This window comes from Ciconia boyciana, chromosome 11 (genome assembly GCF_034638445.1).
Source record: "Ciconia boyciana chromosome 11, ASM3463844v1, whole genome shotgun sequence".
Classification (NCBI taxonomy): Eukaryota; Metazoa; Chordata; class Aves; order Ciconiiformes; family Ciconiidae; genus Ciconia; species Ciconia boyciana.
This window is the reverse complement of record NC_132944.1, coordinates 12,432,817-12,576,995: the sequence shown is the minus strand read 5'-3', so window position 1 is coordinate 12,576,995 and position 144,179 is coordinate 12,432,817. Positions and strand designations below refer to the sequence as shown.

Genomic DNA, 144,179 nt, shown 5'->3' with positions numbered 1-144,179 from the left:
TGTCTGTCCAACCCCCTTTTCCTCTCTCTGTCTCTGTGTACTCCCCATTGCGAATGTGAGCACTACAGATCAAGAGGACAATCAGCTGGAGAACAATATGACAGCAGGTGGGTATTATTCTCTCCCCTCAGCTGTGACTCAAATATGTGTCAGTCGCCAAACAAAAACCTGTTTCAGCTTAGAGGCGAAAATAGATTGGTACATGGGTAAATCTGCAACAATAGTTTTTTGGTTTTTTTTCCCCCTCCACAAATCTGCATTTTTTTCTAATGCTGCTTTTATGCATCTGAATTCTAGCAGCTGTAACTTCTGTTCCTGGTGAATGTACATAGATTTTCTTGAATTAGATCAAGCATTATTGTTGCAGTAATTACTGTGATGGAGCAGTTCAATACTGTACTGGGTTATGCATGCTGTTAACAGTGGGGCTTACTAGTAGGACTGTACTTGTGCGGAGAGTGGTCTTTATGGGGTAAAGAGTATAATCAGAAGATAGGAGAAGGGGATTCTGTCAGAGCAGGATTAGATAAAAGAAGGTTTAAAAAGTTTGCCAGGAAAGCAAGCTTGCCTTCAAACCATCAGTCTGTCCAACATGAGGACCTCTGTAAACTGGATCAATATGATCCCACATATAGGCCTGGCTCTCTTGCTGTCTTAACACTGTCATAAATGTAACAAACGCTGAACTCTCTCCTTGGAGCTGTTGCTGGTCAGAAGATGCACGCTGGTGTGACTGTGCATTTTGGGTTTGATGCCGGATGAGGGAGGAAGCAGTAGCATCCCACTGTCCCACTGCAGCGTCCGGCGCTGCTGTGTCCATGAACATTGCTCTCCTTTCTCTACCCGCGCTTTGTAACTTGGCTTCTTTCCGTTTCCATGCCTTGTTTGTTCATGCAAATGGTACCGTTTCTCCAAAATTCTGGTCTTTTCTTTCTGCCCGCATATGTACAACCTGCTCTTCCCCTTATGTTTGGATGACAGTGACCCCTTCTCAGAAACACCCACTGTGTCAACCTCCCTGTCCCACTCAATGGAGCTGCCAAGATGCTTTTCACTCCAGTTGACCTTTATCACCTCATCTCTACTTACTCGCATTTTCCACTCCAACACACTCAGGCTCCTTATTCTCCCTTTCATTTCTCTTCAAAATGCTTCTCTTTCCTGTTTGAATCATAGAATTTATCACATCTCCTGCCTCCCCTTTCTTCCTCTTCATCGATGGTGCTGCTTTTCTCCCATAGAAGACTTTATACAGTGCTCAGAAATGCTCCTCTTGCCCTTGGAATTAAGAGTTTGATTTCCTTCCTCCTCTCTAGTCCATGCCCTGGTGAATATTTGTTGATTTTACCTTATCTAATGAGCATTTGATGTACTTAAATAAGCACTGGAGCATGGATTGGGACCCCGTGCCTCCTTTTTCCTGGATGAATGCTCTGAAGAGGGGCCAGATGATGATGATTTAAAAAAAAAAATAAAAAAAAAAATCACTCTGAATGGCACAACAAATCTTCAGTTATCCTGTACAAAGTGGAATAGCTTCAGTACAGCCTGCAGGCTGGCAGCTAGGGCTGTCTTTTGGGAAACAGAAGGTATTTTGAGTCCAGCAGCAGAGAAGAGAGAACAGAGCACAGATTGCTGAGGTATTAGATGAAGGCAGTTCCACTGTTCTGTCTCACCTCCGCTGTAACACACCGCTGATCCCTCTCCCTCTTCTCATGTTTTAAAGAAAGGTCTTTGCTCCATGATACGAGGAGTTGGTTCAGACCTGCGTATCCTGAATGAAGCAGCTGGCTCTGTGCACTCCACATCCAACATCTAAACCCTTTTCCCTGCTCAGAATTTCCTCCTGGCTTAGCAGGCGGCTCCCACAGGTCATGTTTTTGGTTCCCAGCTGTCCCTGTACATGGCCTGTGTACTCTTTTGGGCGAGTAACTCGGGGCTGCAAACCCCCAGGGAGTACCCAGGTGGCTAAAATGTGTGTTGTGCAATGCCAAACCTGGGGCGGCCCAGCCCGTCCTGGATCCAGTCCATGTGAGGCATGTTGTGCTAAGTTCATGTTCTGGATTCGGGGGAGGCTTAATACTACCTGGAGCCTCATGCTGCGGATTATGATGTTTCTTGCATTACAGTAATGTTAGTTAACTTAATTGGCCGGGTGGGTCTTAGCTCCTGGCTGTTGACCCTAAGGAACCAGCGCAGGGCTGGGCACCCCGAGGCTTGTTTGTTGCCTCCAGCTGTGTCATCTGCTCAGTAACAGCAATACTACCTCTCCCCACAAACCCAGCCTCACGTCAGTAGCTGTGTGATCTTTGCCTAGTGTCCCTTTCCCCTCCCAGGAGCAAACCCTGTTACTAGTTCAAATCTGCAAGGGGTAAGGAAGATCTCAGCTGTGGGGTTTGGGCATTAAGGCAGAGAGGCTTGTGGCTGGAGCCACACACAGCGTTTTGAAAATCCACCTTCCACTATCCTCTGTCCTCTGCGCTTATCTCTGCTTGACGTTTTCCCTTTCTCCCATTGTGATCCTCAGCCTAAAATAATTGAAAAGCAATATAAACTGTCTTATTTGTCTTAGTCCAAGAGTACCAGCTTGTTCTACCCTTAAATTATCTGGGGACTTGAGGGCAAATTTTTTCACAATACTCCTTTTTTTTTTTTCAGTGAGCAGTATAAAGTTTTCTAATGTATATAAAACTTTTGATTGCTTTCTGCACTCTCCAAACAGGTGATCATGCAGCCCTCCAATCTTTCACTTCTTTATGGGGTATCATCTTGTGCCTCTTCTATTTTGAGGATCTCTTAAAGCAAGTGCTCCTTCTCTGCTGTACTTTCATCTTGCCAAAAGCTCACTGCATCTTCTGTATGCCTCAGGCTCAGGACTTGGCATACCTTGTTTTTCTGCAATACCTTTTTTTGGATCAAAGTAACTTTGTCTTTAAAAATGGAATAGGTACTGAATTTGTTTTATTTTTATCAAGAGAATTAAAAAAAAATAATCCCAGCAATAATCTAGATGGAATGTTGCAGTTGATTTATGCTGAATGTCAAGATTTTGAATTTTTGTTCCATTTCAGAAAGAAAGAGTCCAAAATGTCAGATTCTTATGGAATGAGAAAAGCTTTTGGATATTTGTTTCTGAAAAACACTTTACTAATTACTTGTATGTTTTACTTTCCTTGATCTTTTATTTATATCAGCAATGTTAACAAAAACCCATGACATTTTTTGTTTGTTTTGAACCTTGTCTTCTAGTTGCATTTAGTTTCAGCAGGATACTTTAAATCATATATATATATATATATATAGGGATATTTGGTGCTCTGTAATAACAACTTTATAATATTTACCAAAGTAAATTACCTTCTTACTAAAAATGAAACAAACAATTTGGGGTATCATACCTCCAGGTTTGTTCGGTTTGTGGTTTGTTTCTTCATTTGCCCCTGGCTTATACTGCACAAAAATGCAAAACTCCAAACTGATAGGGGATGAAGCCGGAGCAGTGGTTACTGTCCCCACGTCTTCTACGAAATCTGGAAACCCCAGGAAGACCCCTAAAAATTAGATAAAAAATAATTCCAAATAGTACTACTAAAAAAAAAAAAAAAAAAAAAGAAAAAGCCTTCTTGACTTCAGTCTTTTCTCTGTCCAAACCTGTGAAGAGCAAATAAATTTTACACAATTTCTGGATGCTAAGTTTGACGAAGGAAGAAGCCATCAGAACCTGCATCCTCACCAGTTCCTAAAAGTGTGTGTACACTTCTGATCTGTTATACATTGCTATTTTTTTTCTTTTTTTTCTTGTGGCTTTTCATTTAGAGATGGCTAAGCAGGATCTTTGCCCCATAAAGAACACATAAAAAAGAGAAACTGAAAATGAGCCAGGGAGCTATGAAGTGGAATAGCAAAATGGTGAGGTTTGTTAATCACAAATGAAAGTACTTAGGAGTGCAGGAAGAAGACAACTGTGTAAAATCAATCATTCAATCAACCAAACTACCATGTGCTTTAATGGTATTCATTCAGAGTCACTTAATAAAACCGTAAAATTAACAACTCAAATAATAAGTAAGTCAGCTCGAACGAGTGAGTTTTCAGCAGGAATGTGGATAGCTAAAATAAGCTCAGCACAACAATGTATCACAGCCACGAACAACCCAGCCTAAGAGAAGCAATGCCTCTAACCCTTGAGTCGCTGGGAACTGGCAATTATACTAGTCTGCACGGAGCCTTACAGACCATGGATATAAATGTTTTGTGGGCTCAGAAAGAGGAGCAGCTGTGGAAATGGCGTGAGCTGTAAGGAAGGGCCCAAGGGAAGGGCCGGAGGTCCCTGAGCACACCAAGAGCAGAGCTGAGAGGTGCAGAGCCGTGTGTTGCATGGTGCGGTGCAGGCGTGGCTCCAGTCCCGTGTGGAAGCAGGACGCAGGGCAAGGATGGGAGAGTGCTCAGTACGTTATGGGAAAAGCAATAGGCACGTAGGATCGGCCACATCATCACGCTTCTCTGTGCTGCGTGTCATGAAGACAGTTTAAAACTGGCTCAAATTCAAGAGGAGAACAAAAGGTATTTTGGCTACTCTGCTTGGCATATGCTCCTGCAAGGAGAGATGAAAAGCCTTGGAGGTTTGATAGAAAGAGGTTGCAGTGATCTAAAGCTGGAGTTTAAAAGAGGAAAGGGAAGAAGGGATGGGTTTTGGCAGAAAGTCAGTGGATTTGGTCAAAGTGCAGATTCTGGTAGAAGCGAACAGAGGAGAAGTGATGATAACCTTTGGTGACTTTCCTTCAGTGCAGGGGAGCCTGTGCAATTGGCCATACAATTGCACTGCCAACTTCCATAACGTAAGCTTGAGCCGTGCAATACCTTGCACTTCCTTAACGCCCATGTTCTCTGACTCATGTGATTGGGTGAGGAACTCAATATTATTTTTAAGTGTGTTTCTAACTCTCAATAATAGACAAAAACCTGAAAAAGGTCGTTCTAAAGCCAGGAGGCAAATTTAAAGAAATTGAAAAGCATTTAGCTAAAATCCTCATAATCTGGGGGCTTCATTCTTTTTTTTTTTAATACTTCTCTCAAGTATTTAATTTCACCCATCGGTCTTTCTGCAGCCATCCTGTTTTACTTGTGCAACATCCTTTTGACTGTAATTATAGTCGTGTCGTTCAGCTTTCGTACACCCCCTCAGATATTCTTTTGGCAAGGGGAATTTTAAATATAAAGCGAGAGTTAATCAGCAGCCAGATTGAAGTATTGCAGAAAGATATTGAAACTGCTTGATATTTGTAAGAACTCTGATGGTTTCTTTATGTGCATTTTAAACCATGCTGTGCTTGATGACCTTGTAATGATGAAGTTTGAAGGGAAACAGAGACTGAATCATCACTTCTGAGACTGATGGTTTCAGCGGAGGCTGATGCTCTGAGCACCGTCACGGAAAAATAGCTGTTGTTCAAAGGTCAGTATGTGGATTTGGCAGGGGGCCCAGGTACCTAAAAACATCTGCAAAGCTGCTGTGATCGCTGCTGATCAGCGGGATGCAGGAAGAGGTGGAGATCTGGAGCCAGATGGGCTCCTTAGCGGCCGCTTTGCCCCCCGAGTGGCTGCATTTCTGAGCCCTGCTATTGCCACCCATGGCTCTGAGGCTCACAATGGTGTCCTGAGAGTGACATTAACATGAAACTGGTGTCATTAGCTGAGCAGAGTTGAGATTAATGCGGAAATTGAAATCAGAGGCAGAGGGGGGAGTGTGCGTGTTGTGTTACAGTAGGAAGTTGAGGAACTGAGTCCCAAATCCTTGTCGAGGTTCAGGCACCCAACCCCAGCTGATTTACAGGTAGATCCCAGCTCCTCTGCAAGAGCGAAGCGTTACCCCTAGACACTCTGCCTGCAATTTTCTCATGAGCACATGGCATTTAGCATTATCGATGTGGCAGGGTAGTGAGACACCAAGGTACCAAACGGAGCTCAATCTCCTAAACCAGCCCTCGATTCTGGAATCTTTGTGAGCTTTATGTTGCTGAGTGCCACACTCCTCCACATCAAGAGAAATGGCTGCTTTATCCTGGACCACAGGCAGCAGCCTCAACCTTTCCTGGCATCTAACATGTTCCTGGCATTTTTCAAATCTCTCCCTTGAGCTGCCAAAATTGCCTGATGATATGATGCTGCCTCCAAGCTCTCTGCCATGCCGATGAGTCACCAGCCTCCCAGGTGCCTGCCTAAAGGCTGTACTGTCCCTCCTGGTGCCAACTCCTCCATCCCATACCCCGAAGTCCAAAACCCCTGTAGCTTCCTAAAGCCCTGTGCAGGGAGAGCTTTGTGCGTGCCAAGCCCTCTGTCTCCGAGCCCGGACCCAACACGAGCAGCAGGGCGGGCATTTGGGCAGGGGAATGAATTGGTAGTGCGGCAGGGCGGGCCTGGCAGCATCCCAGGGAGAAAGTGAAGGCAGGGAATTGGGAACAGAGTCCCCACAGCTGCCAGGGACGTGCCCGGAGGGAGATCAGCTGTGCCGATGGGCAGCCGCCTGCCAGCACCGCCGGGGAAGGAGTCCAAGTCCCAGACAGCCACCAGGAAAGGCAAAGATGCATCACCCTGAAGGCTTGTCTTTGGTCATGCTGGCTACTCTCTGGTCTTGGAATTAAACAGCCTGTTTTTCCTGTTTTTCAAAAGATAGCTGAAATATTTTGGATACTTGCTTATATAATTAGCTTTTTAGCTGCTCTGGATACTGTGGCTTAATTATTCTGGATTCCATTGTTAAATCATTAGAGCTGTCTTGTTTACCAGCAAATTTCCTGTTTGTTGCTCCAGGATGATTTGTTTTATATTAAATTAAGTACCCAGGGCAAGTAGCATCCAAGTGTCCCAAATGCCAGCAAAGAATTGGTTTTGTTTGTTTTGCCTCTGGGCAGTTTTGAGATATTTCCAGAATGGACACTAACTGTCTCTTGGTTTAAAATCCCTCTCTTTCCCAGAACAAAAGCTTTCTTCTGTTAGTTTTTGGTTGTTTGTTTTATTTTTTTTTTTTAATGCTTTCTCTTTAATTCTGTGTTGCCTGAACTGTACTTGGAGTTACTTCCAAGCTGAAGCTTGACTTAAAAACTTCGGCTTTGCCCCTGCGCTACTTGGATAACATGCAATGAGATTTGTTTCCCCCTTGGGACGTGTGTTGTCAGCTTTTCTATCAATTCATCAAGTTGACTGTTTCTTCGTGTTTTGGGATCACTATTGCAGCCACAGCTGCTCAGAAATGCTTTGATGAGATTTGTAGGGAAAAAAGGAAGGTAAAGGTAGGGCCAAGAGTCACATTATAAGAGTCAAAATAATTTTTTACAAAGGTTGTGGGCGGAGAGGAGAGTCCTGCTCCCACCTTGCTGCCCTTGCGGGCTGGTCTCCATCTGTGCCATTGGGGGGGTCTTGCTTTGTGTTAGTAATTGATTGTGGGGAATGGATGAGTTGGGGGCATAGGGAGGTAATTATGTGGCAGAGCAATTCAGAATCTGTGCCCTGGTAGGGGGAACGCTTTCACGGAGCTCTGCAACCTCCTCTTTGGGCTGGGGACACAAACCTCTGCCTTCACCTCCCTGCTGGACATTGGGCTCCTTTGGTCTCTTCCCATCCTCATGCAGAATTAGAGCAGTCATTAAAATATGAATATTTTTTGAAGAACCCAATTTTTTGTAGCTCAGCCAGCTCTAACTATAGCTCTTTGTTGACAAAAACTGTACAAATACATTTTGTCAAGAATGGCTTTTATTTCAGATTAAGAGAAAAAAAAACAAAACAAAACAAAAAAAACAAGAAAAGGAGTTGTCTCCAGAAAGGCTTGTGTCCCTCCTTTATAAAGGTCTGTGCAGAAAACAACATGAGAACAATGCAGCCATCCTTTTATGCTAAGGTCAGAAGCTGGACTTTTATACCAGGTGCAATAAATGAATCAAAGACATAATATTGACATAGTGGAATAGGAACAAAAACATTGCAGTACCATGCAAGACCTCCTTTCCCTCACAGCGGCCAGTACCAGCTGCTTCTGAGAAAAACACAGGGGAATCTATAGGGGATTTTTTCTTCTCCTCCCACGTGGGAATTTAAGTGTCACTTTTCTTTTTTTTTAAATCCTCTGCAATAGCTGTTTAGATGCCTGGGAAGGGGGAGGAATGCGTGTCCTACTCCGGTAAGACTTGGCAGGGAGTTCAGAGTTTTATAAGCAATGTGCTTACTCAATTATTTTTAGCACATTATTACCAGGCTGCTTTGGTTTATTTAATGTACGATATTGACTCCGTCCCCATCCAGCTGTGAAGCTGCTCTCGCTGCCTGCCATGCAGGCTGGGCTTGCGGGGCTTTACTGGAGAGGAACTGCCTGCTCGGGGCTGCTGCCAAACGGCCAGAGCATCACCGATCTCTCTGCCTTTCACCAAGCCTGATATTAGGCACGGTGATGACTATTTCTTGGTCTCTTGAAAGAATTTTCCTACTCTCAGGTATAGCTTTCTAGTTTCTGGATCCCACTGATGTAGCTGTTAGAGCTCCCAAGCAAAGTCCTGGAGAGTTACTATGGCTCCACTGAGCTGCAATAACTGATTGCCGGTGTCTTCTGCCTGTGACAAATACAGGCTCGTACCCCAGTGAAATACGTTTATGCTAACACATTTTTCTTAATTTGCATTGGGCTAAAAGTGTTGGTACAGGCAGCTTAGTGAAATGTAGTTGCTTCTTAATCCATGGCAACTTAATCATGTGTCTGGGCACTAGCTGTACTGGTTAGGTAATTTACCATGGCAGATATTTGTTGCGTTTATGGTTTTCAGACAACTGATACTGTTTAGCTGGAAGATAAACATTTCAAAACCACACAATGATTTAGGAGCTGTGGGCAAAATGTATGGGAGCTGAGTATCTGAACTCGTTTAAAGATCTTGCTGCATATTCCTATTTCTAAAATGTGGCAGTGGGCCAGTTTTTGTAGATATTTAAATACTGACAGATGCACTCAGAATAAAAATCCTACTAGGTGACTATCTGCATCCTTAGACTTCTAAATACTTGTATATATCTAGCATTTAAAAGCTTAATTTTCCAGTCCCATTTGTTTGAAATCATTTAATGAGTCCACATTGCTTTTAACAACTAAAGATCTTAGTTCATACAGGTATTTCTGAAAAAAATTTTAAGTTCCATAATCATCAGGAAAAGACCCTAAAATTGGATTTCTTTGAATGGGCTTTTTGAAAACAGTTCCCCTTTCTGTAGCAGAGAAATTTTTAAAAGTACAGCTGCATAGAGTGATACTGATAAATAAAGAACGTTTCTACCAACTGTGTGGCAAAATGAACAAGGTCTGTTTTTTCCCTAGAGGTAAAGAGCTTGGGCAGAGATGCACGAGCTTGGATGCTCTCTTAGGACTCTCCAGTGCCAATGGATCCGTCACTGGAAAGTTGCCATGGACAGAACTGGGATGAGGGTGATGCACCCCATGGGATGCTCGTGGTGGAGGAGCACTGCTGCACCCTGGCACTGCCCAGAGCTACCGAAATTGCCAAGGCTGGACCTGCTCTTGGAAAAAGTTTTCTTTGAGTTTGGTGTCAATAGGAGGATTTACCCCAGAGAGGGGAAAAAAGCTAAAGTTGAAGAAAACCAAGTGTTTTGGGCTGGATGTCTTTTCTGATCCGTGGGGTTGGGAAAGGGCTCTCTCTAACTGCATGCTATAAACTTCTGCACAGTCATGTCTGTGAATTGCAATAGATAGTTAGTAACACTAAGTAGAGAGAAATGTGACTTTTTTATTGTTGTTTATTTTTTAATCAACCCTGTGTTAAGCCTGTGCATACATCTGTCATCAGAGACCCTCTTCCTTTTGCACTTAATGGCATTTCTGCTGCCAACCTGAAGATTGACTGTACAGGGCTGGCATTTTTCCAGTGTCAGTTTTTCTTCTTGTCAGCTTTTCTCTTCTTTCTTTCTTTTTTTTTTCCTCTTTGGTGACAGTATTTCTCTGTTTAGCTTCTTTCCATGCTAGACTCTTCCACACTGAAAACCCTGTCCAGGGACTTTGCTGCGCATGCTGAGGAGAGATAGCAAAGCATGCTTGAAAGTGGCTTTAAATACTCAAACACATGGGAGACATTAGCTAGCAAAGGAAACGTTTTACTGTGAAGTAATCTACAGTTCAATGAATTTATGGAAATAAATTTGACTGCAAGTTAGGCCTGAAAGGTATAAAAGCGTGCTGGAAGGAGAGGTTTGCCAGAGGAAAACTGCATAAAATGGCTGCTCCGGAGAAGGAAGAGGGCAAGTTAGCAAGGCATGAGGGCACATGGCATGGATTTTGTGCTTTATTTCATTACGTGTTCATACAGTGGTGCCATTCATACATCAGGGTCCGGGCACCTTTTTTTTCCTTTATAACAACTATAGCAGCATTTGCTGTTGGCCTGGTAGCCCATGCAGCTCAGCCTTTCACTGCTACTGATGCCTGTACCAGTAGGCTGAAGTAAGCTTGCATGTCCTGTGGTCCTACGTCCTTGCTGCTGTGCTGTTTATATGGCAAGCCTGGGACTTGGACAAGGTCTGAACAGAGGATCTGTCTCCTGTGAAGGTCCAGGATGTGAGAGGCTTTTAGGCTTTGTAGAGTCCACAGGGCTGGAGCGTGTGTATCTGGCTTTTCTGCAGCCCGAGCCTGCGCTGGCATGTCCTGACACAGGGCATGGGCTTTGCAGCCTCCACATCATCAGCTGGAACAGAAGCCTGATGTCCCAGCCATGCGGAGACCACTGGTTGTGAGGACAGCAGCTCAAAATGACAACAAGGCATCTAGGGGAAATGGAAAATGGGAGCACTGTTCAGGTTTTAAAGATGAAATGTCCAAATACCACTTGTACCCAAGTATTTCTACCTGCTTCAGACAAGGTAGCGAGCAGGCTGACAGCGTGAGCTCAGAAGACACTGTGAGCTGTCAGCATGTTAATTCACTCAGACAAAAAAAAAGTCTGGCTTGGATATTTGCCTCAGACCTTTCTGGCTTTGCTTTATTCCGCAGGGCAGCCTGTCCAGAGCTGCACGGATCCAGCACCGCCTGTGCTGGTTCAGGCTCAGCGTGAGCAGCTGCAGCTCTACTGCCTTGACAGAGTTTGTGTTTTCCTGTGATCGGATTTGGCCCCATCTCCCCCAGCTCCGTGCTGTATGAAAGCTGCAGGCAGGAGACATGCTGTTTAGATGACACTGAGTTGTTTTCTAGGAAAGGTGCTGTAGTAAGTGCTAGCAGCTTTATTGGATGAAATTAAATGTACATCATCCTAAATGATGACGGTTTGTAGATCTTTACTTTGGCACATTATGGAATTTATGGGGTGTAAAACAATTTCAGAATTGACACTGCAGAGATCAGAAAACACTGTTGTACATTTGGAAATGCAAAGCAGCGTGCGAGTGTTGTGCTGGGAGAGGTACTATCTGCTCCTTCCCCAGCTGTAAGGGAAAGCAGAATTGTTGTGGCAAATAGCGATAGCCCCACTCCTCTGCCAGCTCACGAGTGGAGCAGCTTGGTCAGTGCCTGTGAATTGTCCGGTGAATGATTCAGCTTTTAATTGGGTGCAAGTGCTTAATAGCCCTATACAGTTATGTAAATATCATGTAAACAGAAACAAACTCCAATAATTGGACGTAGCAGCAGCAGCTATGATTAGATCACATTTACATCAAAACAACTAATTGCCTGAGCACTGGGTTAGTGAGTTCACACCCAGCCCGGAGGATTTGCACCTACGATGGGTTTCGGTATTTGCAAACGCAGCAGTCGATGGCAGCTGTGTCTGCTTCCAGGTCCTCCTTCCCAGTCAAGTTCCCCTTCTTACAAAGCCAGCATTGGGGTTAGTGTTCCTCCGTTAGACACACACGGACCTATTCTTGGACCCAAATGCAAGAAATGCCAAGCTTGCAGCCCTGGGGAGAGCCTGGTTGTCTCCTCCGTGCTGCTGCTCATTCGGAGGGCAGGGACGGGGCTGCCCTTACAGGAGCCGAGGGATCCCAGGGTAAGGCGTGCTGGTGGGGCTGAGGCTGGGACACCAACACACCACGTGTCAGGGTCAAATCCAGCTGGCTGCCAGGTCTAGTTTTAACTCCCATTCAGTCAGCTCTTGCCTTTCTGGATCCTTTCCTGGCCTTGTCCCTGTAATTTAGGGGAGTAAATCAATTATAAACTGATGGACATGGTTTGAGTTTGGCCTTTGGGAGATGAGGTCTCTGCCGCAGGTGCTCCTGACAATGGGAATTTCTCTCTCACACTTGTTTTGGTTCAGCTAATAAAGCAATGATTCCCTCTAGTACTGCATGGGTGATCTTTTTTTAAACAAGGGGAGCTTTCCATTTCCAAAACTGGCAATAAAATATTTGAAGTGTGGCAATTTATGGAAAAATGGGAGTGTTTAATCCAGAAAATGAGAACTGGCAGCAGTATATTGAAATATTGGGCTGGTATTTTCTTGCAGATAAGGCTATAGATAAGAACAAAGATAAATTGATTTTCCTTAGTGTCTGTGGCAGTAAAACCTCTTTTCTCTGGAAGACTTTCTTACACTGTCAGAAACTTGGAGATAAAAGAATGCTTGCAAAATAACTCAGCGGAATCCTTACTGCACCCCAGACCCCAGCAGATGGGAATGGGTCCTGGTGGGGTGAGGAAGGGCGAAACCAGCGGCATGTATGCGGCAGAATGGAAAGGATTTAAAAAACTACTGATTTGGGAATGTCTGTGGGGTTATGATGTGGACGTTTTGGAATTAATAGAGAATTCAAAGACAGTTACTGGCAGAAAGAAACTTAAAATAGCCCAAACCGGTAAAATTAGCAACAGTAGAGGAAGCAGCAGAGATTTTAAAAGCAGGCGCTTGGGAAGCAGGGACAATAAAACTCAGTAAACAAAATGCAAAGCTGTTTGGAAGGTGTTTAGCCTCTTGAGAGGTGTTTCCACTCTGGAAAGACTCATTCTGCATCTGTTTGTGCATTTAAAATGGCCCAGGGCAAGATTCAGAGGAGGATTTAAGCATTGCAGCTTAGTTAAGTGAAACAGAATGTAAACCTTTGTAGGAAGCACATCCTCACCTTGAGCCTCACTGCCTGCTGTATGTGGTGGCTGAGCTTTCTTTGAATTTGTTGCATTTAATTGTAATTAAATAAATGAACAGATGTCATGTTTTCCATGGCTGTGCTATAGGCTACCTCCAGTCTTCCATTCTCAGTAGAAGAGAGTCTGGAAACATGGAAATGCTACATTTATTGCTCAGCTTTACCTCACCTTCGACACAGCACCTGTAGGTGACAGCCGGCCCGGCAGAAGCTTCTCCTGAGTGAAATCTCAGCTCAGAGTTTTCTTTTCTCAGAATGCTCCATTACTGCAAGGATTTACCTTGGAGAAGAAGCTGAAGAAGAGCTTCTTTCAACTTTTGGCAGTAAATAGGTTCCCATGAGCAGATTTCTCAATAAGAATAATTATTCTAGTAAAAAATTCTACAAGAAATTAAGTTGGTGCTAAACATGGATGAATTATTCTTTTTTTTTTTAACCCCTAAGGAAGAGGCTACTGCCTGAATATGCAAATTAAAATGCTTTTCATGTATATTTTTCATGCTGGGCTTTAGTTGCTGTTCCCTTTCCTAGAATGAATGCTTTCACTGCTTCTCCAATGCCAATATCTGCATTTTTATTTGATTTCCCAGGGCTAGCTGCCCAAGCCATATCCCAGACCTTGCTACGCTTGGTCATGCAGAACAGAGTCTGAATTCCTGAACTGTCCCATCCATTCCACCAAGGCAGGTTATAGAGGAATCATTGCAAGGTAAGTCTCTATTTTCCCTGTCCATCCAATTACCTTTGTGAAGAAAATAGCTTTTTTCTAAAGTCTTTAAAATAAATTAGTGTGATACTTCGGTTGGTTTTTGTTTTTTTAAAGCTGTCAGCTTTAAGATTTATAAAGAAACCCAGAGCTTACTCTTTTCCAACAAATTGTCCTGGTGACAAACCAGCAGTTACAGCCCATAATGTATTATTTTCCAAGAAATCATGGACATAGTCTCATTGCTTGACTGTAGGTGGTAAATACAGAGTTTAATGGCTTAATTGTTTAAAATTATTTGCATGGATACACAACCGTATCTATATTGCAGTTGCATCAGGGGAGGCCTAGCAAGGATTGCCAGGCATTTCTATAGGCGCTTGCGGCGTGAACTGACTGATCCTGGGTGCTGGACAGCAAGGTTGATCCTCTCTTTGCTTTCATCCATCTTTACTTTAACATGTTTACTTCTGATTGATAATGTATTGCAGAACATTAGCTCTAAATCCAGCGCTTTCTCTGAGTTCCTGCTGCTGCCTGGAGCCCCTTTCAAGGCTCCTCAAGCCTCACCCTCCACATCTCCAAACACCAGCATGCTTAAAGAGGACTTTTATGAGCACGTTTCATAAGCCCCTGAGCACATGGTGAGGAGGTTAAATACCACGTGCTTGCCTTTGGTTCGAGGTGTGTTTCTGTAATTGTGGCCTCCAGCCAGCACATCATGCGTCTGAGTGTTTCCTTAAGAGCATTCTTCACCTACAGGTACAAAAGCCTAAATTTTTTACTTTCTAAAGCTTCACTTTCAAGAGTGAGGGATCCTACTTCACTCTGAGTGTCTGGCTGTAAGACCAGCTGAAGTCAAAGGGGTTTGATACCTACGCTGAAAGTGGCTTAACCAGTCCACGTTACAGGTGGGTCCAGTGAACTTCACAGTGATTCTGCTATTGTAAATGTTATATTACCTACACTGAAAAATCCATAGTTGCTCACATTTACAATTTAATTACTTATTATTATGTTAAGAATTAATTAAGTTGCTTGAGAATAATGTACTTAAATTGCATTACAAGCACGGTTTTGGCACTGATTCTGAGGTCTTTATTTATGTAGCTGAGTACTTTGCTTGAATTTAATCAACTGTTTGCCCGAGCACAAACCTGAGTTTTGCAGAATCAAACCCCGTATTTTTGTTGTAGGCTTAGAAACCGTGACATTGCTGTATGTGTTAGATGACAGCTGTCATTTTTATATGAATAGTATAATCTATTGAGAGCTTTGATATAAACACTGTAATTGATGTGTTTATGACAAAGAATTGTAGCATTCAGTGCTGGAGGGTTTAGCACCGTGTCTGAGCAGCAATTCTGTAACATTCCCGTTTATTTCTCCCACACTCCTGTTTACCTTGTTTACCCACATCCTGAAATGTCATGAGCAGTACACCTCAATGCAGGCCGCTGTCCTGAACAAGATGAGATTTAACTAAGATGACTAAAAACAAATTCCTGGGAGGAGGGGAGGTCTATGCTGATGCTACTATTTTCTTCTGAATCAAGTGGTTTCAACACTGATTTTGCTGATGCTGTGTCAAAAGGATATTTCAGCATGCCTTTGAATAAGGCATAGCTGGCTGGTGTCTTGGTATGGACCCTGGAGTAACTTAGTGTGGCAGAGCTATGGAGCTGCAGTGTCCCAGTGAATTGTTGGTGTTTTGGTGGAATGGCAGGAAGGTGAGATCTGGGTAGGACACAACACATCGATCCCCTTTTAAGTGCTGTTGAGAGTGGATGCGTGGGGAAGGCGGGGTCAGGAAGGAGAACGTTGCATTTGCTGCACTTACAGCTCACATCTGACCTGGATCTAGGCTCAGGCTTGCTCCTCAACTCCTCACTTGCCATGCCCTTTAAACACAGGCAGGTCTGTAGGCCATCTCTCCTGAGCATCCAGGTCCCAGGGATAGGAGGCAAGCCAGCCTGATGGGCCATGGGGGCAGAATGGCAACCCCGAGATGATTTAGGAAGCTGCTTCTGACCACCCCTTAGCAGAGAGTTGCCACTTTGCAGTTGAGACAACAGTCTTACTACTTGAGGGATGCAATAGCCAGCAGCAGGAGCCAGCAGCATTCCTGGCTGAGCCCAGGAACAGAGCCGAGAAGTGCTTCTACTGTTCATCTGAATCCTTCATACGAAGTGGCAGTTCAAAAGCAATTAGCATCCCTGTCAGAGCTTGGCTGCAGTGGTACAGAGGGCACCGCCGGGGAGGTGACAGGTCTGCTCTCCATCCGTGCCCCACCAAGCGCTCACCAGGCTTGGGGGGAGAAACTGTGGCCCGCTGCCACCATCTCCAGCAAACCAGAGCCCAGTTGCAGAGTGCTCCTGCTGTGCTCCATCCCAGCATGGTTGCACGGGCAGATGCCAGGGATGTCCCCCTCTCCCTCGCTGGGAGTGGGAAAGTGGCCAAGAGGAGCAGAGAAATGTGTAGAGATTTGACAGTACATGACTTCCCAAATGCACCAGCCAATGTAACTGCGCTCAGTTCTCCTAATCATGTGTGTAGTTTCTGGCAGTCCCTCCTAAGAAGTGTGTTTCCAAACAGGGGCTCACGGTCAGTGGTACCATCTGTTGGAAAGGGTATTAGCTCCGTTTGCATGCCCTCATGCCTAATTTGCACATGCAAAATAGTGTCCCAGTTGCACATATGCTACTGCAGGTGAGACTCTGCCTTTAACTTTCTGAAAATGAAGCCACAAATGGCCACAACTCTTGATGGTTCTCCAAAAGATGCACTCTGTGTTTGTACTGTCTCAGTGCTGGGACTGGGGAGCACTCATGGTTCAAAGGTAGCGTTGCTGCTACAGCCAGCCCGGCATTACACAGCATTGCTCCTGCACCTGACCCCAAATGTGTGATTCTTGTTGAAAGCAATGTCAATCAAAATTGCTAGTTTCTGCAATATTGTGACACCTGCAGATCTATTTGGAAATAATCTACTGACATGCAAGTATAGGTTCCTAACTCAGAAGAGAGTAAAAGAAGGAACAGAAAATTGCCTTTGTGCTGGATTTAATATTTACATCTCAGACTTTGCCAAATAGGTTTGTTATTTATAGCAATAGCAGCAGTAATATTCATCAGTTGCCATGGACATACTAAGCTCACCAAATACAAGTGAACCACAATCTGCACTGGAGTCATTTTAAAACGCTTTCATGCTGAGTGAAATAGTTTGTATTAAATTTAAGAGTAAAATGCTAGGTTTCTCTAGTGCCATTTCTGGGATTTCAGATATAAAAATGGAAATACGTTATTGGAAATGTAATGGGAAGAGCAGTGTTGTATACAAGAACCCTAAAGAACTCACTGTCACTAGGCAGCATTTCAGGATCACAATTTACTGTGCCTAAAAAGCAGAATATATAATGAGAGCACCTAGAATTCCATTAATAAGGATGTATTTTTGAAGAGCTGAAAAACTAGATGAAAAATAAAATTTTATTAAGTTAATTCTTAGTGGAAGCACATTTAGGGGGCCAGCTACTGCCTTCTGCTGGCATCTTTATTTGAAGCGGTTGGTCAGTGTATCTGACGTGGGAAAGGAATCATGCATGCAGACCACTGCTCTGATCAAATCCTCCTGTTCTGCATCTGGGGAAGCAATCCTCATTTCTGAAATGCCAGACCTCCAAAATATTGCTAGAGATGCAAATTTTTCTGGGATAATTTGGGGAAAGAAAAGACAGCAATTATCCAAGACTTTCTAGACAGATCCTGTGAAAAGGGTTAAATCTGGGCAGGGAGATCTCAGTAGATATTTACTGGTTATCCATTGAACCTGGTCTTCCCCTTCCCCAGCCCAAAGAACAAATCCAGCAGTAAAAGAACAGCTGAAAGCTGTCAGGCATTAATACCTATAGATAAGGTCATTCCTTAGGGGAGACTTGCTCAAATGCATAATAATATAACCAGAAACTGTAAAAGACACTGAGATATATTAGAAGATAAAATAAAGCAGACTGAAATTCAAACACAGAAAAATCTAAACTTTATATGGTGAAAGGTAAAATATTTCCACAGATAAGTAGAGGCTCTTGAGTGAGCAACTGTTTGAAAGACCTGGGAGGCTGGTTAAATCTTTGGGGATGAGAGTTTGAAGGCTTACATGATACAGATAATGGAAGAGGCAGGTTGTGAGAGGGGGCCCATCGGAGGTGAAAAATAACCTGCAGGAGCAGGTCTGAAGCCCAGCTCGCCTGCTGCAGCAGTCATGGGGTCTGAAAGGGCAGGAGGGACCGAAGCATCGCTTTGGCCAAGTGGAGGAGCTGCAGCTAACTAGGGAGCTCCCCCAGAGCAACCCTAAAAAAAGAAGCCTCCTATTAAAGTAGAGATTCAGTCGTGCTGTGGCACAAGCACTGACGGACAAGGCTGTCTCTGAGGCTCTGTGATTTTTTCCAATGTGGTTTGCAATATTTTGTGCTAAAACTGAGAAAGTTTGAACTGGATTGTGGATAAAAGTATCTATTTTGAAGGGATTCCTCTACTGAGCCTTTTTGGATTATTGTTGTTACTTTGTTGTTGTTGCTTTTTGTCTTTAACTTGAGTTTTTTTAATGCAGCATCATACTGCAAATCCTCTCAGCGGGACTATATTTTGGTGTGAGTCTGGTCTGAAAGCTGTGGCTGAGAACAGCACATGGTTTGATAATGTGGTGATACATCCATTTCCACTGGGAAATTAGTCTAGTGCTCACCGTGTTTAGCTGGCAGGCCTTGGTTAAACCTCTTTACCACTGTGTGTGTGTGCGAAGCAAGCCCTAGCACTGGATTTTCATAGTATCTTAGTGGGTTCATCCTCTCTCGTGGCTCGGATCAGATCACGTTAGTACTCACCTGATTTTTGCAAGGCGGTGTTCTTGAATGCATTTTGCATTTAATCTGGTGTTTGTGCAGGGGCCAAGAAACTGCAACCCATAGTGGTGGGAACTGGGCTTGGCATCACCAGCCAGGCTGGCAGCGTTTGCTGGTTGCTTGGGAGAGGTGGGCGAGAGTGCCAGCAGTCTGTAATCAGGACTTAAATACATTTTCTGGGAGGAATCTGCTGATTTCTGAGAGTGCTGAAGGCTGCCCGGACCTCTCAGCACTGGGATCGGAGCAGGTTGTGCTTTGGGAAAGTAGTAAAGGAAGAATTCAAGGATCAGTCTTGCTAATGAAATACCTATGCTTAGTCTAGTATTGCAAGATTTTAACAGTTCTATGGTTCAAGACACAAAAGTGATTATGAGCTGGCCTCAGTGAAAATGAGCTTTCTAAAAGTAATATTGCAAATGCAATTGTAGAGTGGGGAGTGTTACAGCCTGTCAGTAAAACTTTTGGTACTGGCTAAGTGGTGGACTGGCCTTTGCAGGTTGCACGTTGGTCATATTCCTATCTGAGCTCTTTCCTGCTGCGAAAACAGCCCAGGAGCCCATCCTTCTGTAATAGTTTTCTCTTTTCTTCTTCTTTAGCTGAATGGAGGCTTGTCAGTTCTCAAATAGACTTAGATATACTGCAGATATTTTATAGTTTTAGCATGTATTGTTGTGCACAACATGTAATTGTATTTACTTGCTGGCAATAAAGAAGTTGTAGGAATAAAAAAATCCCCCCAACACTGCTGTATTCTCTTCCTTTTCATACAGTGCGGTGTGGGAGAGATTACTTTCCTGAGATAAAATTGCAACATATGAAATCCCACACTGAGCACTTCAATGCATTTTTCTTACAGGGAAAACAAATATGAACAAGAATGGGAGCAAAACTTACTGTTTCTTTTGTTCAGTTTTGCTTTTTCTTAGTGTGTTTTTCATTTACAAAATTTGCCAGGCAAAAGAGATGTGCGAAGTGAAAATGGAGGGAGAACTGTTAAAAAAAAATTACTGACATGCCCTTAAAATCCAGTATGTGTTAGCTGTTCAAGTACTGTTCCCCCTCCCTGAAGTGTAGGGCAATGTGGCTAAACAAACTGTCAGGAGTATTTATAATCATCAGAGCTACAGCATTAGCGAAACAAGGAGGAAACACAGGGCAAATGATCCCTCCTTCACTGTGCTCACTGCATCTGGTGCAAACGTCCCCTGCTGCACTTCGGGGTGTCTTTGTGCAGCAGGGGACTCCAGCAGGACACTTTTCCCTCCCTTGATCCTGTCTGTAGCCATTCTTTCCAAATACGACTACATTTTATCTAGACAAAGCACATTTTTTACTCCAATTTTAGAGCTCACCTAATTTCAACTATCCTGCAAAATTTAGCCTAGCTTTCTGAAGGCAAGGAAACCCCAGCTATGTAGAATTTAGTAAGAATTGGTCCTGTATAAGCAGGGATCCTCTGACTCTAAAAAAAAAAAAGATTTATTGAAACCTCTCTGGAAGTAGAGGAGTCATCAGTGAGGTCTGTGTGCGTGCTGCTATTTTAGCCTAGCACAATACCAATGTTTCATATTCAGAAAGCTTAGCTCCAGCTATTGCAGAAAAGTTGGGGAATTATCATTTGCAGATAAATCTTGTATCTAAATTGTACTTCTTGGTTGCTAATTTTACTAATTAAAATATCTATCACCCATGCACAGCCTCAGACTGATTTAGAATAGGAAGATGACTGTCTTCAATTTAATGAGGACTGTACATGAACTGCAGATTCTTATCCAAGTGGTTGTGCTGTAATTTATCACTGTGTTAGGGCCAGAATGTTCCAGTGCTGGAGAGATGTTAAATGTGTACTGAGTGGATTCAGACAATAATACACATTCTTACAGAAGTGTTTGGTAATGCGGTCGCTGAGCCATAGGGTGCCGTTCTACACTGGAGGAACCTGTGTCGATAGGACAAGGGGTAATGGTTTTAAACTAAAGAAGGTAGATTCAGACTAGATATAAGGAAGAAATTCTTCACTGTGAGGGTGGTGAGGCACTGGAAGAGGTTGCCCAGAGAGGTGGTAGACGCCCCATCCCTGGAAGTGTTCAAGGCCAGGCTGAATGGGGCTTTAAGCAACCTGTTCTAGTGGAAGATGTCCCTGTCCATGGCAGGGGGGGTTGGACTAGATGACCTGTAAAGGTCCCTTCCAGCCCAAACCATTCTATGATTCTCATTCATACATTTGCTTTGGAGCTTCAGACAGTGAGACCATAACATGTACAAAGCTGTGTTTGCCTAGAGCACTGCAGTTTAAGTATCATGTTTTTCATGGAACTTATAATCAGATTTCTGTTTGTGTATCTCCTTGGGGAGGAGGGAGCGGAGAGGGGCTGTCAGGAGCTGAGCCGCAGAAGAGGTTGCAGACATCCGTGGGAGTCCTCTGTAGGAGACGTGGCTTTGTAGGAAGCACAGCGCTGCTCCCTGCGCAGGAGGGGGACAGAGGCGTCAGATGCCCTTCATCTTGGGAGCGAGGGGCTCCTGTGGGAGCAGGACATCGTGGACACTGTGGGGAAGAGGCCACCCCATCTCCCAGCGAGGATTTCCATGTGGGACACCCGCCTTCACGCCCTTGCTGGCTTTAGGCAGGGGGAGATCTCCTGTGTTTTCTGCTCTGCCTCTGCATTTGAATGGGAAACAGCATCCCCTGTTCACTAATGTGCATCATCAGTCTTTCAAAGATGCTTGATTTCTGTTTGATTCTTAATTATTATAATAGTTAAGGCACTTAACATGCTTTAGTGATTTACTTCATTTAATTGGATGTAGTGATTAGAATATCTTTTATATTACCCTCACTGTGGTTTTAATTTAAGATTATAATCTCATGGTTCTTTTCAGCTCCTCTAACTTTCATTTAGATACTGTTTTTTATTTTCTGATTTCATTTATTCGTTTTTCCTGCTGATTCAGTAAACATGCTGCTAGGATGATTTCTCAGGAAACCTGAGTGTGGTTATAAATTCTTTCATTTAGTGCAGACACTAATGAATTAAAAAAATATGAAAATGATGCATGGGACCGTACTCAGCCTCTGGACTTGTCTGTTGCTTTTTGCAGTCATTTATTAGAATTAGAAAAAATAAAAAAAAGACATTATTATCTTGATGGGGCCTAGAGGGAACATATGAAATAAGGAGATGGAAAATGATAGTGTAACTTCCTCTTTGTGTGTGTCATGTCCTGCCTTAGTAGATGGGTGATGTACAGATTAAGATTTTAGTATTATGAACCAGCGTGTGAGACTTTGGTATTATTACCCAGTGTAGGAATTGCTCTGGTGAAGGGAATTGAAGCCCAAGGCTGTAGGTTCAGCCTGGCTGCCCTGTGCTGAGGGCACCAGCACAGGCACTGGGGAGGAGGATGGAGAGGAGAGGGTGCGGGGAGCCGCGCTGAGAAACACAATTCTGTGTAATTGGAGAAACGAGCAAGCACTTCTCCGGAGGGACAGTGGTGGACTCTCCAAATTAGTTTGAAACGTAGAGTAGCATGTTCTCTTTTCTTCTTGGTGATGCACAAAATCACACAGATAATCCAGCTGGCTTGTCACTGTAGAAATATATAGTATCTGTATTTTGTCTCCTTTATAGTGCCAAATCCTAAGTGTCCTCTGTCATTATCAGTGCTCCTTTCAAAGGGAAAGGGCCAACACAGATATGGGCATGCACGTGACACTCAGAGGATTTACAGGTCCAGCAGGAGAGAAGCGGTTGCTTTGTAAGAAATTCCCATTTGCGATTAGGCTAAGAAAGCCCCGACATCCATTTTACAGGCTTTTCTGTGCTCGCAGGTTTGGCCACCTGAAATACATGGAAGCAGTAAAGCACTTTATCTGCTTTCTCTTCTCTTCACCAGCACAGATACTGTTATTGCAGCACAAGGAATATGATTTGCTTGAATTCTGACAAAGAACTACCATTACCAAAAAAAAAATCCTTATCATTAAAATGTAACAGTGATCCTGTTCAAACAGAATAAAGGATTAGGTCCCCAGTGCAGTGCTCCTGATCCTGCCCGAAAGTGGCCGCTCAGAGAAGGGAAACGGGGCTTGTCACCCCCGTGCCCCACCAGCTCCTGTGCCAGCGGTGCCCGGGCTGGAGACCAGCTTGAAACAAAGGGCCTCTTCCTTTTCCTGTCCAAGACAACTAATTAGGTGAAAGTCATTAGGCATTAGTTATTTAGCCTGTCTCATTGCACTTGTGTGCCACTACTGTATTGCCTTCCCAGACCGTGTGAATGCACCTTCCGAGCCAGGTCCTGGTGCCTTTAATCACTGTGGATTGAACTTTATCTGGGAAGTGTCCCAGTGAAATCAAATAGGTTTTGTGAAGAGCAAGGCACTGCTGAACATGACTACAGGTACCAGAGTCTGGCCCTGGGTGACCATGGCATCTGCTCTGACCGTACTGGAGCATCACAGCGCTCAGCGAGGAAAACAGACTGTCACTATATTAACGTGAAGTATTAAAATGGCTCCAATGTTTGGAGCTGCCAAGTATCGGGCCTATAATACATGTCCTAAAGCAGTCAAACCGTTGTTACAAGTGCAAAAATATTAACAAATCATTGGTTATTTAAACGGAATCATTGAGGGCTCATCTGGCTAATGAGGAAGAAAAAACTGAACTGAACACTTCTTTTCAATTTTACGGAGACGTATGAGATCAGCTGTTCATAGGAAGCTATCAGTGTACATACCTCGTTAGCTCCCTTGTGTAAAATTCCTTATCTACTTCTTATTAGTCTTTCATTAATTAAAACTACAGAATTCAGTATTTTTTGTTAGCTGTTCTCTCAGCATGAAATTTGGCTAATTCTTCTACTATTGGAAACAAAGCTCAAAGATTGAAGTTTATTCTTATTGTGTTCTTTCAGTTATTTATTTCATATTGCTGTCATGCATGGATGAATTTATATGATGCTCTGATGACCTTTAGAAAGTCTTCTGATTAAATGCTGTTCTACTTCATTATGACATTTCTGTACTTGTACTACCAGATTTGATGTGTACAGCTTAATAACACAACCAGACATGAATGCTAATAACTTTACAATTCATAGCAGTGCTATTTTTTAATGTAGATGAATTTTAAAACAAGTTTCTCTTGCTGCAGGCTTACATGAATCATATAAATTAGAAGGTAACAAAAGAACATATTAGCATTTGTTAGCCTGGATGCACAAATTTTGTAGTAACCATTTTAATATGTACTACAACTTTTCCAGCCTCAAGTTTAATATGTACTACAACTTTTCACCCTCGATTTTTCAACCAACATCATAATTGAATTGGTTTCCTTCTTGCCTAAGGATAATGATTTTACACTGATGGAATTGTTATTAGATTCTAAGGATTATACTGATGTTGCCTGTTTTACATAGAGCTAAAAAAAAAATCAAAGTTATTCAACTGTAAAATACTTTTACACAAAGGCTACTGTAAGTCTGAGATAGATGAACTAATTATTATGTTTAGAGTTGTTGTTAATACCCAGCATCCATAACTGGAGCAAACTTCTTGACACAGCTCTGTGCAGTGGATGTAGAGCGCTTTTGAAAACCCAGCCCCACTGGATGTTCTTGAAGTCTCGCAGGTGGTAACTTGCTGTTATGGAGCTGATGCTGTGAAAGCATGTGTTCATCGAGGTAGGAGATGGCTCCCTACAGATGTTCACAGAAATGACTCTGAAACCTCCTAACCTACAGACACATCCTCTGGTAGTGGGACAAGAAGCAGAGGAAAGGTGGAAGAGGGGAAAAAAGAAGGCATTACCTAGGGGACAAGTGTCTTTACTGGTAGGGATCTGGTTATCATTTCAGTTTGTGTTTGGAAGATCTGCCCGTGCTCCACCAGACCTTCCTAAGTGTTAAAACAATGTTTTAACTGCTCCAGAATAGGTGAGAGCCAGCTCACCTGCATCTGCCATTTTTTGTCTGCACATCCAAGCACTTCTTGGATGTATGGAGGGACAAGATAGTCCAGGTTAAGCATAAATGATAAGTTTCTGCTATCCTGAAAAAAATCAACATTTCAGAGGTAATTACACTTTAGGCTGCAGAAATAGCTGTTGAATTAATTGATTTTACACTTACTTCCTGATGTGCTAAGTGGGTGTTGGTTGGAGTGGACTTGTCAAAATAACATCTTCAAAAGTCTCAGTGATAAAAGACATTTACCTATATCCATTGAGTAATCAACAGTTAGAATACAACATAAATACCTGCAGCCTTTAATCAGGCAAAGGAGGAGAAAAAATTTATTATTGCCTTTAAATATATTAAACATTTTTGCAATTTTTACTTGTCAAATATAGAAGTGTCTGGAACTGAAATTAAGCAAGTAGTCACCCTCTGACTTCCTTAAAGCTGGAGGTTAACCTCAATTAAAAAAAAAAAAAAATTGAAATCATGTTTCTTTAAGCATCCATTTAAAATCATTTTAAATCATAGGTGAGAGACCAGTCATTATAACTCCAGCGGACTGCTCTTCTGCATGATTTTAAAAAGCCTTCATGCTTCATTACTGTGGGGGGATGTCAATTCTAAGGTCATGAAGCATGATTGCATTCGCACACTTATGCTTCAGTCAGTTTTATTCACTGCAGAAAACAAGAGTGAGGAGCAGCACCGATTGTAAACTTGCACTTACTCAACTAATTGTGTACAGAGTGATCGATATATGAAACCAAATGCTGTGTCCTTGGTGTATTAAGACATTATCAAACTACTGTGCTTCTTGGCTACTTTAATATGCCTCGAGGTATAGCACACCACTCCAGTTATATGTGGTTCAATAGTTTCTTTAAGCTGAGATGTAAACATGTCTTTAAAAAAAAAAAAAAAAAAAAAAGAAGCTGACCTAAAGCTAATAGAGCAGGATTGAATTAAGTACATGTTAAATTTTCTTGACACCATTACCCTTTTCCTTTGGAAACTTTGGAGTGGTCTTAGCTAATAATAAAAATAAGGAAAAAAAAACTGTAGAAACAAACCAAGAAAACTCAGCGGCCCATCTACTTTCAACCTTTTGCTCTTTGTCCTGGGTGTTCACAGCAAAGGAGACAAAATCCCATCAAGCTTTCTTTTCAGTATTGCGCAGTGCTTTATACTGTTTCCTATACTCGAGTTTTTGCCTGTAACAACAAAACAAAGTAATTAAGGTGGTTCTAGCAAAGTTAAATCAAGACAACAGCAGAAGACAAGATCTCTGGATTCCAACCCAGGCTCTGCAACTGATTTATTGAACAACCTGTGCTAAATTGTTTAACCTATTTGCTGCTGATTCCCTGTCTTTAAAGTGAAGGCATTAAGCTTTACCTACCTGTAGCGTCAGTCGCAGCGCTTGTTGACTTGTATTTGTGCAGTGCTTTTGAAACACAACGCTCCGTAACGCTGCCATGAAGTGTGGCTGTGCCGAGACACGAGAGTACACAGCGAGGAATTGGTCCTGGCTTGGCTTTGCAGATGTTGCTGGCAAGTCCCTCTTCTCACCCTGTCATGGGAACAGGGGACGTGGACTCCCCGTCGGTCTGTGCCCGTAGCCGTATGATGTGGTGTGAGCTCCCATGTTCCTCAGCAAGGAGACAGCCCCAGGTGAGCACCTCCTCTCATCTTGGCTGAACGTGACGTGCTCAGGCAACCCAAGGAAAACGTGTCCCTGTGCCATGGACAGAAATGTCCCTAGCAAATCCTGGGGCTCTTTCCAGCCACTTGATGGTGTTGATATGGACCTGGCTCATCGCCTGTGAGGACAGAGTGACACCGTGGTGCCAAGTCACTGATGAGGCACCAGTGAGCTTCATTCAGCAGGGTGTGAGTTCACCCGCTGCCTTTTAGTTCAAGGTCTAAATCTGTGTCTGCATGGATGCTGGGTGCAGAGCAGGTGAGAGGGCACGGCCCCCCAGCCCTGGTGTCTCTGCTGCTTGTATCACTTTCATGATTGGCATCAGCTTTGGGATTTTGCTCCCCAAAGCTTGAATCATTCTAAAAATTGACCAGATTTCTTTAAATCTCTAGAGGAAGAGTAAAATCTGTTGTTGTTGCAGTAAAACCTCATTATAGACTTGGTGTTACATTTCATAAGGGATCGGTTTGTGAAGCATCTGTTATTGCTCTGTCGGAGAAGGTGGAGAGCAGAACTGCAGAGAAGCTTTGAGTTTGGGGGATCAGGTATCCATAATTGGCAAGTTGCTGAAGACTTGCCATGTGCTGTAAAGGGCTACTGTCAAAGGCCAAGCAGGCATAAAAATGTACCTTCCTAAGCTGCTGTCCCCTCTGGTGAGTTCATCTTAATTTTCAATGTTTGATGGAGAATTGACTTTTGAAATGGAAAAGGGAATGTCTTATTTTAGCGACACCTCTGTATCTCTTAGTGCTCTTCTGCAGGTATCGATTCTGTGCAGGCATGCGAGGAAAGGAGCTGGGTCCTTGATGTATCACTCAATCTCCCAGATTATCATAAGGCCTCTCTAGGGGATGTGCTGACAGCAGGAGAGGGCAGGCTGGGTAAGTGACTGTACCCCTGGTTGCTCGACATCAACAACCAAATGTGCTGTACCACTGGGTTCACCTATTGCTACAACTGGAATTTCCACTGGGAGAGAAGCTCAGCTGGGTGGGGATAATCAAGGTAAATATAGAGGTTTCCAGGATGGATTTCCTTGGCAGATGTCAGAAGATTTCTAGGAAGGGAGCACTTGAATTTCCTCTGCTTTGGTAGCTGTAAAGCTTCAGAAATGTAAAGGAAACTTGGACCACAAGCTTGGAGATGACCTTGTCCTCAGCACAAGTTATCCCAATGGGGAAGAGGTATCAAGTATGTCTAATGGGCAGATGTGCTCCTAAGGACACACGTCAACATTTGGCAGACTCGAGCTCTAAAAGTGTTTCTGTGTTGCTGTGACTGGAGTGTAGACGTGCATTAGCCTTGAAGTAGCTGGCTGGGATCCTGCGAGCAGTTCCGCTGCAGCAGGACCGAGCTCAGTGCAGTTGCAAAGTCCGTCTGAGAAGCTGAGAGGAACAGTAGTGTTTTAGCAATTTCTCCATCCTACAGCTGTATGCTTGGGCAGAGAGAGTGCTATCGCTAGCCAAAACTAATTTAAAACTGTGTAGAGCTAACACAGATTGCTCTCACAGGAGTGACAAGATAGATACATTCTGTAGGTCTCTACCCACCAGGTCAGACCATGCCTTGAATAATTTGGATCCATTCTGGTGGACTTGGTGGTCTCTCTCTTTCCAAAGAATAGGAATAGGGATCAGCAGTTACAAAAAGACAGGTAGAAGAAAAGGTTTATTTTTTCTGTTGTTTTCTTTCTAAACAACATTTCATTTGGTGCAAGTGTTAATATTGACAGGTGTATTTTATAATTTGCAAAATGCACATTAGGCTGAGATGGTGCATTGGTTTTTAATGTTTAATGCACATAGTTTAGATGGCATGCATTAATCATATTCCTGTTGCCTTTGTTATGTTAATGGGGGAAATAAGCTCTTGGTTGTTTTTTTTTTTATTTAAAAAAAGAAAATGGTTTAGACTTTTTTTTAAGATGCATTATATATCAGCAGCTAATGAAGAGGAAATAACGATGACTCTGCACTGTAATATGTATTAGAACACTAATTAGACTATAGCAAAACTGCTTACGGATGTCTTTTAAACACCTGCTTGGTAATTTCCAGCCCCATGCGTTACTCCATTTAACAATGCATGCATGATGAGAAGACAGAGTTAAGACTGAAATATGAAACGCGGCACACATCAGCCTTCATTTTTGTCTTTTGTTCATCCAGCTTTACATATGTTTAAGAAAAGGGTAATGTGGATGGTCACTGAATAGCCCTTTTCATTGGCTGGGCTTTCTATAGCCCGTTGCAGGTAAAGGGAAAGGAGTCAGATATGTTGTTTTCTAACTTCTCTGTGACCATGCAAAGGCATTATGGTTTCAGGGAAGGAATTCCCAATTCAGACTGTTGTCTTGCATGTATACTAGGCCAGAATGTTATGTATTGCATCTCCAACATTTGCTTATCATTGATTTAGTTTTGAATGTGTGTTTTTGAGACCATTAAAAGCTGTACATCTAGAAATAATGTTGTCCTTAATTTTTAAAGCTATGTTTTGAAGTCTCCTTTTACTGTAATAAGAAACCACAAATATTTCTACTCGACATCATACTTGCTTTTACATTTTTGTCCATTATGTAAATAACTGAATTATAAACATGAATTACAAATGTGGACCCTCAGCCTAATAGCGTACAATGAGAATAATAAAAAAATCCTAGTTATAAAAGCAGTTCCCATATTTCTGTGACGGGCCAAGGCTTCATCTGTGGGCATTGAACTTGCACTAAAAGAAGTAGATATCGTCAATAACTTGTTCCTAAGAACATGAGTCCTAAGACAGCAAGTGCTTGCTTTGCATTTTCATACACAGAACATTTCTAATCTGCTCCCATATTACAGTGCTCTGCAGTGAAAACCATTGGTGTAAGAACATTCATAGTTATGCACATTTTGTATCATCTAACTTTAAACTTCATGTGCACAGCAGTACCCCATAGGGAAGCCAGCTTAGGGACATGGCCACAGTTTCCTTACCTGTTTTTAGAATGAAGCCCAGTCTCAGGAAATGTCTGCCTGGGACAACTTCATTTGTTTAGGCTGAGCACATTGGCTAAGGTTTGGATGATCCCTGCCCTTCAACCAGCAGGACAGCATATATGCAGTTACTTTCAACCTAAAGCTTAGTGAGTCCTTTGTTAAAGGCTATCCAATTTTGGTGTTTTCATTCCAAATGATAAATGGTGGTTTAAACAGATGATACAAAATTGCCATAGAAAATCAAGGATGTGTAAATATTGTAGTGGTCTCAGACTAATGTATAAGAACATTGGTTCAGTTTGTGATTTCTTTTTTTTTAAGCTTCTGTAATAGATTAATGACTCCTGGTGAAGTTTTGTTTGCTGGTTATGCTGTGTTGAGCCTTACTGACAGTGACTCCTCAGTATTCCCCAAATACTGAGTCTCTGCGGTGATTCACCTTCTTTTTTCTCGCTCCTCTTTCCAAAGGCAGTCTTCCCTGACCACGCCGTTAATGTGTTGTAAGATATGGAGCTGTTTGTGCCTGAAAGCCTGAGTGGACCCCAAATGAGCATGCTAAAGGTGAGCAACTCTGATTCAAAACTTTTTTTAATTATTTTTTTTTTATCTTGACCATGAAAATTTTCAACTGATGCGCTAAATCCTGAGACAGTTACACATTTAAATGCAGTATGACCACATTTCTCATAAAATAACGCATTTAAAAGTAATATGCAATATTTCCATTTTATAGGTGTGTCAAAAGAGAATTTTTTTCTCTATTTTGAAATTTTTGGTACTATCTGCAATTTTATATAACCCTATTTCAGGTGCCCGTTATAAGCTACAAATGTTTCCATCCTGCATGTAAGATCAGTTTTGCCTGACACACAGGGATGCTGCTGCTTCATGTAACTTCTGCTCTGTACCCTAAATGTAGCAGTAAAGCTTAGGGAACTTAATGCAACATGCACAGAGAGGATATAGTTGAAAAGGAGAAGAGTGCTGGGGAAGTTCAGTGGTACACATTGGTAGCATCTGAGTCCCAGAGTGCTAACAGATTTATGACCTGCCCAAGGACCAGGTGAGAGGTAAGGGGTGCAAAGTAGCATCAGATGCCATAAGCCAGCATGGTGACCAGGTGTGGATTTGTTGAAGGGAGAGAGGGAAAAGGAGAACTCTTTTCCTCTTCCTCCTTCCTCAGCGTGTGATCTGATCCAGACCGTGGCCCTGTGCTATATGTTGGATGTACAGCCGGACTCCTGGAGGCAGACACATAGAATCTTTCAAGGTGCTTTGGGGCTGGGAGGGCTCTCTGGTGCTGGGTGACAGAGCAAACCTCTGAGACTTTGCAGTGTCAAATATTATCACTGACAGATGCCCTGGGGACTGCAATACCGGAAGAAGATGCCTCTGGGTAGGAGGTTTACAGGCAGAAAGTAACAGAAAACTTACTCGAAGTGTAAGACAAGGGACTTACCTAGATACAGACAAACAAGCAGCTAAAAAACTCCCAAAACCCCAAGCAATTTTGTCATGTTCATCATCAGGATAAGTAGTGGTCTCAGCACACCAGATGCCTCAGTACCGTCAGCGCTTGTGGAGGCAACAGAGCAAAGCATAAGTGCATTCGTGCAAGGGAACCAGGAGGCCAGAACCTGAGTCTTCCAAAGCCCCAGGTGGATGTTTTGCCTTGCTAAGCAAGTCTGCTCGCTTGATGACACCAGCTGTATCTACCCACTGCCCCTGAGTAATGCTGGTGGTGCCCCTGAGAGTAGCTGCTGTCAGACCTGAACTCACCCTTCAATGAAGCACTGAACAAATACATCTAGGATTTCTGAGTAAGGCATGCTCATCTTTAAAATAATATTCTTCTGAGGTTAGGCACTTTCCTTCAGTTATGTGAGAAGCCGCCTCTCAGTACCATGAGAGGAAGAAGAGGGAGGAGAAAGAGGGCATCTTGAAACAGGGCTTTGTAGGTTCCACTGTGTGCAGCTGTGCTGGGAAGTCTGAAGGGTTTTTGCCTCTGCTGTCAGTGTTGGTGTGTGTGTCGCTGATGGGGGTGTGTGAGATGAGAGCTGTCCCCACCTCTGTCTGCTCCCTTCCTTGTGGCTTCAGAAGTTGTGCTCCACCTCTAGAGGAGATGGGACCATGTGCTGTCTCGCCAGCATGTGTGAGATAAATGACCAGTCCAGAAGAACTGAAATAATAACCCTCTGGAGGCTATCCACTCCTGGCGTTGAATCAGTCTCTCCAGGGATCCTTCCCTACCAGCTCCCCAGTGCATTTCAGCTGAATCCAAAGATCTTAGCTTCTATTGCTATTTATTGCTCATCTATATCAGCAGTATACTTAGGCATAAGCCATATCAATCTAATCACAAACCCAAACAAACCAACAATCATTCAAGTCCTTTATATATTGGCAGGCAAAAGCAAGCCCTCACCTCTTATCAATTCTGCATACATATAATTTTTCTGCAGCCTTCATTAGCACCAGGAATTCAACAGCTGATACCAATGTTTATGTCAGTAAATCCAGTGGGTAGGTCTGCCCCTTTCCTGAATATTCAAATACACTGCCACATCAGTGTTTCTCATTTGGAAGACAAAGACAAGGGTCATAATTTTATTCTTTATCTCCCGCTTCACCTGCTCCTGAATGCCAAAGAAAGGGAGGAAACGGCATACTGGGGAGCTCGGTGGTGTTGATGACAACCTTGCAATGCTCGACCATTTGTCAGGGAGTCATAGGAGGATGAGGAGGAGCAAGAAGCACAGCTGAGCATCCGTGCCTTGCAGCCCTGGCTGGGTGGTGCTGGTGCTGGTGGCGGTGAGGTGGTACTGCCAATGGTGATGGGGAGGGAGACGGTGGGCATTAGCCCTGCCTGCCCCTCCAGCTGCGCAGTGCAAAGCCGAAGGGTGGAATTGCAATGTCAGGTAGGAAACCTTCAGCCTGGTCAAAAATAGGTCTGATTTCTGAAGATGAGAAAGGTTAAAATTGAGTTTAAATATCTTGAGCTTCCCTCAGGAGTGTTTTGTGAAAAGGACAGTGGATTTCATTCAGTTACTTTCCACTTGTGCTGCATTTACATGCCTAAAAAGATTCAGCTGTCATAGCCCTGACAAGTGCTAAAAAGCTCTTGTTAAGGTCACCGATATCAGAGAAGTGTCTCTCATACAACATCCCAGTGTATCGGGGCCACCGTCACTGGGAACGGGGGCTGATGTCAGACACTGTTTGCTACAGACGGGATTGCGACCCCGACATCCCGGCATGGCTGAGCCGGCGCTTTTCTCACCTCTCTTCTTAAGGAGAGCTGTGTAACGCTGCTCCAGCTAAGCGCAAAAAAACCTCTAAACATGCATGACCTTTACATTCAGACTGAAGCTAAAAGATCTGCTGCTAACTAAAAATCTGGGGTTGCTTTCATGTGTCTCAGCATTCAGGGAATAGACTTAGCTTAACGTGCAAATGCAGGGCTTCCTGCAGAACGACCCTGCTTTTTCAAGATCTCTCGTATCATGTTACCTGTCCATGCCTTGCTGTTTCTATGAAAAGAGCCTCTCTGAGGAAAAGTTTCCCACAGACAGAAATCCAACTGATGTGGTAAAAAAAACCCAACCCAACAACTTATAGTTTAATTTCTAAATTGTGTGGTGTCCATCCGCAACCTGGCAATCAGCAGCATCTCTGCTGCTGGTGTGTAGGAAACAGCCAGCCACTCCCTCAGTTTTCTGTGTACATACTTTATCTGTTGGTCCTCATCTATTTAAGTGAGTAGATCCCGAAGTTGGGAGCCAGGCGTCCTGCCCTGCCGTAGGTGTGCAGAGGAAGATTCCCTCTGTGAACAGCGATGCTCCAGTGCCTTTTGGCATGTTCACTTGTGCATCTATTCTCTCTGTGTACGAGTTACCGTGCTCACGTAACTTAGGTGTTCTGAACATATAGAGAAATAGATGTCCAAATGCTTTTTTTCTTATCACTAATGAAAAACACCTAAAAAAGCCCATGTACAGCTGCTCTGTCCCTTCCCTGGAGGTTACAGGTGTGACATGCCACCAGTGCAGTCCACTTGCTGCAGTAATGTTTATTTGGCACTCCAAATATCTTCCTTGAGCCACCTGGACATCATAATCTTCTCTCTTTAAAGCAATGTATGATGCATTATTGATGGGTGAAATACAGAAAATGTTTCCCGTTTCTCTAACACCTTACATTTTTATTCTCTTCTGATTTCAAGTATGGCCCATTCTATGCCACTACCATATAATTCAACACTTTAAGCATATTGTTCCTCACAGTGTCTGCTTATATTTTTAAGCTTGTCTGGTTATTTTGACAAGAAGAGACATCATAAATTATGTAAGCAATTTCTCTCCTTACAAGCTGGTCCCAGCCCTGTGCTGCCCCGATAAGAGCAGCGAGACAGAAGCTGCTTTAGTAACGGCAGGACTCATGTGACTGCACTTCAGCTGCCCTGTGACCAGAGAATAGAGCACGCAGCGCGTTGGAAACGAACTGAAACTGCATAGAATGGGGGGGGGACGACACACGACACAAATCCAAGCCTGGCTGTGGTGTGAGACTCCTCTGAGATTTGGGAAGTGCGGTTTGCGGCAATTTAATTGTGAAGCTGTGGCTATGACCATGCCATGGGCTGTATGTAATAGAGCCTAGTTAGCACATTAGCTGGGTCTAGAAATCATGGTACCTTCATCTCTAAAAGCTGGGCTTTCATCCCAGACGTGCAGCTGGGAGTTCAGGTAGGTGTAAGGGAGGGGTCTAATCCACAAGGCTTCAAGAAAATCAGAGATATTGGGTTAAAACCCCTTGGGCAGGGGAGGGACCTGAACCTGTCCCACACTTTCTAGTGCATACTCCAGTTAAGTAGGAAAGTGGCCACAAGCAGCAGCATCATCTTGGTTCTTACTTGAACTCAAAGAAGAGCAAGAGTTCTGCTATTTCCTTGAAGGAAAATGGAGGTGCTGGGAAGCAATGCCCCGCTGCTCGTCTCGGTACCTGGGCTTTTATTAGACTCCACTATGATGTCCGTATTCAGCCTCCTGACCTTTCAGTCACCTTTTTCATATAAACAATCTTTACGGACTAATAGATAGGATTGGCAGCAGTTACCCGGGACAGATGGCCTCTGCTGGGAAACCTCGGCCTCTGATAGTTCCAAAACATGACATAAGTCTCATCTTTTCAAGAAAGCCTTTACCAGATGGGTCTAATTTAAAGCATGGCCTTTCTTGTTTCTTCCTAGAGGATAGCTAATTAACTGCAGAACGGATAGCTCTGCTCCTCTGAGGGCAGGCAGAAGTGGGTGTTTGATATCGAAACATTTATGGGTTTGGTTCCAGCGCATCAGTGAGGAGAGATGATGAACTTGTTAGAATAAATATCAATAAGTGTATTGAACTTCCCATTATTCTGAATTTATTAGAGCTGGCCAAAAAGAGGCCAGTTCTTGAGAACTGTGAAAAAATGTCTCTCTCGCCTCATTTTTATTACTGCTCTGCAATGACCAACCCTAAGTCAATTTGTGTTCTCTCTCATCAGTCCTATTAGTAGACTGCTGCCAAAATTTGTGGTCACAGCTGAGGAGCTCAGAGAGCAGCTCAGAAGAGGAGGTTGAAATAAAGCTCGTCTTGCTTTCCAGGGGCTGCCTGCACCAATCCAATTGTTTCTGGCAGTCATTTCCCAGTCAATAGCCAGGTTTGTCATTTGACATTTGAACTTATTTAGCCGGGCTCCTCGTGGTCCTTGGTTTGCTGCTCGGAGGAGGCGTCAGCTCCAGGCTGTGGTGGGATACTTTATTCTCTTTTCCTGTTGTGCATGAAAATGGCTCTGAGAGTGCCGTTCTTCTCCTTCAGACAGGAAACCCTGAAAACTCTGGATCTTTGCAATTAGATGCATTACAAGCTGTGCTGATTGCCAGCCTTGTCTCTCATCTCTTACATGAGCTATAAAATACCTCTTCTCCTCCCCTCCCCAGTTGAACTAAAAATGGCCTGTTTTTATATGCTTTTTACAAGCGTGTCTACATGGTAGAAATGAGGACTTCCAGCTTATCTTGTGTTATGTAAATATTTCTGTGCTTTTAGAATAAAGTTTTTCTCTCCCTTTGATCCAACTTTCTTGTAGTCAGTTTAACCTTCAGAAAGAGTCAAAAGAGATTCATGGAGATGATTGCCAGTGGCATTATTCCTGAGGAAAACTGGAGAGAGAAAAGAAAACTCAAAATTACTGATATAAACAGCTCATTTGGAAATGGATGGCTAAGTAAAGGAAAAGGTTGTCTTTCGGTGTCTTTTTAAGCACATTTTTGCTTAAAATAGCTGGGCCCAAATGTAAAAATAGCATTTGCCATGTTTGCATAGTGTTACAAGATGGAAGTGGTGCTTTTCCAGCAGCCTGGGAGGCGGCTGTGCCCCGTCCCTGAGCTGCGGGCAGGATCTCCAAACCCCACCGCCGGGGCTGTGGTGGAGGGACAGGGTACGACCCCATGTGGGGCTGCGGGGCTGGAGCTGCGGCTTTCCCCCAGCACACACACAATGAACGGTGGGGACCATCACCGGTGTCCCACACGATCCCTTTCAGCTGTAGTTGTTGAACAGTGTCAACGGAGAAAGGGAACAGTCTGAGTCTGGTTATAGATGATTTTCTCAACAAATGGATGTTCCTGGTGGATTACTTTTCTTGAAATGTTAATCATGCTTCTTTAGAAGTATGCTGAGAGGCAAGGCAGCTCAGGTGGGGAGGAGGCAGCGAGAGACCTGGGATAAGTCACAGTCTCCAGCGTATTTTGCGCATTAACCTCCTAAGTGGAGGAGGCAGTCTGAAATGCTGCTGACGCATTTTGCCTATAAGCACTGAAATGGGTCTTGAACTTCATATATGCTAATGCCAACAGTCATGGGGCAGAGTACCTTATAGGGACATGGTTTAGTGGTGGACTTGGCAGCGTTAGGTTAACAGTTGGACTCGATCGTAAAGGTCTTTTCCAACCTAAATGAGTTTATGATTCTACAGGAGTGTATACAGATGATGGAAAAGCTTGTAGGTATGGCTGGAATTAGATGAGTCAGGCTCCTGGGGTTAAGTGGTGAAGTCAGCTTTGGGTTTGTGGCTGAACTGTGCCCTTTTTAGTACCAGCTGCTGTGAAGGCGAGGCTGGAGCTCGGTCATGCCCGTGGAGACAAGAAGGGGTGGGTGTGCTTGGAGGGGACGACCGTGCCCATTGCACCACTGCAGGGAGCTGTGTGCCGATACGGCTTCGCTGTGCCCCCTGCTGCGCCCCAAGAAAGTGGCTGGGGACCGCTGCAAGGTCCCTTCGGTGCGGAAGTCCCCGTGTGCTCTGCGTTTGTCTGGGCTGTACCATGGGCTCATCCTCTGCCTGCTGCACGGGGTTACCCACGGCTGCAAATGCTGGAGTGTCGGACTCCGATGTTTCTCCAGTTCGTCAGTTGAACAGGCTGTGCGGCACAGGGGACTTCACCCCGTTCCAGTGCCTATTTAATGTAATACTTCCAGGGGTGTCAAGTACTGCTGTGTTAAAACCCGGCCCAAATCTGAAACCAGATAATCAAAGTTCTTTAGCAATGATGGTCAATCTTGTGAATATGAATGAATGGAAAATACTCGAGAATTGTGCTTGGGTTGGTAGACAAAGATTAATATTCATTGTAAATGAAAGAGAAGGGATGCTTTGCATAGTTCACAAATGAGAAGGATTCTCGGAGAAAATTAAGAAGATTTTACTGGAATTATTTTTATCCTTCCATACCTTTGTGGCTGGAGTTTTAGCTGATTGCTTTGGGCTGTGCTGGCAGGGGGGTGAACAGTCTTTCTGAAGGAAAATTTTAGGACAGCTTCAAACTCCCACAAAAAGAGGTTGATTCTAGTCTTCACCTTTTTCATAGGGACTTATAATTAGGACCAAAGCACCACTACTAATGGGAGGAAAAGAAGCAAGCAGTCTGTAGTTAAAAAACGTTTAATTAACAGTTAAAAATGATTATACAGAAGATATAATAGTAAAGTTTTTGTTATTTGGAACAGTTTTTTGGGCAGAAATAATGATAGCAGAAGGTCTGGCTGAACTCATGCTTCTGTGCCAATGACCAGGACTATTAGCATGATTTCCTATCTGGAGAAAATGTGTATGTGGGATTTATATAAGTCTTGTACACGTGTTTGCATGGATGTTTATCAGGTCAGCTGCTAGTATCTCTTTGAAAAAAGAGGGCATATATTTTAAAAATAAACAGATGGCAGTGTTAACAAGGTCATGGATGTGAAGGCAAGAAGGAACCACTGCAAACCACCACTTTGAGTGTCTGCCTGACGCCTTCTGGTAACTCTTCTGGAAACACAGTCAGAAGTAAAACTTGGCTGAGCTTTGTTCTGCCTTGGTCCTCTCCTTGTTTAGAAGGGCTGATCAATCAAAGTCTGCTGAAATTGGGGTAAGGGTTTCATTAGCCTTGGATCAGGCCCTCAGCACTGGATACTCTGGTTGCTTGAAAATAGGTAATTAATGGCACTTTATTTTTCGTGTTTCCAAGGCAACACAAAACCCCAAGACATTGTTTTCCAGTATGTGAGCAGAAGCTTTTGGCTGCTGCAGAAGAGTTCCTCTCTGTCTCATATGAAGCTGCTGCAAAGATACCAAAGCCATATTTTCTGTCGTTATAGTAGATTTACATCCTATATCCAAAAAGTAATGACAACCAGATGCAGCTGATGAAATGATCTGTTCTCACTGCAGAAGAACTCATTCAATCAGCTGAGAACTCTGCTGTTCAAATGGATAATTAGTGTTGTGACAAGTGTAACTTTAAATGCCTTAGTTTGGTGGCAATGTTAGGAAGTGTGACAAAAATTAAATTATTTGTCTGCTTTAACTATGGCCCTCCTTGGATTGCTAATGAGAGAAATTCTTGTTAAACACATGTCCTTTTTGATAGACTCCTTTACAGGTCCTCAGTGGGGAAAATGATTTATTATTTCTATCATAAAAGGCACGAGAGAGAGGGCTTTCCCTTATTTTCTCTGACTTGTTTCTTTTTATGTCTTTAGCTGAGGTAACAGGTCATTGCTTGTGTTCCAGCATAAAACAGAAAGATCCCCTAAAATGAAATCACCGGGGAGAGCAATCCCGATGAACACCTTTCCTGCCTGTCGATATTCCTTCTAAATTAATGGGCATGGGGAGCGCATTTAGGTGCTCAAATCTCAGGGGAGCGTTTGCAGCACCTTCCCTGGAGGTGACCAAAAAAAAAAAAAAAAAAAAAAATCAATCTGTGCTTCTCTTTAGGGCTGCAGAGCAATGAGTTCAGAGTGCCTAACATTAAGTCCCTACGCATGCTTTGAAGTACCTGCCTCGGTGTGCTGTAACTCTGCGGCAGGGCGGGGAGACCACCAAGGCCCTTCAAGTCCTGGCGCAGGAGGATGCTGCGTTAAGTGCTCACAGAGAGTGAGGAGTCGCTCCGGAGTACAGCTGCCAGTTGTTTTCATTCAAAAGCAGCATTTTTATGTTTGCATTTTTATTAATGGCCAGATGGTTTGGTAGCTGGTTTTACATCCCACCTTTGACCAAAGGCATGCAAACTCTCCCCTTGTGCTGGTGGAGGATTCCAATCCTGCACCCTCAGCTGGCAATGGAGGGGGGGAAGCGACTCGCTGTCCCTTCTCCTCTTGCAGCTGGATCATTCTGCATCCCCAGGAGCACGGGATTTGGGAGGCTGGAGGCTGAGCGGGCAGCAAGGAGCTGAACTCTCTCAAAAAGTTGCTCTTTCCTGATGGACAATTCTGGCATGTCCCCCTGTCCTAGGAGTTGCTTTGAGTTTAAATTATCATGGGCTGAATTAATGAACATCTTGAAGGTGCTTCCTTTCTATTGGCTCCTAACGGGATGCTTTTGGTTCTTCCTTTGTCAGCATTTGCCAACGCCTTGATGTTCTCCCGTCCAAAGGGAATTAATCGCTGAGATGGAATGAAGAGCACAGCACAGAGAGCAGGCATGGTCCAGACCGCACAGGACTAATTATGCTCTTGAAGGGTAAGAAAATAATCCTAGGTAGATCGGGAGGAAAGTGTCTTAGTAATGCTACATAGGGTTACTGGCATGTCTCCTATATTTGTACATTAAAAAAAAAAAAAAAAAAAAGACTTTCAAAGATACTTCTTGAACTCAAAAAGATCAGCAAGGAGCTCAAGAAAAGAAATTTAATACCAAATGAGTTTATCAAGTTTTCTTGACCCTTAGAGATGGGGAAAAAAAAAACAAAGGAAAGATGCATGTGAAGGTCTTGTGAAATTCTCATGCTAAAACACTCTCACGCACAAACTGAAATGTCTCAAAACAGAGAGTTCAAAACCAAAGCAAATGAAGAGCATGGCATGAATTACAATAAGTGCCATCGCAGACACTGCAACATGGCAGTTAAAGCTGATGAAGAGGACCCATTAAAGGAAAGTGTCTGTTTATCGAAATATCAGACTGCTGGGGAGGGGAACTCTTTGATGCACCTAACGAGAGGCAGGACAGAGTCAGAGGAATGGCAATACACAGCCACTGTCAGCAAGAGGAAAACATGAAAATAGACTCAAAATTGGTGACAGGTTAGGGTTATTGTAGACTGCCAGCTATCTGTACTTGTGGAAAGTGTACTTATGCACAGACATATACATGTATTCTGAGGCTATCTCCTAGAGATAACTGTTATTTCTCTGGCAAAACTGAGACGCTACCTGCTACTCAGGTTGCACCCACTGTGCTGACTCTGGACGTTAGAAGAAATGTGCGGTAGCAGAGCAGTTCCCCGCTGAGAGGCAGGACAGCGGCTGCGCGGCTCCGGGCAGAAGCGAAGGTCTGTGCTGGAGAGGATGCCCTCTGCCAAGGGCAGCGTGGGGGGACGAGCCGGTCTTTGGGAGGGCTGCCAAGGGAGCGTCCGTGCATCTCCTCGTCCTGCAGCCAGTGCTTTGATGGAGTGGTAGTGACCAGTCCCGCTGATGGTAATGAGATGCCACATCCTTAGCTGACCTTGGGAAAGACTTCCAAGCCGAAGGCGAGACATTAATAGCACCTCTGAGAAACAGCTCCCATACGCGCAGGGTGCAGGCAGGCTCCACTTGCTGAGGCTGTTGAAACAGATCTTAAGCTTGGAAAAAGACAAACGTCTATCCTTTTTTATAGGCTGTACATCCTGCTTCCCGGTGAGACCCAAGCTGTATGCACGCCAGGGAGGCAGCTATGAACTGTGAAAAGTCTTCGTAGAAATGCTGTTTCCTAAGAGGGCAAGACTGATAGCTAGAGATACAGTCAAGTGGTGTACCATCTCCCCCCCGTCATGTTGCAGCTTGCACTATGTATGCATCAGATTTAAAGAAAAGCAGTGCCTCTTTTTATCAGGCAGGCTTGATAAAACAACAATAACATACATTCAGTTATATCTCTGCTAAACATATCCTTTTTTTATTGCTTTTCAGGAGTTCAAAGCATTAGCATAAAACAATCGAGGAGGTTGTTTTTCCTAAGAGACCGAGTGCCTGTTTACAAACTCATTTTATTTTCACAATATTCCATTGTTATTTATTTCAGACAGAAAGCTGTCAGATTAATGCACTCCCTCACGCAGGACAGCTTGCTTTATTGCCTGTTATTAAGATACAACATACATAACCTGACAGGCACTGCCCACGTCTGCATTCCACCAGTGAAAGGCAAATTAAGTAGAAAATGGAGGTCTCCAGTATTTCTTAGGGCTAAAGTGATATTCGTTTCTAACTGATTTTGTATTCATAGAGGATCCTGCATGTTCACAACATATCCGACAGAGTAAACTGTCCAAAGAAAAAGTTGGGGTTTTTTTGTAATTCTTATACCAGCTACCTCTGACAAATTCAGACTTTAGAGTACAGGAGCCATCAAGTCCCCTCATATAAATGGGTGCCAGGAAAGAATGAAAAGAACCACATTACTCAGGTCGCACAAGAAACCCTTTAGAAAGCAAATCTTGGGGGAATAGCGGTGCAGGGTTATGCCTAAAATAACCCAACAAACAGCCCTCACCCTCCAGACCTCCAAATCCCAAACCACAGCACTCCTATCAATCACCTCCGGTACCGGCTTCCAGCGAAAGCCATTACAGCTTCTAGAGGCGGCACACACAGTTACAAACATTTTTTTTTAAGCTCTACCAAATCCCCTTTTCTTTGGTGTGCACGTCCAGCTGGTGGCAGGACTCTCGTGTCCTTTCTCCTTTTCACAATGACAGTTCAAGTCACTGTCCAAAAAACCCCAGCGAGTTGCCCAGTCCCGTGTTGCACTAACAGTTTCCAGCGAAACCCCTTGGAAGGCTCCACAGTGCTGCCGCCGCGGGTGCTCGCCCTCCTGGCAGCACCCACCTCTCACCCTGCACGCCGTAGGGAGCCAGAGAAAGGCCTGGCTCATGTCTCCGGGGGTTCACCTTCCCCGCTCCCCCCTGCTCCTCCTCCGCCTCCACCCAGCTTTTGGCTTTGCTCTTTGATAGCCTTCAGCATTACTGAACAGCTTGGAGGAATACAGCTACATTTTTGGATAGGGAATTGAAAAGAATACACTTTACAATAGTGTTTGTCTAACAACTATGACTCAAGCCTACTATTCTTTCTTACTGCATTTCATATAATAGCAATTGTAAGTGACAAAGTGCTGGCTATTTTTGGTGCAAGTAGAAGTAAAAGTGGAATGACAGAAATACCTTCCCCATCACCTGCAGTTCCAGTCATACAAGTGATGTTATTCACATTTTTCATCATCATTGATTTTTTCCTTCTTTTTTTTTCTCTCCAGGACTGAATTGCTAAGCTTGGGTTAGTCACAGAAGCTGCTCTGGAAAAGCCTGCGAGAGGTAGGCTGGCTCAGGGACCTCTCACCTTACTGGCTCTTCACCTTCTCCTCCTATACTTTCCCACTAACAACTTTTTTTTTTTCCACTCTCCCTGGAGAATTACCGCAAATAAACATTAACTGAATTAACACGAGACAAGGAACAAACAGAGGTCAGTTTAAAGGAAGACTAATCTGAACACTGGGGGAAATACAGAGCAAGGCAGGTGTCCACCTACAACCATCTGAAAGGGAAAACCTGACGGTCTTGCCTCTTGCATGTGCACCTGTAAACACCTGGGATTATTATTAACCCTCACTGCAGCATCTGGATCAGCTCCCTATTAATGTAGGTAGGAGGCATGCTTTAAAAGCTTAAAATATATAGTTGTGTTTTGTCTGTGTTCCTAGTGAGAAGGTTTTAGTGCTAGAAAGGCTCTGGCTTTATGGGAAGCTGCAGTATGTAAGGAATAGGCAATTTCCAGGCCATGCGATTTAATGCTAAATAGTGATACACTAAATTATTATAAAGAACTAACTCTTCTTCAATGTAATTACATTATTTTTTTTCATTTCAGAGTAGAGGAAACAGCCTAATTGGATAGAGGGGAAACCAAGCCAGGGAAAGGGAGGTGGCTTTTTGTCCATCGTGCTGCAAACCTGTGGGCAGAGGTAGAGCTCAGAAGCTCGAGCTGAGCCTTGGGCCCCTGCCCCTGCCCCATGCACGTCTGACTCCTCCAGAGCAAGACTGGGACGTACTTACGTCCTTACTCCTCTTTTTCCTCCTGCCCCGCTTTCTGTAGAAATAGGCCTGGGTCTATGTGTAAGGCATTTTAGTCTTAGGGCAGCAAAGCTACTGCAAGGGAAACCACTCCTATCCTGCCAAGAAGTGCCAGTTAGGAGAAATACTATGGAGAACACAGACAAGGATTTTTAGATGCAATAAATCCCCGTGTGTGTAAATATGTAATATGGACAAGCAATACTACTTTTAAATATTCTAATATCCCTCAATGTAATAAATATTTTATTAGAGTAATAGAAAAAAATGCATACAGATAACCATAGGATACACACACAACTGGAAGTTTAAGGATAAATTTCAAACTTTTCAATATGAAACAAGGTACTCAGTACATATCTCATGGAGATATATAACTAGAAATTAAATAATACAATGTAATCGCATGAAAATGGCAATACAGGAACATGGACTAGAATTTTGTGAAACAAGAATAGAAAGAGTCACCCTTTGTTGCATGAAACATAACTATATACTTACTAGTAACACCTGTTTTCTCCATCTCCCACCCGCCCCCCCATTTGCAAGTGTCTGAAAACATCACTGGTTAGCCACATTGAAAAGCAACTAGCCATTTATAACTATATATGTACAGTATATACAGATCTTCCTTACTTCAACAGTTAGCACATATTTTCATCTGGATGTGATACTAATAAGGTAATTTGCTATTTGAATGCATATCAAGGTATTTTTTCTACAGTGCTACCATAATTTCATTAATCCTGGTTCTCTCCCTTTATAGTTCTGTGTGTTGTAATAATACTGTGGGATTTTACAAAAAAAGTCTTTAAAAGGATATGCTTTATGTTACCTGAACACTTGCCCTACCATGTATGTAGGCAGCTCTCCAAAAGGTGTCTAAAAGGCTGATTTGACCAAATTCACAACTATAGAAGTCAAATGTACCAGGTTTAATGTATCTTTAATATATTGCTATGAAAGCAAGCATAGATTTCTCTATAATAGCAAGCCTGAAGTGTCTTTGTGTAATTTTTTTATTATAACCTATAGTATTGCCATAAACTTACCAGAATCATATGACAGTAATGGGGAACATTAGAGTGCCAGACCAGGTGAAATAGTTTTGAATTGGTTAAAGAGCAGCAGGAAGGAGAGTTATGAATATAACACTGAATTAAGGATGAGTTTACAGTGCAGTGTGGTAGACAAAAGAGCAAGATAATTTGGGGCTGCATATTTGGAAGCACCACATCACAAGGTAGGGAGGTGGTAGTAGTCCCTTGTCATAAGGCCATGGTGCAACTGCATTTCTGTAATGCTTACAACTGGGCACTTTTGTTAGTGAAACACACTGACAGGTGTTCAGAGAAGGGCAATAAAAATGATCCTGAAGGTGGGAGAATTTGCTTATGAATAAAGAACCTGGTTAAGAAATATAAGGTAGGGCTATAAAGAAATTAACTTCAAAATCTATTGCTGGAGAGGAAGGTTAGGTGTTTGAAAAGGTACATAAACGTATGCTGCGATAAAATAGAGAGCCTTCTTTGAAACACGGCTGTGAAATAATTTCTTAAGAGTAGTAGTGGAAGCCCTGCCTCTTGGACACCCCAACGTGGACTGTGCAAAACTAACATCCATACTGTGAGACTTTTTTCTCTACCTTCCAGCTTTGATTTCTTGCTAGATTTAGAGTAACTTATATAAAGGGCAGTAAGAAAACTGATCCAAACCTACTGGATTATGACACTGTCTTAAGAACGGCTGCTTGGTCAACATGTTATCATCCGATTGAAACGCCACGTGTCTGATTTCATCCTTCTTATGCAGAATGATGTTACCGTAACAATGCAGAACATACCCAAAACAATTCGGTGTCACTGCAAAAATGGAGTTTCTCACTGAGCTAAGCTCTTTCTCGTAACTCTGATTACAGTGCCATCGCTCTCCCTCTCTCTTACATTGTATCTGAAGTATGTAATATGTAAACTCCTTTGGTTCAAGTATTAAGGCATTTTAGATTCCTTTTTAAAGGATTTACTAAACTTTACATGATATTTTTACTTCAACCTACAGCGAAATATAAAGAATTTAAAAACACGTCAGGATAGAAGAAAAACATGCATTAACCACTGCAGTTTTTTTAAAAAAAGCACTTTTCTGTCATAACAGATTCATTTTTTTTCCCCAGCAAATGAAAATGTATCATCACAACACTGAATTAAGAGTCAAGGAAAATATTGTTGGTAAGAAGCTGGATACACTGAAGATATTCAAGACTGATGGACCAGAACCTCTTGCATCCATACCTGTGACAAATGAAAAAGGTCAGGATTAAATGAAAGCATGAGTGTCTGCTCTGTCAAATTATTACTCTTCCTCAATGCTAAGCAAAAATTATGGTCAGTTTTTATTTCTGACAAGCAATTAAAATTTACAAAAATACACTAAATATTTTTAAACTATAGAAATGTACTGCAAAAAGCTGACACTGTACAAATGGTCTTTACTTTCAGGGTAATAATAATTAAAAAAGGAGAAAAGTAAAAAAAGTAGCATTTTTAATACCAATTTACATGGTAATTTACCAGTTCAATAGAATGAATTTTGTCATACATAAGGGCATGAAGACTGTTAATTGCTTTTCTTTTTATTACCTCATTACCATACAACATACAAGTATTCATTCTTTTTTTCTCCCCATCAATAAGGACTCCATTCCTGCAAAGACAAGCTGTGACAACTGCTGGGTGTCAGCTGCCAATTTAGTAATGATTCACTACACCAAGGTAGAGACACGTCTCTGGTATACTGTGTACAGCTGGGTACCGGGTACCATACTGTGGCTGGTATAAAGGAGGCTCCGATATTGGCTGGGGACCCTATATAAGCACGTGACAAAATAATAGTGATTCAGCTTCAACCTACTAGCTAGGCTGGGAATCAGGATCTGATCACTGCTAGTGCCATCTCCGCCATCACTTGTTGCTTTAACTTCTATAATGTAATCTTCGTTAAACTGGAGCAAAAGTTCAGCGGTTGTCTTGTCCGTGTTCAGCACGTTCATATTGCTCTGACTGCTGGTCCTGTACAAAACCTGCAACACAAGCAAAGAGCTGTGGCATGTCATTTCTTCCACCAGGACCTGCCCTGCAATTTTTATTTGTATTTCTTAGAAACAAGGTTTCAGTCTTTAAAAAGATGGGATGAGAGAAAAGATCCTCTGATTTTTGGTTAATATTCTAGGGCAGAATTACATTTAAAGAAAGAAGGTAACATCAATCAAGCTCTTTTATTCCAGCTTTAATCTAAAATGGCACAATGTGTAATGATAACAAATGAATAATATATTCTGTTGAGTGTCTTAATAATATATTGTTCTGTATCTGTCATTATCTAGATCAGCTTCTTATGCCAGTGCGTAGTTTGGGAAGGAGAGAACTAATCAAAATTACAGACCATGTTGGAAGATGTTCTGCAAGTGCTGAGTGATTATTCTGTCATTAAACTTAACTGCATTTGGTGTTCTATGTTTTAAAGAATGGGAGCTACATCTGAATGTCACAGCCTGCTGCTCAATCTGATCAGGCAAGAGGAAGGGATTTAAGAGCAACATCAGCCTCTCTTCTGTCCTGAAGGCTTGATGAACCCAAAGAGTCCCTCGTGCCAGTGGCAAGGCTAGAGAGAGAGAGGTATGTCCCAGCAGAGTTTAAAAAATATGTGGATCCAGTGCATTCACCTGGCAGGGTTTCACAAATTTGACAGGTAGGTAAGCTTGGGATTTTCCCAGTGCAAGAACCAGCAATCCCAACTCCCCCAGAATAATAGCAGTAATGACGAAATGGAAAAAAAACGCAAGGCCACTGGAATTCCACACATGCTGCCACCCTTGAGACATGCTCCCTAACGCCGTGCCTTGCTATAAAACACTCTCAGAGGGACACAGACGCGTGGCTCACTTCCACAGCGACCGCGCTACAGCTGCTCTGGTGTTTTCAGTGTCATCTGTTGGCTCTTCTCTTCCTGGCAAACCAACTTTAGTTAACTCCACTGCCCTTGCCTTTTGGGATAAAAACAACCCCCTAAGTGCTTTACTTCAGTAAAATTAACCATCATTATCAAAATTCAGCTTATCCTCATGTACTTATGTCCTGGTTTCGGCTGGGATAGAGTTAATTTTCTTCCCAGTAGCTGGTACAGTGCTGTGTTTTGGATTTTAGCATGAGAATAATGTTGATAACACAGGGATGTTTTAGTTGTTGCTCAGTAATGTTTACACCAGTCAAGGACTTTTCAGCTTCCCCTGCTCTGCCAGGTGCACAAGAAGCTGGGAGGGGGCACAGCCAAGATGGCTGATCCAAACTGGCCCAAGGGCTACTCCATACCATATGGCGTCATGCTCGGTATCGAAACTGCGAGGAGCTTGCTGGGGGTAGCGATCGCTGCTTGGGGACTGGCTGGGCATCAGTCAGCAGGTGGTGAGCAGTTGTATAACTTTTTTTTTTCTTCTCGGTTTTGTTCCTCTCTTGCTCTCTGTTGTTTTCTTTCTCATTACAATTTATTATTATTTTTGTGTTCCAATTATTAAACTGTTCCTATCTCAACCCACGAGTTTTCTTACTTTTACCCTTCCGATTCTCTCCCTCATCCCACCGGGGGGGAGGGTGAGCGAGCGGCTGGGTGGGGCTTCGTTGCTGACTGGGGCTAAACCACAACAACTTAGCAATGTTTGTTATCCATACGGGAACCTGAAATCCTTGTGGGAGACAGAGTATGCAGTTTGAAAATCTACATGGTACGTTTTTAGGTCAGCTACCATCTATGGAACTAGGTGGCTTATTTAAGCTGTAAACATGTATTTCTTGCCAGTACAGCTCAGAACACTGCATAGTCAGATCTTCAGCATAAATCTTTTATGGAGGATGTGGGATCCAGCTGTATGCAGCTCAGGAAGAACATCCTCAGCTATTCTCTTAAACATACTTAAGATATATGACATATTTAAATACCTGTACATTTGTGTGCTGATCAGATTTAGAGTAGATGTAGTAATGTAATTTCTATCAAGACAATGAGCATGTCCCACAGTTAGGTAAGAAGAAAAAGGTTTAAGAATATCAGTTTGATATATGTGGTACTAATAAATATACCTGGCCAGCAATGGAAACTACATCCATCAGCTAAATCTTGGATTATATGCTATGGATTTGGATAAGTGTTATACATGTGATAAATGTTATACATGTTATAACATCCAAGTGTTACACATCTGGATAAGTGGGATCCCAAGAGCTGGCAGCAACGCCTGCGGCTCCTGGCTTTGTTTGCATGAGGAGGAGAAGGCATTTAGCGTACCATTAATGGTAAAAGGACCACAGTTTATGAGACATTGTTAGAACATGATTTAAATCTATAAAAAGGAGACGGTACTGAAATGGTTCAGATGTGGTACTGTGCATCCTCTGAACTTACTGCCTTGCAAATAGACAAGAAAAAGCAAACTGTGGATTGCTTTCAGATATTTTTCTGGTCTGTTTACACTTACCTTATACCCAGTCACCTCTGACTCGTTCTCCATAGCTCTTACTTCCTCCCAGCTGAGGATTACTCTGGAGTTGGTGACATTCCACATAACATTTCCTGGTGGTTGACTGGGTGCTTCAAATACATAATAAAAGCATGACTTTAATTTAATTGGCATTAGTGATTTATTCTACAGTAGGAAATAACAGTTCAGGTAATTGACTGTCATTACATGTCAGATGCAAAAGCAACTCAAATGCAGCCTCATTGTTTGTACACTTTATGGTTCAGAGACTAAATTGGAAAAACAGAAGGAAGGAAAAATAGAATGGCCCATAAATGTTATTTCTGAAGTTGCATAATCTGTTGATGGTCCTTCATTAAATACAGCCAAAAAAAAGCATATGTCTTAGGACATGGGTGATCAATTAGAACAAACTAATGAAACCAGTGATGGTAACGGACAATTACTAGTTTTAGTATATTGCCAAGAATAAGCAAAATCTTCACAACAGATGATTTGTTAGACAAATTTAATCTTAGTGAATATTCAAATCTACACGCTATGCTGATTTACTTTAATGCATTTGTAATGTAAAAATATTTGACAGATTTTTTTGTTCTTCTATTAACTTGAGGCGTGATTTCGAACTGCAGTCTGTGCCATTTCAGTATCTGCAGTTAGAACAATAGTGGGCTTCGGCCAAGGAAATCTATTGGGATTTTTTTGTTCATTAACAATCTAAGACTGTTATTTTCAAAAGGAGTAATATGCTTTTGGCTGTACGCTTTAATATATCTTGAAACTGCCAAGCTTTCAGGGAAGGCGAAGGTAAGTACAAACCTCTTAAGATGCCTCAAGTTGGTTTCCCAGAAAACGGGTCATGCGGTGACACAATCAATGATTAAAATCTTTTCTAAATGTGTTAAGGAAAACAATTTACTGTTGCTGTCACCTAGTGGAGGCAAGTGCTGCTTAGGTGGACAGCGCTACGCTTTGATGCTGAAGGTTCCAGTATTAAGCACTGACAGTGGTTTTAAACACTCCTATGCATGTGCTTATGGTTTTTTTTTTCTTTTTTTTTTCTCCCCCTCCTCTTTTAGTTTTAAACTCTTTCACACCGGTAGCTCCCTAGCTTCTTTCTATGAGCAGTCAAATCAAAACCCACCTGATTATACTTCTTAACACAAAGTAGACACAAAAATGTAAGAGCGAGACTTAAGATAATTAGTCTAAAGTCAAACAACCACTCACAGGTTTGGTTTGGGGTTTTTTTTGCCTTGTTCTATGTACTAAATAGGATTTAACCTGATGCACTAATAGCCACTTTTTGTAAATGTAAGAGGAGATTGTTTCACTCCTGTGAATTAAGTATTACAGCATATATGAATAGTTTTCACACTGAGGTATTAAAGCTGAATTTCAAAAGAAATGAGTCATTCTTTTAAAATATTAATACGACATCATCTGAAAAAATGAGTAATTATATATAAAAACTGTAAGCCTCTACCTACCACTTGACTTATGGAAGTGAATTCAGAAGGCTCCAATTCACTTCAGATACCAAAATCTCCAGTAATCTTCAGTGTTCAGAATTTTAATTTGTAATAGGTCAGATCCTGAACCACCACATCACATAAATACATGTCCAGTGCTAAGCGTGCAAATAGCTACACGGATTTCTCTGAGACTCCTCAGATGCTTAAAGTTGGTCACATATGCTAGTATTTCTCTGAATTAGAACCAATGGACAGAACATTTGGTTGTATTTTAAGACTTTATAAATATGAAATAATTGTAACATCTTGCCTTTAAACTTAGGCAAGTCTTCCCCAGTTACTTGCCATTTTATATAGCAATATTTTATAAAACAAAACTACACTTGTTATTTTGGGCTACAAACATGAATATTTCAAATATAAAAGCTAAGATAGTTTAATGGTCAAAGACAAAGGCTGAATTTTCAATCCCGAAATACACTGCCAATTGAACTTCAGTATTTGTGTTTCATGATATGGCTAATAGTTACTAAGAAGTATCTTGTAGGTCATGTGGGTGAATGTAAATGCAATGTGCACAGAAATCCTTCACAGTGAAAAACACATCGATCACAAATATTCAAGTTAAGGTAGAAATTGGGATTGATTAAAAATCACACATTTGAATGAAAAATCAGTTTCTACTGCAGCAGTACAGAGAATTATTTGTCTTAATTCAACTAGTTGTTAGCAAAATCCTTCAAATTGACATTATACTGTACTGCAATGTTTTTGCTCTCTTTATTCACCAGCAAGACACATGGACATAATGCAGCTAATTTTTCTTTTTAATTATTCCAAAGAGCAGTGATCTTGACTGAGGGCCTGATCCAGACCCTGTTCCAATCAGTGGGATCAGGTGCTTGTCCAGTTCTCATTCACACATCCCAAAGGCAGGTGGTCACTAAAAAAGGACTGAAAAACTCACTGAGCTGACCAGGCTGGCACAACCTCTAGTGAGCAGCCAGTAGCCACAAAGATGATTCATTAGAGAAAACTATTCATCACATGTCAGGTACAGGCTACAGGCAGCGAGTTCCTTCATATCAGACAATTTGTGGTAGCTATGCATATAATACATTTAAACTAACTCTAGCAAATGTAACTTTATCTGAGTTGGTTTAGTCCTCAGTGATAGTGACACTCATTTTTGCCTATAATAATTTCTGATAAACTAGCGTATTTCATAATATTAATGATGCGACTACTTTTGGTAGAAGGATGTTAATGACTATTCCAGAGAATCTGACCTTTCAGACAGATTTAATTGTACATTCTTGTGAGTCTGACAGAAATACTTCAAGATTGATGACCCTGATTCTGAGTTGTATTACAATGCAAGAGCATACTAAAAATATTTCTATTTGTAGAAAAATTAGTGCAGCCTTTGACAATCTGTTCTCCAGCTTAATTTCTCCTTTTTATTTGTAAAGTGGGCTCTTGTGCAATTTGTTCAAGGGGAAACAATGGACATGAAGGACTGTTTTGCATGAATTGTGTGAGGATCATTGCATTTCAAAAGCCATGCCCTAGAGAAGTTATAAATATGTTCTAAAACCCTGAAAAATTCAACAAGTGTCTGTTTTTTTCCTTCCAAATAACAGAAATTTTTCTTTTAAAATGATTCCAGTCACTAGAAGAATAATAAAGGTTCTATGCAGAAATTATATATCTTTCTTCAGCTCCACTGGCAGAGTTGAGTTGCACTTACTCATCCTGCTAAAGTAGCAGAGGATAGAAAATGAAAGATCTACGCTCGATTTAATTGTGTAACTCCTCTAGTCTGTATGAAAATTTAGGTCACTTACACATATTATGATTCCCAGTAATACGCCTATTTTTCATTTCCCTGCTAGTCCTAACACACCATTATATCTCTCCCCACTTTAAATTCAAGATACTTACGTGTCTTTTTTGTGGTAGCATTTACTGTGGCACTAAAGGGACCTGCTCCAGCACTGTTATAAGCACGGACAGCTGCGTAGTATGCTAAGTTGCTCTTCAAACCTGTTATTCTTATTGATGTCTCATTCCCTGCAGCTTTTACTCTGTTTGAAGATTCTTCTTTTCCACCATTATTCCAGTACCTAACCTAGTAGATATAAAACAAAACCATTTAAAACCTTGCATGGAATAGACTGTTCACCCACAGCATTGCATTTGACTCCTTTAAGTGCATTTTTTTTTCTCAGCTGAAAAAGGTAGAAATACATTAAAGTTTCAAAAATATGTTTACTGTGTAAAAAAAAAATTCTTAACCATCTGCTTTTCATGCTTGCTGCTCTTTTTAGTGTGAAATTTAAACTGAAATATTAGATCTTGCTTGAATTAAAAAATGACAAGAGGAAAACGGTTACTTCATCTCAAAAGTAAACAAGTTAAACTCAGAAAACTACCTTATGAAATAGTTTCTTTGGAAGTAAATGTAATTCTGAAAAAATGTCAGTTTGAAAATACTGTTAGACAGACACATGACTATCAGCACAGGAAGCAAGACACCATTTCATTCTCTGTTCTTTGTTTTCAAAGATACTTGGAAGAAAATATCCTTCTTCTGGGTATAGGTGGGGCAGGAAGTAAGCAAGATACGTGGTAATCTTTTGTAAATTTGCGCTGCTGTCCTGCAGCCTGCGTGACCCTCCTGGCCCATGGCCCTTTACAAATGGGAGTGCATTTTAAATGAGCTTACCTCGTATCCCAGTAACCTTCCACTGCTCATCTTCCAGGGAATGGCCGTCCAGGAGACCTCGATGACGGAGGACGACAGACTCATCGCAGATACGCCGGAGGGTGCTATGCTAGGCTCTGTATTCGGAAATCAATAAATGAGAGATGATCAGCAGCATCGGTGACCGTGGAAATAAACGTGTCCATATTCAAAGTGATCTCATTTCTATTAACTGTTGCTATGTTCTCTGATGAAACATCTCATGTTAAAATATCTGGAGGTAACTCAGTCAATCTGGAGATAATCACATACCTTCTTCAGCTGAAAAAACTGTGGTTACTGAACTAAATGGCCCTTCTCCTTTATTGTTATAGACACCAACTTTGACTTCATATGGTGAAAAGGGCAAGATGCTTTCATTCCTAAAGACGTATCTTGGTGTGTCAGGAGAGGTGACTACAGTCTGTATCCATGTTGTGGTGCCAAAGGGGCGGAAAGCAACAACGTAGCCAAATCCTTCTCCATTTTGCAATTCTTCAGGGATGGGCTGTGAGAAAAGCAACAGATGAGAGAAGTCTGTGACGCTACATACAGCACTGGACACGTCTTGTAGGAAGAAAGTACCGCCAGACTAACGTACATGATTGTAACCAGGTTCTGGTACTGCATTTGGGATCATTCCATCAGCAAATTAACTCTGGTACAGCAGAGCAAAACGTGTTCCTTTGAACCTATTTTAAGGTTTGCACTTCAAGAGAATAACTTTCAGGTATATTTCTTGTTTTCCACTAAGTATACTGTTTTAAGACACTCTTCAGTAAATACAACTTTCTTTTTTTTCAATTTCACAATCCATAGTTTGTAAAAAATTAATAATTGCTTAGTCAACTATTATAGAATCCAATAGTACCTTTGTACAGTGGCTTACACCTTCCTCTGAGGTGATTATGATTAGGTAACCACACAGAGCAGTCAATGTAAGTTACAGTATGCTAACATTTTTTAACTCCTTAAAAATGGGATATGTAACAAAGTAGTATTTGATTGATTGTATTGGCTAGCACATGCATCCAGAGTTAATGGTAGGAAAGCAAGAACTGCAAATTTGCACTGAAAAGCATAATTCTTTGGCTCAACCTTTGAGTGATAACCCTTCCTCTTCCCCCACCCTCCTGGCTCCTTTTTTAGCATAACAATTGTTTGAGAACAGAAGCAATCTCAGACAAACGAACTAAATTTTGTACTGATTGTCATCTAGCACAGTAACACATGAAGGCAAAAGAGGGAAGGCAAACGTGCATAGCTCACATTACAGAATGTTACCCAGCACATATACATCCTAGATGAGAAGCTGCTGCAGCCAGGGAAATTCATCTTTTAAGAAGAGTTTGAATGAAAACAATCATTCTCTGAAGAAAATTGCTTGCCAGAAAACTTACATCCCATGTTATGACCAGTTCAGACCTGCTGCCTCCTCCCCCACTGACTTCAGATGGGGGAATTTCGGGAACTGTGGAAAGGAAACATATAGCTGTCTACACAGTGCAGATACAAGAGACAACATCATATAAAGTTAACCTCGTGCTCTGAAGCTAACCTGGTTGTATTTGTATTTCTTTTGCAAATCAAAGCAAATGCTTTTGAGGCAGGGTGGGCAGTCCTGGAAAGCCCTAGCCCCGTCCGGCATTCACCGTGTTGCCTTCCATTACTGGGGCAGGCTGATGTTTTTCTGAGCACTTGAAGAACCTCACTAGCTCGCAGACTGAACCCTGTATGCTAATGTTCATGAACTTCTAAAAATTGGAGGCATGCTTCACTTTTTTTAATAGGGCTAACTTATGCAGAGGTATTGGGCAAGGGCCTTATTCCAAGTAAACTCCTGGGCTTTTAATTGATGGGCTCTTCTGAGCCACATGCTTGTTACATGGAAGGTACACTGATCAAACACTAGGAATGAAAAAACCCTGTCAAATTTAACCTCCTTCCATCCATTAATACCTTCAGACCCTGCAGCACTGCCTGAACTGACAGATTTTGGCATACTAAATACAATTTAAATGTACTTAGATGTTATACTTCTGTGATGTTCAGTAATGCAACACAAACTGTCCCACAGCTCAATGGAAAAATCATGAACAAACTAGTTATAGGCTTTTCTATTTGATGGCAATTCCAAGCATGTTTGCAAAGAGCCAAGGATATGAATGCTCCTTTTTTTGTTAATATTCAAGATTTGAATTAAAAACAAATAGAAGAACCCACTAACCTGCCTCTTCAGTTCTTACTTTTTCTGAGGGTAAACTAGGTTCTCCACCTCCTATTTTGTTACTGGCAACTACACGAAATTCATATTCAACCCAAGGATTTAAATCCACTACTGTGGTTGTGAATGTTTTTCCATCGATCACATCTGGAACTATTAAAAACAAAAAGAAAGAAAAAAAGGAAACGAAGAACATGGTGTCCCTGGTTGAAAACATTTCAACAGAGCCTGTAACAAGAATTGTGTTTTACCTGTTGTAACTCGCTGCCAGCCAACTGAAAAAGGTGTCCTTGCTTGTACGGTGTAAGTGGTTACTGGGCTGTGATTATCTGTGCCTTCTTGCCAGGAGATCTGAGCCGTGGTATCAGTTATTTCATCCACTTTCACGTGTTCGGGGGGCCCAGGTGAGCCTAGAATCAGATTGAAAAATAGGCAGAGTTTTGTAAAGCCAGTACCCTGGAAACCACTAACATAGCAGTATGGATTCCCATTTTATCAGCACTGTGGGAGGAAGAAAATGATTCAGCTTGGAATAAGAACACTTGTAATTATTGTTTTACATGCGCTAAACCCAAGTCTGATAATCTATTTCTGAAATACTCTGAACTGCAGCACAGATGACAGGGTTTTGGTTTTTGGGGGTTTTTTTTGCCCCAAGAACCTTTGTTCAGCATGATCCCTCTATCTTTCCAATGTCTTTCACGTTAGTCTTCGATGTCCTCTTTTAATCTACTAATACATCTCTGTAGTCTGCCAATTTGTTATCTACAGCTGTTTTACTGTACGAGGCACTGCAGCAATTTTTCAGCACCCCGAGCAGCAATTGTCAGGCAAGCCTTCTGCTGCCTTCTGGAAAATCCTGATTCTGGGCGTCCTGGCAAAAATGCTGTTTTTTGTCTCATCTGCACCAGCAAAAGGGGTTGAAATAACTCTTGTTCCCTCCTGTCAGTGACTTGAAGGACTGTCAGTGAGAAAAGATGCGAAGTCAAGATTTATTATATCCTTCAGCTTTTAATTTCTCTGGGAAAAATTAAGCTTCACCCAAAAATTGAGCTAAAATTCTCCCTAACTGCAAGGCAGAATCACATAATTCAAGTCATAGATTAACTGGGTTTTGTAATCTACCGTAGCAGTTGTTTCTGTAATCTACAATACACAAAAGTTAGAAAAATACGAGTCATGGTAACTGAAGCTAAAATTTACCTCGGACGATAAGGTCCGCTGCAGATGCTACGCTATCCACTTCTGTCTTCACCATACAAACATATTTTCCACTATGTTTCAGCTGGATGTTTCTAATCATTAAGTCTCCTGCTGCACTCTGTTGAAATACAAAGTTCTTATTAATGTAAATATACTACCTTGTAATTGAATATTAAGATTGTATTTGTAAATGGAAAAGAAATAAACAAAAAATGTTGAAGATAAAGTTGTTCAAAAATTGCATTGGCAGGCAGCCTGCAGGATAGCAAGTTACTACCCATCAGCTGCTCCATGGTAATTATTTGTTAAGCATTTTCCTAATAAACATGAGGTAGTGTCCCTCTTTTACGGGAGAAGTAAGCTACAACATGGTGAGCTCGTACTGGGAACGCACCTCCTAACCGCTATTAGGAACCATGAAGGAAGTCAGTGCCCTGTAACCAACCATTTGTCTCAAAGCCCTAGAAGAGAGAAAAACATCGTTTCTATGGCCATTAACTGATTTGACTTCTAGACAGAATTTGTAAGTCTAGTTATCACAGATTTTTAAGGAGTTCAAATCTGTAAATGACAGAGCTGAATTGGGTCCATTCTACAGTGTGTGAGCACACTTCAATTTAACGGTTGTATGTTTCGGGCTAAATTCCCCGATTTTACAAGTCTAAGTTCTATTCTTTGTTCTTCATTGAATATTTAATCTTTGGTCATTTTTTTCGCATTGGTCTCTCTCATGTCATAGCATGTGGTTGATGTCCTGAATCAAGGGAAACATACGTAAAACTTAAGTGAAAACTCTTAACTTCGTATCACGTTAGGGCTCCTTGTATACTATTTGTTTTCTGCATCACTGAGTACTTGATACTAAACCTTTGGTAGCCTGCGTCACTTCAAAAAAATCTCTTTGTGTCAGCTGAATCACTGCTTTAACCCAGTTCACATCTTATTTTCCAGGTGAAAAACCTCTCAGTCAGACTTCAGTTTTTAAAAGTTTTGATTTTTTAAAAACTTTCTGGAGAAGCAGCATTGCATTTGAGGATAGAACCCTATTTTGTGGGTATTTTCAGCTACTCTGGCCACATGACTGATTCTTGGGTGCAAAGTAGTTTGGGAGAAAGGGGAAGACACGATTCTGGAGTTTATTTTAGTCTTAGGAAAAAAACCTAACTTTCCAACCATTTGATTATTTTTCTTCATTTCACACTCACACCCATTATTTCAGCATTACGATGTCTCACTTCTTTACTCAACACAAGCTGAAAACGATTCTGCCTGATTCCCTTCCATGTGCGTGCGAACACAATGCCTGGTCTTCTGTGAAAGCACAGATGTAAGCATTTGCAGGACAATTCAGTGCTGACTGCCTACAATACATTAGAAGTTGAGTCAAAGGCAATCTAAAATCCATCTACTTGATTGGAAGTGGATATTCAGGGAATAACCAACAGCAATGCATACTCACAAGCAAACCATGTTCTACTTCTTTTACCAAACTAAATTTAAAACATCTCGACAAAGGGGACTGTCAAATAGAGTAATTTTACTTGAAATAAAACCCACCAAAATATTAACACTGCATTTACATTATTTGTGGATATTTTGGGGAAGATTCCCAAGTACTGGGGAAAACAAGAGAAATCTGCAGCAGCAAAAAGCTGCAAGGTAGAAGGCACCCTCACCTCCCATGGCTCTGCAGACCATCAGCAGTATCCACATTCTTGCCTAGCCAGATTAAATCTTTGCCAGCGTGGACAAGTCCAGGTGACAGTAAGATCACCTTCCTTTCTCCACGCTACGCAGAATACAAATAGAGTAGTCCATGCAGTGTGAACAGCTGCTGAAATTGCCTTTGCTTCTCCTGACTGCGTAACAATCTCGGCCATCGCTGGGCTCTATAAGCAGGTGATACCCACAACAGTTTAGAGGCAATCTGTTCAAAATTTTCAATCTGCTTGGTTTGCCATACTCTTTGTATAAATCATCTGTCTAACAAAAAAAAGAGCAGTAAGACAGTGTTACATCCTATATTTCTCTAACCATCTGGAAGAGCAGGTGGTGGTCCCATAACATTCCCAGTAACTACTACATGCCGGAGACCTCAGGCATGCGTGACAGGGGCTTCCAAGACATCATTACAGAGAAATCTATCCATTGAAAAATTATTTTCCTTTTGCCATGTTTACAACCAAGAAAGCTGACGTTATTTTTCCACAGATATTTTCATTTAACAAATACACACTGCAACTATTAGAAGGCTTAGAACATATTTATGCTTATTTATTTACCGTGACCCGCATATAACTCCAGATGAAATTATTTCACTGACCTTAATGTGATACAAAGCTCATAAAATATTTTCGTGGATCTCTTGGTAACCTATGAAGTTTTCTACTAACAAGCTTCAATCCCTCTTTACACAAATAAGAGTTTAAAAAAACCCCTAAATGTCTATATCCCATAAAACCCCCTAATTCTGTCGCTTATGACAAATTTCCCAGTAAAATGTTCTAGATTCAGCGTTCTGAGTTAGCCAATACTCACCCTGGATTTTTCTTCAGCACTGACTGAGAATTTTTTGTGAAAAACTACTTCTGGATGCTTTTTTCCTCAGAGGAAAAAAGAAAAGACACCTAAACAAGGTTTTGACTTGGAATTATGCCTGTGTTTGTTTTAGGAAAAAGCTGGTATTTTTAGCAAGAAAAAAATACCGCATTTTCCAATCAGCTTATGAAGCCTTAATTGAGCCAGTAAAACTGTCAGATTCAGGTTTTGGTACAGTTTTAACCTTTCCTTTCTAATATTACTATTTGTATATACAACCAGAGTACAGCTGGGGGGAAATATTACTAAATAAATAAAGTCCATGTAGCAATACTGGAAGGTAACAGGCTATGAAATCGGAGCACTCCCATTACAACATGACAGATGGTCAGTTCACAATTCTCAAAACATTTCTGTGAAAATGTACATGATATATGAATATCTCATGGCTCCTACAAGGAAATCTCATAATCTCCACATGCACTTATATTTAATCAATTGCAAACTGCAGAACAATCTGTGTTTGGTGCCTACTGATTAAATGCTAAATCTTTCCAGGTTTTACAGGCAAAAAGAAAAAAGTTAGGTGCTGAAATTTCACAGTTTCACAGGCAGTAGTGTCTAACCCACAGCTACTCCTCTAGAGCAGGAGATCTGGCAAGAGTATGTGAAAGGAAACTTTATGAAGGCTTTATAATGGCCAGTTTCATGCTGATGCTCAGCTGCTTGTTTTGTTATCACTTGGCCACAGCTTGCACTGTAGTAAGACCTTTTGCCGTAATTGATTTCATTCTCGATACATCCTTCATCTGTCTTAATGCTTTACTTTTCATGTTTTGATTAGAAGGCTAAATTCTAAAAACCATTCATGTCACCACACCCGCCCCTCCCCACCCCCAGCAGCATCTCTGCATCCTGCATAGGGAATATTTAATGAGATATATGGCTTCTCGCCCAGGGATGCTCAGGCAGAATGTTGGGGGATACACTAGGGATGCAAGTGCAGGAAAAATAAGGAAAGATGGGATTTTTTTGTTCAGCTTTAAGCTGAAGCTCACAAAGTCTGTGTCAAGTTCCTTAATCTGTCATTGCTGTGTTTCATGTGATCTTGGGGAAAATTATGTGCGGCCAGATGCAGGAACAGAGGTAGGAACTTACTTAGGTCTAAAATACAAGGCGTCTGAACAACGGGTTATGGGCAGTAAGCTAGCTCAATGAATGATTTCCCTCCAACATAGAAAAAAATTCTACAGTCCCAAAAGAGAAGAAACATCCTATTTTTACCGTGTTGAACAAAGAAAAAAAGTAAGCCTGGCTGTGCCACATACATCTATAAGGCAAATGAAGAGAAAGTGTTTGCATCTTACCCCTCCAACCTTCTCAAAATGAGAAGCATCTTTCTTGAAATCGGTGAGCGTTCCATTGAAATACCAGGTGAAGCTGATGTCCAGTATAGGATCATGCTGAACCTGGCAAGGCAAGACGACACTTTCTCCGACAGCAACATCCATGTTGGAAGGTGCCAAAGTAATCCTTGTTGGCTCTGTTGAGAGCAGCAATATCAGTTATTGGATTCCTGTATTGCTGAGCTTTGCTTGCTACTAATATTCTACCACGTTCTTCAAATCTGATTAATGACAGTCACTTCAAATTATGCAGCTGAAGTATAAATGCTGCTGCCCAACCCCTGTTGTTGGAGCATTGTGTCCTTGCACATTTACCACTGGAAGCTACTCGACACTGAAAAGGTAAATTTTAACCTGCTGTGTACAGGCCAATATACTTTACAAAGCTAAACGCACTGCGACCCACAGCAATGAAATTACCATTCAAGAGCGTGTGTGGTTCTCAGCAATAACACTCATGTTTTGGAGCAGGAAGCTGTAGTAGCAGCCACGGGGAAGATTAAGAGGTGGGAGTGAGAGAAGGAGCTAATAAAATCTGGAAACTAGAGGAAATCCACATAGTGTAGAATGCATTGGATATTTGGGTCCTTATATCATATAGAACATAAATAGTTTCATTAAGAACAGCTGCTTGTTATTCCAGAATCACATTAATGGAGAAAAATTTCAAGTACTGAAAATACTGTAAAAATAAAATTTAATTCTAGAATAAATCCTTTGTGTATAATTCTATTATTTCTATATAAAGGGACATGTTATTCCAGAATCACATTAATGGAGAAAAATTTCAAGTATTGAAAATACTGTAAAAATAAAATTTAATTCTGGAATAAATCCTTTGTATATAATTCTATTATTTGTATATAAAGGGACATGAATCATTTAGGAGCACAGTCTGAAAATGTGAAGCTGTTAATTCACTGAACAAAATAATTCTGTTTGGATCTATGAGATATATAGGACATGTAATGCAGTAGGATATTAGATAATTCTGAGTGTGGAAATTCTTTCAGATATTCCAATCTTTAAAAAAGAACGTCATGAGAAAAGACATTCTTCAGATAAACTTCACAGACTACTGGTCCTTTTAATCCAGTATCTTAGCAGCTAGTAATGGATGACTTAGAGGAAGGGGCAAGAACCCTTTTAACAACAATTATGTATACAATTCGCTTTTGAAAGACTTTATATTTTACTGCCTGTGGAGTCCCTAAACGCTCCTGCAGCTGGAGTTTCTACCACATCTTTTTCCATAAGCAAACAGCATATAGTTCCTTAGGGCTAAACAGATTTCGGACTGGAATATAAAATATTACCTCAAATATTTTTTTGATTGCCATTTTTTTTTCCCCTCAACAAATTAAAAAAAACCCCGAACTTAAAAGCATAATTGCACTATTTAGTATTTAGATAAGAGAGAGAAGGGAGGCAAGTGTTCAGAACTCACTCACATCTGAGAAATATCTTTGTCAAAGACAGAAAATCCCTCAGTCTCCTCTCAAAGATCTTTAACAAATAACCCTTTTATCTTTATATATTGTTAAATATGTAACTTCTCACACGCTATACTTTCCACGACATTTAGTATTTTTTCAATAAGCAAACTCAGACTCCACATCGTTGCAGACTTCTGTTGTGGAGTTGCAATTCAATTTACGTTACCTCACAGATGACCCTCCGGTTCCAGCTCACCTACCTGTAACTATTAAGTTTGTTGAGCCACTGGCTGTTCCAAACTGGTTTGTTGCCAGGCACGTGTAGCTTCCAGCATCAACTTTGGTCACATTGGCTATTCTTAGTCCTCCATCCTTTAATAACATGATTCTAAAAAATTATGAAGAGATTTTAAAAGTTGCAGCATTGGTTTGTAGACAAAATGCTTTAATACTCATAGTGTTACCTTAGATATATCAAACTGCATCAATTACCAACCCGATGTTTGAAAATTTTGCGGCCATACACTGACAATATACAACAAATTTGAACCCATTCATATATTACCACTTTGGACACCAGTAGAACCAATATTTAAGATATGTATGTATGTGTGACAGAGCGAAATCCCACATTAACTCCATCTTTTTCAGCTGCACCAATTGAAACTAGAATAATTTTCAACTGTATTATGTTGTTTACCTCATGCAGTCTTGCATGCTAACTTTGAAATAACTGCGTATCATTCTTATGATGATGCAATGGGGTTTTTCATAAGCAATCCACATTTTGCACTTTTCAGGGTTCACATATACAAGCCTAACACACACTGGATTGAAGTCAATAGCTCATTTGCACAACTGACTCTGTAAAGCAGGATTTGGCCCATGCAAGTATAAACTCCGTATTTGTTTTGAAAGCAAACTGAGACTTCACACTGTTGCAGACTTCAGTTTATCACCGATGCTGAGCAGGAGTGACCTGCAGACATGGTAGAGGTATGCTTGGTGGAATGACTTGAAGGAAAGAAAATTCCCTCCACCCCCCACAAATTCCACCAGTGAGAATCACACCTAATGGACAGATAGCATGGAACAAAACAGAAAGATGCTTATAAAAGATGTGGACAAAAGAAGACTTGCATTACTGATACAGACAGAAGAGCACCAGCATCCCAACAGTAGAGATGACATCCTAGACAACAGCACTGGAAGGAGGCAAAGGTAAGGCTAATTTGACTCCCTCTTTCCGTATTTCTGGTCCTCCTATCTGTCATATCCTTAGATGCAGGACCTCCTACCAAGTCTTCCCTAAGATAACCTGGAGCAGCTATATAACTAACTGTATATAAAAATGTCCAGAATAATTAACAAAAAAGTAAACAACATTTTCCTGATACGCCTAATTCTATCTCCGATCACATCAATCCATTTCAAAGGTACCAAATGAATCACAGCAAGGCTATTCTGTTGGTTCCCTAAGCACCTTAGCTAGACGGTATTTTGGAAATGCCCCAAACACCCACATCTAGCTACACAGAATCAACAGAACAGCAAACAACAGTAACACTCCAGGCGAACCTCTAACCACATCAGTTGGAGTCTTACACAGTTGTCAGAGTAAGTATGAGCTGAGAAGGCAGCAAATGTCATGAAACTTAACGTTGCTATCTTCCCTTTCTCAGAACAGTCGTGAGGATTTTGCCTTCTCACTTGCATGTACTTCATTATTAACCTGCTGCTCTAGTAAATACAAAATTAATTAAATACACACCCCTGCTGCTCTTTTTATTTTTAACATACTTCAGGCAAATTAGCATCAACAGATCTCCATCATTTGTCCCAACTGAGACTCAGTTTTCTATAGTTAAATGCATATTACAAAAAGTAGATGGGGAAGTCTGCTATGTTAGGTGGGAATTGGCATCACTGCCTTTCTTCTTGAAACTTGTCCCAAGCATGGGATAAGCACGATGCTCACTTAAAAAAACAGGTTCCTTGCTCTTCTGGCATTCACACACTGTAACTAACAGCTCAGGATGAGCAATTCTCCATGTGAAGTTCCACATGTGCTACGGTAGCTAATGAAGGATAACGCAAGCTTGAAGCCGCAGCGCTGGCTGCAGGGCAAGCCTGTAAAGACTTTTAGGACTGAAGGCAGGCACGGCTAAGACACACCTGGTGAATGCACCACCTTAGATTTAATTGCATTGCCAAAATAAAAGTTGGCCCATAAAAGGTATATGCTTCAGTAAGCTGCACAGTCATTAATTATTTATAGTGATTTATATTATAAATAATACAGTGTTACAATGGTATTTTTTTTTAAAAGCAATTCAGCTGAACCCATATTTCAGAGAATAATTAAGTTGGTAAATAAGGGAAGCAGAACACGACTCTGTAGTTTGATAGGTTCAGTGATCTTATGCTTCACCCTTAACTTCTCTGATCCTCCAAAACCATGTTCACTAACCGCAGACCACGGCGGTGGGAGTCTATCATGGCTCTGTAGTTAGGCTGCTCCTTTCCCTTAACAGCGAGTTCACCTAATCCTCAAGGCCACATGGAGACTGCATTTTAAATGTCTGAAAGCAGGAGTCTGGATTCCTTCCACAGCTGCACTGCTCTTTACTATAAAACACTCTCTAGAAATAAGCACAACTTTTAACTGTTTTTCTTAATTATTTTGAATTGCATTTTATATTTTCTTAAAAAAAGGCGTTGCAACACAATGCCGTAGCTGAGATACATTTCCTTTGGGCAAAGGTGATACAATAATGACATTAACATATGGAAATTACAAGAGATAACAAGTCACCTTGTTAGAATGACAGAAAAAAGCATCTTATGTGGGGGAGAAAAAGAGTTATAAATAGACAGACAGTTTAATCAGTTTACATTTGGAAGTAACCATCTTTGAATCTTCCGAAGTATACTGAGGTACCTAAGCCAATGTGGTGCTGTTTGAAGCATATTCGTAAGGAGGATGTGCTTCATCCGTGTCAGCACAGCTGACCTCCCGCAGGCGAATTCACTTGTTTTGGAAAATTCGTAAGTAATATTTGGCTGCACTTAATATTAGATGGAACATTTATAATTAATTAAATCTTACCATATGGTTTACAGGTATCTGAAAAGTGTTAAAGACATGATTAATACATTTTATAGGTAATTATAACAACATCAATAAAAGGTATTAAAATGTATCAATTATGGTTGCAAGCAAGCTATTGAGTTGCTGGACTATCTAGCTATCTGTATATTTTGCAAAGTTTGTACGGCGTCATCTACTTTGAAGCAGTCTCCAGTAGAAAAAATGCAAAACCAAATAAAAACCCAACAGTGTTGACAAAGTCCGAGGTCAAACAAAGGAAAAAATAGGATTGGGGTATAAACCAGAAAATGTCTATTGTTTAATTAAAATGAATCACATTTAGAGTGCTCTGAGCTACCTGCAAGCCTAGCTTGCCTAAAATAACTAAGCAATAGGCTTATTAAAACCATGACATAATGAAGAATCAAGTTTTTTTCCAGAATTACAAAAAAACCCAAAACCACCAACAAATCAATTCTAGAAAGAAATTATTGTCAAAATAAAATCTTTACTGGTAAATTAAAAAGAGAAATGCTTTACTTTTTCAATTACAAAACAGTAAATGCAGCGCAACCTATGAAAACACTAAACCCAGAAATAGCTCTACCCCTCCTCCTGAAACATTAAACAAACTGAAGCTTTTAGTACACTTAAAATTATTAGATATTCACACAGAGATAAAACAAATGTACTATGGCTGGCCTGCTGCCAGGAAGCGGTCTAGATCTCCAACACAAAATAATAACACATCCTTTGGCGCTCCCTGTATCTACAAGTGTTTTTCCAATACATTTTGCTGAAGGCCAGCAATTTTCAAAGTGAATTCCATTTTCAACAACCTGCACACTTTTGATGCAGTGGCAAATGGCAGAAACTTTTAGCCCCGTAAAATAGAGATAATTGGCGGAATAATGCTTTGGCACATATCTGCTTGCACAACTGGAGACTGTTGTGCTTTAGAACTTAGGACTGTTTGGTCATCAGATCAAAACTTCATTGACAAAGTCATCATCTCTCGCTAACTCTTGAGGAAAATTGTGGGAAATTAATCTTTGAGAAGATTCTTTTTTTCCAATAGTCAAAAAACCCCCCAGTTAAACAAACTTACAACAGCTGAATGTCTTAACTCATGCCCATGCTCTTTGACTGAAGTTAACGGAATGAGGAGAGGGACTAACCAACTTCAGGACTTCAGGGTTCCTGACTTGAGAGGCCCGTGTTGGTAAAACTACAAGAATCTCCCTGTCCCACCCAAGCTGGGAGCATGTATTTGGCATCACAGATCTTCCAGACAGCTGAGGGACTTCAGCGTGGTTACAGTCGCCATCAATTCTGCCCAGTCTGTCAGGATTTATACATGACATTATAATTTGTTATTAGTTATCTTAGTCATAACTGACCATGGAGAAATCCAACTGTGAAATGAGTGCAGGCACTTCTCATACCGATAAAGTATTTTACTATTGTTACAGACTGCATCAAATTTTCACATTTTCAGATATTGAAACAATTATCTGGGACAAGAGGGCAAGTGGTGCTCTACGATGCCGATCTGTGATCTGTCAACTTCAGTATCTGTAGTGTAAGAATATTCAACCTATTCTGCATTCACTGTCCTCATACCTACTTGCTCAGGGAACTGGGACAGCATTATCTAGAGGTATGCATAGTTTTACCTTACTGAACAAAACCCTGTGAAATTGAACTGTTGGTGCGGTGCAACGACGTACACATGACTAAGGGCCAGAATATGCCTCAGGATCCAAGACCACGAGGCTGCACCTGAAATTTAGTGTCATTAATGAAACAGTTAATGAAAGCAAATTTCTCATCTTCCTGTGACAATACTTTATTACTAAAATAACAGACATAATTAAACTAAGTAATCACTGCCTTTTTTGTCAGATTATTCAGCAGAAAAGCCAACTATTTTAGATCCTTATTGATATGATAATAAACATAAACATATTGCTTTCCAGTTCATAACACTTCAGTACAAAGGAACAGTGGAAAAGTGGGTCAAAACTGCCTTTTTATATATCAATCAAATTCCAACTAAATTAAACCACATTAATTAACAAGAAAGGCAGCAAAAAAAAAGCTCCTATTGAAGTACTGGTAAGTAAATGCATTACTTTCCACATCACAGCATTGCAAACTGTAAGGCAAAATGAAATAAAAACACTTAATTCAAATGGTAGGGAAGACAAAACTAGTAACTGATATTTCTAAGAATCATGCAACATTTTATCAGGAATTATTTCTCCTCTTTTCTTTCCCCCTTAATTTGACATCACTTCGCCACAGCTGAAGATGCTGAAACTGGAGATTTTAAAGAGAATTGCACTGGAATGTCTTTCAGTGAACTTAAAGTTTGCAGCATCTTTTTGTCTTTTTCTAGTCTTGGTAAATCTAGAAACATCTAGGAATAAAGATGGATTTGTTTACAGGCGAAACACCGCCCCACATCATCTCAAAATCCCTTGTAATCTGTTTCCAGTCAGGTATTTGAGCCAGGAGCACAGGACCCACTACAGCCAACATGCAGCAACTCTCTAGTACTATATATCAATGAAAAATCATATACATACATAAAACATTTAAAGAAATCTTTAAAGGGGTTACGTAGGTTGCAGCATATTTTGGTATGTCTTCTGTTTTTGATGAGTTAAACTCAAGTGTATTTAACCTTGGTTAAATGTCTAATCCTCCTTTTTTGGAGGATAAAAGAAAAATAAAAGCACATCCATCTGGAGATGGTGGTGTCTCAGGCCAGCTTTTCAACACAGAAGAAGGTACATGAAGGCAACTACAGTTTGCATCCTCTGCTCTCTCCACCTGGAGACACTGCAGGCTGTGGCCTGCTCACTGTAGAAGCTGGTCCAGATTAATTTGGAATAAACAAAACCTAGTTGTGGCTTAATGACTGCAGATAAAATATACTTTAGAGAAATTTTTTAAAGGTCTTACAATAGGAGACGGTTGGCAAGGAACAGCCTGAGTAAGTACAAGCTGCACGCAGTGTGGTGGTACACACTATAACCGCAACAGGGGGTGACAAATTACCTGTGCCAGGTCATCAGGTACCCCCAGGACCTGATCTGGCAGTCATTAAAGACAAGAGAATTCTTGCTAATTCTTGATTATTATGCTCATTACATCACCCAAAATTATTTATTTCAAAGATCCAAAACTGTATCCTGATGGGAAGCATATCTTCCTTCAATACCCAATTAATTTAATTCTCATTTTCTGTGTTTCCTTCTGCATGTTTGACAGTGACCGCTATGCTTTCATTTCTCTCTGTATTGCACTGCTCTTTACTGTCTACTCTCTTTATTCAAGATATTCTAAAGAAAAAAAAAAAATCACATATTTTGCAAAACTAACAAGAAGCAAGATTGTATTCTTCAACGTTGAGCGATTTCGCAGTCCAGAGCTCATGAATCCATTTTGAATTATATTTTCTTCCCTCCACAAGACATATTATATTCAGCTCATTTAATTAAAATTTACTGAGTCATTATCCAAATCTTCTACATACTGAAAATGCAACACCATTTAAAAATAAATTAAGAATACAAGCAACAGTGCCATCAAAATGAAAATCTTTCAGGCTTTACTAAGGTAACATGGTCAGTACCTCCAGCAAAACATAAGTTCTCTTATGACAAAATACTATTAATACATTGAAGTAATGGGGTATTTGTGCTTCATTTTTATTATTCAAATGGGAATTTTCTTAAAACATACTGATACTATCCATGTTGCTGCATCTTATGTGACATTTTCACTTCTACAGCTGCCATTAAGGACTTGTTCTACCCTCATGCTAAGCCATGTTTGGCCTCTAAACCTTCCAGAAAGCCTTCCCAGTTTAGGTACAGTCCAAACTAGCATGGTCTAACCACGGTACCTATACCAGAGTGCTGGTGGAGTGTGCTGGCACATCCTCAGAAGGGACATGCTCCAACATTTGTGTACGTTTACATGAAAAACAAAACAGTACGCTGTCCCTGTTCTCTACCAATGCTGAATAACTCCACTATAGACCCACCAAAATCAACAAGAATATGGTTTTAACTACTCAAGGACAAATAGATTTGGGAAACGATACATGTATTTATCCACGTGGGATACAGTGCAACAGCTGTTCCCTTGCAGGGAACTTATGGAGACAAAATCACTTGCTGCACTATTTGAAGACTGTGATTTCCCTCTTGCTCTTTACAAGCAAATGGCAATTGTAAGGGAGGGGAATGTCAGTCTCCGTCTCACACTCAATGTCTGTCTGTCTCTCCTAAGGAGCGCTCTGTGAGCCTGAACCCTACCGTAGGTCTGAGCTCCAAATGTAGTTAAGCTCATTCTGCCTCCCCTACCTCTCCTAGGTAAAGAGCATGCTGGACCTCTGGCCAGCGTTACCCCTTTTGGGAAGTCATCCCTCCCTTTTTCTGCAATTAGAAAAGACACCCCCCCCCCGCCCCCCCAAACAGACTTCTCCATTAGAAATGTAGTTAATGGTTGAAAAATGTACTGCTAATTGGAAACACTTTCCTGAATTGCAAGAATTGTAGAACTGCAAGAAATTCATGAATTGCAATTATTCATAGCAGACAGTAATGAACTCCAGTGCTTTCTGCAAAGAATCGCATTTCTGCTTTTCTCTGAAGGCAAGTGTACTTCATTTAGATTAATTCAGGATTATTGGCTTGTTATTATGTTTCCTCTGTAAGCCATTTACAGTGTGCTGTCAAAAATATAGTAGGAGACACTTTGGGTCGTATTTTGGAAATACCTGCACTTTCCAGAACTAAAAGCCATAATTTATGTTCATAAATCTAAGCAGGCAGCATCATGTATGATCAATACATTTTCAGAAACTGAACATTACTTTGTTTAGCCTGGTACCATCACTACAAATGAAATTGGTGGGTACTGCTTTTGAAAGGCAATCCAAAGCAACCATTAAGACCAGATCTGATGCCTATCCAGACAGAGGGCTCACAAAGCAATGCAGAAGTGGTGGCTGGAACGCTCTTCTCTTGGACGTGTGTGGAGCCCTGCAAGGTCCAGGCATGCCTGGCAGCCTTGAATATCATGAATCAAACCTACACAGGTCATCTGAAGGCTGATGACAGGCAGCTCCAACAAGAGACAGGCAGGAGGGAAGGATACCATTCTTCCTGCCTGCCTTTTTATGGAAATGGTACGGGGACAAAAACTAGGAATTTTCCGAAATGGAGAACATCAAGTGCTATGCATTTACGCACATGCTTTACAAAAGTGACCATAAAAATAACAACAAATGAGAATCATCAAAAAGCAACAGGTTTCACACAACTCTGAGAGATCCTTGTGGCCCTGTTACAGACTTACTTACCAGTGTGATACTGTGTCATTACAAGATGATGGGAAGTTTCACATAGAAAGAAAAACCAACTAGTGTTATTTTGAATGAGATTTTGCTTGCTTGCAAGCATGCAGCCAGCTAGTGAGTCTGTGGTACTGTGTCAAGCTATATAATGACACATGCCTAATCTTCTGCCAAACTGCCACATTTGACAACACTTAACACTTGAACACATGAAAACTATTGTGGTCCTGTGAAGAAAGAGCCAGAGCTGCACAGATCAAGATGACAGCAAGTGTCCAAACCTTTCGGGTACAAGGAGAGAGCTCTAGCCTCACAACGGAGAAAGTAATGGTCTCAATCGCAGCCTCTAAAAGTTTTGACTTATCCGGTATCATCTTCTGCGTTTAGAAATTTCAAAACAAAACCACGACATGGTGTTTTACAGGAATAGGACTAGAAGAATTTCACCTGGTTCAGAAATAGCTTCCTGATGATAGGCTAAGCTTTGTAAAACCTAACACAAAGACCTAGAGGAGCAGGGGTACATTCATGAAATCACAACACACTGCCATAGCCATCCTCCCTCAAAAACAAAACGTTCAGTTTCCTCAGTCTCACGTCTGGACTTTTGGACACTTCAGTGATGCCACTGTCCCTGAATTACCCTGCTAAGTACAGGGTGATACCAGAGCGTTGCAAGAGGAACACTTGCAGTCACCCTGTCCTCACTGCTCCCAGGCAAACCCGATGACTTTCTGCGGCTGTTGCTGTGACTACAGTCTGTATCTAACTCAGATACTCCAGGAACGAGCTGCAGAAAGGCTGACCTCAGGGCAGACTAAACTCCCAAATAGTTATTCTGCTCCTCAGAGTTTTTACAGCCTGTACTGAGTGCTGAAGTGCTGCAGCTGGAATGTCCTAAGTACCAAACTGCCTAGTTTCATGCTAAATCAGATATATAACTATCTTAATTACACCTTTCATCCAAGTGGTTTTTTTCCCATCCCAGTTCACTACCCGAAACTCCCAGTCTACGCAGATATTGAAATGTAAACCAGAAAGCTTGAAAAGGCAGTAATCCCCAGCGTTGGAGAGATGCAAAGCAAACGGCTGCTCCAGAGTGCAGATGTACGCTTCTGTATAGTTTGATTATACAATTTAACCAGTAGACCCATGCCATTTCAGTTTATGACTAATTCAATAATGCTTTAATGGTTATTGCTGGAAAAAATGTTTACATGTTGTTGGAAGTCAACAGCTGAGGATATAGGTGAATCACAAACTCTCAACTGAGAATTACTAACACCAAAACACATTCACTATCGTGTAAACACTAAAGAAATGGCAACATACGTTATCATTGCTAGATAAAGTTCATGGTTGCTGGAAAAGAACCTGAAAGTGTATTTTCATTTTCTATTCCTGTTTTCATCTGAACAACATGCACATGAAATTAAGTATATGTATGAACAAGTACGTCCATAATGAGAACACATCTCCTTTTCTTTCACACACCTCTTAGCTCTTCCTGAAGTCATACAATCTTAATCTTTTCATTAGTCATGCTTCTAAATATTTTCATCACCCATCTGTCATCTACCTCTACTACATACTTCCGAGAGATGACCAGCACTTAACACAATATCCAAGGGAACAAATTTTTGTAATAGCATAACAAAATCTTAAAAGTTATTTTCTGTTCTGTCTCATACGTATCACCACTCTATTATTTAACTGATAATGCATACTGAGCAGATATTTGCCTCACCTGAGCATGGTGATGCCTGTATCACTTTCCTAAGTGTTCCCAGTTAATTCACAACACTTGGATACAAGTAGTTTTACTGTTTTACTTTTTCTTTACAAAGTGTATTAAACATTTGCCAATATTGATTTTCATCTGTCACCATTCAGCTCAAGTGTTTGGGTTTATGAGGTCCGTCTTGCAATCACCTGGAAAACCTTGCATAATTCTTTCTCTGTGTGTGTGCGTTTGTGTCACCTACAATTTTGTAATCTTTGTAATAACTTTTCCCATATAAACAAACACAGTACTAGAATGGTAAAAATCAAAATATTAGAACGGTAAGAGTGCTATTCCGGACCTACCAATTATTAACTTTTGCAAACTGGATTTTTTTTTTTTTTTAAATCTCCTTTTTTTCCTCTCAGCCACATTATCAACATGGCCGTAATATGCCTCATCTACCACCTGCCAGCATTTTTAGAGTATTTTGTTGAAGGCTTTAAATACTGTTTTATAAGCTTTGTATTTCCAGTTTTCTATCAGTACCTGGTTGTCTCTCAACCAGGCCAAACTCTATCTTACCCTGAAAATAAAATCTGTCCCTTGACCTTAAAGAAAGCAATATGCATGTACTCTTAGTGCTCAGATACAATAACAATTAAAAACCAACCAAACAACGCCCCCAGCTAGACAGACTTCAGAGAAACTTTACAACTATTTGGATCTACAGATGACACTATTGCATAAAAAGACATAAACAAGCTTTTGGTAAGATTAAAACAAATAAACCAATCTGATACCTTTCATTTTCGTGTAGCTGCTCACCTCCCTTCTTCCAGGAGCATTTGGCCTTAGGGGAAGCTTTGGGTTTGCATTCAAAAGTAACTGTGCTGCCTATTTGAACCTGGATCAGTTTCTTCATTGGATTCTTGGAAAAATCTGGAGCAGAAGCTAAAACAGAAGGGATAGTAACAGTGAAATAAAGCACCTTTAAAATTAGATTAATGATACTACTATTTAGCACTTAAATGACACTTCTCAGCTTCCAAACGTAATTAAAAACATGGATCAGTTAATTCAACCAGATCTTCCATTGGACAATTACGCATTTTTCCTCCTTATACTGGTACAAAAGTAAAGGTCTCAGTTGTGCAGAGTACGTCACCTAACGAAGCATGCATCCAAGCTGAAGCTCACTGAACCCAACGAGTGTTAAGCACATGCCTAACTACGCTTTGATGAATATGAGCGTACATGACTTGCCGAAGTCCAGGGAGGGCAGTTAACACCCACAGCCTCATTAAAACTCAAGGAACTGGTTGGCTTCTAGTTTCACGTGAGAATGCATGTCAGATCAGATTATGTTCGATGACAGAAAATTACAGCGCAGCTCATTCTGAATGGGTATAGTTTGCATTAACTAACAGTTAAGAAAAGGCACATGGCTTCTACCTATACTAACAATGAACTTCGAAAGGAAATTCAGTATTTTAGGAGACCAAGGCTGAAGGAGCAGTCTGCTGATTGACTGCAATCTTAACAACAGAAAGGAAATAACTCACATCCCCAAAACACACTGCTCTTACAGGCTCAGTTTTGAAATCAGCCTACGTTGGAGGTAGAAATCGCACAAGCATATGAGTGCATAAGGCAGTCACAAGTTCAGTGCTTCCCTCAAACAAATGCTTGTCCCTATTGTAGACTCAAGCACACACCACTTGAATGACGGAATGACAATCCCTTGTCCTCTCGGTCAAGAAAGACTGCACCCAAGAGCAGCCTACTGCTTTTACATGGCATGGCTCCCCGGGAGCACTGGAGCTGCGGTGCAGAAGGTGCGTGCAGCTGACTGATGTGCTGAGCCAGTGCTGCCTCCAGACCACGGGAGCAGTTTTAATCTTTGGGCCTGTGTCCAAGCCCCCATCTCTGCTCTTCCCCTAATGAATAATTTAGCTGTGTTCTGTTTTAAAGCAATGAATGATTGGACTGCAAATCCTCTGGAAGCAGATGAGTCAACTCCTCGGCACTGCAGATAAAAAGATATTAGGTCGACAAAAATGTTTATTTCAGTGATAGCACATGAGTTAAATTTGAGATCACAACGAGGTGGAATACAAGGCAGGTGGAGGGTGTGTGGAGAGGGAGAATGAGGTTTGTGTTTTAGTGAAAAAGGAAAATCTTACCTACAACCTTGAGCTCTGCACTCGAATAGATGACACCATGTTTATTTTCAGCTATGCACTGGTATCTGCCAGAATCTGTCAGATTTAGATTTGATATTGTAAGTGCACCATTTTCAATTTGGATCCTTCCCTGAATATTAAGAAAAATATCTTTATTGATGATATATTTCCTGTGAAAAATTTAAAATAAGTAAGAAATATAAATAGGACAGCATAAATACAATAAATGGGGTAAATGTAACAGCATAATCATGAGAATGGTTCTAAAATACGTGACATGACCGCATCATGGTATCGCAACAGTGATTAAATACAGAGACTTGGCAACAGTGTATGAAATCGATTCTTCAAACTTGCTCAGTTTCACAGAGGCTTTGCAATCTCAAATACCCTCGTTATTTCCCCAGAAATATAGACAAAATCAAACTAGGCTCCTCACGACAGACCAGAGTATCCAAACTATACAGATGGCACTGGCATTTCGTACTATTTAGAGATTTCACACATGCCATTTGCTAATGAGCTCTCTGTAATACCATGCAGAAAAAATTCCAACAGTCATTAAATGGAAGACACATATTTAAGTGCCTTAGAGCTGACAAAGCTACTGAAGTATAGGGATCTTCTCACTTTGCTTATTCCTGGAAGGCTATACGAATTATGGTAAGAAGTGACTAATTTGAGGATGGAGTGGCAGGAACTGGTGAGAAAAGGAACCAGTGACAAAGACAAAACCAAAGGAGCTTCTCCTTTGGGGAAAACCAGAGAAACAATAACAGACAAAAGAACAAACTATTTGCTCAAAAACAGTTTCTGATTTTTTTTTTTGGATCTGGACATGGCTTACCAGCCCTAATGCAATGGTAGTCACTCTCTGCCTTTTCTTAAGGGCATATCCTTACAGTTGGCCCCGCTGCAGGGTGACTCCGGCCATCTATGGCCAGCCAGGACAGCTCAGCTCAGCTCCTCCCTTGAAAGGTCCCCTCCCAGTTTATTGCAAGGTGCTCAGCCAGTTAGACAAAGGACAAAACAATCCCCAAGAGGAACAAGCCTGAGTCTCCATGTCTTGATCCTCTCTCTAGCATCCCAAGCTGCTCTTCTTACTCTTTGTTACAAAAGATTTATTTATGGAGAAGAGAAGCTAAGTGGAATAAGCCCAGCAGATTTTTGTGGAGGAGACCCAGCATGAAGAAGGATTATTGCAGTCATGGCGCTGAAGACAACTGATCACTATACACAGAAAACTCCTCTTCTGATGTCTCCTCAACGCCAGCTTTCAAAGAGTTAGTCCTATAGTTTACAGTTCTTAAATGTTTCCAGAGTAAGTCACGCTTATGCCCTGACACCATGCCAAAAGGCGGGACACCAACGCTCAGAAGTGGAGAAATGGGAAGACTGAATGACAGAAGATATTTTTGTACCTACTGAGGTAAAAAAGCACATTACCTCAGTGACTTTGTGTGATACGGTAACAATGCTCTTAAATCACTGAGATGAGATTTTGTACTCCCTCATTTAACCTGTCCACAAAACACTAGCATTCCTTTTAGTGAGCATATAACTATAACACTCTGAATGGTAAGAAATGTTTTTCAGTGCTTAGATCATTTTTCATAGCCATCCACTGAATTCACTTGAGCAGTCACTCTTTCTTCTTCAACTGTGAGTGCCAATGTTGAGCACAACGCATTGGCCAAGGGCAAAATGCCTTCCCACGATGGGCTAGTGCCCAGACTTTATATTCCTGATAACCTGAACTGGCCAGTTTTCTCAATGAAGCAGTGAGATTTAAAATCAATACGGGTATCAGATACTGTTCTGCATTTCTGATCTGGGTGACCAAGTATCTCACCTTCTAAGTACAACCTCTTTTCCCTGTCACCAAATGCATTACTTACCATTAACTTACTTTAACAATTGTATTAAAGCAAATACCTATGTTACATTGCTGTTTATATTTCATTCTTTGCATCAAGTAATGGTGACCCCATGAATTTTTAGGATTTTTGGTTGTTTTCATCAAGAAGATTGAATATGTTTTCTTCTTACCTTTAATGAAATGCCAATAGCAAGTATGACAGTCATTTCAGTTCTCTATCCCTCATTTATGGTTCTTAATGTATAACTTTAATTAAACTTCCTTCTCCAGTGTTTCCTTACATACTTATTTCTATGGTTCTATCATTGCTTTTAAATCTGCTTTTAGCTGGGATATTTTTATTCAACATAATTTGGCTTTGTGTTTCTGATATTGCAGCTTTTGAAGTTTCCATCTGGATGCTCTTGACAAACATACAAAAACCAGTATCAAATATTTCTCTTGACTAATTACATGGACTTTTGCAAATTCTCATATTTATATGAAGTACTGTTAATTTTACATAGCATCACATTTTCAAAACAGAATGTTACCTCTATTGACAGCTGGTCTCCATTCTTCAGCCACCTATACGATGGTTTGGGCTTCCCACTTGCTCTGCAATCCCAGTATAAGGTGTCCTCTACAGCAACTTCAGTATCTTTTATCGTCTGGATCCAGTGAGGTTTTGCTGCAGATGAAATACACACCACCAACAAAGACTCTAACAAGTTATTGTGCCGTATGAGAATCAAAGGGTTAATCTGCATGGCACTCATCAGTTTTCTGCATAGACTGGTTTGTACCAACAGAGGTTCTCACTGGTTCTGCTTCAAGTCACCTAATGAAACAAATTACTCACTGTTCCTTTTATACATTTTTATTACAAGCAGTAAACCAAAAGAATCACTAAAGCTGAACGAGTGAAACCAGTATTAAAATCACTAATGATTAAACAACACACTTTTGAAATTGAGGTAAATGTAAGATAAAGAAATTAGTGGTGATACTGGAATTAAATAATTGATGTAGCTAAATCATCAAATTAAAACTGAAGAGAATCCTTTAAGTCCTAAAAAAAACATAATGCTATGTCAGCCTTACTTCTAAATACCATTTAAATTGTTTTCTAATGATAGTCAGTACTTAACTGGATGAATACGTGGATATATGAGACTGTTTTTGAAAGCATTAGTCTTAGCACAGCATTTGGGTGATGCACACCAGAATATGGCCTTAAGAAAGTCAATAAAAATCACTAATTTTTAAACAAAATTTTTATATATTAATACCATACATCCTTCAGAATTACCTAAAGTACAATTAAAACTGTAAAGATAGAGTTTAAAACATCTGTTAACAGCTTCCATAGGGTAAAAAAAAAAAAAGCTCACTTGGCAGATAAACATCACTGCATGAAAGACAACAGTAGTTTATTCCTTTCGTGCTATTTCACACAACAGCACAACACTGTTTTATAGCTAATTGGTGTGAATTTTCTTTGAGTTTATTCAATTTACTAGAAAGTTTATAATCTCAATACATGCTATTTCTCCAAGAAAAGATAAATTCTGGACATTGCATATGGAGAAAGATAAAAAGTAGGATGAAACTAGGTTGCAAATATATAGCTAAATATATTCCTAAATTGGTTCTTTAGGAAAATCTTACAACATTCTCATATTAAAACAACTAGAAAAGAAAAAAAAAAGAGATCCTGGTGATACAGAAAAATATTATTATTTAATAGATGAGTTCTGGAAGCACAGAAGGTCAGATTAATTCCTGTTGAACTTCCTACTACAATGGAGTTACACCAGCAATTAATTCAGACCAGGGAAATTAATGACTTGCCTATGGCCACAACGGAAGTCTGCAGCACAGCTGAGAGCTGAACCTGTTCCACTGCCATAGGCACAAGACCAGCAGACCAACGTTTGGATGAGGGTTGGTATTCATTTCATTAAAAAAGACACATTCTTTTCTAGCATACAAATTTTCTTGCCATCATATATTCTGCAATACAGCAATAAGATCTCAACATGATAATGTAAGTATCATACTTTTATGATAACAAGGATTAATACTATTTATGATTTATGTATACATACTTAGGATTAACTTCTCACAGAAGAACTTACTAAAATGTATTCATTGAGATATTAACTTGGGCGGCTTTGGAATTCAACCAACATTTGCTGACAGTGAAACCTTCTGTTATGTCTTTTGTTTTGACATCCCTTATACCCCATGAGGATTAACGCCTTTCACTGATTTGGGGATGATATATTTTTTACACTCTCTTTACCAAGGTCAGCTCTAAAACACAGGATAACCTCATCTTTGTGTCAGACAAATGTACTATCTTACTGGTATTAATTTTGGTTGAATCTTGAAAGTTAATGTTACAACACTAGAGTTCAAGAAAGACCCATTGCTTTATCTCACATTGTCATTTGGCGTATTTGCCCCACATGTGTCAAGGGGATGAAAGCTCAGGGCTCCATATCGGTGTGCTTCCTGCACTTTGCATTGCCTAAATATTTATGCAACAAGCAACAGTGCTTGAATTATTGATGGATCCATACATGTGCAATATTTCACATCTGCTGCATATCTCCACTTGAAAGTAGGTTAAATACAGTCTATTTTCAAGTTCAAGATCTTGGATTCAATTCCATTAGTAAGAAAAACATTGTCTACACCATAAATCTTCATTTTAGTACTTTTCATGTCAGACAGTCTCCATAGGAGGGTTTCCCAAATCTCCACGGTAGATATGATAAACTGGGTTGTTTTCAAAAGCGTGGGAGCAAGACAACCACTCAAAACAGAAATGAACAGAACAGAACTTCCTAAGCCACAATGTGAGAAATTTATGGTGCTTGTTCATTCACAAGAGAGTGTTGATGTAGACTTTAGTGATTTTCTTGAGGAAGGCTCTTTTTCTCTTCAAATTACTGATGAAGGAATTCAGCAGAAAGAAAAATACCCTTTTCAATCTGCCACATCTCAAAGTCTTTAAAAAAGGCTGTAAAAGTATTAGAAACTCTTTGAAAAAGAAACATTCAATTAACCAGTTCAAAATTGAAAAGGAAGCTAAACAGGGGCAATTCCAGCTGGGAATATTCCACTGAATACTCTGAATCTTGGCCAAGGTAAAGATGTCCACATTGCAGCAGCTGAGAAAAGTGCAGACAGAAGGTCATGTATCAGCAGATCTACATACCCTCTCAAAAGATAAGCATGACTTTCCAAGCCCACCCAGCACTGCCCTTTTTATTTAGCTCTGCTTGACTGTACCTACATGATTCTGAATATACAGCTTTATTCCTCTTGAGGTCTAGTCATTGTTACACAAATGTTACCTGCTTAGAACGTCTGGTTCCACCACCACTGCCACATCTGTGCTCCTGAAGGAAGACTAATGACTTGGTAACAAAGCCTCATTCTCTCATGGAGCTACTGCATTGGCTTGGTGTATAGCTTAGAACTTCCTGAGGAGACACCACTCCTTCCTCCTTAAGCAAGGAATAGGCAAGCAGGAAACATATTTTCATTGAGATGAAAAAAAGATGATGTCCTGTAAGTTTAGAGGTTGCAAGTTAATTTTAACGGAGTTTGTAGTGCAGGGTTGGTGATTGTGACAGGAATCTGTACTGTGTGGTCATATTAAGAATTCTTAGGAACTTGCTGTGCGATCGCCATGAAAGATTCATATAAAGTTCCCTTAGGATGAAATACTTGTAGGTAACTGTTTTTCTAAAGGAGGTTAGCCGTCAGCCTCATGGTCAGTCACTTGGAAAAGCACCAAACTCTATTTTGCTTCAGTTGTTTTTGCCTAAAATATTCCTTGCAATACTCATGGTCCCACAGGCAAGAAGTGATACAAGTGTGTAACTTCATAAAATTTATCCCAGTGAGAAGACACAGTCTTTTTTTTGGTGGCTACGATCATCCTTTTCTTCCAGCTAATTACTCCAGACAGGTCTTCCTGAAGAAAACACGTGTTGCTTCATTACACTCTAGGGCATCCCTGTAGGCCATAAGGAAAGCAAGAACCATTTTTTTTTAGATTTTTAAGAAACCCTTTGCGATGACTGTTCTGGGGCTTGATGCGAATGAAGACCAACTGCAGTGAGTGACTGCGACGAAGCTCTTGGAAGCAATGGCTGAAGAAGTTGACCCTTTTCAGAAGCTGTGCTGAGATCTAATTTGTAAATAATTTGTGGGGTACCATGCATGATGCATGTCAACAGGAATTTTTATATCTGATTTCCTTAAGAGTAGTAAAAATCTAGTAAAAATCTCCTTCTAATTCTGAAAGCCATAGGAATAGCATGAAGGAAAGGCAGAGCTTCAGGCCCAGGACTTTTGTCTAGACACTGCACTCTCCCAGAGAGTACTGAGGTCTGCCATGCCTCTGCTTGGAGGCAGACGACTATGGGAAACTCTTCCGTAACAGTCCCTAATTGGGCCTTGCACCTAAGATGCAGTCTGCTTATACACATATCTTTACTTTGAAATTTACAGTCTGAAAGCTGGGCTGGAAGTCTACTTTGAAAACACCTTTGGATAGCTCAGCAGTTGGGCAATAAATCAGAGTCAAAAGGAACTTTCCATAGTTCAAGAGAAAGCAGGTATGAAGCATACTGGGAAAAAAAAAAACAACCAGAAAATGTAACCTTCACTTTTCTAGGTAGTATAACTGAAAGTCAGGCTATGACACTCATACTGATGCCTACAGCAGTGGTGAACCTTATTCTACCTCAAAGCTCCAAGTGACTTTAGGCATGAATAACTTTTTTCTGATAAAACAGCTGGGCCTAGAGAAGAATCTAACACATCCCTGAAGACGTCCATTATTTGACTTCCATTCAAAAATAAAAATGCCCTCAAGCAACAGGCAATTGCTACATCACTGGGGGAAGTTTTAGTATGTAAAAAAGATGAACAATTTGTCTCTGTAGCAAGGCAATTAAATTGTTAGACAGCATCAACACTTAAACTCTAGGCTGATCAAACTCAGCAACTCCTTGATATTATTTAGTCATTTATAGTTTTGTAGTTAATGTTTTGAAGACACCTCCATGAACGAGATAGAGTCAGGCTATCAGACAAAAGCTTTAGAAAGTGAGGCTCTTCCACATACATTAATAATGTAGTTTCAGTCTAATTTTGGTGGTACATTATTATCAAAGTAATTAACAAGTATTATATACAAGTATTTTTTGATATACTAAAAAATTATGTAGACTCTATGTATTACTGGTATCACAGACCACCACTAGAGCAAAAGGAGAACAGCAGCAGAATTTTTTCTCCCTGTTAAACATTTTACCTTGGTACTGTCAAGCATGAGTTCCATTAAATCACCATGTGCTAATATATTTTCTTCAATTATACTTTAAATTAATTGCTTTGCGTATCTCTACCATGTTACATGTTTAATTGCATCTTAAAATACAAAAATGTAATTGTTTCATCTCTTCTCATTTTTCCATGCCATGAAACATCTCCATGGCTTCTTTCTTCTTCTTTTATCTCTTTATGGAAAGGGCTAACGGCGATGACAAATGAATATACTAATAAAGTGAAAGCAAATTATTTATATATTCAGGTTTTATATTAAATCAAAGTTAGATAATCTTGTCCTATTTTTAGCACATTCTGAACTCCCCCGAGGAGAAAACTGTCATTAAACAAGTGTTGGAACTGTACAAAGGACAAAAAACTGACAAAGGACAAAAAATGAACATCTGATGTTGGGCTTTTCTTGATAAAATCCTTAATGAGAAAAAAGGAAGATTAATAGTCTGTTAGTAATGTTATGAAAGAACCCAAAATATCTATTTTAGAGTATCTATTTTAATTATCGACTTCAACTATGGGTTGAGACTTATATTTAAAACCCACGATGAAATGAGAAAAAGCAGACTCATTTTATTTTTCATAAAGAGAGTTACAGATGTGCACAGAATTTCTAGACCAAATTTATAAGCATTCTTGAGAAAATGACTGTGGATACAATTAAAGTTGAGCCTACGTTTAAGTGCTTTGTGGTTTCGAGACTATAATTCATTACTGGAAGAAGAGGCAGGATAGCACAGAAAACATAACTGATTATTTTTTTTTTTTAATCAAACCATTTACGCACTGAAAAACCCAATTTTCAGAATTCAAATTTTACAGTTTCAGCTCATAAAACAAATCAGGAGAATTTTGCTTCATAGGAGAGCAATGAAATGTTTCAAACTTTTGTTTAGGACTAGCTTTATTTTTCATTTACAAAGAATCTTTACAATCTGCAGAGAAAGGAAAACCTTCTATTTTTCAGTGAAATGGAAAAATTTTGTTTATTTTTTTTTTCCTGAAGGGATTTATTTTTCAGATTATTTCACTAGGACAACTTGGAAAATGTTAACCCCAATTCTTTTATACTCTTTCTTGCGTAAGCCAGAAACATGCTTTGTTTTCTTGAGAAAAGAAAAATAAATGTTTTCACTGTTGAAATAAAAAGGAATTTATCAATTTATTATGCATATATTTTTCTATATATGGTTAGCAGACACATCTTACACTTCTACCAATAAAACACTTTAACAGCAGCCAACATCCACTAACAGTAGCCAACATCCACTAACCACCACATAGGTTTGAGTCATCTTTGCCAGCATTGGTACCTTCTGGCAGATGGATGTTTTTTATTCTAAGTCTTCAGTATATCACATTAATTTCCTCCAAATCCTCATCTGCTTTTAGAACAACTTCCTTAAATATTGATCTTTTATTGGAAGACTGAGTGGAATATGGTTAAGATTTCTTTACCAGACAGATTTCTGAGCTTTGATATCAGATGCAGTGGCAAACCATCAGAAGATATTATCTTCAGTTGTAGAACATTATTAATCTACAAACAGAATTAAAATCCTTCAAATTATCAAAAAGTGTTAAAACGATCCTATCTTGAACACAGACTAGTTGGCATTCTATTTGCAATAACAAAGAAAGTAACAAAATAAGAAAGATTACTTAAATCTACTTAATTCTGCAGAATGGGTTTCATTAAGCAGAACAAATGAAATGAAACAGTTGAAGTGCCATTAATGCCATTACAGGTCTCATTATTCTTCTTAGGATAAACATCCATATTAGGGATGAATCTAACATGGGCAGACGTTTATAGTGGAATATGAACTCTATTTGAGGGTTCAAATCCCCTTCTGGATTGGTAATGAAAATGTTCACACTGATTTACTTGTCACAAAACTGCAACTAGCTTGCTTTTATTGATTAGCAACATCCTTTATTTCAGCTCTGTGTCCTTTAATGAGCAAAGCAAAACTTGAGAAGCAGGTCAAATATCTCAAGATTGCCCACTGTCGTAACTATGCTACAAGGACTAATGAACAAATCTACTCTATTTTGTATGTACTTTACATTGACACATCTCACAACTGCCCTGATTTAAAACTGGAGTAGGAATACTGAGCCAAACTGATGTACAAACCACAGCTTGTTTGAAACTTTCAAGTAGCAAATAAGTCACTTTATAAAATCAAATGCATTGTGCCACGTTTGGAACAACAAATGACTCTGGCAGATGAAGCATCTTAGATCTTTTGCCCTATGTTACTCATAGGATTTCTCAAAAAGGTGTAATTACTACTAGTATATGGAAAATTCAGGTTGCTCAAAGTCCCCTGTCCAACCTAACCTTGACCATTTCCAATGATGGGGCATTGATTCAGCGTAACTATTAATTTGGAAGTTGAAGGCGGGAGAAGTCTCTTTTCCTTCCTCCTTATAAAATCTGTTGTGCCTTAAATTAAAATCTTGATTGACTAAAATCTACATTGCAGCACTCTGTGTGTTCTAGTAAACAGCAGCTTCCCATACAGTAGTAGTAAACAGAAAGAACATTTGCTCAAGTTGCACAGTAGCTATGCTCTATGCTTTTTTACACAACTTTAAAAAAAACTTTGCTCAAACGTTCCTATATGAGGAATAGCATTCCAAAGCACAGTCTGAAACACTCTTTAAATTGCCATTTACCTAAAGAAAATTATATTTGCTGAGATTTGGCTTTAACAAAAATTGTCAATTACCACTTTGTTGCAAATCACTCTAGCTTTAAAACACCACCAATGTGCTTTGCCAATATTAATTTCAGTCTATAGCCTTAAATGCACAGGAGACTCTGTCTGTTTCCAGCTATTAAATTTCATATTATTTCATTTCCTATGCTGGATTATATTCTCTCATTTATTTACTAATTTTAAAATAAAATTGGCTGTTTTGAAAGTAAAGAATTGTCAATATCCATCAGTAATCTTTTCCTAAAGCAAGATAAAATTTGTATTTCCTGTAAATGTGAGGCCTAAATGATCCCCCAAATAAATCTAATTGACTGAAAATCTAAAGTTTCACCAATGGACCAATAAGAAGTGTTTAAAAAAAAGTCTTTCCATCATAGAAAAATAAGCACAAGCACTTTCTACACCATTCTTAGCAACCCTTTTGAGGCTGGACATTTATTACAAGTGTTATGCAAAAACCTGGTGCAGAAGTTCTCATTCTCTGCCACAGATTTTTAAGCACAAATGCTTGATAGTAATGCAGAAGTTATAAACCCAGAAGTACCCTAGAGTGGTTTGTATTTCACATGGAAAGAAAGGTGGGAGAGAAGGAAAAATAGTTTCCTACCATAGTAAGTGAGACGTCCTCTTGCAATGTTTTTTCCTCTTGAGTTTTCAGTAATACATTCATATAGTCCTGCATCCTCCTGCTGGAAATTAGGTATTTCAATCATGCCATTGGATTTCCTCAGCTTTATTTTACTTGGAAATGGCAGACCATCAGTTCTTCTCCAGTTAATCTGAGGCACAGGGCTAAAAAGAAAATAGTGGGATTTTAAACAGCTTTGGTTAAAGTACTTGATTGTCAAAATTAGAAACTTAAACTAATATACAATAAAACTCAGAAGTGACTAAAAGCTTGTGTGAAAAGTGGTATTTATGCTGTATATGACAGATGGTCAGACACTATGGCAATTGATGTGTCAATGTCCAATGATTATAAAATTTCTTGTAAATCAGCACTGGAGTCCCCTGAAGACAGGCGAGATCTACCAGTGACTTCCACAGAAGGAGAATCAAGGCAAGTCTTTTGAAATTCCCATCCTACAACAGCCATTCATTCTCCAGTTTTAAAACTTTCACTCACCTAGCTGGGGAACCAAAGCAATAGCATGTGATTACGTTATCAATCTGGCATTTAAAATTATGAACACCTGACAAAGCTGTCTGCAAATAAACCTCAAAGTGGTAAGTAAATACATTTACAGAAACATAAATGCATTCTCAGATCATTTGTGAAAGAAAAAAGATATCAATTGTTTGTGAAATACCATTCAGAAGAGGAATGCATTTTAATCTTTATTTCAGCTATAAAGGAAGAACAATATTATGAAAGCATCAAGTACATTTAACAGTAAAATTCAGACAAAATTCTCGCAGACTTCAACAACATTTTCTTCTACGCAGAGAAAGCAGAGCTAGGTCAAAGGATATGTGCAAAACTGCACTATCTTATTCAAGATAATTTGAAATGAAATGTAAATTCCTGTGTTGCCAACGTATACATTTTAATTCTAAACAAAATAAAAAATTACTCCAAGACTCTTTGCCCTCTTATTCCAAGGCAATAATTGTGATGATCAAAATAGGGTCTTTAGAAAACACTGCCAAAACGACTGCCAGAACTCCACATCTCTTGTGCAGATGAACCCTAATCTGCTTCAACTTTCAGTATGGGTGAAGTCGAAAACTTACTTTCCTAGTGCAAAGCATTCTAGCTTCACAGTTGAGCCTTTAGCTGCAGGAAGTGTCTCAGGAAACTGAACTTCTATTTTGGGTTCATATTCTCCCATCACACCTATATGAGACAATGGAAAAAGGTAATTTTTAAAGCCTTTTTTCTCTCTGTAGCATTACATCACATTAAATTCAAAATCAAGTTTATAATTTTTAAAGCCTTTTTTCTCTCTGTAGCATTACATCACATTAAATTCAAAATCAAGTTTATTTCTCTTGCACTCCATTTATAAAGAGAAGCACAGGGACCTGCCAGTGAAATCACTGTCAGACTTAGAACAGGAAGAGGAGCATGCAACACAAAATAGCTTATCTTCTTAAAAAGCAACCAATATCCTGAAAACGCATGAAAGGTTACACTGTAAGAGGCAAAGATGTTTGCTGATGACTAGATGTGTTATTTATTCACAGTGTAGAAGGGAAGCCGTACCATCCGTGCGCAGCACTAGAGGAGTTGGCGACCCAAGAACTTGGCTGTTGGTCACAGTGCTGGTTACAACGCAGGTGTAATTCCCTACATCTGACGGCTCAACTTTGGCTATGTAGAGGTGACCGGTCTCTTGAGATACAAATCGCCGACTGTCTTCTTGTACAAATGAGGGATATTCATTGAAGATCCAAGCAAATGACAATTCTAGTTGGTAATAAAAGAGAAGTAAAAATGTTTGGTAAGGTTTTTCACATTTTTTTCTTCAAAGATCAGTTTATCTTATTACTGTATTTTACAATATTGTATTATATACAATACTGTATTATGTAACAAACAGGACCAGAGAGCCAATGACTGAGAAAAATAAATTTTAAAGAGTACCAGAAACGAGCAAAACAAAAAAAAGGCAAAACAAACCATTTTTTTTCACCAAAGCCATATCTCCTCCAGCAGAAGAAAAAGGTAAAAGGAATTCAAAGTGTTTTACACAAGGATAATTTTTTTTATCTGCTCTTTTTTTTTAAGACTTAATATGCACAGAAATAGGAGCAGACAACAAAAATGAGACCAAACTTTGCTAAAATGGAAACATTATTCATTCAGTAGCTACCAACTCAGCTAGATACTTAGCAGATAGAAACAACAGAGGAGTAGGCAAGTGAAAGGAATGTCAAAAGAAGCAAAAATTCACAGTAGGACTCGCCACACAGCAAAACTATTTTTTTCATACAAAATTCCATAAAAATTTCGTTTTAAAAAATCTCTATGATATGGTAAAGTAGCCCGCACTACCATTCATTATGGTCATTTGAAAGGAAAACCACACTTCAAAAGATAAACTAAGAGATTTGGCAAAAACTGCATTAGAATTTGTTTTTTTCTGAACACCACTCTGAGCTCTGTGTGTCCAACTTTAATTGGCAAAAGCGCCTTCCTGTGCGAGGCCACGTGCTTGTCTCATTCATATCCTGCAGAATCAAAGGAAATTAATTTTTAATGGTTTTCCAGGCCAGAAATAATTTTTCACCCAAGTGCCACTCAGCGGAAAGTTTATAAAAAGATTACAGCTTCTGCAAGTGCTAATTAGAGACAATTATAGCTTGATTGACCTGCCTTCATATTAAAATATCTTGTAGCATTCACACTGCCCCTACAAAATGGAGATCATCCCTTTTTGCACAGGTTTAATTTGAAAGTGCATAAATTTGGATGCAGTCATGAAATGGAGAGTAGGCATTTTCATAACCCTCACAGTTGAGTATGAATATGCAGCCAGGAAAGCGCTAAGGCAACAGGACAATTTAACACAAGGTAAGATGCTGCAGATGAAAGAACATTCAATAAATGTAATTATTAAAATATTTATGGACTGGCTAATGCAAAAAGGGCATCAAATGAAATGGCTTATCATAATTGCATTTAATTTTCTTCTATCAATATTTAAACTCCTTCCATTAACATAATTTTGCAGAAGCAGTGTGTCTGAACAATTAACAGTCTCAGGACTTTTCTCAAGAATTAAACTTTTGTCATATTTGGAAATATTTATTGTTTAAAACAGCCATCTACTCTTCTGGACTTGCAGTGTGTCTTCTCAGGTGAAACAATAGCTTTCACTAAAACTTCTTTCCTACATAACCCGAGAGGTGTAATTAATTTATGATAAGGAAGGCCAACAAGGATTTGCCAAGAACAGATCAGGTTGTTAGTGCAGTGGGAAGTAAAACCCTATGATCTAGCTTGATTTCAGTAAGACTTTTGAGGTCTGCCACAAGAGACTCATACACAACCCAAAGAATATTCATACAGTCAACAAAAAAATACTCTGTACAGGTATTCTCCCAGCTTACAACACAAATACCAAGATGCAGGTGTCAATGGTTTGCTGTTGAGTTGAGAGGGCTTGTTGAGTAAGCACTGTGCAGCAGTGAGGTGGCATCTGTGCACCATTCCAGCTGTGGTCTGGCACTATTCAATATCTATCAGCCACTTCAAATAGAAAAAATAAAAAATAATTTTTTTAAAAAAGTAAAAAAAGAAAGAGTACACCTGAAGAGTTTGAAGGGGACTAGGACCTCTTTGAGAGCAAAGATTGTATGGTCTTGCTAAATGGGAAAGACCAGAAAATAAAGCAAAATTCCATTCCTACAGAGCAGCTGGATGAAGAGAGTGATCACAAGGCTGAGGGAGAGGCTGTAGACCAAATTAGGTATCAATTCAGGAACTGTAAGAAAAAAATTAAATTTACATTTTCAGCTCTACATCAACACTCAGACATCCACAAGACACAAAAGTGTGGGAAGCCAGGCTTTATTGGTTCTGGTATTTATTGAGCTACGTGTTCTATTTAGCTCAAAATATTATTTTATTATTATTTTAAAAAAGAAAATAAAAAGAAAAAAGACATTATTCAAAACATTCAAAGGGGACGGACAGATCTGGATACGCAGCAGGAAAATAAGCAGCTTGATTTCGTTCCTATTATATTGCGTTAAGTCAAGAGTAAACTCACTGAAATCAGTCATTATGATTATGAAAGCCACGCAAAGTGTATTCCAGTTTAATTGGATCCTTCAACAGCCTATGAATAAGCACGCCTGGAAACCTAATTTCCCATTCAACATATATTTTCATTGACTCTCTTAAAAAATGAGCAGGGTGTTTCTTTACCAGTGCCCCAGAGCCAATATCTCATTTGGTATTTATTGTACTTTACAAAATTTTATTCTTATTTTCAAAAAAAAAAAAAAAATCACATTAAACAACTTGTTCTGTGATTTATTATGTTTACACCATTTGCCTGTTGCTGATCCTAGGGCATCTCAAGGGACATAAACTCACTCCCTTTCTGTCAATTACAAGTTTTCAGTTGTTTTTCTGTTATAAATGGAAGTAATATGTCTCTCCTGGGCTTCCTCGGAGATCTAAGCCTTTGCTTTCCAATGCATTTTCTCCTTATTTGGCAACCATATATGGATAAGGTATTGGAAATTACAGTTATTACTCAATTTTTATTTACTACATCTTTGTTGGCTTCTTCTCTTTATTTTGCATTATTTGATTATTATTTACTGTGCAGTCTACAAGCCGCAACACACTCAGCATGCTTGTACTGTTCTAGGTGCTTTGTGCACCTAAGTGTTCAATTAAAAATTGCTTATTAAATTGCCTGTCATTTTTAAACTTAAATTTTTACAAAATTCAACAATTAAATGGGCATGGCCTTTGAGATCTACCATGGTCATTTCCTACCATCTATAAGCCTTAAAAAAAACCCCAAACAAACATATCTTCACTTCCTATGCAAGAAAAAAATTAATGTTGCTAAAGGAACATAACGGGGTAAGCCCCACACATTTAATAGTTTTTAACTGGGTTTAACATTAGGCCTTCAGCTGATGTACATGCTTTTGAAAAGGTTGCTTTTAATTATATTACACATTTCCTCTAAGACAGGCTGCAACGCATCAGTGGGAGACCACTGAATGGAACCAGGGCAATTTTATTTCTTGTAAACAGAATTTAAGAGACAACAGTAGCTGTGGAAATCCAAAAGTATAAATGAATTCAGGAAGTTGGCAAAGCAGAAGTGGGGGGGGGGGAGGCATATAGACCTATGACCGAAAGGAGAAGGACCATTCATAAAGTTTATTTTATCCACTAAATGCACAAATTCTGAAAGTCATCTCTTACATCTCTTTTGTTCTGGACCATCACTCCTACACGCCTGCTTAATAGGTATCCGCTAACCCCATAATTCACGCCTAAATGAGATTTTCAAAATAGCTAAAAGTAAATGATCTGAACAATATTGTCCTGAAACAGATTTAAATTTATGTTCAAAACTGACTGGATTTCAATTAGTGACATGGATGTTTCCATAAATAAACCTGAAAAGAAATCAAAATACTTGATTTTGAGTGCATCAAGCTGACTGAACAATATTTAGACGTTTTATGTTTTATTTTTTAAAGACAAGAAGTTTCATGTAAATCACTGATACCCAAATATATATTATTTCATACAGTTCCCCAATCAGATTTTACAATATTTTGTAATATAGATACAACGGGAAGCTGAAATATCCTGGTATTTTCTGTCTTCAACTGGCACTCTGTCTAACCCACAGGATGGTATATGGCTTTTAAAATACCTGTTTGCAAGAAAGTAATCAGACAAAATTTAGCAATGACAGAAACTGCAATTAAAGACATGGAAATTTGTAACAACCAGCTATTTTGAATTATCTACCTTAGAGTGAAGAGTAAAAGTAATGGAAAAGTAACACTGATTTTGAGAGGATAATGACAGATTCCATAATTAAGGAAGAAACCACTTAGTTCCTCATTTGGCCCAGTTTCAGCTCAAACTGTGAAGAAATGACAGAAAAAGGAGAAAAAGCATCACTCAGGAAGGAGTAAGTTCTCATGGCACAGACCTGAAGCAAATGCGTAGTTTTGTGGGGCAGACACATACAGAAATGTCAATTCATCAACACTGCTGAGGACAGCTCTGTACAGCTGTCAGCATGGGAACCCCTGGGAAAGCGCAAACAAATTATTTAAAAGTAGGAAATTAATCTGCATGAGGTAGAGTGCTTTAAACTCCCAGAGGATGCTCTTAACCTAGACGTAAACCATCCTTAGTTCACTGCAGCTTAAACCTTAGAGGATTACGCTGCTATGGGTCTAGGTCACTGCACTTGTGGATGCGAGTGCCCCTGGGGGGTATAATGCATTCTACCTTACATACACTACCTTCAAACTTCTCATTAACTACTTTACTTTTCTTACTTGGGCAAACCCTAGCTACTTTATTCCACCTAGTTCACCGCCTTGAGTAGTCCGTCTTTCCTTCAGCAAGCCAGCACAACCAGCTGCAAGGCTATTTCTTGGTGCCTGGACTTTAGCCAAAAAAAAAAAAAAAAAGTGTGATACTTTATCTCCTCCATAAAATAAATCACAAATTTATCTTTTTTTTTTTTTGCAAACATTAAAGGTTGTTTTACAAATAAAAATCTTAGGCACTGTAGGCGTAAGACAAGTTGTTTATGTACACCAATATGGGATCCCCTAACATATACATAAACTGGATATTATAATGTCTTTAGGTGTCGCTGCCAAAAATTATATCATTTTGACAACAAAAAAACTCTTTAGAATTTTATTGGAAATAAATTGTACATCATGTCAGGGTTTTAGGGTATATTCTTGAGCACATTAAATGCCCAGAAAGTGAAAAACTGTCCTAAGTATGTTCAGCTGGGAAGAACAAAACCCAGACTGTATTTCCGAGGGGGATCCTGAATTGTTTGCATGCAAGTAGTTATATCACTAATAATGCAAAAGTCTTTAGGTGTTTACAAAAGCTGCAGTCACACTTCAGAGTACAGTCTATCTATAAACTGTAGGTTGGTAGTTTTCTTTTTGTTAATGTTTTCTATATAAAAATAATGACAATTACAAAACAAACCTCTATAATAGGGCTTGAACTGTGGCCACCAGGAGTAAGGTGAGACAATGAGTATCTGGTTAAAACAGTTGTTATATTTCCCCAACTTGGGGAAAAACGTTTGGAAATTTATAAATGCTTCTAAAATTCCCCCTGAACACTTTAGAATAACTCTCTTCTTTTGGCTGAAGATAGTTTTGTTTATCCAAAATGTAAATTGCATGATGGGAACCCGAGTCCAGCTACAAAAAGTGGAGAACATAACCCGAGAAACTAATTTTATTCCAGAGTATAACGGAAACACTCTGATTTGAAACTAATGTATACCATTAATCGTTTTGGGATAAAAGGTGAATTATTTTGTAGATAAAATATAAAAGATCAATTTTCAGCATGCTGTGCAGTTAATTACGCATGCGACTTCTGTGTATGGAATAACCCAAAACAATGAGAGCAGTGAGAGAGACCTATGTAATATCTTGCAGTTTCAATCTACACATTTAATGAGAATATTGAAATGTTTTAGCTGAAATTGCAAGGTTCCTACTTCAGGCTAACACCTAATTTTCATTTTTAAATGGAATATGGTAAGAGGCCACTTGTTTTCTGATTTTGAAATGAGCTAGTGTGATGTAAAAGAAGATGCAATTCTTTAAACATAGTTGCAGCATGAATTGTATTTTCCTCTACCGCACTCCCCGACGGGCCAAGCAGTAATTGCAGACACTAGTCTGTTACCTTTGCATGGCTGCCACAGGTGGCAAAGCGCCGGTGATGTAAAATAGTCCACTGAAGGTCTGTTTTTCTCTATACTCAACAATTTGTAGAGTTTTTCTAAGTCTTTCAAAGCAGCGTCAAAAGCAAAGCACACCATTGTAATTAAAATGTAAACATTTCGAAGCTCATCCTTGGGTAACACAGATGTTCAAGACTGGCAGCATTATTTCTTTATTAATACCACAGAAGAACTCGTTAAGTACATTTCCCAGCAGCACATCCACTGGAAAAGCAGCTCGGGAATATGGCCTTGCCTACTGTCTTTCTTTTTTCCCCTCCCTCTCTCCTGTCACACATGGGGTTTGACCATTAGCTAGTGTTAAGTTTCAAACCAAATGTGACCTTGTAATATAAAAGTGCTCCTTAACTGGCAGGTTAAATGTTCCTTGGTGCTCCAAAGGAAATCCAGATGCTAATGGAAAAGTCTAACAAAATGCTTTTCTACATTTGGGTTCCAGTGCTGAATAAAAACCCAATTTCGTTTCCCCTGTAGCTGTGCAGGATGATGGATTAGTTTCTCTTTATCACATTTCTGAACTAATTGTTTCAGACTAGCTGTGTCATTCAAACTGTGCTGGCTCCGATCAAATTGTTCGTACTCTGGAAGTATGCAGAAAAGTAAGAAACTGCTTTAGGAAGCAATATTTAAATACATACCCATTAGCCACATCCATTTCAAATGACAAATTGTTCTTTTAATCACCTCCCTAGAACTTTACATTTAATTGCTCAGAGCATTTCTAACAACTCTGTTGTGCTTTTTCAATAGTTGAAAGTATTTTAAATTGCTTCCTGCCTATAATAATTTTGAGGATAAAAAGATGACAGTTTAGCTTATTGCTCAACTAAAACACATCTGATTTCTTCTGAATGTTAAGTATTAGTGAGATAAAGTAAAGGAAACTAATGGAAATACCCAAGTGTAAATTTTCAAAAGGAATGTACTAATGCTTACAGGTAGAAGTATTAATTAGTGACAAATTTCATTTGGTAGTCTTGCACTCATTTAGGAGATGGTACTCGGTAAACCCCTGTGAAAAACAAAAATTACTTTCAGGACTCCTGTTAACAGTGTAATGATCAGCTATGACTGTGTGCTGGGACTGCAGCCATCTCCCTCCTGCCTCTTCCTAATCAATTACCCTGTTTCTAAAGAAAAACTCAAATATTTTAGTAGAGAAGATAATAAAGATCTGGAGGAGAAAAACCCCACAGTAACAATTTAGGGATAAAAATAACCTTGGTAGAGGGCCAAACCCAGTTATTTTCTCCAGTTTTCTCCTCTTTTTCTCAGGGCATACCTGAGATACCTGGGACTAGCTAAGTGAAAAGGCTCAACCTGAACTTTTTTCTTGCAATTTGGTTCTTCTTAATCTACCTCTCCCTCTTTCTTTCCATCGCCCCTTTTTCCAACAAATACCCCGCCACTGAGATGAACAGTCTCCCATGAAAACCCTCTTATCCCATATTGTTGCCTCTTTCAGTTTATTCAGGTTCAGGAAAGAGGGCTAATGAGAGCAGGTATCAGCAATAAAGTGCACATCCCATAGTCTTTCGAGGTCTTCTGGAGTGCCCACATACATTTTGCTGATGCAACTTATGCAGTATTAGTCCCACCAAAGTCTGCTCTACTCTTTGTCTCTCCCATGACAGCCCACATTATAAATGCTACTACTATACGTACTAAAATCTTAGTGAATCTTTAGTGGAAACCAAATGTACGGCAGCCAGCAGGAGCTGATCCAATCTTATGCAAAACTCCTCCTTGGGCTTTAGGTGAAATTGTACCCCTCGCTGCACAGACTACAGTTTCTGACGTGCTCCCTCCCCCCACTTATGAAATGTATAATCTAGCTTTAAAATACTGAGATTTAAAAATATTGTTTTGTTTTCTGATTTGTATACTTGGGAATGCTACTTTGAAAAAAAAAAAATGGAGGATTAAAGGCTAGAATCTTTCCTTAAAAACAAAATTATAAAAAGCTGCAATATTCCCATAATCATTTTGCAATGGGTATTCAAGATGTAGTGCAAAATTTATGAGCGCTAATATTACTGATCATAGATGTTTCCCACCTTTATGCTCTACTGACTACCTGGCTATGAAGCTATCCTTCACGATCTAGACACATCTCTCAAACTAAGACTTACAAAAGGGATAGAAGACCAAATATCTAAGAAATAAAACTGAAATACTAATATATTCATATGTTCAGTGGCATTGATGTGCATAATGAAAAATGGAGTTAAAGAATTCTGTAAGAATTTGGAGTGATACCTTGCTTGTCCAGTTTGCCCTTTCCCAAATGGGAACCATGCATCTTTTGCTACAAGGCTAGTTACATGCCTCTACGCTAGCTTAAAAACATGTACTGTAAAGTAGCTGCAGGTGTTGCACAAATACATAAATAAGGATATACTAATTTTAGCCTGGTTTACTTCAGCCTGGAACACAAGTTTATCAAAAGAAGAAGTGCTTTAGAAAGACTGTGTTTGATAAAGTGCAGAACAGAGAGAGTGTCTCTGTAGCATTGGTTTGTTACTGGTGGTGAAAATAATGCTCTGACAGATAAAATTAATTGTAAAATCCAGCTGTGAACATGTATTATTGTCCCTCATATGGACAAATATAAGTGTCTCTCAGGTACCATTTGATTTCAAACTGTCAGCTGAAATTTGTGCAGATGATGACGATGACACCAGCAGGACTATTGCAAAATATATTTTTAAATAAAAATACCATTTCTCCTTGGCAGATTGAGAACAGCTCGAAAACACTATGGAACCATTTTAAAGGCCATTGCTTTTACAATATTCAACGTACTATTCTCCTTAGAATGCATTTTTGTGCAAAAACCTCGTAATGTGCCTACTGCAAGTATGATTTATTGTTCATGCCCAGATGGGTGTCATCCACAATCTGCAACAAAAGCAAACAGTAGAGGTGCAAAACCAGGATCCTTTCCACCTCCTGAAAACACCCTGATGGGCAGTAGAAAAGAAACCGTATTCTGGAGTTCTATCAGTTTGGTTTTGCTTTGTTTTAAGGGTATGAAAGGTTTCCAAAGCCAAATAAGTAAAATCAACTCAATTTACAGTTTCCTGAAAAATAGCATGTTGATATTCAAGAGTTGTGGAAAAGAAATAATCAAAGCATCAAAATATTTCTGGCATTTGAGATACTTTCCATGCCATGTTATTCATGAAGCACAGCCTTGCTGGAACCTGCAGGTCTCCAAATGGCAATACAAGAGACATGAGCAAAAATTTGCAAGTCTAAATACTAATTTGCAACAGACACGACATTATTCACTGAAATATTTGTCATACCAAGCAGTGAGCAATAAAAATGGGATCTATTTTTCCATGATCTAATATCATTTTAAACCAGCATGTCACAACTTTAAAATAATAAGCTGTAAGCTAGATTGATCCCTATCCTTCAAATACGGTCTCATTTATTGATTAAGTCTACGTTTATAAGGGCATGATAGTAAGGAGGACGTATTCTTGCTGCTTTATATATGTAGAAATATCCTTGCCATATTGCATGAAATAGGAACACATACCACACGAGGCTAATCATGAATATAAGACAAGCAGAATTTCCTTGCAATTTCCAAGCAACAGCTTGTCAGCTCCACAACACTCTTGCCATTTACTTAAGTTCTTGTGGGTTATGGTCATATTCCGCATAGTAACAAGATAACAGGGAGTATATCCACCAACATAAAACTAATGCCTAGTTTTTCCAGGCAAGCCTGAATTCCTTGAAAAGTCTGAATAACAACCATCGAGCAAATCTTTACTTCTACCATTAAAAATGAACTTTTCTCTGTGTGTAAAGCAGCCCTGAAACTACCACAGACTACATAAAAGGACTACGTCTCATTGCTTTCTCCCCTCCTGAAGAACAGAAAATACCTCATAAATTAGTAACATTTCCTGAAATCCAAAATCAATGTCAGATTAGTAAAATTGACTGTACTAAACAAATATAGATCACAATATCTAGCAAATGGAAACAGTATCTTAAGACAAGCTACATGATAATCAAGATACACACACAGCAGTAACAGTAGGTGAAACCCTAAAGGAACTTGTGGATTTGCTTTACTCAGGGCTTTGTCACTCCTTAGATACTGAATTTGGAACAAAATGAATAGTAGAGAAAAATAATTTTTAGATCTCCATATGTCTAGCCTTTTCCATTCTTGGCAGAAAGGAAAACATTAACATCGCATGAATGTTTTAACTGGCTGCATGTTAAGTGTGTCCAATATTAAGTTTTTATGTTGAGAAGTTTGTTATATTGACAGTCCTTTAAAACCATCAAAGACATAACAGTAACACAGTAAAAAAGTCAAAATAGCTGTAGAGAGTTCAGTAGAACTTAATGATTGTAACAATTGAAAAAGATAGCAGGAGATCCACATAAATCAATTTCAGATGTCATTTTATCTTTCAAGTATGTGGGGGAGATGATTTAGTGATTCGTGGAAAAACCAGGATATTTTAACAGGTTCCTTGTAACAGAATTAAAATTATATACAGCAGTATGGTCATGCAGAACAATGACAGATGACCATCTTAATTATCAAAAAATCACTGCTCAATTATAATACAACTTACATTATCTAACATAAAAACCAGTTGAATTAGTAAAATTTTTTGGGGAAAGTCTTCACACACAAAGCCAGTCATTCACTGAATCTCCCATTCAGTAAATCTCAAACAAGACTGCTAAAAAAGTGAATGCCAAAAAGGGAAAATGCACTAACTCTTAAAAAAAGAAAAAAAAAAAAAAAATTGGAGTTGTTTGTGATACAGCTCATGTTTAATGACAGAAATATAAAACTGATCTGTGCACCCTCAACTTGAAATATTGAGCACCATCTTCCTCCTCCCGTACACCAGCAGCCATCACAGAAACAAAGCTAAAATACAAGCTCGGCATAGGAGCCGATGTGTATGAAGTTAAATGGAGTTTCATTGTTGGTTTAAATGGTAGATGACCCTACCCTGATGGAACTGGAACTGCAAACTTCAAAAGGACAAAAGTACCGTTAACTACATGAATAATTTGCTCTCCATTGAAAGGGGATATTCATATTACTTATGTAAATATCTGTGGCTAAGATAAGCAAAGAAGAAAATATGCCAAATTGTAGAAGGGAAGCAATTTCCTTTTTCCATACTACGAACTGGCATTTCTTTTGGGATGGACATTGGTTGCTATTGGAACTGGGATGCTGTATATGGAGGAATAATCACAATTTAACCAAGTCTCTTCTTGAAGGCTCCTTACCAAGAATGTAAGAAATAAGTGCAAATCCCTGTCAAGCTAGCAAGAACTTAGAAATTGCATGACATGGCAAAACACAAAAGAAAAATATCTCAGGGGTAAAGGGTAAGAGAAAACAAGGTATTTGAGAAGGTTTTTGGAATTAGTTGTCCTGGTTTTGGCTGGGATAGTTAATTTTCTTCCCAGTAGCTGGTATAGTGCTGTGTTTTGGATTTTAGTATGAGAATAATATTGGTAACACACTGATGTTTCAGTTGTTGCTCAGTAACATTTACACCGGTCAAGTGCTTTTCAGCTTCCCCTGCTCTGCAGGTGCACAAGAAGCTGGGAGGGGGCACAGCCAGGACAGCTGATCCAAACTGGCCCAAGGGCTACTCCACACCATATGGCGTCATGCTCAGTATAGAAACTGGGGGAGTTGGCCGGGGGTAGCGATCGCTGCTCGGGGACGGGCTGGGCATCGGTTGGCGGGTGGTGAGCAGTTGTATCACTTGGTTTTCCCTGGGTTTTATTCCTCTCTCGCTCTCTTGTTGTTTTCCTTCTCATTACAAGTTATTATTATTTCTGTGTTCCAATTATTAAACTGTTCCTATCTCAACCCACGAGTTTTCTTACTTTTGCTCTTCCGATTCTCTCCCCCATCCCACCGGGGGGGGAGGGTGAGCGAGCGGCTGGGTGGGGCTTAATTGCCGACTGGGGCTAAACCACAACATTAGTGTTGTCTGAAATTATTTGATAGCTCAGTGCAACAAATACAGAATCAAAGAAAAAAAAAAAAATCAGATCACCAGTCTGGAAAGGGCTGAACAGCCCTCAGAGCCCTCAGGCCAGGTCAGCTGTTCCTAAACCATCCCTGCTATTCCTAGCAACTACTTCTGCTTAATGGATGGATACTTTATCTAAGACTTACTGACCTGCACCCTACTGTGCCAGGTCTAGAGGCACTGTACGCTTGATGTCACTGTGCTATAGGTTTATTTTAGTAAAGAAAGAAGAGGAAGGTTTTCTTCCACCTTGCTCCATGTCTCCTGAAAACTTTAATGGTTAATCCTCCAACTCTCAGACAAAAGGAAGGATTTTAAATAAATCTGGTACCAATTCTCAATTCCATTTGATAATTCAGGGAGCCCTCAGCTCTCTCTTTTTTGCATGAATAACACAATTAGTGTGGGGGGTGTCAATCATACCCATCTGCTGACTGGGAAAGAAATTCTCACCTCTTCCACGTGTTGATGAGCCACCGTTCTTAGCAATATGAGCACATTTTGTATCAACTCCTGTTTAACACCTCAAACTTAAACATTGCAGACTCAGCGCAGGGTTATAGTGAGTTTGGTGACCACCTCTGGCTGTATACCCATGCATAGGATGCGAGTATAAGAATGGCCGGGGTAATTCAGACTTTGGACTGCATATAGAAGGAAAATTTAATCATTCTAATTCTTACAGATAGCTGGGAGAATGACCTATTTTCTCAGCAGCTGAAAAGACAAAGCTGTTGTAAGGCTATAAAGATGATTTAAGAGTATGTATCAGTTTAGAGAGAGAAAAATTCTGCAAGCTCAGACAGTTGTAAAGTTGCCACTTTATGGCTGTGTCTGCTTGGACTCTGCCAAATTTAAGAGGCCACAACACCTATATTATTGTATTCAATGTTTAGCTTATATTACCTTGTCTTTGCAATGAAATCTAATGTTTAACATCACAGCCCTTCAATAATGAGACTCCATATCAATTAAAAACAAATAAAACCAGTTACTTTCAAATATTACTTGAGGCTCAATAGCAATTAGCCAAAGACTGAAGACGCAGAATGAATGATAAAACATACTTGCAACTTTTGGTCCACCAAGAATCCATATATCTAGTTTTCTTGCCCCTCTCGAGACAGCAGTGTTTTAAATTATGCCAGCATCATTACATTATGCTATCAAATGTCTTGATTGCAAGAAAAGGGGGAGATACTAGCATAATTAAAGACAACAACCTACTCTTTGCAATTGTCTAGTCATAGAGAAAATCAGATTCATCGAGGCTCGGCAATTGTGAAATTGGGCAGAATTTAACTCCAAAAGATACTCAATTAATTACTGGAAATACCATAAAAATCAGACATGTTAAGTGCACAGAAAGTACTAGGAGCTAGAAAGGCATTTCAAGATAAAGGTAAATCCTCGTACTTTCCTCCCCCTCTTTTGGTTTTGTTTTCTCTCTCTTTGTATTTACTTCAGAAACCAGGTTTCATTCTTGCTCTCTCTGAAGGACCTCTCTTCTGCCTCTCCAGGGAGATATTCCACCTTACGGTCAATCAGCTCTGGTTGAAGCACAAAGCCTGGAAGGTCCCTTACCTCCCGCCCGGGGGGGTGGTCCACAGAGCAGCACGACTCCCTGCCCCTCTCGAACTGACACCGTGCTTCTCATTTTCATCCTGGAGTTTTCAAGATCTGTTTTTGAAAGAAAGGTGAAGGGGATATTAGGAAACAGAAAAGACTAAATATACAGGAGTTTCGAGTTCTCAAATCCCGATATCGCATCTCTTGGTATGCAACCAAGTTCAGCGATTTCAGTGGATCAGTTGCAAAAGAAACGGCTGTTCAACACGAGGGACGATGACAGAATTAGGACTGAAGCAAACTAATTTAGAAGAACATAATTAAACAGATCCTATGGCTAATTTTGTTCTTATACTAGGCTTATGCTACCCTAATTTTGATACCAAAAAGGAGTCATAAGCGTAACTTAAAAATAGGTCCTTAAGCCACTGTTTCTTCCAAAATGAAGGCTCTGATGAAAACAGCATCAAGATCCTACTGAGCTCTTCTAACCAACCATAAAATAACATTTAATAACAGAGCTATTCAGAAAATGGATATATATCTTTTCAAACAGAAAAGAAACCGCTTGACCATCTCCCTGCAGCAGAATCCCCTGTAACATTGCTAAACTCTGGCAAAGGCAAGAACTTTGCACCTCGGTGTATTGACCCAGTGCTCTGCTCTGCCTGGCTTCAGGTCTTCTGTGATCACTTTAAGCTGTGTAAGAGGGGAAACAAATGCTACCGAGTATACGTAAATGCAAAATTGCAGAGCAGCAGTATTTTATCATGAACTTATATTAACTTTCCCTGTAACTGGTGACTCAAGATCCAAGAAAGTAAGGCCTCATTATATCCTTGAATTAAGCTAGATATAACATTCAATACAAACTAAGATTGTGGTTCTACACTAAGAAAGATTTTTCCATGAATAAACCATATATTTTTCCATAATAAAACCAAACAGAATTAAAAAAAAAAAAGTTTGTTTATAACCTTGTAAAGGATACTAACACACACAGTCTTTAAAATAAGGCTGTCTTTATAACCAAGCATAATAGTAGTGAGTTGACCGACAGTAGCTATTTCCCAAAATGTAATATTTTTTAATATTAAAAAATCAACAGCTGTTACAGTCAGAACACGGAGCAAGAGTGATTAGAATTTCAATGCTTCATTTAAAAAAATGTATTTATTGCCGCAGTAAGATACTGTTCTATTATTCTTTGTTACTGCACATAAAGCTCATAGGAGGGTTTCTTAAAAGGGCTATTTTCAGCTTTCCAACTGAATTTCCATGCAGATACAGGTCAGGGTCTATGTTTTCACTTGCACAGTAAGTTTGGGTCTTTCAGCTGGTACTTCAGAGGAGACACGCTATTCTACACTAGAATGACTATAGCTACGCAATTTGGATTTTAAAATTTACAGAAAAAAACATCTATTTTACACATAAAATTAATTTAGACAAATTTTGCCCTCTTACATCACAACCACCGTGAGTCATAAATCTCACGCAATCCCTATCATTTCTGTAATTAAGATGAACTGGTTTATCACTGCTTTCTAAGCACGTACATTCGTTTATTGCAAACACAGTCCTTCAGAAAGTCAGTTGCCTCTGAGCTGCCCGACAGCCCGCACGAGCGGGCCGGGATGGGGCTGGGGCAGCGTGGAAGGGACGTGACCCGCAGGGCACGCCGAGGCACTCAGAGGGGCACGGCCTCGTCACCCCGCAGGCACCCAGCTCTGCAGTTTGATCTGTTGCAATTCTGTACTGCAGAAGTTATTAATCACTGATTGCAGATGAAGACTGCTGTCACAGGGGGATAGATTTTTGGGAAACAAGAAGCAATGCAGAATCCATCAGAAAATGAAGAATATGAGCCATACCACAATAAAAGAATAATTTTTCACTAATTAGCAGGAAGCTCTCCATCCTACCTTCTAGAGTGGCTTAAGTACCAGGCTAATCACACAGCTGCAGAAATATCATCACTTAATTCATTTATATACTTGTATATTCTCTTTACACATTGTCTGGCACCACTTTGAAAAGAATTAAAACTCACCATGCAAAATAAGAGAGTTCTCTATTAGCATTATACAATGAATCCAAACCTCTGACCTTGGAAAGTACTCGCTGCTTACACACAAGATTCTGGTCTGATTTTCAGGTGTCCTGTAGCATATTCAGAGTATTAAAGGTCAAAGGCAGTCATGTTTGGTAGGGTAGCAGGAGAGGTTGTTTCTTTGGGGGTTTTTTTGGTCTGTTTGGGGTATTTTGTTTGTTTGTTTTTAATAAAGCCAGTGTCCTAACAGCAACAACACTAGGGAGTAGTGCTGTATCTTCTAACAAAACTTGCTATTACATGGAATCATTGGGAAGGAACATTAAGTTCTCAGAAAACTGACAGGCTAAATAAAATACCCTAACAGGTGGGCAAATAAGGGAAAAGATTGTTTACTTTTACAGATCAATTTGTACCTCTGAAATCAGGGGTTCTTATCCTGCTGGAATGTCTTAATAGATAAAATATAACTGGAAACAAAGAATGAAGATAAGAACAGGACAGAAGACGGTTTTGAGAAGCGATGAGTCAGAAGAGGAGTCGCTTCTCAGCACCCCATAGGATGACAATCTCTCATTGTTTTGTTTGAAAGAGAAGGGCAGAAACATACAAAATATTTCTGCATTTTATCTATTGATCTACAGATTGTCTTATCAGATTTTTTAAACATTTTTTATCTACTTTCTCAAACTGGTCACCAAAATAAAGTGTGTTAATTAGTTTCTCTTGCCTACGTCTTTTTACTTCTTACTTGCATTTATTATGCCCCACTTTTATCTCCTTTCATCTGAAATGCAATCATTCTAGTAGGAAACGAGCAACTTTATTACCTAACTCTACCAGGCAAAGTCTCTAATCATAATGATGAAAACATTTTCGTAAGAATGTTACAAAAACCTGACTACACAAGAAAAAATATTCAACTTAAAACCAATCTAGAACTGTGTAATTTGCAAATTAAATATTTTTATTGCCTGTTTATAGGTTGCCATGTAGAAGAAAGTTTAAAATTAGCAACTGAGACTTTTCTGACTCCTGAAACAGCATTTTCTTCTCCCTTCCCATGCTAATACACATATTTGCCTCATTGCTTTAGTCCCAAGTACATAAAGTTACATCAACTGAAACACACATGCCATTGCAATAAAATGGAGCAAGAAAATGTAATTCAGCTTTATTGAAAAGTCTTTTATTCTGCCCTAAAAGGAGAACAATGAAATGTGTTCTTGCACATACAAACAGCAAGGATACAAAACCCGCATATTCCTTTGGGTTCTCTCCTTCCATTTACTAAGGTAAATTTTAAGTCTCAAGCACATTGCTAAGGAATTCAAAATATGGAGTAACAGTAACATGAGCATCATTTTTACTGCCTCTACCCTGTAATAACTGTTTTACGCATTTGGAACAGAAGCATTTAAAAGTTCATGTGATACCCATGACAATTAAAAGACATGGATTTGTGAATTCATGAGGGAAAGAGAATATGTTACCTGAAGCATCTGCATATGGTAAAACACACCTTGTTCTCACCTGATGTCAACACGTGAGAAAGAATAAAAACCTGATCTTCATCTGCAGAACGCATGCCTGTTGACTGCATTCATTGCAGTTCACTGCAAGTACCTTCTAAAAATGTTTCTGTAATCTTGCATAATCAAGGAAGGTAAGCAAACGGATCATGCAAGATCAGATCAAATATTATGCCTATGCTTTGAAAAGACACAGAACACCATGTTATGAAAAATCCAGAGAATTTTTGATGACAAAGCTGCTCCAGACACACGGGTCCTAGCTTGTGGCAGCACTGAGTTGTACCACATTGTGCCAAGAAACCTGTGTGATGTTTCACCCCTAGTCACACCTATCTGTACATATAATCTTCATAAGATTAGTGGAGGCTGCTAGAAATTATACCAACTTCTAATTTTTTTATTTTTTTTTTTTAAAGTAATGCACAGGACACATTCACTCCCTGGAGAGGAGCAGGATTCAGTAGGTTTCCAACTCCAAGCAAGCCCCCTGACACCCAAGCATCTTATTACACTTACATCAATTGATATTTATTGTCAACAAACATTTATTAGCAATTCTACCATGTTTTGATGACTGCAGAACAAGGGTTCATGCTCTACTAACATAATTGTCCCTTAAGAGCCACAAAAATATTTATTCCATTACTTCATTAGACTCACTATTATTCAAAGCAGCAGAACTTGTTAAATATACTTTATGTATAATTCTGTACTGGGAGGATGTTCAAGTACCTAAATGAGTCAGACAACCAAATCTTAACTGTTTTCTTGAATAGGTAATTCCGAAGCAGGGACTTTGTTCAATGTCAGCACATAATGAAGTACTAATTCACAACCCGCTCACCCTGGTAAAAGTCACATTATTAAAAAGAAATGAAATACCAGTCTCAGCTCTTCAGAAAAAATAACAGCCTCAGCATGTTGTAATAACTATGCTGGTAATGACAACTTCTGGAGAAAACAGAATAAAACAAATCTGTTTCTTAAAAAAAAAACACCCACCCCCCCCCCAAAAAAAAAACCAAACAAAAAAACCCCACCCACAAAAAACTCTTTACCATCACCTAAATCACCTATGTGCATAAGCAAACCTTCTTCCCCACCACTCTATATCCCAAAATTGGCTATACCAAGGCATTTCCACGACCATGTATTTCATACTTCTTTAGACAGATACCAGAAACTGAGTGTACACTTGGCATAGTTTTAAGTTTCTTAAAAATACATGTATCCGCTCAACAGAATAGTTGTTTACACAGCCTGTTAACCCCAACACACCGCCTGCAGACATACAGCACTTGGAAAAAGCGCAGTAGAGCTGCATGTGGAGCAAGTGATACTTTCTGCTGCCTTCCCTGGGCTTCAGATCAAGCCTGGGAGAATCATGCTGGGGTGGGAGGGATGAGACCAAAAATTATCTCTGTAATCATCAATTATTGTTGGAGGTAGAAAGGAGAGAGGAGAATAATGTTAACAGTGCAAAAGTGAACATTACTCAAAGCACACAAAGAATCGGGGTGATTTGTCACTCCGGAAGAGATTCACCGGCTACTGGGGAACCATCTCCACAGTTTCATTTTTGTCAAGTTGGTGTTACAGGCAAATCATGTAATTTCACAGCAACCTCTACAAAATCTCTTAATGCTGTGACACACTGCTGAACTTTCATTTTATAGTACGACATTTATCTGTACGAAGGTAACAGTACAGCGGGTTACACACATACACACACACTATGGAGTATTTTTAAAACCCCATTTTGATAAGAGAGGAGCAGAGCTTGGGTGCTGCTGGTGTACTCCTGCAGCCCAGGACAGCAGCACCGCTCCCCCAGGTTGAGACCCAGCCCTGATGCACGGCAAGTAACTGCTGCCCACAGCCACCCATGTCCTGGCCATTTCATGCCCTAAAGGCTCCAGGACAGACAACCAGAAACGACCTCCCACCCTCAAGGCACTTTTTATTCACAACCCAAAGCACTACTTAGACCAACATTGAGTTTTTAGTTTGAAATACTGCTCCTGTCTCTGCTCACATTACGTTAGTCTCATTCAGCAAAGCCCGTCTAAATCTGTATCTCACATCCATAGAAATATTGGTAGTAAAATGCAGCAAACTTCTATGTAAAGCAAGCAGGTGAGGGAAGAGATCCTGCAGGTTCTTTCTGTTGCATGAAAAGCAGAACATCTAACGAGCAAGTTGTGCAGGGACTAACAGGCTGCTGGAGCCAGTTGCAGTGAACAGCACCAATCAACAGCATCAAAAACTTACTTGCAAAACTCTCAAACTCTTCACCTCCCTTTAAATCACTTGGGGTGCAGCAAAAAATGAAACAGGAAATAATTAAACACTCTTACACCAATTAAATGAGAATCATCTAAGAGTCATACAACAAAGTCTGTGTTATACAAACACAAATAGGAAAAGCTAAAAAGAAATTGGCAGGGATGTATCAGAGGGTGGTGAACGTGAGATGCCAGCACGGAAAGATGTAGAAGAGTCTGCAGTAACGAGGGAGAAAGAGGGACAGAGAGAGGCGAGATGCTTTTGTGGGCTGTGTGGAACAGAAGGAAGAGACCAGAGACAGCAGAATTAAAAAGCAGTAGAGGAACGTTAATAGCATAAAAGTTGAGTCAACATCTGATGAGCAGGGAATTTTTTTCTCTAAGCAAGCTTTGCATTGGCAAAAATGCACTGAGAGAACTGGAAAAATAGCATTGTGAGGGAAATGCATGTTTTGAAGGGAAGACATTCTCCAATAAATATTTCAAAAAATATACCTTCCATAAATTCATATTATCTGGGAATTATCACTGAACTCAAGGCAAACACAGCACTGAACAAAGCAATTCAAGTAATTTGAGAAATATCTCAGGAGGGAAGGATGTTTGCTCAAGGAAATTATCCTACAGCCGAGTTCTCAGATGGAACACAGATTTTGCCCCCTAAAGCTTTCCTAAAACACACCCTAAGAATATCCTGACAGTCTATAAAGCACCTCCATCACTAACTGCTTGTGACCACAAAGCAGGTTTAGTGGTGAAGAACACCAGGCTATTCCCATTTTAATAAACAGATGGCTAAATGCTTTGCCAGATCTAGGTCTAGTTACCTGAAGGTTTGTTTATTTATTAAGTGGCAGTGTTTCCAAGAAGACTTTCCTCAGTAAATAAATAAATCAATGAAAACTATCCTACAACAGTTCATGTTTGAAGCACTGGGAACATGCTGGTGACAACAGGGTATTTTTTTTTTCTGCCACTGACTTCACTCCTTTATCTTTCCAAAGACAGCCACCTTCCTTAAAGAAATGGACGGATTCTCCCACAAATCTTACAGAACATAGCTGGGTTATCACAGAAAGTATTGCTAGGATACAGGTAACCAAAATCTGTCATCTTCCCCATCTCACTTGGTATGGAGCACCTGGCAAAAAGCCCCACGGCTTTGATTAGGGCCATGTGGACTATAACAGATGTAACGATGACAAATAACAGATACAGCAGATGAGTAAGTGTCCTATCAACAGATGTCTTACCACAGCTGCTGCTTCACATGTAAAAATACACTAACTTGTTAGTCAGCATAAAAATCCAATATTCACAGACCTTCAAAATATTTATAATTCTCATCAAAATATGTGTCCTACCTGGCTTAAGCAAAATAATATGAAATGCACATAATAAGGAATGCCATTAACTACAACACAGCTAATTAAAAACACGGCCCTGGAGGAAACTGTACCATCTTTATGGAGCTGCTCCAGCTCTCCAGAGTGAGTCTCCAGCTCTCACAGCCTGTGGACCACCTCTCTGAGGATCAGGCTCTCCAAAGCTCTGCAACCCTGAGAGTGCATTTCTTGCTGTGATTAAGACTCTGAAGTAGCTTTTCCTGTTTATGTCTGCCCCTCTACTACCAGCTTTGCAGCCAGCAGGCATGTGCAATGAAACAGCCTTATCCCCATCCATGAGCTACAATACTAGAGTAATTTGCCTAGAAGGAGAGAGCAAATCTTAACCCATGACCTAGCCTGCCAAAATCACCTGTGCCATTTTATTTTCCAGAATTGGCTGGGTTTTATCTCTAGCTCCAGCTGCTGTTCAGTATTTTTAACTTGACATGTTGGGGATCCTGAAGAGCTAACACTAACAGATTTTTATTTTTTGTTTTTATTTTAATAATTCTCCCATATACTGTTTCTCAACCTAAAAACAGATGGGTTTGTCAGGTACATTACTCCTCAACTCTTTAGTGTAATAAAACAACTACAAGGGAACTTAGAGAAGATGAATTTCCACATAAGTGATTTCAGTAACCTACTTGAAGTAAGCCATACAGGGGCTAGAATGCAAGCACAGAAATTAATACTGTATTAAGAACAATATTCACAGACCAATTCAGAAGAAATTAAAACTTTCCATTTTATTATCAGAGTTGCTGGTAGACGAAAAATGCAGAGGCAGAAATAAAAGTAATACATTTTCATGGTAGCACATTTGCCTGGTTCGTGTAGAGGAAGAACAGTTATTTTACTATATTAACTATTCAGATAACAATTTTAAGAAAGAGGTAAGTGAATTTTCACATCTGACAAATAAAATAACTCAGACTTAGTATCCTGAATATAGCATATGGCACTGACATTAATTGCCTCTGTGATGTTCATACCTAGCATTTCTGAAACAGGGCCATAATACACTCTTCCTTGGGTGCTCCACTACAACTGCAGCAGTATCTAGCTGGTACAAAGATGTTGCCACAGCATAAAACAGATTCTGGAAAATTGCTGCAAACATTTATGATTATAAATCTCTTGGGTTACTAGCTAGGATTAGACTACATTAACAGGCTCAGGAGGACAGGATAGATAAGAAAAATGATCTATTTCTATCCAGGCACCATACAGCAACACTAAAGTTGTAGCTTAATGGATGTTCAGGAGCACATCAAAGCAAACCAGAATATATTTTGTTCATTTCCTTTACAGTAGCTAAAAGTGGCTAAAGCAGATGGTCTGTAGTTACATTCTTACAGACTTCAGGGAACAGGGATGCAGTGAAATGCATTTCTTGCCATGATGTCATTTGCAGCTGACAAGCAGAACTGGTATTTTCCACTGCAGAGGAGGCAGCAAAAAATAAAGGAAAAAACACATCATTTTGATGCTGACAGTGGAGATGTTTAAAACAGTAAAAAATTGCCAGGTTCACATAAAAACACAAAAATGAAAAAATCTAATTTGATCTCTAGGAGATGGGACATTGTGCAGTCCAACTGGCAGAATCATTTCTTGAATACTGAAGATGAAATTCAAATGACGAAAAGTTTACTGTGAAGCCATATCTCCAACCTGTGCACAAGCAAAAGTTCTTAAAAAAATTATTTAATCAAAAGCTAAAAAACATTGCATAATCTAATTCAGTATTCTCGTGCAAACATATTAATTTATTAGTCCCTAATAAAATTAAAAGAACATACTGAGGTTGCAAACTCAATTATTTGGAGTTAGAGAATGTCAGAATTAAGGTTGCCTAAGACCACAAATATTGGCCAAGAAAAAAAACCCCAAACCAGTAAGATTTCAGCACCAAGGTCTTGGCGTGGAAGCACGTGTTGGCCCCTGTTGGCCGGGGACACATTGCAGCTGGGAAAGGCACTGAGGGACATTTGCTATCAGGGGCAAAGACACCAGGAAGGTTACGAACATGGGTCCCACGAAACCCCCAGCTCCAGAGAGCCCCAGTCCCAATGCCATGGTCTCTCATGGGGTCTGGGATGCTTTAGCTTGAGATGCAGTTCCTACATGTTTCTGTCATTCCTCACACACCTTTGTGTTTGTCCCCCTTTCTCCTCAACAGCTTCCCCTTCAGCCCTTGCTTCCGCACTAATTCCAGCCTCCTCAACTCTTACCAACACTGAGGTGCAGCACGTTCCTCAACTTTTCTTAAAATCACTTTATCCGCAGTCTCATAAAACTCATTCTCCCAATCCCTTACCCCTTAATTTGATCATGATATTCATTATAATCAATTAAGTTCCTCTATTGCCTCCCTTTTCTTTTAATCCAGAGGGATTTCATAGTTTTTGCTGCCAGGGTCTGAACTCAAGACAGACCATCTCATCTCAACAACAATGCCAGACTCCGTTAGGCAAATATGTCAGAGAAACAGCAACAAAGAGCAAGCATGGGGAGCAATCACGAGTTTGGGCATACTCTTGGTAAATCTTCACGTGTAGGGAAAGACCTAGAAAGGGATTTTCTTGTCTATACCTAAGCTACAGGGAGAAGGAGATGCTGCAGTGAAGCTGGGAAGCTGCAGGGAGCGGAATTTGATGGAGGTGTTTCTTAAACAGCAAAGACAAAGACTAAGAGTCAATTCAACCAAAACAGCCTAAAGGCCATCTCAAGGCCACCTGGTCTCATTTTGGAGCTGCTCAGTATGGGGAGCTGATGATTCATACCAGAGTTTCCTGCTATTAGAGCAGCCAGTTTCTTGTCTTATCTGGAAACCTCTCCTTTCCTCAAGTGCTTCTGAGTATATTTAATTAGTTTTCGAGAGTCTGAATGTTCAGTGGAAGGTGTCAAATTATTTTGCACCTACGGCGAGCTGCAGCAGGGATCGAGCGCACGGCAGCTCTTGCAGAGCACTGACTTCGTGCTCCTGGTAGGACGTTTAAGGAAACCTGATGAGCAGAGATCCTTGCAATTGCTCCAACACGCACAGCGACACACGCTGCAGCAGTTCTACTTATCTACGCTGAAATATGCTTTCACTGTAAGCAACTTTCCTACACTTGTACCCTCCCATCAACAGACTCGCAGCAGTCAATAAAAGAAATCGTTAGAGCGGAGTGAAGGCACACCGGAGGAGCAAACACCGCCATGACCTGCAAGGCTGGTGCTGGCTTTGCAGCAGCTCTCAGCAGCACGCTGCCCGCTCGCCTGCCTATCGCGTTTTCACAGGAGTTTCTCCTGGTATCATTTCTTAGGTAGGACAAACCCAAAGGCTGGAGCCAGATAAACTCAGTTTAGAATTAGAACTGCGCACAGTTCAGAAGCAGCAATAAGTTACTGCATACTGGATAAGGGTTTAATACAAGGGTTACTGAATATTTAAAATAAGTATTTAAATAAATAATTTTACATAGTATTTTTAATAAAGTTTAATTTTAAATAATAAATAATTTTTTATTTTAAATTTTATTTAAGTAATCAAGTTTATTTTAAATAATATTTAAAATATTTTAAATAATATCTCAATATTATAATATTTATAATGTTATATAATTATAGTATATTATATATCATAATATTATAATGTTTATAATATAATATTATAATATAATTAAATAATATTTAAAATAAACTATTTAAATACAATTGTATTGTGATATCCAGGAGATCAAAACATCATCTAACAGTTCCTTCCAATCTTTCATCTTAGAAAGACATGACATATGGCATAACTTATTTTCTCAAATCTAAAGTACTGTAAACACTACTTTTTCTACTACCGAAGAACTGCTCTGTTCCTACCAGCTACACAAACACATGCTAATCAGCCTGACCGGAACTACAGACAAAGTCTACCCACTGCAATTAAGCCAAAATTTCATTTGCTCTGTCACACATCTACTTCTGCCCCTCATATCCTCTATAAAATCACAATGGCCTTTTCAGTTCATGTGCCAGAGCTTCAGTCTGGTTACAAAACCTCTCTTCCAATATTAATCATTGCTCTGACCCAGATATAACAGAGACACATTTAAAAAACAAGCAGTATAATCCCCCTGCAGATAACAAATCCCATGTTTTGGTTTATAAAATCAGGAACAATAATCATTATGCAATTAAACACAGGGGTAAATAGATGATAAAATTGCATTTGGTCTTGCTCAGAATGAATTGGTATCTGATACTGCGTCGTCTGGAGGAAGAACAGGAGACCCTTGCAAGCATGACTTGGAATAAATTAAATTAATTACACAAAGCAATGATTTGTGATAAGAACTCACTCTAACTCGATCTACTTGGACACCTTATATAGTGACAAAGCTACGCAATCCAGGGTGTGTGGCAGACAAGTACCACGGGGTGCCTAAGCGTCTTCCTTTCAACTGGAAACAGCCGCAATGCTTAGCAGCCCTTTTCCAGCCTCCGGACCGACATCATCTTCTCACGGACACCGGGATGCGAGGAATCGATTTTACCCTTGCCGTGTAGTCAGTAAATACTGGAGTCTGGAAGTATGTTTAGGTCCCACAGTTTAGACACAAAGATCAGAATCTCTAGACAATTTTTTCAGTTAAGAAGGATTTATTGTGAGGCAAAAAGGCTTCTACAGGAAACAAGATAGTAATTCCACTGAATCCCCATCAGAAAAGCTAGGAGAAAGAAAAATACAGGATGGGTAAGACAGAACTGGCTTAAAGAGAGGCTACAGTTACTTTTAAATGGAAGCAAACAAGAGAGTTCTACACAAAGATGAAATAGTAAATAAGAGTAGCATATGTTAAGAGCTGAAGTTATGAAATACTAAGGAGAAAAATGCTAGATTTTGTTAACCAAAGAAGCTGAACTTTCAAAAAATTATTCTGAAAAGAATATGAAATAAAACCAGAAAGATATATGTATTAAGAAACCAGAGGTTCAAAAATAGCTGAATGCAAAGGAGTGTGAACAATCGATAAGGAAATGCAAAACACAACTGTTAATATCAGATCATTAATATCAAAAGCATCATATCATACACTCCTTTGGTACTTGGGGAGTGAGTGATGAAGCCTACTGGCAAATTGTGAACAAGAGTTCAGGGAGCAGATGAGAAGCTGTGGCAGCATAGAACCAGTCTCTAAACCAAGAAACCCAATAAATCACTGACTCATTTGATTGTTTAACCTCATTACTGGGTAAAAATAGCAGTACCTACAGTAGAAGCAATCAATATAAAAGCACTAGGAAAATACAAATCATTAGACGTTACAATGACGATAAGTTCATGAAGAGAAACTGCACTCAACGACATAGTAGCTGCCTTCTTACACACCAGGGTTTCAAACAGGTGTCCCCAGATACCAGTTGCAGCCCATCACCTACAAACTCTTTCTCTCCATCAGCTCTGCAAGACCACAAGGTTATCCACACTGTCTGCGAAGTACTAATATAATGCAAACATTAATGTGAAACTGGGGGGGGAGGGGTTTGTTTTTTGAAACGGTACCACTTGTAAATGACGAATGTCTATGGACAAAACACTAATTAAGTCTGAAGTTATTTCCATATGTCATTAACATTTAAACATTATTTAGCTGGTTTTCGGTACGGAGGTTTTGACTTGCTTATTTCCATGGTAAAGGAGTACTAGAAAAAATTCTGTATAACCTTTTAGTAAAAAGCTACAAAAATAGAAACAAATGAAGGCATTTGAAATTCAAGTGGTAAAAAGGCCTTCCACCTAACCGGTGAGTTCATCTTTCCAGTTTACTCCATCCCCCAAAAGCTAGTGCAAACAGATTATCCAGAGCACTTTCTTCTATGCTCTTCTTGCAGCAAGAGAGCGAAAAAAGAAAATGCAGGGATCATTTGAGCACATTAACCTCCTTGGAAGAGAAGGGAATGAGACAAGATCTTTAGAGAATTGCATTCTGTCTGCCTCTGCAGTAATGGCATTACACTTGAACGAAAGCAAAATTATGTGGAAGACTGTTAGTTTACTGAAGGGTCAAAGAGATGACAGCTGTGGCAGGCGGCGGTAAACCTTTAATACGCCATGATGTACCAATGTGCACGTCCTTCAGTGGATGAAAAGATGTGGCTGAACAAGGGATTACACCTGAGCAAGCAACTGCATAAATTAATAAATTCAGCATCAGACCATTCGACAACAGAAGCTGTGGGAGTGGAGAGAAAGAACTGCCCAGAAATACCTATCTGTTCTTCTGCTACTCCGTTTATAAAAACAAATACAATCTCAGTGCTACTGAGAAGAGTTTAATAGACTGAGACATGTACATAAGGAGAAACTCCCCAAAACACAGTGGGACCTCAAATCTTTTTGTTGGTATCTAACCAGAATCATTAAGTGACAGATGCTCTATGTGCAGATTGATCTCCAGCCTAAGCCGAATTGCTCCACGTAGGGTGATGTAATCCTCAAAAGTATATCGTTAACTACAGTTTAATAAAAAGCCATGGGCTGAAAAAATACAGTTTCATAAAAAAGAAAGAAGATCTCTCACTGCACAGGGCTGAGAGAGGTAATAACAGGAAAATAAAAAACAGATACTGCATCTCTTCTCATAAGTAGTGAGAATTTCCTTGGTTATTAAATGAGACTCCCCACAATTCACAGCCTGTGCTCTCTGTCACTGCTCACTGCCATATTCTACTGGAAACACGTACGTCAATACACTATCGATACAAAAACAAAGACAGAAGCAATGCAGTGTAATAGGAGTAGTTCTGCAAGTGCCATCGCTTTGGTGTTAAGGTGCCTACTTTGCTTAGCAAGTAGCTATACCAACAGTAAACGCCAGGAAGCAAAGTAGGCAGGTTGGCAGCAAATCAGAGCCCTGAAAACGTACATTTAAAGTAAGAAGATACACTGTGAAGATGTTTAAACAGTTATTCTCAATCCCGCCTAAATCTGACATTTATTGTGTTGCAGCCATGAGTTAGTTACAGTTAAGACTTACGATATATTTATATATTCATTGAGTGTTAGTATAATTTGGGACATCACAAGACAACCATGCTTGTTATACACCTTTTAGCAACACCATTTTTTCCATTTCAGAACTTGTTGCTGTAAAATGCATTCAGAATTATTTTAAGTATTTATTTCAGTTTGAGGAGGCTCCAAATCCAATAGTTTTATTAGCAATGAAGGGTGAAGTACGACACAGATAACACAGATGTGTTTATGTTAATTGAAACATTTTTTATGTTTGATTTTTAAGTTGTAAAACTACATCTGAAAGACCAAAGCATTAAATTCCTACTGAACATTCCTACCAAATTCAATGGGCTTTAGATCAGGCCCTTAATGTGGTATTAGGGTGATGTAGATGTTTTTAAGTATTATCTTAATATTATCTGTAGTATGCTAAATGGGCTAACAAGACCCCATTAGGATAATTCTGACAAACAAAACAAGGGCTGAAATTCCTTCCCTAGCAATGACTTGCTTTGATTTTTCAGTGAATATAAGCTCTGTTTTCCCAAATAAGCCTTATACCAGAGGTTTAAGAACAGTCCTGAAGTGCAAGGAAAGTCACCACTCTTCTAAAAAAAAAAAAAACACAACCCAAAAAAAACCCAAACCAAAACCAACCAACCAACCAAACAAACAAAACCAAAAAACCTGCAAGAATTAAAATGAAAACATTTTCTGTTTAGAGCTTTACTGGGGGGGTGGGGGAGGGCAAGAAATGCCAAAATTGTTAGTTGTTTATAAAACCTCTTACACCTACAGAAGTGAAGCTAGCACATCAAAAGGCTCCTGATAAAAAGATTTCAGAATTTAGGCATAAAGTCTAAATATCTAAAAAGATAATGGATCATATTGGTTTAATCTTTATGTATATTATGTGATTGAAAGAACACTTTTAGGTTTTAAAAGCCTTAAAAAAAAAACAAAACCCACACACACAAACAACCCCCCAACCCAAAAAGCCTTCCCCCAAACTCCACCACCAAAACCATCAAAAAACCTTACAATGTAAGAACTAGACACTACATGTGCTAAATAATTTCAGCAAACAAATTATTTCCCTCCAAAGAATATCTAAGTTAGCAAAATTAATGTTTGAGTAAAAAAATAATTATTGCCAAAATGTAGATAGCTATTAGAGAAATGAACAAGAAGGATTCTGAGGATGAAACATGAATGGGCTAATAAATGAAGAGTCCATTCCTCACCCACTGACAATAAATAAGCTTTGAACGCATACAGAGAGTTTGGTAGCAAAGCTGCTCTCAGCAGGACTCTGGCAGTAACCGGCAGTGATGGACAACCAAAAGCAGGTGAACAACAAGGTGCACGCAAAACGGCAGCTCCAGAACATCCTTATTTCTTAGTGTCAGTACTAACACTGCCGCAACCGGGTTGCATCTCTGGTCCACAGCAAGATGCAGGCATCAGGACTGAGGCAGCAGACAGTTAAAATATCTCCATTACAGCTATGGAAGAAAAATTTTGATTCAGATCAATTTATATAACTGTCTTCCATTGCACTTCAGTTCAGACACCTATTATATTAAGCAAGTCCAATCAAGTGAAATCTCATATTTAATATGAGAAAAAGGTGTACAGAGAGGAAGCAACAGCTGCTTTTTTCCAACCTCATTTAATGCCTTAAAATGGCAAGCAGATGCAACTAGCAGAGGATGTGCACCCTTTTGTACAAACTGGTTTTACACTCTGACCTGGATCCTCATCCCTGTGATACAGAGGATTCAGAGACCCTCCCTAGGTCAGGGTATTCCCAGCTGTGGAGCTGTGGGCCACTGCTCATGGACCAACAGGCAGAAGGGCTGGACACAAAGCCGGGGGTCAACACAGCACCCAGCTAAACCTCTGCTTGCACCCAGCTTTCTCTTAAGAGATTCCAAGTTACATGAGGAGCAAAATCATAGCAAGTTAAGACTTATCTTCACTGAAAGTGGCACTTTTCTTAAGTTATATAAGCCATAATGTTGCAGGTCATTACGTCTGTATTTTTGGCTGGGCATGTAGGTTGGCCTTCAACTTTTGGAAAGAGTTTTGCCCAGACAACCTACTAAAACAGCGTGAATATTTTAGTCTTCATGAAAAAACTACACTAAAACCAATGTAATAAATAGCTTTGGGTAAAAAGAAGATGGTTTTTAATATCTGTATCTCTCTATATAAATATATCTATCTCTCTCTCTCTCTCTCTCTCCAAAATATTCTTTCCCTTATTTCCTATGCTAGAAAGTCTGCTTTCTCTCCTCACCATACTCCCCTCCTTCACAAGCTATTCATGCACAGGCTTTGTAAGATAGTAAGAGACAAGCAGATTTAAAAAAAAAAAAAAACAATATAAAGTTGCTGTGGGAATAAGATGACAAAAACTGTTACTTAATCCAACATAAAAAGGATGAGAACTGGAGGGAACTCAAATGGAATTGAAACTGTCACCCCAACCGATAAGGTTATGATCTGCAACAACTGCTTTTTCTCCCTCATTTACTCTATGCTTTTATGTAATTTCAGCTTCTCTTCAGATACTATTTACAGAATACAATAATTCAAGTTAAGGTCCAAAAAACTTTTAAAAAAGATTTAGAAGTAGTATTTTCCAATATGTTGCTCACTACTGTCACTCACTTATAAACTCTTTGTAAAAGCTGAAATATGCCCACACTGCATCTATGCCATGGATGTAGATCCAGAATTTGAGATGAATCTTTAGATTTTAATATATATATATAAAAATATAATATATTATATTTATATTATATTATATTATTTTATATTAATATAAATATAATTTAAAATATATATATAAAAAACAGATCCATGTAATTTTCTTTCTTTAAACTACAGTCTATAGTCTGCAATAAAGTTTTGCATAGGTGAGTAAGCAAATTCAGATTTAGTTTTTTCCACAGCTGCAATCAAAGGCAATTCTTATAAATTTTGGAGGCAGAAAGAACTGTCACACTGCTCCCTCTCCCCAAAAAGTCAAGGCACCATTAATGTCAGTAGTTTATCCCAAAAAACACTGTCTCTCATCAGAGCTTGCTGGAATTGCTTCCCAGCTAGCACAAAACATCACAGGAAGGAATGAATCCGTCCCATTTTTAAGCTGTTGATACAGGATAAATGTTTCTTCACAGTTTGAAAAATGTAGGGAAAATGTATTTCCTTCCATTACATATCCCCATAGCTGCCTTGACTCATTAAATAACATGCCATATGATCTCCCTACACAGTGAACTTTAAAAATGAGAAATGTGATGAAACCTTAGAAGACCCAATTCATAAAGCCTCTACCGATGGATGATCTCTGGCAACATAAAGACCAGAAAGTAATCTGGAATGAACTAGCTAAAAAATTTATTGAGCATACAGCAGAGCTTTAAAAGACCAGTTCTTATTTGCACTTTAGCTCTTCCAAGCTATGCAAAGGCCTCCTAAAAGTGACCAAGGAGCAGATTTGAAGCTCCTTTAACATACCATTGCAAGATTTATGTTGGGGTACATTCACATCAATATAAATCAAATCCCGTGTCTGGCAGTAAGGCTGTTAGTGTCACAATTTGCCTATTATCTTCAATATCATAAAATTTGCCATTCAGTTGTTTACCAATAGCAGTATCTTTATCTGCCACCTCTGAAGTAGGGGAGGATACTTAACTGAATCTAACACTGAACTATTTGGAGATTTTCTATATTGCTGTCAGAGTTATAAATAGTTGTATGAGGAACCAGGATAAAATATACACTAATTACCCTCAACTATGCAAATTAAGCTGTTTTTAATTCAGGTTTAAAACGTTTTGAAGTTCTCATCGCACAACAACTGCCAAAGGCAAATTAACACTACATTTCTCTTTGCAGTCCTTTGCCTCTTGCTGCAGAGCACCCGAAGATGCACTGAATTATTTCGCAAAGTATACGCCTTGTGTGCAAGACGTGACTCGCAGTTCACCGGGGACAAGGTGGCATTTCGAGCCTCTCCAATCTGGGATGGTGGAGGAGTGGCACAGGAGTCGCAAAATTTTCTGCTTATTTAAAATAAGCTCCTGACATATTCCATTGCCTCTACTAAACAGAAGTGATGCTAATCCACTGATTACTCACACTTGGTACTTCTTAACAAAATGACACTTACAAGATGAGAACAAACCCTGATGTGTATTTAGAACAATGCAGAAAGTCTCCGTTTTGTGATTCTTTTTACATAGACCCTTGCAAGGGTCATTATGCTTTTTCATGGCAATTTGAATGGAAACTGCTAAGTCACCTGCACAAGGTCACAGCCATCACAATTCAAACCCAGGTCTCCTTAAAACCCACAGCCCTGCGCCCTCTGCATTAGGCTGTTCCAGGTTTCTCACTTTACACTGCAGAGAAACATCCAGTTGGCTTCAGTATACAGAGTTCCTTACCATGTATCATTGCAGAAAGTTACTCCATACCTCCCGTTCTTCACTAAGGCTTTCTGTTCCCCTCTGCTGGATTAAAATACTACAAATACTCCCAGCGACTGGTTCAAATAAAGTGTTTTCTATGTTCAAATGTTTCTCTACCGAGTTTGCAGTCCCTGAACATCTGACCCTTGACTTGCAAGAGTAAAGGATAACCACGCACAAAACACACTCACCTACGTGTCATCTTCTGCTTTCTCTTCCAAAAGGGTACACAGCACTTGTCCAGAAAAAGGTCTACATTCCTGCCAAAAGGCATGTGTTTGAAAAGCTTTTGACTTTGTTACAAGACTCCTAAAAAGTCAACAAGAAAGTCCTAACTATTTGTTCCATCCAAGAAGGAAAAAACATCACGCTACATTAAACAGCTATATTTTAATATTCTGTTTATAGTTATGGAAATTTGGTTCATTTTAGCATCAATAAGTTCTGATTGTGCTAATCAGACAAGAATATAAATGAGCTTTTATTTGCTTAGGTTTTCAAACATGTATAGTAATATCACTGAGATTAAGCTTTTGCTTTACAACCTTGTGTTATTTTTTTACTGAAAACCAAGTGTGAAAATTGTGTTCTGATCCCCGATAAATACAGATCCCCAAAATCTCATCTCTGATATGTACATCCTGCATTGGAAAAGTTAAAGGCTAATATTATCCCATTTGTTATTAAACAAGAAACTGAAAGGCTAATTATGGCAAAAATAAAGCTTTTGTCCAAGAGGCCAGCAGCAGCATATTTAATATTACCAAAAATTAAAAATCTACAGCATTAATTTTGAACATCATCATTAAGAACAACAAAATTGGAACAGTTTCTTCTGGAAGTCTTTTTCAAATACAAACCAAAGTATTTATTCTCAGTTCTGTTGTTTTCCTGAACACCTGCCAAATTATTCAGCTTTAGATTTCAGCTGCAGTGTACCTCCCCTGTTTTTCAACTGTCATTCACAACCACTTTCATATGTTTTTTTTCCCCCCACAGTGTCCTGAGCTTCCCAAGTAAGGGGCTGATACAGCTTATGTTCTGCACAGCAAACTTCTCCCAAAGTCCTTTTCCCTTATGTTCTCCCTCTCTCCAATGTCTTTTACCTTCCTGCTTGCAGAGAAAAGGGTTTTCCCCTGCTCACCGTGGTATTTCTATAGCATGACTCACCTTAAGATCTCCAGCCTTCATAAAGCAACAAGCACCACCAGATCTATTTTGTAGGTAAGAAATAGAAGATTAAAGGTTGTACCCAAGACTCCAGGAATTATCACACTAGACGAGATCACTCATCCATCTTGGTCATCATTTATTCTTCAGCAATAGCCAACGACAGATACTTTAGAATGTAGTTTAATCAATGAAGATGGCTGAACAGCAAGCCTGGGATGCTTCTGTCTAGTTTGCTATCAAAAGGCAGAAGAAACAATAGGATGGCTATTCAGGTAATGAGTGAAAGCTTTATCTTCATTTCCTTACACCAACTAGCAGAAGAAAGGCAAACCAGCCAAGCTCTAAGCTTTTATCTCTTCAGTAGGAACAGCCTGGCAAGTAAAGAAGAATTACTTTAATAGCTGCTGCCAGGGGACAGGTAAGAAGAGATAAGCTGATGCTTTAAGAGAGAAGAAAGAGGGATCCCGGCTTGCAGACAGCGGATGACACAGCCTCTCCTCAACACAGCTCCTAGTGTCCCCCTCGTACCACCTCAGGATGGGAGGGGAGGGGAGGGCTGCCTGACATTGGGGTCGAAGCCAGCTGCCCTGCAACAACTTCCAAGACTTTGTTTCTTCCAACACTACGTTGCCAATGTTGGACCATGCTAACCCAAAAAACAGCTGGGGAGAGGCTCCTGTCCTACTCTCATCACATGGCAGGCATGCTACGGGTTAAGGAACGGCTATGTACCTTCTCGGAGACAGGAGACTGAAGTCATACAACAAGTAGCCATACACTAAACAGGTAGCAGTGATCAACGTACCAAGAAACTCAGCAAACAGAAGTCCCAAGGCACTGGAAGTTATCACCATTCTTATTAAATAAATATTTAGACTGTGGATTTGAGTAAGTATTCTGTTAGCTGTTAGTATTAAATGCACTCAAGCTCCATAACTTTTTATAAAAAATATATTGGACATACTTGCTATATTCTACCATACTTTAAACTGCACTAGGCAGAAGAACTATATAAATACAGGTGTACAGCCTTCATGCTCAGTAATATTTGCAATAATAATTTTATTGCAGGATAAAGCACTTGAAAATTTCTTCTTGGTACTTTATGTAAAAATTAGAATTGCCACTAGCCAAAATTTCTCCATTCAAATATCATAAAATCTGTGATGAGTTTAATTAATGAAGATTAAGACAGCATTTGTGTTGTTGAAATGAAGCATTAATTGTCTGGAGGTGACGATTCAGCTTTAAGGTTAGACAATATCTGCAGCAAGAAGTAGCTGCTTTTCAAGAGAAGGTTTTCTTCAGCTTGGAAGATGAAGCAGAAACTGAGGAGACTCTTCAGAGGTATTTAAGGTCTCTCCAAAAAGTTTTAATATCACAGCATTTTCTGCACTTAAGGAATTAAATATTGTAACTGGTAAGAGTATGTCCACCATCGAAATACAGACTCCTGTAAATCCACTGAACTTGGAGAAAGTCCATTAAGTCAATGACAGTCTTTTCATTGACTTGGACCGCCCCAGGTTATATATAGCTAAAAAAAAACAACAGGGGATACTGATGAAGGAGACTATATTCCCTCGCTTAATTCCAAGTGAATGGATTAGCCTCGTTCTCCATTGCTGCTCACCTTCTTATCGCAATATGAAGTATGAAAATAAGCCCCAAAAAGCCTCTCTCAAAGTGAGCGTGCTCCATTGGTAGGCTGAAAACAGAAAAGCTCGCAATGCTAAGGCACAAGTGTACAAAAAGACTATAGTTGTATTAAAACAAGAGTTGCAGCAGGAAGGCAGAGGCAAGATTTACACTGGTTCACAGCAGAAGGTGAAACTGGGTCTCCAGTAAGCTACCACCATCTGTCAGTTTATAGGCAAAAGATGCCTGCAGCAGGGCAAATTTCTTGCCTCCCAGAGCTTAAATATCAGGCTGTTTGCTGTATCCTTTGTTCACCATACTAGAGGATTAGTTAGGCTTGATAGTATGCTGGGTTTAAGTGCAAAGGGATATCTACAATGAGTGCCTTTTCAGATTTACAGCAGCAATTTTGTTTTCTGTTACCAGATCTGTATGAAGCACCCATGACATCAAACAATTCATAGAAAAGCAGAACTCTAAGATTGGTTCCTCATTTTGTAACTAATTCAACAAGCAAACAAAATTTTCTATCGGTATAATGAATCTTGTTAGCAACATACAAGCAATCCAAGCTAAACAATTCTGACAGGCACCATTGGCATAGATGCATTTTAACATTATGACTATACATTTATAATGTACAAAAAGGATATTACTATTAATATGCGAAACCATTATGCATTAAGATACAGGCTGGCTCTGTCTGAATACTGTAACTCTTAATGAAAACTGAGTTTTAACAAGAGCAGTGTCATAGTAGCAAGTGATGATAGCTATTTATTTTTTTTTCTACAAATGGATTCTCACCCATACAGAAACTCCTCACCGAAGATTAAATCAAAATTATTGCAAGTTTCTGTGTGCTATATCTGTTTTGCACAGGGGAAGGTATTGCTGGCATTCTGCCAATGTCCAAGAAGCCTACACTAAGAATTACACATTTATGACTGCAAATATACTCCTACATGGGATTAGTTTCAATACAAGAATTCACCAGAAACATGAGTTATTTCCTCATCTACATTAAATCAACAACATGTTGATGTTTGGTACATCCCTTGTTTTCAAGAAACGCTGAAGCCAAAAAAAAAAAAAGCACTCTTGTGCCTTCAAAAGATGTTTAGCTGCAAGGAAACAGCATGTCGCTACGTAAGCGTATACCAAGTGGAGGACCCATGGATATTGGGTGAGAGACTGAGCTCTTAAACAAACAGACTGCACACATAAATGCAAGGTAGCATGGTTTGAGACCACATTAATTACTGTGGTCAGATCCTACAGCAACACTCCAAAAAAAATACATATCCCAGACTGATGGGAAAACATATGTACTAGTGCATCTGTAAACCCGGTACAGGAGGAAGATGCCGGTTTTCCAGATCAGCTGGCTAGTAAGGATTTGACAAAAATTCAAGCCTGTCTCCAGTTATACTGGATGCTAGCATGAACAGGAATATTGTTCACTCATCTCACTGACCTTACTGGATCCTGGTATTTGGGATCCAGGGCAAGTGCAATGATATTGAAAAGTGGACCCATATCACACTGTTTTCAGTAGGATCCCCTTTTTGCCTCCCCAAATCAATATGGGACAGAAGATGTAGGGTCAAAACAGGAACCTGACTGAGATCCTTTGCACATGCCCAAGCAAGTCACCCACCACCTCATAAAATAGCATTCCAGGTGTGGAGAGCCAAGCTTTTCCTCTGAAGAGGATATTTCTACTTTCCCCATGGCATGATTTAATAGCAACAATAAATCAGTAAGAACATGGAAGGTTTGTTTTCATGCTCTTTGGAAAATAAAGAAAGAGTAAGAATCATGCTTTCCAAAGTCTCCTAAACCTAATACTAATAAAGAGGAGAGCTGTGGATCTGATACATGACATTGCTGAGCCTGAGGGTTTAACAGAGTTTCTTCTGTATTAGACTGAGAGAAAAACAAAATGAAAAAATGAAAAGGAAAACAATGAAAACACCCAAATTGAAATAAATAAATACATATAACATGATCTAGTTTTAAACTCAAATGGACTATTAAACAATGAATTAGAAGGAAAACCTCCCTGTTGGCAAATTTCAGTGTAAAGGGACAGAATAGGAACCAGGCTTCAATGTCCAAGTAGCTTCTGTATGTTAAAATATTTTTTGGGTTGTTTTTTTGCAGGTTTTTGTTTTGGTTTTGTTTGGTTGGTTTTGGGTTTGTTTTTTTTTTTGGCCAAGGCTCGTAAGGGCTGAAGGAAGAAGTTTAATGGTAAGTTTTTTGTTTTGCCCTATTTAAAGTGCAATCAAGATAGTGTTAGGATACACTATTTGTGGTGGCAACAAGTTAGAAGCTTAGCAGAGAAAGTTAGTCCAAGCAGATTCTACAGGTCTCACCCTGGACATGTTGTTTGAAATATGCCCTTTCATCTCCTGAAGAACAAAAATTTTACGCATTTACACACACAGTTCTCCTTGTTTCATTTCTTTGAACTTTCTCTCTTTATCCACAGCTTTCTTCCCCTTCAAACATCCTTCAAAAGTTGTTTTTCCTCTTAATTCTCAGGAGAAACTTTAAAAAGATACCTTTCCAGGGAGAACAGAGCAGTCAGTTTTAGCAGTATAAAGCAGCCGAAAACAGTAGAAAATTATGAGAAAGCAAAAGAAACTAATGCCTGTGCTCACAGCGGTGCTGCTGTGAAAGGCTGGGTGAGCAAACATGCAGCACTTGTGCCAGCCGGGGCTGGCGGAGACTGCGCTCCCCACGGAGCTTATTCCTCCTCTCCAGCCGAGCAGCACAATAAACTGCAGCAGCAAAACAAAGCCAAAATTAGGCAGAGTGGTAAGAAAAGCCAGCTGTCATGCAAACTGCAGAGAAGCAGTTTACATGCTCTTGTGATAGGCGTTCACCTCCTTTTATCTTACATGTTCACCATATTCACCAGTCACTGCAATAGCAGTGTATCACAGCAGCACACTTACCCTCCCGCGTTCTGGAAACCAAGGAACTGCTATCCAGTTTACCAAACCAGTAAGTGAAATCAGCTGGGTCACACTGGAGGGGTGGAAGTCTATACAAGAGCCAGGAGAAGTTGTAACACACCTGGAATGAATTCATGACTTCACCACACATCATGGCTTAGTTTTGCACTTTAACTGTTCATGCTGTTTCGCATATTTTATTCATTTTTATCTTCAAAGTTGTTCTTCAGAGTAATTGAAACATAATAATTCTAAAGTATGTGTTTTGAAATTCCTTTCCTAACAAGGCAGACATTTTGAAACTCTCTCTATATATATTTAATGCTAAGTAATCACCTTTTTGCTCCCCAAGGTAAATGGACAAAAAGACTGCAGGATCATTAGTCATACAGATATAAGCATACATCAATAAACAAAAACCCAAGGGCCTTTTTGTTTTTTTTTCATTAGATACTCTCGCATCCCCACTTTGATGAACTGTGAAGATTCACATAGGATAAACAAAAAGCAATTCAATATAGGACAGTGCAATAAGGGAACTACTTTGAAATACATAATCTGTAAGGACACAGCATGTCAAGGTTTATAAGCCAAGATCTGCAGCATCTCCATTTCTATAACTATGATGTTATTTCATAACATTGAACTGCAGACAGGTCTTAAAAGAACTTTTTGCTTACAAGCAAAGCATAAGAAAAATTGTTTTCTATAGAGAGTCAGAATACCTGCTGATCTATAATGACAGGTTAAAAGCAATATTCTCAAAACTGTTTAACAACTTGTTTTACGTTTACAGTGTACTCTTACTAAAATCCATCCTGAAATAAATTCAACTACAGGATTCCCAAGTGGATTTTAGAAGCACACTGTTCCAAAAGTCCACTAATAATATTCAAGCAATTGAAGCAAACAGGTAATGTTAGCATTAAACACATGCCCAGTCTCCAAAGAGCAGAAGATCTGTGTGTCAGGATTGAGACCTTTTGCCGAGTTTCGAGTGATATGGGTTAGGCAGCTGGAAACGCTCAATTCAGGCTGTTCAGAAAATTACATCTGGCTCAAACTCTTGCCTCTGCAAGTGCTCACCGTAACTCCAAGCAACATTCTCAATGACGGCAATATAACAACATTAAGTCAGGGATATATATCAATTATGGGTGCTCAAGGCTTCCAAGCAGTCCTGCTCCATCAAACCATCTGGCTTTTAGCAATGTGAAAAAAATAGCTTTTTGCTTGACTTATTGCTCATCCTCCAATCTACCAACTCCCCATGGCTACTAAACTGACATTTAGGACATACCCTAATTGAAGGGAGATGAACTGAAATAGATGCAAAGAAGGGCTAGCAGGATGAACATAGGAAGAAGACAGTCTTACACAAGACCAGAACCATTTGCACTTCAAAATATTAGCAACATTTTCCTTGTTACTGCAATAGGCATTGGAAATTATGTATTCTACTAGTAGAGTAATTAGCTGAATAACACTTCTCTATTAGCAAACTCAATGATAGTCAATGCCAACTTCGTTATTGAAAATATTGAACTTTGTTTGAGAGATGTGACTTGATGAATTTGCAGCTAACATCATCCCTTTCTGCAGCTACATTCGCTTAGAACCACACATTCATTACTACATTTTTGTCAGGAATTCATTTGGTAGACCTGGTGTTAATACAGTTTAACATAAGAAACCTTCCCATTCATCCTCGATCCTTAAGGCTACCTTTCTTCATAGGCAGCAAAAACAAAACTTGCTTTCATCTAAGTTGCTTTTAAATATGACCCAAAAGAACTGAGATGACATGAAATAAAAATGTAAGAAAGATTAAAGGATAAAAAAAGTCCTTCAACAGAAGGGTAAAAAAAAATCTTTCATCCTTGTAGAAGGAGGTTATGTACTTCTCCACACGAACCACTACCAAGGTCAAAGTGATCTGAGCAAAGCTTTGAGGGTGTCACACCAATAGTTGTGCAGATGTTGCAGCTGACGCTCCAAATATTTGTCTGCAACTCTCCAATGGGTGACGTTTACAGATTTCTCCGTATTACTGCTCATAACACATCAGCAGTGCCTGGGAGACTAGGAGAACCCTGTGTTATTTAAGAGTTAGCCTACCCTCCTGGGTCTGAATGTTACCTCACGTATTATCTCAAAGGTTTTTTCCATTTAAAAAAAAGATTATATTTAAATTCAACACATCAAGCCAGAAGATTTGCATGTGTTGCAATTTAAAAAGATACAACTTCAATAAGGGTAAAGTGATTGTCATTTTTCAAAATAATATTTTACTGTATGTTACCTATGAATGAAATATTGGGGTTTTTAGCCTTCCCTTCTTATAATACTTGTATCTCAGATATTTGTTACGATTCAAAGGATAACTATTAAATTGTACAAATGTAACTACAAACTACAACAAGATGAAGTTATTAGTCCTTGTCTTCCTTACTGTATATCAACCAAAAAACTTATAGAAATAAATTATTTTTAACAGATTAAAAACCAAGCCTTTTTTTTTTTTAGCATCAATACTCATCTAACACTAACATAACCATGAACATAATGATATCATTCATTCTACTAGAAATAACATGCATAATGCCAATCACCAATAGAAGTGATCTATTGCATGAAAATTATTCATACATTTTAGTTAAGTATTGCAATGTAAATATAACAAAAACAATATCCAGAAGATCAAAACCAGCAAGACTATACTTTGAAAAAATCTTTAGGTAGCTAATGATTTTTAATGTTTGGATTTTACCTGTTTGTTTCCTCCCCCCCACAGTATCCTTCATTACATCAACTAATCACTTTTAAAAAAATGGTTTGGCTTAGTCTATATTTAAATTAACAAATAATATATCTCCTTTGAGTAACAGCTGTACTGAACAGTCAGCAGAAATCCAAAGTTACATATGAGAGATTCAGAAGCAGATACATACATTCTGCAACAACAAATTGTTTTGCTGACATTTATAATGTCAAATTTTGCCAATTCAGAAGTGGCAGTGGCTAATTGGCCTTATAAGTAACTTCCCAACGATAACAGAGATGCAGCAGTAGACATTACAGAGAGTGGACTTATATCCTTCAATCCATTTTAAGACTGCAAACACATTTTCAACTTCAGGTACTTCCAGATGCAGCCCAAAAGAGGGGCACAGCCCTGGCTGGGATGGCTCCGCTTTCTAGCTAACGCAGGATGCTCACAACTTCACACTCCAACCTCGCGCAGCACCACTGCTACACACGTTTGCTGCCAAAAGAAAAGAGCTGGAAGTACAAGAGCAGCATCAAGGAATGCCACAAAACACTACCTCTAATCCTCCTGTAGGGAAACAGCTCCCTGCCGCCTTCTCCTTCGCTATTTTGGGAATCACAGGCTCAAAGGGAGTCACACTTACTGCACAGCTTACGCCACAGCAGCGGGATGGGCCAGACTGACACAGGGAAAGCATGGACCCAGCAGCAAGACAGTATCTACTCAAAAGTAGTACTAAAAAGGTAGCTTTGCTCCCAGCAGTTTAAAGGAGAGAAAAAGCAAAGCCCCTCTATTTCAACCAATAATTCTGTGCAAGTCTTGTATGATTGTTTCAGTGTCAGAAATGCCTAAGACCTCTTTCAGAAAGCGATCCATGAAGTAGTCCTGCAGGAAAAATATAAATTATTTTAAAGTCTCTTGGGACTTTCTTTTTCTGTAGAAAAACGTTTGGGTTTGATAGAGACAATATTAGCATCTTTCACTTCACAGATTGGTTTAACAACGTGGCTTCCCTTTCTTCAAGGTTTTTGACTAAGCCAAAAGCAAATCCCGGCCTTCTGAGTCTCCATATAAAGCTAAATCCATATACCTTACTCACAGTTACGTTTCTGTGCACCTCATGCCCAAATTCAATCCTCCTGAGGCAGCCAGAACATAAGCACCAGTTACAGGAGGAAGGGGGATGAGAGAAGAGGCTGGCACAGCACACGCTGCAGTATCAGCAAGTAATCACAGCCGGGTGATTGCACAGGCCAGCCACAGCATCAAGGTCTCTCTCTATCCATCCCTGCGTTAGAGTCGTTGCAAAGAAAACACATCTATTCACAACAGACACAGACTATAAACCATTTGATTTACATGTTTCAATTAAAGTACATGCATATTTACTACCCTCCTTCCCAAAGTAGTGCTGACCGTTCTGTAGAGGATGCACGTAGGTAATTTGGGCACTATCAGCTGTCCCTGCTCTTTGCAACCCTGGCGATGCCAATGTGCACCAAAATCACCAAGAATCAACCCCTGAGGACAGAACAGGGGCCTCTTCTCCCCCTCACATGCACCGTGGCCTTACTAGGGATGCTCAAGCAGAACACATGCTGAACGAAGAGATCACCAAGAAAAGCGAGGGACTTCTGCTGCTGCTATAAGCATTGACCTCGATAAAGTAAATAAAAATGACTCAGAAGAGCTAACGTGGCAGGAAAGAGAAAAGACCTGAAAAGCAGCACAAGTTCCAAACACTAAGAATTAGCTGGGTTATTGTCTGGCAGAGTAGGAAAAGCAAACTGCTGAACCGGTGTAGCAATAACATAGTGCTACTCCTCATGAATAAACCCATTCTAAAGTAAACAAAGCTCTGACAAAAGCTGCTCTGACAATCATCCCCAGTTACAGCAAGAATTTAAAGTTTCCAGTTAAAGAAAAACACATATTGCAGCTATTAAATCAGCATACCTATGACGCATGCATTACTAATAACATCCTTAATGTATGCAAATATCTTCTACTTGCATTGAAAGCATAGCCCTATGTAGAAACTCTGGAGGAAAAAGGTTATTTTAATTCATTAGCTGTTAATATTTTGTATTATTTAAGGTATGGATTGCATGCTTGGTTTCTAAACTCTATGTTGACATTTGCATTTCAAAGTCTCCATGGTTCTATTCCTCAAAGGCAGTTCAAATCTGGAATCTCGAGACTTATGTGTAGCTCTAAACTGGAAGTTAGAGATTATTGTACATTGTTACCTCCAAGACAGCCAACAAATGATACCAGGAACAGCTGTTTCCACAGTGGCAGCATCTTCAGTCCCCTAAATTCAGTAATTCTGCTTCAGTCTCAGGTGAACTGTAGGTTTAGTCTTCCAGGTGCAAGGTTTAACCTGTTAAAAGAACAAACATAAAATTGAATCCTGTGATGACCCCTAAGAACTGGCTTCCTTGTTAATGCACTTTTTAATAAATACAAAGTTGACAGATCCTCTAATAATCCTCTTTTTTCCTATGACTTAACCCTCAACAGAAGGGTACATACATGTATCACATTTAGGTATGTATATGAGGTGTTGGAAGTTATATAATCCAGCAGGAGCAGAGCTGACAGGTAAGCTGATTTTGTAGTTCCTACTTCTCACCAATCTCCAGCATTCATTTATTTGCAAGAAACAGTAATTTTAAAGGAAGAGAGAGTACATGAGGTGCAATCATACACAAAGTACAGTAGTTTAATGCATTTGTTACAAGAAAAGCTTGCATTGCGCTTGCCTTGTATACACTGTGCTAGCAACAACCTGAGCATGTGCAATAACTGATTTAATTAAAGCCATGTCTAACCTGTTACTTTTTGTTTGTTTTCCGTACTAGATCTGTACTCAATATGCATAACACCATTGTAGAAGTCTGAAGAGGAAGATCTAGCACCCGAAGAAACCACCAGTGAGGACACTGCGCTCAAGTGCATCAGGTGTAATGACACAATATGAACTACACTTTGCTAGCTTCTATTTCTACCTTTGTTACTGGCTAGATGATAAATGGTTTGCCAAGGTCTACTAGCCTGGGTATGACATTGTTATTTTATTTTTTCCTTAAAAAGCTTTACAGTAAATTTTCTGAAGTTGTATGACAACTGTGGCCTTTATATTCTGTGCATGTCACTTCCATAGCATCCTCTTTCTTCAGCGGAAGGGTAGCTGGGCAAAATTTGAGGTTCTGCAGTACATAGACCAGACCAAATGGTTCCTTCTGAAATTAGTCTACGGATCAATGCACAGAAATATTAAGATCAAGAAAGCAATCACTAATTCTGAGGAACCAAATCTGAGATGTCTGAACTTGATTTTTCCATGTGAACTGTATTTCATATTACAGTTGAAAGTTTCTAATACTTCCATAAATCAGGTGTCTGAATTTTGAGCTAAGCACCCCAGAAAGAGATCACACTGATACATCCCCACCCCATGACTTGCTAGGAGAATTTCAGCTCCCCAGAAAAACATCGCATGGCCCTTTGCCACAAGAACTGTATCTTTTCGCATCCTGCGATCCCGGCTCACGCAGGGTACGCTATCAGCTTCCACAGCAAGGCACGCGGCGCTGACAGCAGCATCCTCTCCTCCACGCTGCCAGAGATACTGCTTTCTGATTTTTTCATGTGTTTCTAAAACAGAAAATAAGCAAACCCCAAACCTCACATTTCTATCAAGTAATAGGTATTGATCACTCAGTAGGCATCTGCTGCCAGCAAAGCAGGTACAAGAGGGAAGCTTACTGTAGGGGTACAGCAATTCCCAGGTACCTAAAAATGGCGGGGGGACTATCCCACCCCCTGGGCAGCACTCTGGATCAGACAGTTTGAGGAACCACACCCAGTTCTCACAGACTGAAATCTGAAGAAGTTTATCATATGCAACGAAAATATTATTGGTTTCCAAAAGCAGTCATGTAAGTACAATAAATTCTGTTAAGTTTTCATGTTAAAAAAACCCACAACAGTGCTTTGGCAACGTTATAATTCTTCCTTTCCTGGAGCCAAAAAAAAGCCTGAGGTCAGATACACATACTGAGGAGGTCGCATAAAGGAAGGTAGAAACCTGTTTCGTGTCAGATCTGCAGTTCAAGACTTTGGGGGGGGAGCGGGAGTGGGCTTTTGGGGGGGCGGGTGTTAAGAAAAACAAAAATCAAAACAGAAAATGAGAAAATTGCTTATTGTTGAAACTGAAAACTTGGGTTTGGTCATTCCTCGCCCTGTGTTTCCAAGGGCCATCTGCAAAGCCTTCCCCTAAGGAAGGCTATCTGTGGGCTGCCAGCGACCAGAGGCAGGACAAGCAAACACCGTCCAGGACACAGGCTCGGCTGCTCCCGCAGCCATCAGAAGCCATGGCTGCGCCACTGCCACGCCAGCCTGGCACAGCAGCATCTCAGGACACCCCAGTTTTGGGCTGCAATGCCAAATCCTGCCTAAGCATCACCATCCTAGCCCATGGAAACTAGCGATTTTATAGCTGCAGTGTTTGCCCTGAGCAGTGAGGATAGCCAGAAGGGCAGGAAGGGGAGAGGGGAGGAGGTGGAGTAGGAATACTAAAGTAGGTCACTCTTACGTGTCAGCTTTCTCGCAGTCTTACAAGGAAGGAAAAAACAACGATGAAAAGCTAAATTAATTTGATTTTGTTCTTTAACTGCTCTGGGCAAAGCAGAACACGATAGATTCATTTCAGGCCAGAAAAAAAGTGCTTTGGTAGAAGCTAAAAAAATTGAAAAGTTTTATATGTGGGTATAAAATCATAAAAATAATCCCAACCTCTGCCTGCATTATATTTTAATAAATTTGAATATCTAAGAGACAATGGTAGTTTCCAGCTAGCTAACCTTGTAAGATTTAAATTACTTTAAATGCTTCATTTTCTCTCTATTCTGTAAGATTTTGCTAATCTAGGATCTATTCCTGAATACCCAAAATTTCATTTTTAAAGCATGACACTTAGTAGTGTTCAAATTTATAGCTTTAAGCCAGATAAACATATCCTTATGCTCAATTACAGGTCAGTCCTTTACAAAGGAAGATGCAAATTCATATGCACACTGACTTAACACCAAGCAGACACCAAAGTATAAAATTCTTGAAGTTTTTCCTCAGTTCATTGTTGAGCAACAGCTTTCCCATTAAAGACAAGAAGCTAAAAGGAGGTTTTCTCTGCTGACGCTATCCCAGCGTGCTGCCGATAGGTACACGAAGGGTTGCGAAGCACAAGACCCACCATGGGCTCCCTGCCCTCTCCTTCGGCACCGAGGTCACCTCTGCCAAGTCTGAGGATGGTTTTAGGCTGTTCACAGACCCTCAGTGAATATTTGTCAGCGGAGTAAGCTTATTGCTTTGAAATTGCTCCCAAATCAAGTATTGAGTACCACTGCAGCTCAGCTTTACTGTAACCTTTTTTTTTTAAAAAAGAGGTTATTGTATTAATCTAAAAATTAGATCCCCATCAGAGGTAACAGACAAAAATCCATTATATTAGAAAGGTTGCAGCGAGTTACTTTTCATAATATACATATTCCAACTATCTGGCACATGGAAATAATCTGCATCAAAGCTATTCACTGCCAATGCAGGGATTCAAAATCAGATGACACTGCTGAGCATCTTTGTCACCTTCAGAGCCCCTAGATAACACTGGTCGTTTTTCAGATCATCCACATTCAGAAAGAGGCAAGGAAGAGTACAAAAAAAAAGTCCCAGCTCCTTGCCATTTGATTGTAATGTTTCAAATATGTCTCATCTCACAAATGGAGAGTAATGTAATATTAATAGCAAAGAATAATTTTACTTCCCCCTCGTTTTGCTGAAGCAAAGGGGTAGACCACAACAGCGTTTTGGTGCTTTTGGAAATACCTGGACTTAAGTCACCTCCACAGAAATTCAGCACTTTCTATGTAAAGGCCAGAAAGAATAAAGACAAGCAGCACCCGCTGTGATTGGAAAAAATGGTAAAGAAACAAAGAGAGTAATACCCACAGAATATGTAAAAGGAAATATAAATGTATTTTTAAAATTAGAAAGCTTCCTAGTATTAGATAGTTTCAGGAGAAGCTGAAGATACTTCCAAACAGTATGAAAGCAAACCTGTGAAGTGGTGTGAACACATCAGGAAAAAATAAAACATTTAATTTCTTTATTATACATTTCTTTGACTTTCAGAGGTAAGTAAATTCTCATGAGTTCCTCCGAGAAGTCTGTTGAAGACAATCACAGGATAGTGAGAAAAAAACCACCAGCCAAACAGATTACATAGGATGAAAGCACACGCATATAAAAAATTCAACTTGATTTTTCTTCCTTCAGAATTAGCTTTCCAAAACCTATGCACTTTCAGATCATATAATATAGCAAGTGATGGACAAGAATGTCTGAAAGAAATAGAAACTTGAGAAAGGTTCAAGAGTCAGTAATTTTAGTCCGTGACCTTAATTTTCACTACCCAGAGTCAAGTGTAAAAAGCAGTAGTTCCCCAAAGGTGGAATTTTTATTTCTATATATAGAAATGGAACTTGTCAGATCTGGCTGACAAGTGCAAGTTAAACTTTGAGTTTGAGCTAGAGAAATTTGTAGCGTCACTGAGTTTAGATTAATCAGAAATTTCTGGAACTTAGGAGAGCTACAGAGACCTAGAACTTATTTTTCTGTATTGATCACAAGCCACAAAACAGAAAAGAAACTGACGTACTGACACTAGAGGTCAGCATATCTTTGCAAAGGGAAGGACTTATTAGAATCTCATCTTGATAAATTATGAGATTAACACTAGTTAATGATAAAGTCATCTCCATGGGGCATCATAAAAAGATGATGCACTGATTAGTGTGGAATACCCCTCAGCAACTTCAAGTAGCCCATTTCTGTTTTTTGGGGCAGGGGTGGGGGACAGAATATCCGTTTCTCATTTCCCTCAAAATTAAATTACTAGCTGTGAAAAATTACCCAATATACTTTGTTTCAATGAGGAACACCTACATAGTGGACTGTTACCTTCCACATACACTGAATCAAGCCTCTGCTTCTTATAGTCCCTACTCTAAGACTGAAAGGAACCAGTGCCATGATGAAAATATTCTAGCTTCATATGGTAACTACACACTTACTTTTCCATGCTCAGTTAAAAAAAAAAAAAAGCTACAATCGTAGGCTTTTGAAAATCCAAAAGAAATACAACAAAACCACTATAAAAGTACTACGTTAGCACATAATTTATCAAGCCAGTCTTTCTCTAATACTAGCTAAACTCTAGACCTTGCTTCGATACCAAGATAGCCCAGTTCACTTGGATCTGTCTCTGTTGAGATTAATCCAACTCAAAAGTGCTAAAGGTTTATGGAAGTATCAAGTCAACCGTAGACCTATCCAATGCCAGAGCTGACCACAAATTTTATTTAAAAAAAAAAAAAATTTAAAAAAATATCAAGCTTATATCTGTTATTTGTTCCATTGACACAGACATAGTGCCAGCTCAAGATGAGAACTCAGAAGGTATTTCTGTCACTTGAAGAAAATAGTTAATTCAGCTCTGACATCATCCAATGGGCAAATCTAGAGAGTAAGGTATCCAAGTAATTTAATGTTAGAGATTGGAAAGGCTTTGAAAAAACACAACACAGAGGAAATATTGAATATTACAGAGCCAGCACTGGCACCATACTTCTGAAAGAAATGCAAATGCATCTAAACACCTGGAAGACTGTAAATAATTAAGAATTGACCAGTTAAAAGCACTAAAGAAGCATGACAAAGAATAGAGTTAAAAAACCCGCGAAGTAATACCGTGGCTTGTTCCAAAGAAAAGTTGAAAATGGTGCTCCAAGGAAAATCATGGTTGCTCTGACTCCTTTGGGGTCTCATTAGATCTTTGTTCCACAGCTGCATGGTAGCACCACTCATTAGCAAGCAGCCTTTGCAGGTAGCAGTTGTAAGGCTGCCTGTGGCTCTTCCTCAGCCTTCCTATCCCTACAGGGATATCAACAATAGACAAATCATCCTGATGAAGTTGGACTGTAAGCGCAAAAAGGAGGAAGAAAGTTTTAGAGAAAATTCAGCATTACCAAGCACTAAGTAGGATTAAAGTAATCTCCAGCGTGTCATTAGCAGAGACTTAGTTAAAAGAGACATTTTAAACAAAATTAATTTACAAAATCTTGGAATAGAAGAACCAGCAACAGTTCTGTGGAGAGTTTTATTACAACTTCTCTTGTCTCACTGCATTTATTGACTCTTTCAGCCACGGTCCCCTGCTTCACCTGTCCACCCATCCTTTGCACTTGACCTAAACGTCTCCAGTACACAGACCACACAGGTGGTTCTGGTTTACAGAGCATCTTCCCTAGCCCTATACATATTTTAGTCTCCCCTTTTCCCACTGGAGCAATGAATACTTGTAGTAATTGAATGCCCACTCTCCCTGTATACTAATCTTTCTACAAACAGCGTCACAGAGCATCTCTGCTTTATACTTCTTATTTCTCATGATGTTAAGATCCTCTCTGAACATACCAGCAGGTTTACTGAACTCTGTATCTGCAGTTCTTCCATTTAAGAGCTATAACCACTAAAGAAAGCTGTAACTCAGCTGAGCCTTTTACCACAGGGAGTTATTCCATGTCAACAAAAGCAGTGAAGTTGCAAGAAGAAAATAATTAAGGAATGACACTTATCGTAAAGTCCTCAGGAATCCTACTTTAAGACCACCAACTTCCACAACTCTGTGCATGAACCTGTGTACCAACAATCTGAGAGCCTCTTTAAATCTAGCCAGAGGTCTTTACTCGGCACCACCTGCGGAAACAGCCCACCTCCATCAATTTTGGGGTGCCCATGACAAAACTTCACAAAGGAACCAGCTTTGCATTTTTTCCCTAAATTTAGAGGGGAATGTTGATCAGAATCTCTTTTAATTCTTTCAGTTTAATCAACTACATGGTATCATTTAAAATTATTAAGTCTTTTAAGCAATAGTAACTCCATATCCAACATACATGGAAGACCTACTCTGAACACAGTGAATAAAGTTTGACCATATGTTTAATTACTGTTGTTAAAAACTAAATTATGTATTTTTTTGGTGTTGGTACAGTGAAGGTGTTACACTGATAGACTAGGTTAATTATTCAAATGCAAAATACAGCTATTAAAACAGAATTATATTGCTCTTTTCCACATTACTTCAGGAAACTTCCACACATTGGTAAATATAAAAGTTGGTGATACGAAGCAGATTTGCACAAAAGTTCACTCTTGAGACCTTAAAATGGATCTTGATACTGTTTGCTTTTTCTGTTCAACCAGTCATGGCTTGCGATTAACCAGTTTATCAGAAACAAACAAAAATTTCCATGCTTTATTTCCATAATATTTTGCAAAGTTTTAGTTACAGAAGCCGCTAGTATAAAAAAAAAAAACACCACACCAAACCAGACCACTACTTACAGAAGAAACAGAATTAAGACACCTATTAGACAAAACACCTGCTATGACAATATTAACTGCCAAGACATTTGGTCTCAAATGGCAAGAGCATGGTCCCGATACGGATGCAAGAGCGGGTTCTGTCCTTGCTGCCAAGGGATGGTCTCAAGCCCCAAGGCGCAGGCTTGTAGCTTTCCTGCAGCGCTCGTCTCCATACAGACTGTGTTCACTAGTCACCATCAAACTCACTTCCAGTTTCCACATAAAATCTTATCTTCAGTGCCAAAGTTATAGTTCCAATTCATACATGAGGAAAGGGTGTTTTTACAGTGTACCAAAACTTTCAGGCTGTAACTTCTTGGTAAAAATTCTTTACCTATAGTAATCAGAATCTTGTCTATTTAGCACAAAGAAAAGTTTGAAATTCCCTACAAGTGTTATTAAAATTTAAATATATATCTGTATATTCATATTCACCAGTCATTGCCAAAAGCTAACTTCTGCTGCTACTTCAAATACCTCCATTTATTACCATTATACAGATACATTCCTCTATACTCCAGTAGATTACTAAATACCTACCCAACCCATGCTATACAATGTCAGTGCAACAGCCTCTTGCATTTCATAACCCTATGATTAACGTACTGTAATGTTAAAATTGTAATACATCCTTGATGACACGACCTGCGCTCTGTCCGTTAATTCTTCCTTTCTTGGAATAACAGTATTTCAAACCAATAACCAACTTCAAAAAGCCTTAATTTTTTTTTCCCTGAGAAGAGCGACCTGTCACAAATAAAGTATTTCCTCTGTTATTTTCAGGCCGCTATTGCTATAATTTGTATGCCTGAGGCTCTCCCCCTGTAACTTACCGATTTAGGACACTCTTTTGATAACACATATGGGTCATCACCTTCAACCAGGCGTTCCAAGACAGGTACTTCCAAAGGTCAGAAATTCTTTGAACCCAGATGACAAGATGTCACGAATCACTTCAAAATAATCCAGGGCTCTAGAATTATGATAAATAAATCAAAGCTATTGGAAAAATCAAATATGAAGTTGGATGAACTATACCTTGTGTAGTTGCAGTGGGGGGAAGGGGGGACCTGACTACCCGATTTCTGTTTCCGTAACTCGGATGACTACGATGTCTGCATTTGCATTACCAGCTCTCCAGGGCTGCCAGAGTACTTGCTGACCATTAGCATGGTGAGCCTGGGGATGGCAAGAGGTGTTGCTGATGAGCCAATACTTAGTCTCTGAAAGTAAGACTGACCTTTGGCAGTGAGGGTTACTTTTATTAGCTATTCCTCATTCCCACGTAAGTAGCCTTTGTATTAACATATGGAGAGCCGTCTCTGGTGAGGTACAAATACAGTACTACTTTGAAAATACCTTTGGTTCCATCTCCTACAAATCATAATTTCAAAAGCTTCTTTTATCCTGCATAGTTGCCCAAATAGAACTCATCACTTCCCATTGCATACATAATTTCACTTTGATATTCCTTGGCCAGAACAAAGTTGATCCGTACATCTCACCTTGTCCCAGCCAGCACTAACATCCACCTCCCGCAGGGCACTGCCTCACCTGGCCGGGGACCCCCACGAATGCTGAGCAGGGTTTGCTGACCTGGCTCCAAGGGCTACCTACAGCAATTTGTCAGTAGTTCCCTCTTCATCAAAATTTTAAAGACTGATGAATTTCCAGTAATCCTATTGCCCACAGTAATACCACCTGGTTCGAATATATTTTTTTAAGCAGAATGTGCCCTTCTCCTTTGTATTTCTCCCATACAGAAGCACAGAATCTACATAAAATCAGGGTATAGGACAAGCAAGACTCATCCTACCCTTGGGATGGCCTTCATATCCCAGAAACTGGAATTCAGGCAGTTCTATTTACCTGAACCATAGCATCTAGGGAGCAAAGAAATGCCAGAGAGTAATAACAGGCTGTCTTCAAGCACTTGTGAAAAAACCAAACAAAAACCCAAAAAACACAACACACAAACCCCAAGCATTTCCTAAACTTGCCCCCACACAGAAAGATTTAAAAAAATGAAACAACAAAACAAAAAGCCTCACCATAAACAGACCATTAAATGCCACAAGAGGAAACAGCAATGTAGTCAAGCCACTTTAAAAGTGTTGACAATATATTACTCTGTCAGGGTACTGCAACTCAAAAGCATACAAAACTCAACACAGAAATACTCTCAACACCAGACTGCACCAAAATTTATACCAACAGGCCCCTGTGTTTAACTAACTTTTCCTGAGAAAGGAGTTACTCTGATTTACACAGCTCCCTATAACAAATATTGCTGCTCTTAGGCTAGAATGTACATTTTGATGAGTATTTTGGGGACTTTCTTGTCTCTCTCACTACAGGAGACCATACAGAAACTCAACATTTCTATCCCATTAAACTCTTCCTTAAACTGAGAGTTTAAACTGCAACATATGAGAACAATCATTCTGTGTCTAATAACTTTATAGCTGACAAACTAAACAGCCAGTACAATTTGGGCTTGAAAAAACTTAGAGATTTTCTAGGTTAAACAGTAAAACGTGTTGCTAGCTCTGTATATGTATACACACATATATATTTACAGCTAGCTATATATAAAAAAAAAATATATGTAACAATCCAATAATGTATACTGAACAGACAACTGCAGAAAAATCCCTTCCTTCTCACCCTCTCTTTCCTCCTTCCAAAAGTCTCATTAATGCTCAAGTACCTACAAGAAAATTTATTCAATTTTAATAGCATTTTTGTCATTTGCATAACTCAATACAAGCAAGAAATCCTCAATGCTTGACCACCTCTTTAGTTACTTAAAACACCCAACCAAAACTTAAAAGATGACCTGTGTACTGCATTAATCAGGCATTTTCCAGAAAGAGCAATACAGTTACTTCTTTGTTTCCAATGGAAAAGGAAAAAAATTCCTAATGGATATTTGAGGATGAACTCTAAGTGCCTGAGCTTCACCTGCACCTCTCCAGTCTGAATGCCACTGCAGCCCTTGTGGCTTCCCACAAAGGTTTGGACTCAACTTTGCTTTTAAATGGAAAAAGTCTCCAAGATTTCATATTGTAAAGTCTTTAATAATACATTTTAATGCAGACTTTTCTGGCCAATTTACTCAGAGCGAGAAAGGACAGCCTTTCCACATTATGTTTCAGAGGTCTGATAGCCAGGTCTTCTGTGTTGGTTTTGTTTTGGTTTTTTTAAACCACTAATTCAGCTTTTTACATAACTTAGCAGTGAGGCATTACAAAGAATAATACATCAAAAACCCAAACAAACAATTGTACTGCATGACTAAGGCAGATGATTGGGCCCTACATGGGTCCGCTGACACATTTGTACACTAACACATAGGTGTGAGTTTAATATATAACACAATTGTTTCTTCTTGACAGATATCACGGAGGGAAACTCCCTAGACCAAAATTGACATAAAATTGATGCAAACTTGTTGGTGAGACACATTGCTCCACATGAGCAGTGATGGAAAGTTTCTCTTCTCTCCGTAAGCCTCACACAGAGGTTTCTTTTTTCTTCCTCTGAGCAGAATCAAGCCAAGAGGAAGAGATGACCTATAGGCAAGCTGACCTGAGACAGACCCCACAAGCTTGTTTTCTGCCTCACGGCTAGATAAGCAGAGGAAGAAGACTGCAGGTGAACACAGGCGATCCTTTGTTGTTTCTTCTTTTATTAGACACCTACACTTTTTGCCATGGTAGGCAAGGGTGAGGTGTCATACATATTACTGAACTAGCAGTAAATCCTTGTTTTTAAGGTCAGCACACATCTCCGAGTACAACAGTCTTCAAACCGATATGCACGTGCTGGATAGATTTTATTGAAAACTCAACTCAGTGCTAAGACATGGAGCAGTCTGGGTGGGGAAGCCAACAGCAGCAGGCTTCTCTGGAAAGTCTTCTGCTCTGAAGCTCAACGCATCCTTCAAACTGCCTCCAGCGACGGAGAAGCTAAGCCTCACAGCGAGCATGCACAGCGCCCTACGTGAAGGCAACTACTCACAGGGAGTAATTCACGTGAAACTGTCTTACATGGCTGAAGACAACTGACAAAAACAGCACTGCGGGAACGTGCCATTGCAGTCCCGAGCTGAGACCTCCCTCAGCCAGCGAGCTGAAGGACCAGCCCCATTTCCCCACATGCTCCAGCCACAACACTTCTTTACAGCCTGATGGCCCACACACAATGGGTAAGGAGATGTATTGTCTCTGTTTAATTGTAAAAGAAAAATTAATTCCCAAGAAGTAAGATACCAAGACAGCAAGATGGCATAAATACTTCAAGTATGTAAGTAAACAAGGGGAAAAAAAAATACAAAATGTGAAATTTCCATTTCATATACAGTCTCACCAGCCTCTTATTCTTTTAAAATATCTATAGCCTGGGAATGGAGGAGCTAGATAGAAGAATTCACCAATTTTAGCAAGGAACTGAGCTTCAGGAGATACGGCCACAGGTACCCTTAATCTATCTTGTCTGTGATTATCTCACTCAAAGTCACATGCAAGAAAATAATCCCCTGCAGCATAGAGCACTGATGTGAAAGGAAAGAAAAGCTCAAAGTCACAGCTGAATGGTTATAGCTGAACCCATTTCAGTACTTTTTTTCCCCATCTACTTCTTACTTGAGACCAAGGCAGCTTAATCTGCATTGATGTCTATGAAGTTTCACTTTAAAAGTAATTCAGCCCGAGAGACTTTCCTCTCTTATGAATAGATATAAAATGCTCAAATATTTTAATGCAAAGTTTTTTTTTAAAAAAGAAACTATGAGATATTGCCTGAAAACGTGAATACTGCATTTCAGCCCAATTTCAAACTAGTAGCAGAGATATTAACCCCAAAGTGAAATTATAACAGAAAAAAACACTTAAACTGAACTAGCAGGCAGAATAATACCCACTGGAGAATACGATAAAGCCATTACAGATGTTCAGTTGATTAGTATGGCTGATTAGCTTGCACATGACAGTACACTGTTTAACAGAATCGAACCGTTTTATGCTATTAAGACCACAGAATATGGTATTTTTTTAATTATTATTTTTATTTTAACAGAACACTTCCCCACCTCTTCCCACTCCTCACTTTCTCTCTTTTTTGCCCCACACAGCCCTGCTCCCCTTCATTACTGCGAAATGGATTCCAGCATTCGTTTAGATACACGCTTGCTTCGTTAACTCACCGCTGGAAGAGGACAGTACCCAGACCCCTATGATGGAAAGGTAAAGGAGAAGAAGGAGAAAACATGATGAACAATGAAGTGACATTGGTAATGTCAGTTTTGCATCATTTAGAGATTATAATTATTATTTAGGTATCCTTGTTACTCATGTCTCCAGGCAGGAAACTGAGTCTCAGCACAAGACCATAATTGGAAAAAATCAGAAGACTAGAGGTCAAATTTCAACTGAGTTTTCTTTCATCAATACTAAAAGAGGAATGTTAGGGTCTATCCCACGATTAATGCATGCAACCATAGTTGATCTGTGGCCACAAAATACAGTAAAGAAAGTACTAGACTTGTTAGCCAAACAACTGTGAAACACCTCTTTTATCCTTCCCATGTAACAAGGCCTCCCTTTCAGGGTAAAAACAAAACAAAACAAAAAAGGCTTGACAAAAAGCAGTGTTTAAATTACTTAGCAAGATCTCTTTAAATATCAGTACAAGGTTAGATGTGATAAAGACTACACTGGCTTTGCTGGGTAAGTTTGACAGCTTTGGTTTAAAAAAACCAAACAAAACTGGAAGGAGCAGAGAGCTACACTGAGATAACATTCAGTGGCGATGAACCTAAGAATATCTAAAGTACTGAAAAATCAATTTATTGACTTAAGAACTAGATTCAAATTAGGAAATCTCTGTCTGACAGAGGTTTGAAAACCATGGAAGGAAAAGAAGATGGGGAGGGAGGTTAATTGGTTTGTAAAGTATTAAGAGTACCTTGCTACAAAATGCCCTGGCAGGAAAACAAACCTGCAGAAGAGTCATACAGAGAGAGCGCATGGAGTTTGCACCAGGGAGGGGGATGCAGAAACAAACCCACATTTAATTTTTTTAGGTTCAGAAGTTTTATTTCATCATCATCATATTCTTCTGAAATCATTCATGGCGCCAAAGCAAGTTTGAAATACAGCTTCTGAAAACCTACACTTGGAGCTTTGCTAACCAAAAAGCTCCACTTCCCAAATGTCACTTTACCTTTTCTTCAGAGAAGAAAAATTATTTTCCACTGTGTCTAACAGGAAAGTAGCAAGAAGCCCCAGACCCCAAAAGACACTGTTTTTCTTTTGGATGTCCAAGGTTCACTTCATGTCTTAATGCACTTGGCGTTGCTCTCACTATTAATTGTGTACTGCAGACCAAGAGAAAGTGCTTTTCCAGAAATGACCTCAAACTAAATTCATAATTCTTTAAGAACCAATAAACTCACTGAACGATAAAGCTCAGCCCTTCTGCAGTGTGCTACAAGCAGCCAATCTGCTTTACTCCCTTCAGCAAGATTCACTACCATATTTTATTTAAAACACTGAGTGGAAACTATTTATATAGTTTAACAACATACCTGTGTTTTGAGCCAGGAAAGGGAGAGGCCAGAAGACAAGAGAAATCCTTTATGAACAGCTACACTGGAGACATGCTACATAACTTCAATCTGTCACTGAATCGGTATTTTCCTGTGCTATAGCCAAAGGAGCAAAGGCTCCTAGACAGTCCTCTAAGGCCTAGGGGAGCATCCCTTAGCACTTTCCAAATGTTCCTACAGAAAGTGAGATCATCTGCATTACATTTTTCTGGAGTTACCCTCATGAAGAGGGAAGATCCTCTATGAAGAAGGGGTACATGTGTGTCTCAACACATATATATTAGATGGGTTCTTACTCTTCCTCGCAGGGAGAATTTATTCTAAGTTGAGTATGAAATTTGAACAGTCAGATCTATGACATATGGCATGAAAGATGCTGCAATTACTAAATATTTGGGACACCTCTGCATCCTTCATTGTACAGGAAAGGGAAGGTGAAAATTGGAACTTATGCTGAAACAGAGCCTTTAAGAACATATTATGCCTGGCTTTAAGTGGTATCATTAAAGCAAGAACACAAAGTATAAAGTCATCTACAAAAAACCTTGTATAAGAGTACTTGAAGCTCTGCCTACAATGCATATGTTTAAGTCATAAAAAGTAATTTTAATTCTTCAAAGGCTTGTGGAGCCTTTTTTGACAAGACCATTAAATTCACCTGGCTACACACAATGAATCCAGGAAGCAGGATTTTTTAAAGCCTAATATTAAGGGGCGCTTTCAAGACTTCTTTCACATTCCAATAATGTTAATTGGATCTACATGTTTTTGACATAGTGGAGAAAAATACCATAACATAACTTTGTC

At 39.7% G+C, this 144,179-nt stretch overlaps 1 protein-coding gene across 1 annotated transcript; it reads right to left on the bottom strand.

The window, feature by feature from the left end:
• Positions 1–45,185: 45,185 nt before the first annotated feature.
• Positions 45,186–129,538, bottom strand: CNTN3 (contactin 3; the record flags this gene model as incomplete). The annotated part of the gene is made up of 20 exons (XM_072876418.1): positions 45,186–45,305; positions 45,925–46,093; positions 48,542–48,654; positions 51,964–52,150; positions 52,748–52,863; positions 53,039–53,273; positions 54,166–54,236; positions 54,993–55,142; positions 55,241–55,399; positions 56,193–56,310; positions 60,098–60,273; positions 61,833–61,960; positions 72,564–72,714; positions 73,947–74,076; positions 76,359–76,495; positions 84,511–84,695; positions 85,638–85,740; positions 86,110–86,313; positions 99,991–100,086; positions 129,520–129,538. Coding segments are annotated over 20 exons (2,748 nt in total), but the record flags the coding sequence as incomplete, so codon positions are not given.
• Positions 129,539–144,179: the final 14,641 nt, after the last annotated feature.